The following is a 122,473-nucleotide window of genomic DNA, read 5'->3' on the forward strand; positions in this document are numbered from 1 at the left end:
TGCCCACACGCCTGCTTTCAGGGAGGGGACTCGTCGACTGGTCGCAGCTGGTGTGGGGGGCAGGGATCCACGTGCGGAGCTCAGGGGCTGAGCGCCCGGGGCTTCCGCGCAGACAGAACTGAGTGGACTCCCGGCTCCGGGATGCCTCGCTCCCCCCAACCCCGCCCCCGGACCTGCAGCGGGGCACAGCTCGCGAGACGACGTGCAGATGACACGTGATCGTGTGTTAGATGCTCCTCCCCCCGGAGCCCATGTGGGAGGCGCCCCCAAAAGTCCTGGCTCTGCGCACGCCTCCGAGCGTCCCAGGCCTGGGGGGCGGGGGGGAAGTTTTGGCATCAGTCACCAGGTCTTCCCGGGCCCTTCCCAGCACCCACAGACACGGACTGACCCTCCACGTGTGCAGGTGCCTCTGGGGTGTCCAAACCTGTCTGGGTTTGGGAGTCCTGGCTCCCCAATTCCCTTCCCACTCTCAGGCCCTCTGGATGAAAAAGTACCTCGAGTGGCATGAGAATCAGGTCTGGAGCGCAAAGCGGGGTCCTAAGGGAGGAGCCACTCCGTCAGAGATGCAGGAAATTCAGCCTTAGTCTTGAACCAGAATTGCTTCAAACCCTCCAGTGACCCCTAAGGCCCGGAGGACAAGTCCCAGCCTCTCGCAGGCCATGCTCTGGTGGGAGGCTTCTTGGGCCTTGTGGGTCACCATGACCCACCTCCTATGCCCCAGCTGCTCAAAATACCTACGAGTCCCTATTGTTCCATGAGCTCCTGCCCCCGGACCTTTGCACGTGCTATTCTCGCTGCACGGAATGCCTTCCCCTACCTCCCCCAAGCCCACTTGTCCTTCTGCTCTTGCCTCAGGCCTCCCTTGACTCCAGGACGCCTTCGCTGACCCCACGCCCTCTGGGGGAGCCCCTCCTTCCTGTTCCCCTCCCATCTTCCCACTCTGTGCCATCTCTCTCCTTGTTCACTTGCCTTCCCAACAAGACTGAATGCCCCTGAGGGCAGCCCTGGGGATTGATCAACTTGGTGTCAGCTGTGCCAGAAGCCGTAGTTGCTCAAGAAACGGGTGTGGCATGAATGAATGAAGGCTGATGAGTGGGGTGGGCAGTCCCCTCTGCCAGTGGCTGATCTGGTGCCACCACTAATCACATCCACTAACATGGCGCCAAGCACCATGCTTAGCCAGTGACGCTGTCCCCCAAGCCGATTTTGACCATGGTTTGTGATGGCCAAACATTCCAAGATACATTTATTGATAATGTACACCTCCCCATCCAATTAAAGTTTGCCACGGCCTCTGACGCGCGGGTCACAGGTACCACCCCACCAGCAGCAACAGCCACAACAATAGCAGTCGTTGCTGCTCTCATCCAGCCCGGCTCGGCTAAGCACGGCCTGAGTATTTTTTACATCATTGTCTCTGTTTTACATTTTCGGAAACTGAAGCTTAACACGGTTCAAGTCACCAGCTCCAGGCAGGTGGTGGACTAGGGATTCGAGCCCAGGATGCAGACAATAAATAACCAGGCAACAACGGGCTGAGTGCGCCCCAGGGAGGCGGCTGTAAGTGGTGTGTCAGGTTCCTGGGGCTGCTGTAATCAATTACCACAAACCGGGTGGCTTAAAACAATGGAAATCCATTCTCTCACAGTTCTGGAGGCCAGAAGTTTGAAATCAAGGTGTTGGCAAGGGCACGCTCCCCCTGGGGGCCTTACGGGTAAATTTTTTTGCCTTTTTTTTTGCCCCACCAGCTTCTGGTGGCTCCAGTGTTCCCTGGCTTGTGGCTGCGTCACTCCAGTCTCTGGCCTCTCCTCTGCATCTCTGGGTCTCAAATCTGCCCCTCCTTTCTCTTATAAAGACACCAGTCACTGGATGTAGGGCCCACCCTAAATCCAGGACGATCTCATCTCCAGATCCTTAACTTGATGACACCTGCAAAGACCCTATTTCCAGATAGGGTCACATTCATGGGTACCGGTGGTTAGGACGTGGACATCTTTGGGGGGGTCACTATCAACCCACTACAGGTACAGTGAGAGAGCAGGATTAAGCAATCAGCTGCCCCCCTCCATGGGGGTGAGAAAGATGAGAGGCTGGCTTGAGCAGAGGGGGAGACGGGGGAGGCATAGACAGGAGCAGGGACAGAGAAGGCCACCAGGCTCCATTCCTGCCGGAAACCCCGCTTCCAGAGGAGGAAGAGCCAGGGAGGACGTGAGGCTCCCGCGAGTCCCAGCTCAAGACAGACAGCTGAGATGACTCTGTGGCCCCTAGAGCCTCTCGCAGCCCCACCTGCCCCTCTGGGCCTCGGGCCTACATCCTGGCGCGTGGGGTCTCTTGGCCCGGCCCAGACCAGGACTGCTGCCCGGACTCCAGGCCCCAGGGAGACGCCACCCAGGCCCTGCTTTCGGTTCTGCAAACGCCACCAGCCTGCTCCCTCCGAGGACAGAGAGTCCAGCCTCCATGCGGGTGACCACGCTGTGCCCTCAGCCCCGCCGTGGCTGGAGTGTTCCATGCGCCTCCTCACCCCTGAAAGGCCGAATGCCTAGAATTCCACAGGCATTCCCACAGTGGCCGCCCCCTCCCGGCCCCCAGTGAAGGAACAAAGGCTGGGGGGTGGGAGGGCCCGGGGGCCAACACTGGGGCTGCCATTTGGAGATTTGCTCTTAGAAGGGGAAGGATGGCCCCAGTCTGGCACCCATGGACCCCTCTTGGAGCCCCCACTGTGGGCCTGGGGAGGGAGGCCTCTGCCCCCATCACACCTGCGTACACATATGTATATCCCCCCATACGTGCACACAGGAACCACACACATGCCTGACCACGCACGCGGGTGTGCAGACACCCCTTCCCCCCCGCGCACATCCCGCTGGGATGGAACCTCGGTGGACAGGTTCCCAGAGGGGCACCACGTGGATGCGGGCAACCCAGGACCGGGGGACAGAGCTGCTGTGGCCTGAGGGCTGACTTAGAGCAAGCCGGGCTGGGTTCACATCCCACCTCTGCACCCTCAGGCAAGTCACTCAACTTCTCCGTGCCTCAATTTTCTCATCTGAAAATCGAGAAAATAATAGAACCCACTTCAAAGGGGTGTTGAGAGGACTGAGTTAATACACGTAAACCCTTGGTATGCAGGAGGTGCCGTATAAATGTTTGCTGTGGTTATTAGCATAGGCACAGGTATGCAGGAGGCTACTTAACAACACACAGAGACATGTGTGCAGGGACATATGTGACCCCAAACAAATGCTCACGTGAAAACAGACATAGCCACATGGACACACATGTGTGCGCACACACAGGCACTCATACACATGTATGCATACAGATGCACACTCAATATAAAAATGGAGGTGTGGACACCACATGCAGACGAGCGCACACGGTGACGTGTGCAAGAACATGCGTACACGTGCTCACATGTACACACACGCATGCACCAGACACCAACCAACACAGGGCAATGTCGACCTCACACCCTCCAGCTGGCCCTGCGGCCCGTTCACCCCCTTTGTATTTGCTTCCCCTCCCCCACCCGCCCCCCCATTGCAGCTGTGGACAGGACACACCTGGGCGTGGCCATGGGGACCAGAGGCCTTCCCTGTCCCTCGAGAGGCACCTGTGTCATCTCTCGGGTTACAACATGCCGTCACACGTAGGCTGGCTTCTGTCTGGCTGACCACAGACCCCCCCAGAGCGCCCGCTGCCCTCTGCCCTGCCCGGTCGGGGGTCTGGGGTCAGGAACTGAGCCCGCACTGCCTGGAAAGAAGGCGGGGCCCCTACGGCCTCCGATCTCTCTCCCTCCCTCCCTCTTTCGCCAGGAAAAATAGAACAAAAACCCCAACTACAACAGATTCCCCCGCCTCCCTCCTCCCTCAGGGATCAGCGCCGCCAGTGGGACCCCTTCTGTCACCAGCGCCCCACCTGACACTGTGGACTGAGACCTTCCGTCTGTGGGACAACAAGGGGCACTTCCGATCCAGGACTCCGGCCTGCTTGTTCCTCCAAGGCCTGCCTGTGGCCGGCCCGCCTCGCCACGCGGGGCCCGGGCGGATTCCGCGCAGCGCAGACCCCGGGCGCTTACGGGACAGGCAGGCAGAGGGCAGAGCAAGACAGCGGGCCACCGCAGCCCGGTCACCCCCCCGAGCCTCCGGCTGTGCGGGGCAGGAAGAGCACCGCCTGCACCGGGCCCTGGGCCTCGGGCCGCACCCCGTCCCTCGCTTGGAGAAATTTCCACCTTAGGAGTCTCAGTGGGAGAAAGCCCTGCTTCCCACGGGGAAGGCTGCAGCCGGCAGCCCTGCATTTCCCCAGCCTCCCGGCAGCGGGGATGCGGGCACACGACCCCCAGAGAGAGTGGGCACCGGTGCCACCAGAAGCAGGGAGGGGGGCTCCACTGCAGGGGGAGGGACACCCACCGTCCAGGGCCAGGCTGCAGCCCTGGGGACGGGCTGGAGCCCCGCCTGAAAGGTCCCAGGCATGGGTTTGCTGCCCCTTTCTAGACGGCAGTCAGCACTGGGGCCGAGTCCTGCAGTGTTCTTCTCGTGGATTCCTTTCCTGCTGACAGCAGCCGGTCTGTTTCTGTTGCTGGCAGCTGGGGACCAGGGCTCCTCCACGGCCCCGTGAGCCTGCTGTGAGGAGTGAGTGAAATAATCCACTGGAGGCCTCAGATCACATTGGCAAAGCTGCTATTAACATGGTATTAGTCCAGATCCGTCATCTGCTAGCCGGGACCCTGAGCACATCACACGACCTCGCTGGGCCTCAGTCTTCTCAGCTGTAAGATGGGCTGATAACAGTTCTCCACCCCCTGGGACATAATCAGAAATGGGTATTTGGTCTCTGCCCCCAGTTCCTGACCCAGAGCTCCTAAAACCCTTGTAATCTCCTCAGGGATGGGGGTGACAGGAGCAATTTACAGTGCTCCTAAATCCCTTGGGACTTCCTGGGTGGGAGAAGTGTCTTTTGTTCTAATGAGGTAACTCTTGGTGGGCTCCTGGATGGAGCTCGGTCACCAGAAAGATGGAGCCGTGATTAGAAGCTTAGAACTTTCAGCCCCACCTCCATCCTCAGTGGAGGCGAGGGGAACTAGATTGACTTAATGGTCCATCATGCCTACGTGATGAAGCCTCCATAAAAATCCCTAAACCTCAGGGTTCGGGGGGCTTCTGGGTTGGTGACTGCATCCACGTGCCGGGAGGGTGGCACACCCAACCCCACAGGGACAGAAGCTCCCGCACTCAAGACCCTTCCAGACCTCGCCCTGTGTATCTCTTCATGTGACTGTTCATCTGTCTCCTTTATCATCTCGTTCATAACAAACTGGTCAATGTAAGTGTTTCCTCTGAGTCTTGTGAGCTGTTCCAGCAAATTATCAAAACTATGGGGGAGGGTTATGAGAGCACTCACCTTTGTAGCCAAGTCAGACAGAAGCGGGGGTACCCTGGGGACCCGATACTTGTGACTGGCGTCTGAAGTGGGGGCAGTCTTGTGAGACTGAGCCCCGAACCTGTGGGGTCCGGCACTAACTCCGAGTAGTTACTGTCAGAATTGAGTTTAATTGTAAGACACCCAGTTGGCGTCCAGAGATGGGAGAATTGGTTAGCGTGGGAAATAAAATCCCACACATTTGGTGTCAGAAGTGTTGTCAGTAGAGAAACAGTTTTCTTTTATCCTCATGGGGATGTTGTGAGGATTAAATGAGATAATGCTCATAACAAGCGCTCAGGAAGTATTTCTCGTTGGTAGCATTTGCCTTAACATAGTAACTGTATGATGTATTTGGGTTTTACAAAATAAGACTGAGTAGGGGTCCTCAAATTCAGAGGATCTGCAGATTAGGTTAGGAAAAAAAATTCCTTTTTTATTTTCACTAGCCTGCAACTGAAATTTAGTATATGACTTCAATTCCTAATGTAGCAATACCCACGGTAGTGTTAGCTGGACCTGTGACTTTGTCACCAACAGGAATCACTGACATTTTTATATCCCCTGACCATCATTGCAGACATATATAATGACTTCTTTTGTAACCTGTATATTTTATTTTCTGCATTGAAAAAGATTTTCTGAATATTCGGCTCTAGTTGTTAAAATACATGCCAAAGTGTTTAAGGGAGTGGGTACTGATATTAGCAACGTACTTTGAAATGCATAAAAAATAAGATGAATAGATACACTTATAGATGGAGGGAGGGATGGATGGATGGATGGATGGATGGAGAGATGGATGGAGAGATGGGGAGACGGGGAGATGGAGGGATAGAGAGATGAGGAGATGGGGAGACAGAGGGATGGAGGGATGGAGGGATGGAGGGATGGATGGATGGACGGGAGCATGGAGAGATGGATGGATGGAGAGATGGAGGGAGGGAGGGAGGGAAGGGTGGAGGGAGGGAGGGATGGATGGATAGATGGATGAATGGATGATGAAGGGGTAAGTGATAAAGTAAACAATAAATGTCACCCGGCTGATGGGTACATGGGTGTTCACTGTACAATTCTTTCAACTTTTCTGTATGTTTGAACATTTGCACAATAAAATGTTGGGGGGAAAGATTTTTAAAAGAGAGAAAAGGATGAAACTGAGAAAGAAAAGGACATTCAAAGTCTGAGTAAAGAAAGAAGATTCAGGAGCCGGCCCGGTGGTGCAAGCAGTTAAGTGTGTGTGCTCCGCTGCGGCAGCCCGGGGTTCACTGGTTCGGATCCCGGGCGCGCACCGACGCACTGCTTGGCAAGCCATGCTGTGGCGGGGTCCCATGTAAAGTGGAGGAAGATGGGCATGGAGGTTAGCCCAGGGCCAGTCCTCCTCAGCAAGAAAAAAAAAAAAGAGGAGACTGGCAGATGTTCGCACAGGGCTGATCTCCTCACAAAAAAAAAAAGAAAGAAGATTCATCTAAAAGATCATCTTTATCATTGAGTCCTTATCAAAATCGGATTATACAGAGAAGAAAACGAACAAGAAACAGACACATAACGCAGGTCCTAAGTCACTGTAACGTTAAGGAGAAAAAAATCGAGGTTTCCATGTAAGGAAAGTTCGATGTCTAGAGCTGTACGGTCAACGTGGTGCCCACTGCCACGCGCGGCCGCAGAGCGGTTAAAATATGGCTGGTCGGAATTGAGGTGTGCTGTAAAATGCACACCGGATTCTGAAGACTTGGTACAAGAAAAAAGAATAGAAAATATCCCGGGGATGTTTAAAAATATTGATTATATGTCAATATTTTGGAGAGATTGGCTTAAATATATTGTTAAAATTAATTTCTCCTGCTTCTCTTTGCTTTTTTTAAATGCAGCTATAAGAGAATTACAATGACGTGTGGCTCACATTAATCACATTTCCACTGGGTAAGACTGTTGCACAGGAAGTGCCCACGGTGACAATTCTGAGAAGTTGACCAAGAGCCACGCACTCCCTTGTGCTTCTAGAACTGCTCTTGTTCTGCCAGTGGCCGGCCAGACGTGGATGTGCCTGGAAGGGCATAATTGCTGCCGTCTGCTTACCTCTGGAGGGATGTTCTTTTCCCATTTTTCTCGTGGTCAGTACCTCTGAGAGAGACACTGTCGAACCAGTGCTGAAGATACATGGAAATAAAGTCAAATCCTCATATGATGAAATTATTTTTGAGAAGAAATATCCAGTCTTAAATCAACAGAAATAAAATCCAGGTACATCTTAAAAAACAAAACAGAACATAATTTTGGAAGGGGGGCATAGGCTTCGCCAGGCTGCCTGAGGGGTCCCTGGGAATCACGGTGGCCCAGTGGGGTCCCCTACCCTCCTGCCCTTTGAGGATCATGCAGTTTCTGGCTGGGGTTTCCCTGTTTGCAGACGACTCTGCCCCAAGAGGACGGTCATTGTGAAAACACGAGGCACCGCGTGACAGTCTCCTGACCCTTCGGTGTGGGCGGTGGCCCTTGCGCTGACTGGGCGGGCACCAGGTTGGCCCCTCTGGTCCCTGCTGCAGAGGAAGGAGACCTTGGGAGGATTCTGGCCGAAGTGCCCGTCATTCCCTCCTACCGCTGGAGCCTGGCGTGCAGCTAAGTCAGGGACCGGGCACCCTGGGTCTTTACCCCAAAGGGAGCGGGGCAGTGGGGCTATCTGAGCTCTGAGGGGTGGGGCCAGGCCGGGCCAGGTGTCACAACTGTCAGCAACTTATTGGGGGCATTTCCTGGTTCGGGGCCCTTTTGCTATCTACCTCCCCAGGCCCGAGACTTTTTCTTCCTTATCAACGTATTTTGAGCATGTTCCAGGTGCTGATTCCACACAAACATTATCTCATTTCATCCCTACACACCCTTGAGGGAGGAGCTATCATCACTTCCCCTATTTCACAGATAAAGGAACTGAAGCACAGAGAGGTTGAGTGACTGGCCCAAAGTCACACAGCTCAGGGCCTGTCTTCTTGACAACCACTCTCAGCTGCCTCTGTGAAGAAGGGCCAGAAACCTGGGTGCTGCGCCCCACCAATAAACAAACTCAGGGAGGGCACCATGCCACTCACCAGCTCCTCTACCCAAGAGAGCTGCTCCTCCCCCACGAGCCCCCCAGCCTGAGGGCATCACCGCCCGCCAGTCCCCCAGCCAGACACCTCAAGCCTGACCACGCTTCCTCCACGGTCACAAGTGTCTCCAGCCTCAGCCCCTTTCTCTCCAACCCCTCGCCTCACCATCAACTGAGTGACCCGGGGCAAGTCACTGGACCTCTCCGTGCCTCAGTTTCCCCATCTGTAAAATGGGGATCACGATAGGCCTATCTCATAGGGTCATCATGAGGTCGGAGTGAGTTTTTAATTAAAATACACACACACACATATTAATATATGTCAGGGCTCACCACAGTCCCTGGTACAGAGTCAGTGATCAACGCTATTTAACCATCACAATTATCATCTGGTGCCAGAGCCCAGCACAGTGGCTGGGACACTGGAGGGCCCATGGCAAACGTGTGGGGGGCCAGAGATGGTTTCCTGGGTAGATCCAATCATGTCCCTCCCCAGCCAAAGGTGCTGTGATGGCCTCCCCTGGGCCGAGGATGAAGCACCAACTCCTCAGGCTGTCGTAACCCCGAGCAGATCTCCCCCACCCCCTCCTCCTGGCCCCTGAGCCCCCACCCTCCAGCAAGCTCTGACAACACCGTAAGCCCTGTCCTGCCTCAGGATCTTTGCACATTCTGCTCTCCTGCCAGGATGTTCTGCTTGCATAGCCGGCTCCTCCTCACGCTCCAGGTCTCAGCCCACAGCTAGTCCTCACGGCGGCCTCCCTGGCTCCCAGCACGTAGCTCTTCCCTGGTGGCACACGCCCCACAACTTGTCCATCTAGATTTGCTTGTTGACTGTCCCCCTGCTGGAACGTCTGCTCCATGAGGGCCAGGACCTCATCAGGTGCTCACGGCTGGATCCCCGGACTTAGCACAGCACCCCACAGGCACACCTGGTAGGTGCTCAACAAGCGTGTGTGGAATGACCGAATGCTGGAATCCGTGAATGAGCAAGTGAGCCAATGGGGTCTCGTCCCGATGCTCGTTTTGCAGCCTGGGAAACCGAAGCTGAGATGAGGCGACTTCAAGGTCACATACGTAGTGGTCACATACACGACGGAGGTTACTGCGATGGAATACTTCATGAGGGGACACAGGCAATGCTCCAGAAGACTCCCTCTTTGATCTGCCGCCAGCCCCGGGCGCAGGCAGCTGAGGGCTCCGCGAATCAGGACCCTTCATCACGGCCACAGTCACCCTTGTGTGCCGCGGGAGGGCCCGGCCGCGAGGTCTTTTCACTGGATGCCGGGATGGGGGTCACGACGGCCCCTCTGGCAGGTCACCAGGACCCCCACGGGATGGGAAATTGCCTCCCAACTGCTGAGTCACGGCCAAGGGGTAGAACGGCGTTGTCCACAACCAGACACCGTGACACCCATCCGCCGTTTCTCCCCTCCACACAGCCCAGGCGTATTCAGGTCTGCTCCCCAGCAAGACCCTGCAGGGGAGGAAGGGAGCAAGCGAGCCCAGAGAGGAGAGAGCTGGTCCGTGGGGGGCTCGCGTGGAGGGGAGAGAACTGAGTCATGACTCCAGGAACAGCTCGGCCCACGAGGCGCCTACACTGTGCTGGGCCACCTTCATCCTCACTCGCACCCCTGTGAGACGGGCAGAACTGTTATCTCCATTTCACAGACGTAGAAACGGGCTCAGAGAGGTTGAGGGCTTTGCTCAGGGTCACACGGCCGGCCAGAATTACTGCGGGGCTGGAACTCCGGAGCCTCACCCACCGCATTCCAACTGATCAGAAACCACCCTCCACCACACGCCAAGTGCTCAGAACACGTCACTGCCTTTCATTTTTTACAACACACTTAGGGCTACGTGCTGTCGTTAGCCCCGTTTTACAGATGAGGAAACTGAGGCTTGGAGAAGGGAGACCACCTGCCCAGAGGCCACCGTCGGGGGCTGGCAGAGGTGGGACCGGAACCCAGTGCATCTCCAGGACCCATGCGCTTCCCTCTGCGCCCGGCTGCCTGCTTCGTCGTCTCTAGAGGGTCAAGCAAGAGACTCTTGGCTTTGGCACAGTTGGGCAGGGACAGGTGAGATACCCACACTGTGACCTCCGGGCCAAGGACTCGGGGCTGCAGCCACGCCCGTGCCCCAGGCCTCTGGCTCCCCCAGCACCACTGTAACTGGTCCCCAAGTTCAAGCCCCTCTATTCACACGCACAGTCTCCTGCCCTGGGCCTGCCTGATCCGCCGGCCCCGGAGCCCCTTGCAAGGAGTATATGGGGCTGGAACGAGGGACTGATGCTGAGGGATGGACAGACGGACAGACAGCCTGGAGGCAGATGGAGACACAGCCGGGGGCCCCAGACAACTACGCAGAGCACGAGACAGCAGGCGAGGAGCACGCGAAATGCTGGCACCAGATGCGGGCGAGGCGGATGGAGGAACGTGTGTGACTGCAGAGCACGAACAGAAGCAAAAACGCCGACTTCTCACCAGCCGAACGCAGCCCCCTGCAGGCCAAGGGCGTGATGGTTAGAGAAATACCCGGAAAACTGGGCCTGGCTCAGCTGAGAGCTTTGGAATCATTTTTGTTTAATCAGCTTCATCAGGATATACTTCACATATCACACAATTCGTCCATTTAAAGTGTGCACTTCAGTGATTTTCACAGATCTGTGCGACCATCGCCACAGTCAATTTTAGAGCATTTTCATCATCTCAAAAAGAAACCCTGTACGCTTTCGCCGTCACCTCCCTCTCCCTCATCCCGCCCCCACAGCCTTGGTCAAGCAACCACTAACCTGTCTGTCTGTCCCTGTAGATTTGCCTGTTCTGGACGTTTCATGTAAGTGGAATCATGCAATGGGGGCCTTTTGTGTCTTTCACTGAGCACAATGTCGTCAAGGTTTATCCACGTTGTAGCACGTATCGGTATTTCATTTCTTACTGACAAATAACGTCTCATTGTATGGACAGGCCACATTCTGTTTATCCGTCCATCCAGCTGACTGACACTTGGGCTGTTTCCACTTTTCGGTGTTATGAATAACGCTGCTGCGGACCTTCCTGTGCCAGGTTCTGTGTGTGTCTCCACTGCTCTTGGGCACACACCCAGGAGGGGAAGCGCTGGGTCGTAGGGGAAAGACTCTTGGGTCTTCATCCATATTCGGAGGTCCTCAGTCAACACGTAGCCAACAACTCCACCCATCATCCTAGCACGTCTTATACAGGCTTCCCCCATGCCAGGCCCTGTGCTACGTTAACTTGTTTACTCTTCACAACGCTCTATTGAAGAGGCACTCATATTCTCCCAATTGTACAGACGAGGAAACTGAGGCACAAAGAGGACACTCGCCCAGGAAGCCAGCCCCCTGCCTGGCTCCTGAGTCCCTGCTCTTGACGTTAGACTGAAACCAGGCTTGTGACTGCTGAGAATGTCGTAGAAAGAACCAGGCCCAGGGCACCCGGGACTCAGCGGTGGAGCTGGGCCTCAGACCTTGAGAACCGGAAGCAGTGGCTTCCCTAGCCCCCCTGGGGAATCCCAGGGGACAAGCATCCCACAGGGGAGGAGCCCACCGGGTGTCCCCGGGTCTCCCACAACCTCCCTCCTGGGCTGAGACTTTGAAGGAGGGAAGATGGTGGGAGGGGGCAGATCTTCCTTCAGCCAGTGGGGAGTCTGACCTCTTCCCTCCATCCTTTCCCCCCCAGCAGGACAGCTGGGTCATGCACTCAGGCCACAAGTATTTATTGGGCACCAACTGTGTGCTAGGAACTGTGCTACACACTGAAGATCCGCCAGGAGCGAAACAGACACGGTCCCGGGAGCTGACGTTTTAGTGGGGGAGAAACAGACAATACAGCACATAAATAATGAAAATCTACCGGTTCCCCATGACCAGCGGGGTCCCTCCCAGCAGCCAACGCAGGGCCATTGGCCTGCGTGCACCCCTCTCGTGTGCAGAACAAAGAACCCGCCCCTCCCCACAGGGGACAGACACAGCAGGGTTAGGCCAGCTGCCACGTGACACACGCACGTGCTTAAGCAGAACGCGGAGCACATGTTGGGTCTGACACAGGGAAGGAGATCCCCAAACGAGGAGAAGAGCAGGCTCTCATCTCTGGTGAGGACGTGCTCCAGCCCACGGCCCATCCTCACGCAGCCCAGCGGGGGTCTGCATGCTCCCGCTGCCTTTCCCAGCACGAGGCAACGCAGACGGAACTCGGTATCCCCCACAGCTAGAGGGAACCGTAGGGTCATGAGTCCCGGGCTTCTCAACGTCGGCCGCGCTGACATGGGCTGCATCATTCTTTGTTGGGGCGCATCCTGTGCACTGTGGGGTGCTTAGCAGCATCTCTGGTCTCCACCCACTAGATGCTAGAGCGACCCTCTGCCCTGCAGTTGTGACAACCATAAATGTCTTCTGGGGGGTAAAATCCCCCCTGGTTGAGAACCACTGGTCTAGATAAACCCTGTTGGATTGCAGATGGGGAAACGGAGGCTTAGAGAAGGTAAGGAATCAGAACAGCTGCCACTGATGGGCCCCTATCTCCTGCTGGCACCGCACCAAGGGCTTGTCACCGTATCATCTTGAATCCTCGCCCCCACCCTGCGAAGGAGGTGTTACCACCTCCCTTTCAAACGTGCAGAATCTGAAGCTCAGAGCAGTCGAGTGACTTGCCCTGGGCCACACAGCAGGTAAGTGGATCAGAGCCAGACATCTCTGACTGTGGGCCCAAGCAGCCCCCTCTCTGAGCTGAAGGTGAACGTCTCTGAGGGGGTTTTGGTAAACAGGCAACAAGTGCAGGCAAATTCACTGACTGCATCTTTTGACGGGTCTATTGTCAACTGCAAACATCTGTGCGTTTCCACTGGGGTCCACTTGGCTCCTTCCCGTCACTGTGGTCTGTCAGATGAGGGCGGCCTTACAGGCTTCCAAGCTGATGGGCCACCCCCGACCCATATTATCCCAGGTCTCGGTGGGCAGGCGGCCCTGGCACATACACGAGCATCTGTCATAACAAAATCATAAGCTTTCGGAGCTGGACGCCCCCTCAGAATGTAGCTGATTCAACCCCTGTGCTCTCAAGTGGGAAACTGAGGCCCAGAGAGGGGGAGCACCTTGCTCAAGGCTGCACTGGGAGCTGGGACACAGCGAAGGAGGACTAGCTTATTTGCTTTTCTTTTTTTAACAACTTTATTGACATATAATTCACATACCATATAATTCACCCACTTATAGTGTACAATTCAGTGGCTTTTAGCATATTCACAGAGTTGTGCAACCATCACCACAGTCAACTTTAGAATATTCTCCTTACCCTTCCCAAAAAAGCATTCCCATCAGCAACTGCCCCCCGCCCCTGTTTTCTCCCAATTTCCCCAACCCTTGACAACCACTAGCTGATTTCTGTCTCTATGGATTTGCCTATTCTGAATGTTTCATATAAATGGAATCATACACCCTGTGGTCTTTAGGGAGTAGCTTCTTTTGCTTAGCACAAGGTTTTCAAGATTCATCTGCATTGTAGCCTGTGTCAGTGCTCCATTCCTCTTCAAGGCTGAATAATATTCCATTGTATGGACAGACACATTCTGTTTGCCATTCATCTGTTGATGGACATTTCTGTTGTGCCACTTGCATGGCACTCCCGTCGACTGACAGCTTCCAACGTGCCAGCCTGAGCACTTGACTTGCAGACAGATCGCACAGCCCTATAGGAGACAAAATTGTCCCCATCTCACAGTCAGGGAAACTGAGGCTCAGAGGAGCCCAGGGACCAGCTCAAGGATCCAAATCAGAGCTGCTCCCAGAGGTCTCAAACTGGCGGCCCAGGGGCCAACATGGAAGGCCCCATGTGTGGTTTGGCCAGAAACCATTTTGCAGTTGTTTGAATTAGCTGCCCACCTTGAAACATGGGAGTTTTTGTGTTTTATAAAAACAGACTTCTAGCTTCTCTTGAAGAAAATAATAAAATTCACAAGATGTGGCCACACAGGGCCTGCCTGTCCCTTTGCAGGAGGTGAGGGACAGCTGCTGAGGGCTGGTGCCATCCCCTTATGACAGGCCTGCACTCTCTCCCGCCCCCAGGGCCACCTGCTTGGTTAGGGTGACTAACCATCCGGGCTTGCCCAGGACTGTGCTAGTTTAAAAACTGATGGTCCAGTGCCCAGGAAACCCCTTGGTCCCGGGCAAACTGGGGCAGTGGTCACCCTACTGGCCCTGAAGCCTCAACGCCTGCCATCTCTGCCACACATCCCTGCTCCCCGAGCACCTCGCACTCCCGAATCCCACTCCGGCTTTGGTCGAGGGGTGCTCTCGGCCATGGCCCTTTTTCTCCACGGCTAGTGCCAGCCCCCAGCTTCTCATGGGTCTTTGGCAAGATGAAAAAATGATGAGTCTGAATTCTTCGTTAACTTGGATTACTCCATTTCAACTCTCGCCCTTTGTTCCGAGATGGAAGTCTTCCTGCTGTTATAAACATCCTTTCTTTTATGAAACAATGGGAGGGGAGGCAGCTGGGGAGGTTTTCAATGTTTTCATCAGTTAAAATAAAAAGTTAGCAGTCTCATGCCCACCCTCAACATTTTTTTTCTTTTTTTGCTGAGGACAATTAGCCCTGAGCTAACATCTGTGCCAATCTTCTTCTGCTTTCTATGTGGGTCACCACCACAGCATGGCTGACGAGTGGTGTAGGGCCATGCCTGGGATCCGAACCTTCGAACCCGGGCTGCCAAAGTGAAACACGCTGAACTTAACCAGTACGCCATGGGGCCAGCCCCCCAACATTTTTTTTAATCAACTTTAAATTTTAGGATAGTTTTAGATTTAGAGAAAAATCATGCAAGTAGTACAGAGAGTTCCATATATTCACATCCAGCTTCTCCTATAATGAACATCCTATGTGGTGCATTTGTCACAGTTAATGAACCGACATTGATACCTTATTATGAACTAAAGATCGTGCTTTATTGAGATTTCCTTAGTTTTTCCCTAATTCCTTTCTCTGTTCTGGGATCCCATCCAGGACACCACATCACATTTAATCCTCATGTCTCCTTAGGCTCCCCTGGGCTGTGACAGTTTCTCAGACTTCTCCTGTCTTCGATGATCTTGATGGTTTTGAGGAGTATTTGTCATGTGTTCTGTAGAATATCCCTCAGTTGGGATTTGTGTGATGTTTTTCTCTTGATTAGACTGGGGCTGTGTTTTGGGAGGAAGACCCCAGAGGTAAAGGGCCATTTTCATCACAATCTCATCAAGGGTGCATGCTCTCAAGATGACCTGTCACTGCGGGTGTTGACCTCGATCACTGGCTGACCAAAGCGACTTATCTGGGATTCTTCTGCTTGGGAGAGTCACCCCTCCCCCAGTTAAGATTTTACTATCAGCAAAGCCCGTGATTCTGGCTGTCCCCACAGCAGATGCCAGCTGGCCACATGGGGTCCCCCAGAGGGAGAAGAGCCCCCTGGGCATTTCATCTCACACAAGAGGCCGCTTTCTGGCAAAACGGGGCTCGGCCTCCCCAATTTAGAGAGGAGGCTCAGAGAGGCAGAGTGACAAGCCCCAGGTCACACAGTGTGAGCAGCAGCTGCAGGGTTTGAACCCACCCATTTCCCACCGACCTCCCCAGCCACCCCTAAGCTGTGCTTGCTAAAGCTAACTGCTGGTGAGCAGGACGAAACGCAGGCCACAGAAAGCGGGTAATTATACCAGCCCGGCTCCTCCGCCCTCTCCCCATGGGGCACCACCACCCCGCGGGGAGAAGTCCCACGGGCGCATAACCTCAGAGGGCTCCCACGGCTGCTCTGGAAACATCGAGCTAGAAATTAAAAGGTTAGACGAGCTGCACGGCGCCCCCTGCCTGAAGGGCGCCGCCTGGCGTCGGCCCTCCCTCACCCCTTTACACCGGGCGAGGTGGGCGCCCACCCACAGGAGAAGCCTGGACATCTCATTCAGGGAGTCTTGGCTCACCCCTGGACCACGCCCTGAGCCTCATCTCCATCACCCCCCTGCCTCCTAGCAGGGCTGGGCTGGGCATCCGTGAAACCAGGGGGCCTCCTCTGAAGGGGAGATCTGGGGCTCCTGGACCCCACTGTTGTCCTTTAAGGTCTCTCTGGCGCCCTCAGACCTGGGAAATGCAGCTCAGGTCCCCAGGCAGGAGCACTGGACTAGGGGAGTCCTGAGATGCTGATTCACCCCTTGGGAGAGCCCCTCCTGCTCTCTGGGTCTGTGGGGCCTCCTCTGTAAAATGGGGTAGGGGCTGACTCCCTGGAGGCTGCCCAGTCCTGCGTGCCTCCGGAGCCTCCCCGAGCCCGCCGCCTGCGGCAGCAGCGCCCCCTTCTGGCCAGGTGCCTCTTGACCTCCGTGGCGCCTCCCCTGCTCTCTGCCTCCCCCTGCAGGTTATTCGGGGAAGGGCCGCTTGGTGGAAAGCCACCAAGAGGGAGACCAGAACTAGGTTTCCAGACTTGAGCACTCCTGGGTTCCTATCTCGGAACTACCACCTACTAATGGAACCTTAAGTGTGCCATTGAGCCCCTCAAAACTTAACCCAATGCTTTGTCATTTGCAAAATGCATATAACATATTTTTTATATTTTTATTTTTGGTTGAGGCATAAAACCCTTACAGAAAAAAAATACAGGTGCACATCTTAAGAGCACAGCTCACCAAATTCTCACAAAGAAAACACACCCCTGAACCCAGGGCAAGAACTGAAGCCTTATGGGCATCCCAGAAAACCCCATGCTGCTCACTCCCTGGTCACTGCTCACTCCTCTCCCCCAAATGCAGCCACTAGCCTGAATTCTGACACGGCCCGCCAGGGGTATAATAGTAATGCCTTCCTCGTAGGATTGTGATGAGGATCAGAGAGGGTCACGTGTGCAACAAACCACTGAGCGCGTAGCAAAGGGGTCCATAGCGGCCTCCGGTGTCCTTTTCTCTTCCACTCTCCCACTCTGGTCAACAGTGGCAGAGGGGCCGGCCCGGTGGCTTAGCGGTTGAGTGCGTGTGCTCCGCTACTGGCGGCCCGGGTTCGGATCCCGGGCGCGCACAGACGCACTGCTTCTCCGGCCATGCTGAGGCCGGGTCCCACATACAGCAACTAGAAGGATGTGCAACTGTGACATACAACTATCTACTGGGGCTTTGGGGGAAAAAAAAAAGGAGGAGCATTGGCAATAGATGTTAGCTCAGAGCTGGTCTTCCTCAGCAAAGAGAAGAGGATTAGCACGGATGTTAGCTCAGGGCTTATCTCCCTCACAAAAAAAAAAAAACAAAAAACCAGTGGCAGAGTCTCCTTTCCTCCGAGCTGTGTTTGCAGCCCTTACCGAGTGGGGCAGAACAACTGGCTGAATAAAGAGGTGACCGAGAGCTCTATGTGTCTCTGTGATAACATTTGCCCAGGAAATGACTGCCCTCCAGCCTTGTCCATTCTGCATCCTCAACACTGTCATCACCCCCCATGCCTCCCTGCCCTCAGCCTCTCTCGAATCACTGCCCAGTCCTTCAGATGGCCCCCGGTCTCCACCCCCAATCCACCCGCCAAACTGCAGCCAGGGTTCTCTTTCTAAAACACAGTCACTCTCCTGCTTGCAACAATCAAGGGCTCCCTATCGCCCTCAGGATAAAGTCACATCCTTCACAGAATTCAAAATCTTTTACCTCACACCTGTTAGAATGGCTGTTATAAAAAAAAAAAAAGTGATAACAAGTGCTGGTGAGGATGTGGAGAAGAGAGAACCCTTGTGCACTGTTGTTGGGAATGTAAATTGGTACAGTCACTAGGAAAACAGTATGGGAGTTCCTCAAAAAATTAAAAATAGAACTACCACATGATCCAGCAATCCCACTTCTGGGTATCTATCCAACGGAAATGAAATCACTATCTCAAAAAGATATCTGCACCCCCATGTTCATTGCAGCATTATTTACAATAGCCAAGACATGGAGTATCCATCGACGGATGAGTAGATTTTTTTAAAAAAGTCGTATATACAGCGGCTGGCCCTATGGCGAAGCGGTTAAGTTCATGTGCTCCACTTTGGCAGCCCGGGGTTCACAGGTTCGGATCGTGGGCGCGGACCACTGCACCACTTGTCAAGCCATGCTGTGGCAGCGTCCCATAAAGAGTAGAGGAAGATGGGCACAGACGTTAGCCCAGGGCCAGTCTTCCTCAGCAAAAAGAGGAGGATTGGCAACAGATGTTAGCTCAGGGCTGGTCTTCCCCACACACGCGCGCACACACAAAAGTCATATATATACAATGGAATATTATTCAGTCATAAAAAGAAGGAAATCCTGCCATCTGCAACAACATAGATGGACCTTGAGGGCATTATGCTAAGTGAAATAAGTCAGACAGAGAAAGACAAACACTGGATGATCTCACTTATATGTGGAATCTAAAAAAGCCAAACTCATAGAGACGGAGACCAGACTGGTGGTTGCCAGAGACCAAAGGTGAAGGTATCCAAAAGCTACAAACTTCCAGTTATAAGATCAAGAAGTCCTGGGGTGTACCGTACAGCATGGTGACTATAGTTAACAATAATGTATCGTGTATTTGAAAGTTGCTAAGAGAGTAGATCTTTAAAGTTCTCATCATAAGAAAAAAAAATTTGTAACTATGTGAGGTTATGGTGGTTAACTAAACTTATTGTGGCTATCATTTCACCATATATACAATATCAAATCGTTATGTTGTACACCTAAAACTAATACAATGTTAGATGTCAATTATGTCTCAAAAAAACTGGAAAAAAACACACTTCTGGACCTGGGCCCTGTCTTGTCTCTGATCCAATCATTTACCATTTCCTTTTCCCTCCTGGGCCCCTGCATACTGAATTCACTGTAACCTCTGCACCCCCAAAGAGCTTGCCTGTACCTCTGTCCATACTTGTCTCTCAAGATGCAGCTCAACTGTCCCCACCACTGAAAAGCCTTCTTTCCCACTCCCTGCCCTGCCCAGAGAAGAGTGGGTCCCTCCTTCGTCTTGTCCTCAGGTCTCTGCCCAGGCTCCAGCTCCTCCAGGAAGCCATGGCTGACCACCCCTGCACCCCCACGCTCCTGGGTTGGGGTAGGCTGCCTTGGGTCTGTCTGCCCTCGGGGACTGTGAGCTCTGTGAGGTCAAGGACTGTGTCCGAGGACTCAGGTATCCCCCACACCTAGCCAGGGCCTGGCACAGAGGAAGAAGTCAGCTGGGGTTTGGTGGATGGATGAATGAATGAACGAATTGAGACAAGTCAGAGCGGTGACGACACCTGCGTGGTACTCAGAGGGCTTCTTGGCTTCAGGGGAAGTAGAAAAGGCTTTGCTCTGATACAGATCTTGGCTCCTTTCACCCCATCTAAGCCTCAGGGTCTCCATATGCAAACTCAGGAAAAGAGTAAAACATTTCCCAGGTGGTTGTGAGGATGGAAAGGGATCACACAGCCTGGACCCTGAGTGCCTGATGGCGAAGCTCCTGGGCTGTTTAAAGGTCCCTCTCATGATGGGATGTGAGGGGGGAGTGTCCAGGACACACAATGCCCGAGGCCTCGAGTGCCCCCCCACCCCCCATGCCCTCTGTGCCTAACATGGCCACCCGGCTGCTCCTCTAGCTGAGCTCCAGGCAGACTTTTCCAGGATCTGGGCTTTAGCCTTCCTCAGCCCCCAGACTCTCCGGTCCCCCTCCATCCCTGCTCCCCGTGGCATCCATCAGTGTGTGGCCGGCTGTCATGGAGCAGCCACTTCCTCCACCCACCGACTCCCATCCATCACCGCAGCCCCCGGGCCTTCAGCCCAGCTGCGGCCATCTGGCCTCGGCACCCCCTCCTGGGGCTGGGGTTCCGGGCAGCCTCTCCACTTAATCCCAGCTCTGAACCCAGCCCCTCCCCATGGCAGCTGGGCGGGGAAGGTCCCGGGAGCCAAGGAGACCCCAGCTGTCATAGGCCGCCCCTTCCCCCGCTGACACGGCTGACAGAGTCCTCCTACAGGCATTGCCAATGCAGGGCCTCACAGCTACCCCCTCGATGGGACTAAGAGCCCTATCTTCCTAACAGCAATGACAGCTGACATCTATTGAGCACTGACTCCATGTCAGACCCTTGCCAAGCACATTCCCTGCCTCTGCTAATTTAATCTTTACAAAACAAAACAACCCCCAAGAGGTTGGTTCTGTTATTACCCCACTTTACAGGTGGGGAGACTGAGGCTCAGAGAGATGCTGTGACTTGCTCACGGTCTCTCAGCTGCAAAGTGCCAGAGCTGGGGTTCAAACCCAGACTGAACGACTCCGGAGCGCACACTCCTTCCCCCCTGCATGGGCGCCCACGTGCAGGGCGTGGAAGTCGGAAGGAGGAAGGATGGGGTAGGGGGTAAGAGGGATCCCTGCTCAGAGAGGCGTTGGAGGGAGCATTGAGAGATGGCCAGGATGTCAGCCGGCAGAGAAGTGACGGGGGAGTGTGCTTAGCAGGGGGAAGAGCCTGAGCGAAGGCGCAGAGGGAGGAGCTGAATCAACGTCGCTCTGAAAGAGCGCGAGTCTGAGACTGAGACACACACACAGCGTGAGTCGTGTATGTGTGATGTGGGCGTGTGTGAATGACTGCATTTGTGAGTGATCGTGACTGTGTGTGTGTGTGTGTGTGAAAATTATGAAAGGTTTTGAAAAGGGCAAAAAGGTGCCTGGTGCACCTTCTGGGTTATCTTGGCCTTTCATCATCTTCAAGTTATCTTACAAGTTGTAGAAAACTGACTGTAATGCAAATTATTCTCCTGCACAGAAATGCAGATGCACTGCATCCCGTGGAGATGCAATTGATTATTGCCCTAGGCGTGTTGACCACTTTTGCACCTATTCGTAAATCCATTTCAGCGTTTCTAATTAGCTACGTGTGTGCTTTTCAATGCTCCTTAGAATTGGCTGCAACATCTTATTAGTTCCCTCATGAATTCATGAGGCAAAGAGAATCCCTGACACATGTGCAAAGATTTTATATTTGTAAGAGTCACGAGTTTACTTTAAGGAAAAAAGATCCTTTAGCAGTGCCCATGTGCCTGCCCTGGTAGGGCTCCAAAGCCTGCACGCACACTGCCCCCTGCCTTCGTGCCCCAGTCTCTGGCCTGTCCAGCTGACCACAGACAACAGCCCCTGCAGGCAGGGCTGCCCAGACCATCAGGATTCATGTGACACTGGTCAACACTTATGCCATGCCCAGCACTGGACTGAGCAATTTAAAGGTCTGAGCTCCCAACAGTTCTGCAAGGTGGTGGTCTCATCACTATCATTTGACAGATGGGGAAACTGAGGATCAGAGAGGTAAAAAAAAGTCAGAGAGGAAGTGGGGAGGCCAGAATTTGAACCTGCGCCTCTGGGTTCCCCCACGACCTACAAGTAAGAAGCGGGTTTTGTGGGAACCCCCAGACGTGGCTCAGGCAGGCACAAGATTCCTCTGGTTGTGAAGGGTCCTGTTTGCATGAGGGACTTTCCTGCCAGCATTTGGTGAACTGGGCACTTGGGTCATCCTGGGTGGGAGTGAGGGGCACACCGCAGTGCTGGAGTGTGGCCAACTCCTCTCCAGCCACCTTCCCTGCAGACTTGACCCTGTAACGTGGGCCAGGGCATCCTCGCTGCTCCAGCTCAGAGGTGGGAACCAGGGCTCCCAACAGCTGAGCCCAGCACTGGCATGGAGCAGCAGATTGTGGCAGGGTTGTCAGAGGGGAGACAGCCCTGAGTACCTACTATGTGCCAGGCACTTCACGTGCTCCCTCCCACAGTGTCCTCACCAGAGTGAGGCAGGTCCTGTCTCATCCCCATTGGACAGAAAAGGAGACTGAGGCTCAGAGAGGTTAAGCAACTTGCCCAAGGTCACAGGGCAGAGCTGGGATTTGAACCCAGTTCAGTGTGTCTCCCAGGTCTGGGCCAGTTCAGGCTGCCTTCCCCAGGCCTGCAGGGGGAGGGCCGAGCCAGGGCTCTGAGGGGATGCAACCAGCCAGCAGGGGTGGTCATCGATCCCCTACCCCACCTGCTCCCTGCCTGGGGATACAGGCAGTCCCTTCACGGCGAGCTGGAGTTGGGAGTGCCAGGGTGCCAGACCCACCCCTGCCCCCTTCTCCAAGAGCAGTCTGGGGTCACCCTGTCTCCCCAGTCAGCTGAAACCAGAGCACTGATGCCACAGGTATGCTCTTCCAGACCTCAGCCTCGGTTTCCCCAACACGCTGAATCCTGCCCCCTCCACCATGCACAAAGGTCAGCTCACTTCTTACACCACGTGATACAAGATTTGAAAGAGCCAGCCCCTTTGTGCTTCCTGTCTCAGCAAGTGGCACCTCCACCCACACATGTGCACAAGCCAGAGAGCGAGGAGGCCTCCTTACACCTCCCTCCACCACCTCCAAACCCTCACAATCTCCGCCCTCCCCTTCTTCCACAGTAATAGAACCTCCAATATCTGGCTGGGCATGGCCACCCAGTATTAAGACTACATTTCCCAGCCTCCCTTGCAGCTAGGCGTGGCCAGGTGATTAAATTCTGGTGAATGGGATGTGAGCAAAAGTGATGCCTGCAGCTTCCTGGTTGTGCCCTTAAGAGAAAGGGTGGGTCCTCCTCCTTCACTACCTTCCCTTCTCCTTTCCCCTTCCCACTAGTCGAGTGCGGGACATGGTGTGATCTACTTGGACCATAAAAACCAGGGCAATAGCTTCGGATGGCGGAGCAACAAGGGGGAAGGAGCCTGGGTCCCTAATGCCTTGGAGCAGCCAAACCAGAACCAGAACGCTTACACCAGGACTCCATGTGAAAGGGAAAATATAGTCCTTTCTCATCTCAACCAGTTACTTTGGGTCTCTGAAGTGGCAACAGAATCTATAGCCCAACTAACAGAATCATCAGATTCTGTGCATTTCACTTGTTAATTATCACCCGAATTCATCTACTTCTTTCAAATCTCTGCCAACCTCACCCCAGATGAAGGTGTGGCCCCCCCATCACTCCCCTCACTTTCTGAGCTCCAGCCTTCTGTCAGTTACTTGAATGTATCATGCTCACTCTTGCCACAGGGCTTTAACACATGTTGCCTTCTGGAACACTTTTTCCTCCTCTCTTCATCTACTCACCTCCTGCTTTTCCTTCAGATCTCAGCATGACCACCACCTCCTCCAGGAAGCCCTCAATGACTGCCCTGACTAGGGCAAAGCCCCTGTTATAAACCCCCCTAGCACCATGAACTCCTGTGTAGTATGTATCACGGTTATGATTAAAAATCCCGTGATTTTATTATTTTTTATTTCATTTTTTTTTTGTGAGGAAGACCAGCCCTGAGCTAAGATCCAATGCCAATCCTCCTCTTTTTTTTTTTTTCCTCGCTGAGGAAGACTGGCCCTGGGCTAACATCCGTGCCCATCTTCCTCTACTTTATATGGGACCTGCCACAGCATGGCTTAACAAGTGGTGCCTCAGTGCACGCCCGGGGTCCGAACTGATGAACCCCGGGCCGCCACAGCAGAGCGTGGGCACTTAACCACTTGCGCCACCAGGCCGGCCCCAAAAATCCAGTGATTTTAATCCTCCATTTTGCTCTCCATTTTTGCTGTGAACCTAAAACTGCCCTAAAAAAATAGTCTTAAAAGAGAGTTTAAAAAAAAATCCCATGAAGGCCTCTAGGAATCTATCCCCAAAATACACTGACCAAAATACAAAATCATGTACCCACAAGGTTTTTTGTGGCAGCACTGCTAGGAATAGCAGAAGGCTGGAAACAACCCAAACATTCACCAAGAGGGAACTGGTTGAATAAACTGTGGATGGCCACACAGAAGAGTCCTATGCAGCTGTGAAAAGGCACGAGGAAGCTCTCCCAATCCTGCCCAGGAGTGATCTCCAGGATATGATTAAGTGAAAAAACAAGAACAAAATCCAAAGAGCAGAACTGTGTAAGCAAAGCATACTGTCTTCTGAATATGTGTGGGTGTGTATACATTTGCTTATGCTTTCAAAAAGAAACAATGGAAGGATAAAGCAGAAACTAACAAAAATGGTTACCTATGGAGGAGGGAAGGAGGCAACGAATGAAGAGAACGGGAGAGGAAGATAGACTTCTCTGAGTGTGTCTTGTTTTAGAGTGTTTATTTTGTAAATGCAAACAGTTTACAAAATTATAAAGCAAAGACCAAAAAAAGCAATCCCTTAAATTAAAAAAACCCAAGCAAAATGAATAAATCTGACTGAAAGTCAACTTGGCAACCACACTAAAAAGGATTATTGGAAGTGACTTTAAAACAGCATTTTGATTGTACATTCCTAATGGGCTTTTTCCTAAGGTCACAAAACCACAAAGAAACAGAAACACAATGAAATCCTCAACTGCACTCAGTCATTATCTTGGCATCGTTGTGTTGAAACGATTAGCTTTGTAATATAGGATAAAGAAGAAAAGTGTTGTTAGGAACCGAGATTTTCTCTGTAAGAAAAAAGAGATACAAAACAAAATCAAAGAAGTTAAATGAAAACCTTGTCATCAAATGTGAATGAGAATTGTCATTCTCCAGCTTTCAGCCAAGATGCAAGGATAAGCCAGGAGCAACGAGCACCCCTAATGCCTAGATTGTGGTCCCTAACTCCCACTTATCGCCAAAAGGAACAGTGCTCCTGTGAGACGCACTGATTCCAGGTAGAAAGTGTATAAGATGATCCTGGGACTTGTCATGCAGAAATCAAAGAAACCGTCAAAGACTACTGAGGTCATCTCAAAAGGACGCAGGGTGCAGCGTGAAGGGGCTCCCAATTTACTGGGCGTGGTTCTAAGCACTTTACAAGTATTAATTCACCCTTAGGAAAATTACTTAATCTCATTTCATCCTCACAACAAGCCTAGTAGGAGGGTTGTATGATTATGCTCGTTTTATAGATGAGGAAACTGAGTCCTGGGGAGATGAAGTAAATTGCCCAAGATCACGGAGCAGGTAGGTGGCTGAGTGAGGATTTGAATCCAAGCCGTCTGACTCTCGGGTCCATGCCCTTAGTCATTCATGTAGATGTTCAGCATCAAAGCAGAAAAGGAAAGTAAAGAAAACAGCCCGAGTCTTGGCAGAGGCCAGTCTAGGGGTGTATTTAGAACCACAGAGGGGACCCCCAATCGCTTCCCCAGGGCACTCAGGCAGGCGGGGATCGAGGACCAGTTGGGATGTGCTCGGCCCCATATCCTGGTCAGTTGCAGACCAAGCTCCCAGCATGTCCAGCCTCCCTACTGGCCACCCTCACATCCTCTGACCTGCTTGGGGCCACCCAGGCTCTCTCCCTGAAGACCACCATGTGAGAGCAAGGCTCACCATTTAATTCCTCACAATGCCCAGCAAGGTAGGAATGGGCATTCCCACTCCCCAGATGGGGAAACCGAGGCTCAGAGAGGTATCGGTGTGAGCTCCAGGAGCTGGGAAGCGGCTGATTCTGGCATCTGTGCCCTTGTTCCACTCTCTTTCCTCCTGTTGGCTCCTCCTCTTTGGAAGGCCGGGCATGGGGTGCTGGTGGGCCATGCTGAGGAGTGAGTCACTCTCATTTTGCGTGTGTGTCATCTCCCCAGCTGCAGCTGGGAGCTGGGAGAAGGGGTGCGAGTACACGAGCTCGAGGCAAGAAGGCTGCTTTCCCAGCGAGAAAGGAGCCTGCTGTCCAAAGCCCCCTGGACGACTCCTGCCCTCCGCATCCATACAGCCACTGCACCTGACCAATTCTACCTCCAGAATATTCCTGGAATGTGTTTCTTCTTCACCAAAGCCACCACCCTGGCCCAGGCCACCATCAGCTCTCGCCCGGACAGTGGGAGCCTCCCCCTGGTCTCCCTGCTTCCTCCCTCGCCTCCCTCAATCCACCTTCTACAAGAAAAAAGCAGGTCGATTCCAGACGTGCCTTGAAGGTGGGATTGACAGCCCTGGTAACGAAACGGACAAACGAATATATTCAGCTGCTGCCAACATCAATGTGCCTCCCTTTTCTGCCTGAGCCTAATTTATGTCTTTTCAGAGAATCAGGTGGGAATCCCAGGCTCTCCCTGCAGAGGCCTGGAGGCTGGGCCACACCCCCGAACCCCCACCACTTTGGTTTCTGCTGGAAGCTGTTTAAGAGGCAGCAAATCAATAATTACGAGCAAGGATCCTGCACTTTTTGCAACCACTAAAAAAGGAAATATAAAAGAGAATCATTATAGCTTAAAAGGAATTTTAAGAGAGACACCAGCCAAATGCAATGTATGGACTTTGTCTCTTGATTTGAACCAACCACTCATAAAAATACATGTAAGATACAACAGGGGAGAATGGCGTCTGTGTCAGCACGCCCACAGCAGGCCACAACAGCGGCCGCCGCCAATGTCCCAGTCCCTGGAGAGGACTCACCCCTCACCGAGATGCACTCTGGGCCTATCAGAGAGTGAGGTGAGGACCTCAGTTTAGAAGACTACTGAGGGAGAAACCCAAGGTCTCAAGCTTGAAGGATACAGAATTAGAAAGCATCTTTGAGGTTCTCAGCACCCATGGGACATTTCTACATTTCGCCTGGGTCTGTGTGCTTTCGTTCTCGGCACACCTCAACTCAGAAAGTCAAGAGAGGGGTGTGTCGCTGTTGTTTAGTTGAATACATACCTTGAAAAAAAAAAAGAAGAAAGAAAAGAAAACCAAAAACCGAACAACAATCACGCTGACGATTGTTTTTTCCTCGGGGATATCAAGACAGAAAAGCTCGAGGAAGAGCTAAGGCAGAGAACACTGATGGATTTAGGAAGAGAAAAGAGCTTTCCGTTTCTTTTTCTAAATCTAAAGTATAGTGTTTCTCCCTGACTCCCTTACTTTCAAAATGAAGTACCTAGCAAGTTCTTGGGAGTTTCATTTGTATTTCAAAGCCGATTAAACTTTTTTCGCCCTGAGAAAGAAATGGGTAATTGTGAAGAAACCGCTGAATAAAGCTGCTTAAGTTCAAAAAAAAAAAGATACAACAGGGGAGGGCCGGCCCCGTGGCTTAGCGGTTAAGTGCGTGCGCTCCGCTGCTGGCGGCCCGGGTTCGGATCCCGGGCGCGCACGGACGCACCGATTGTCCGGCCATGCTGAGGCCGCGTCCCACATACAGCAACTAGAAGGATGTGCAACTATGACATACAACTATCTACTGGGGCGTTGGGGGAAAAATAAATAAATAAATAAAATTATAAAAAAAAAGAGAGACAACAGGGGAAAGAGGGGATTTTAGAGCATATTACAGAATCATTCACTTCTTGTAGGTGTGAAAATGGTGATTAAATGAAAATGTGGTAATTTAAGAAAGAGTTCTTATCACAGAGATACACTCTGGAGAATTCATGGATGAAATGCTATGATGGTATGATTTACAATGGAATCAACAAGAAGGGGGTGAGCGGGGAAGTGGGTGGGGGTAGGGCTGGAACAAGATCTTCTAGAGGAAGCTGCACCTTTCTCAAGACATGAACAGTCATGTGTTGCTTAACGATGGGGACACGCCCTGAGAAATGCGTCATCAGACGATTTCGTCGTGAGAACATCACAGAGTGTACTTACACAAACCGAGGTGGTACAGCCTGCTGCACACCTAAGCTGTACAGTACTAATCTCATGGGATCACGTCGTCTATGCAGTCTGTCACTGATTGAAATGTCATTATGGACGCGTGACTGTACCTCACGTTTGCAGTAAAAGCAGTGTGTCTGGAAACTGGGCCAGCCGGCAGTTTACTGGTGCTCATCAGAACATGGCAGGACCTGCCCGTTGGCCCCCTGTAGGGTGGTGACCCTTGCTGATTATTATACTATTATCTTCTTTACTTTTGTGTACATCACGGGGGAATGTAGGGGATTGGACCTAGACAGTGTGGTTCAAACCTGGCCTCTGACACTTCTTTGCGTGTGACCTTGGCAAGTCATCCTCCCACTGTGTGCCTCAGTTTCCCCTTCTGTCAAATGGGGGATAATAATGTCTGCCTGATAGGGTTGTTATGAGTCACAAGAGTTAACACTGAGAACAGGGCCCAGCGTGTCACAAGCACTAAAGAAATGTTAGCACAGATTATTGCTACTAGTAATATTCGGGTGTTCTCATGATTTTCTTACTTTTCATTTGTCTGAGCAGATCTGGACCCCCTCTTTTGTGGAGGAGGACACAGGACACCTAATTTTTTTTTAGCAGATTTATTGAGATATAATTCACATACCATGCAATTCACCCATTTCAAGTGTACAATTCCATGATTTTAGTGTATTCATGGAGTTATGCACCCAGCACCACAATCAATTTTAGAACATTTCCCCAAACAGGGCACTGCTTCAAGGAAGGCGGGGTAGTGATTCTGAGCCCTCTTGTGACTTCTCTTTTGGCAGAAGACGGGGGCTGGGGAGCACCACCTCCCTGCGGCTCCTCTGGGGTGGGAACAACTGGCAGGTTCCTTTAGGGACCAGGAAACCGCCAGCTGGCCTGGCTTCCAGAAATACTGCGTTTACTGCAATCACGTGAAGTGTGACTTTAGAGAAAGGTGCCCACAGACCTCAGTGTGGCTTTCTCTAGATCGATGATAACCTGCCACAATTTACTTTCCTCCTTTCTCCTCAAGAGGGAGGGAGTGATAACTCCTGCCTGTGCGGTGGGTGTTAAAGCTGCTACAAGGCCCGTGGAGGGGCACTGAAGGATGGGCCCCTGGAAGAAGGGGCGGGGAAGGAGAGGAATCCAGAATGGCTCCGGGCTGTCTGGCTCAGCAAGTGGGGAGCTGGTGGCACCATTTACCAAAAGGGGGAGGAGGAAGGGAGCCAGGTAGGGAAGGGAAAGAATCTGTAACTCCCATCTTCACAAAACCGTCACGAGGCTTGAACGAGATGTCACAAACCTTTGGGTTGAGACTGAGCTGGTTCCAATCCTCCTGCTTCAGAGCCACGTGGCCTTGAGTGAGTCACATTGCGCCTGGGTCTCCAGGTCTATAACATGGGGCCCGTAAGACCTGAGGGGTCGCTGGTGAGGGTCCCGGGGGCTCAGGCCGAAGGGCGCCCAGCGTGAGGCCCGGCACACAGCAGAGGTCCACGCACGTGGCCTTTTCAAGGAGGAGCTTTAGTTCCCCGTCGGCTGCAGTCCTGGGGAATTTCCAGCTTGGGGAGCACCTGTAAGGGGGTGAGGGAGGCAGAGACACTGGAAAGACCCTGGGAACGGGCTGAAACAGGGAACTCAGGGCGAGGGGATTTCCAGGCTGAGGGAGAAGGGAGGTTCTGGAACCCACACCCCTGCCTGAAACCCACCACACCTCTCTGGAGGTGCCTCCCCAGCATCGAGCTCACCAGGCCTGCTCCACGCCTTGGGCCCCTCCTCCCACCAGTTCTTCCCTCCGGGCTGCCCCCCCGCCCCCGCCCCCAGCCTCTTGGCTCCCACCACAAGCCTTTGCCCTGGCTGTTCCCCCGCCCCCTGCAATGCTCTTCCGCCACTGGCCACTGGCTTCTTTGAGTCCTCAGAGGGCCCCACCCTGACCCCTCTCTAATGCAGCCCCAGCCCACCCTCCCCCTTAGTCTCCGTCACGTCGCTCGTTAGAGCATTTACCGCTCTCTGAAAGGATACTACGCCATTGATTCACGCATCCTCGCGTTCCCTGTCTCTCCCTCTAGAATGTCAGCTCCACGCAGGCGGGAAGGGTCCAGTCTTCTTGTTCACGCTCCGTCCCCAGGACTTGGCGTTGTGTCTCCTGAATGGCTGAAGGGACATTCCTGGGTGGGGGTGGGCTGAGCCTGGGCAGGGGCATCCCGGGAGGAGGTCTCCTTGGGGCCCTGGGGACAGCCCTCAGGCTCTGGGCCCAGAAGGCAGGCAAGGCTGCGGGCCCAGAGATGGTCACTCACAGCTCCAGGGCGGGGCTCAAAGCAGAGAGAAGGGTCGTGGCTCCTGGGATGTGTTTTCCGTGCGGGCAGGGTCAGCACCCTTCCTGCCCCCAGGCCCAGGGCTCTGGCCAGGCTGGTTGGTGGCCGGTGGGTGGCCAGGGACCCTGGGAACAGGCTGCTCCCAGCTGGCGGGCCCTGCTCAGGCAGGACTCCACGCCTCAGCCTGGATGCTCCCTTTCCTGTCTCCGCAGACCCGGGCCATGGCTGGGCCTGCTGGCTCTTTGCTAAAAGTCCCCCCAACCCGTCCCCTCTCTCCCTCCCTGCCTCAGTCCAAGTCGCTCAGCAGCTCCAGGAGCCTCCTCCCTGCTCCCGGCCCCTCCGATCTGTTTTCCACGAGGCAGACACAGCCCCCTCTCTGACATTTAATTTGAGTTTTATCTCCCCAGGGATGCCAAAATCCTTTCATGGCCTTGAACTGCTCTGAGGATACAGCTCAGCCACCCTCCCCGCTGCCCCAACCCGGCGGGTCTGGATCCCACCCTGATCCCTGCGGCCTGCAGTGTCTCTCACGCGCTCCCCTCCGGGCATTCCTTGACCACTGGGCCTTTGCACAGGCAGTGCCCTCTGCCTGAAAAGATCCTTCTGCCTCTCTCTGTTCTTTCTCAGCTTTCAGATCAGGCCTCAAATTTTCTTCCAGGACATCTCAGGCCCCTGGCCAGGTCGCATCCCCCTGCTGCACACTCTCAGGACACCGTCTTCAGGGACTGTGGGATAATTAGATAATTATTTGTTTAACATCTGCTTCCCCCTTAGACTGCAAATGCCCTGGGAGCAGGAACCCTCTCTTCCCCATTTCTCCTAGCACCGCACTGGCCCACCTGCAGAGCTCAGTACAGGGTTGTTGAAGGAAGGAATGAGGGGTGCGGGCTCAGGGCACTCAGGTGGCTCTGGGTTTGAATCCTGTTCTGAATGACCTCGGGAAAGTCACATAACCTCTCTGATCCTTGATTCCCCCATCTGCAAAATGGGATAACATCTACTCCTAGAGTTATTGTAATGATTACGTGAGAGAGGGTAGAGGGTCTAGCCCAGTGCTCGCACAGCACTCAACAAATGTTAGGTTCCTCTTGCCTCTTAGGTAAGGGGCATCTCCCAAGGGGGTGGCATGGGGTGGGTGGGGAGTCCTTCGATGGAGAGAGGAGGAAGGTAGGCATGGGGTGGGGGCCGTGCAGCAGACGTGGGCTGGGCCAGAAAGCCAGGGCCTAGAGCTACTGGGGGCTGTGTGCCCTGCCCCGGCCCCCAATCACACGGGCGCTGGAGCTGGCCCCAGCTAGAGGCTCTGCCCCCCACTCCCCCCGCCCCGTCACCATTCAGGGCCCGTCTCCTGCTGCCCCAGGTGCCTCCACGGTGAGTTCCGGAGGCCTAACCCCAGCCCAGCCACATCGGGGGACACCTGGCCCTGTGGGAGAGGCTGGGCCAGACTGCTAACACGAGCCTGCATTCACTGAGCACCGATGATGCGAATCACCCCGCAGCATCCCTGCCTTCAGAGACATTCAGAGTCTGGGCCAGGTAGACACGCTCATTCCTTCGCGCATTCATGCATTTGCTTCCAATAAGCATTTACTGAGAATCCGCTCTCGCTGGGCTGCAAAGTTGGCACAGACCCGTGCCCGGCCCTCAGGGGTCTCACAGCCTGTTGGGGACCAGAGACACTACAGCCTGTGGGAACAGCCTGTGCAAAGGCCCGGAGACGGGAGAAGACGGAGGCGTCAGGGAACTGCTGTGGCTGATGTGGCCTCGATGTAGGGAGGAAGGGAGGGGGCAGAGGACACAAGGCAGATGGAGATGCTGAGGCCTGAAGGGTCCAAGCAGGGCTCAGGACCCACAGCTGTCCTCTTGCCTCAGCCGCTCACTCCCCTCCAGTCTCCCAGCCAGGACAGGTCAGAACGTGCCGGAGATACGCTGACAGGCTCCAGCCCCTTGCCTCAGGGGCCAGAGGAGCAGGACAGGGCTTGGCGGGGCCCAGGGCAGTGCGGGTGGTTTTTCCCAAGCGCGCCAGGAATCAGGGAGCCCCGGGAGGCACTCTCGTTTTCTTGCACATCCCTCTCAGCCAGAGTTCTTACCAAGTGCTCCGCCTGCCCAGGTACCGGCCTAGGCTACAGATGGAGAAACGGAGGCTTGGAGAGGTGGGGTCTCAGAGCTGGGATGAGGCAGAGCCCGGCTTGAACCCTGACTGTGTGACTCAGAGCCCAGAACAAGGTTCCCTACAGGGCCGGTTCCAGGTGGGGACGTCTGGTTCGGGGCAAAGCCCCCTCCCCGAGCAGCACAGGGCCTGTCAGGGCTCAGGATGATCACAAGGGCATCAGCGACCCCGCTAAGGTGCTGTTCCAAGCTCTCTGCACATATGAACGCGTTATCTCATTCAGCCTCAGAGGCAGGTACTATGGTCACCCCATCAGCCTGTCCAGGGTCACGGGGGCTCTCCGTCAGGGCCGGCACGCTGCCTGGAACCCCAGCACTTGCAGAGGCCCCCAGGACGCCGTCACAGAGCTCGCTGCTAGGGATCCCCACAGATGGGAGGGAGTAGCTGACAGGGGCACAGAAGGTCCTGGGGCTTGGCGGGTGGGCTGTGGCGGGAATGTACCCTTTGCCCATCTCTCATCTCATACGTGGAGACTGGCAGGCAGGTTCCGTCTTAATTCCTGGCACTGCTTTCCTTTCTGGAAGCTTCTCCCTGCCTGGAGTGAGATCTGAGGGATCAGAGTCCCGCCCGGACCCCTGGACCCCAGTGCTCCATCCACGGCCTCCTCCCCAAGCACAGCCCCAGAGCCAGCCCTGGGGCTGCTGGCCGCAGTCTCGATTCCTACGTGAGCAACTTCTCCGCTCTTCCTAGATTTGTTCTTTTCCCAGTATTTTCTCTCAATTATTTCTTTTCCTCTTATTAATATTTTATATATTTTATTATACTTATATATGTATAATGTATTAAACATATTTATAATAAATTATATAGTTATCTTTACTATATATTAATATATTGTTAATATATTGCTATAAATTATAATATTGGTGCATATTACTGTAATATGATAATACTATCCTTTAGTATTTTATTATCTGTTAACCTCGACAGGAAAGTCTCTCAGACCCTACCATTTGGCAGTACTGCAATCCAGGGCCTGACATTTCTCTGAAGTCAGTGGTTTATAAAAGCTGCCCATGACCTTGAAGCGTTTTTTGGGAAGAGCACCCACCTTACGGGGTTGTGGGGAGGGTCGGATGAGGTGCCTGGCGCTTGGGACGGTCAGCACTCGACAGACGCCAGGTTCCGTTACTTTAGCTCAGCAGCGCCGTGTCTCCATATGTTTCAAATTATTCCTTAAAAATCAAGAGATCAAAAAGAATAAGGCATGTCTATGTGTGATGATGGGGCGTGAGTTTGGAGATATATTTTCAAGTGAGAAGAGCAAAGAAGAGACAGCATGTATGGAATATTACCGTCTGTGTTTTTTAAAATGGGGATGTATCTATACCATCCCTCCATCTGTCCATCCACCCACCTACCTCCTGTGCTTGTGCAGATCTCTCTGGAAGGACACCCCCCTGGACCCCTCCCCCCTTCTCCTCCCCCTCCTTTGTTCTTCTCCGTAGAACACGCATGGCAGACGATGCATTTTAGTTCTTCATTACTTGTCCGTTTCCTCCAGCTGAACGGGAGCCCCATGAGGGCAGGGATGTCTGCTGTGTTTGCACTGTGACTCCCACACCCAGAACTGCACCGTCCAATGCGGCAGCCACCAGCCACGTGTGGCAGCTGAGCCCTCAGAATGGGGCTGGTCAGAACGGAGATGTGATGTGAGGGCCAAGTACACACCAGGTGTGGAAGACGTGGTGTGTGTTATGGACTGAATTGTGTCTCCCCCCACCAAGTCCATATGTTGAAGCCCTAACCCCCATGTCCTCAGAATATGACTGCATTTGGAGACAGGGCCTTTAAAGTGGTGACTGAGGTGAAATAGGGCCTCAGGACAGGCCCTGATCCAATCTGACTGTGTCCTTATGAGAAGAGATTAGGAGGCATGGAGAGAAACTGGGGGCGCACACAGAGAAAGATGATGTGAGGACACGGCGAGGAGACGGCCATCGGAAAGCCAAGGAAAGGCCTCAAAAGAAACCAGGCCTGTCGGCACCTTGATCTTGGACTTCCAGCCTCCAGACCTGTGAGAAAGTCAATTTCTATTGTTTAAGCCCCCCAGGCTGCTGTATTTTGTTATAGCAGCCCGAGCCGACTAATACAATAAGAAAAAAAAAAAAAGTAAAATACCTCATTAATAATCTTTAGAAATATATTATCAAAGTTAATATCACCTGTTTCTTTCTCCTTTTTAAATGAGGAAAATTTACAATTTCATGGGCGGCTCTCATCTGTGGCACGCATCATATTGCTGTTGGACAATAGAGCCTAGCACAGTGCAAAACATGTGGTAGGTGCTCAAAAAATATCTGTGGAATAAATGACAAATAGTTGTCTTGGAAAATGACTGGAGGACAGGGGGAGGGAGACTGGCTTTTCACTGTACTCCTTTGATTTTACCAAGAGCAAGCATCTTCTTAAAAAAGGGAGGGGCAGGGGCTGGCCCGGTGGTTAAGTTCATGCGCTCTGCTTTGGTGGCCTGGGGTTCACGGGTTCAGATCCTGGGCACGGACCTACACACCACTTGTCAAGCCATGCTGTGGCGGCATCCCATATAAAGTGGAGGAAGATGGGCACGGATGTTAGTCCAGGGCCAGTCTTCCTCAGCAAAAAGAGGAGGGTTGGCAACAGATGTTAGCTCAGGGCTAATCTTCCTCACAAAAAAAAGGAGGTCTGAAATAAAATTCAACAAAACCCACCCCTTGTGATGACTTAATATATGAAGACAAAATGACAGTCACACTCCTACACTTAAAGGATGTCTCTCACAGGTATGGACATAATAGTCAGCCACCAGGGGCCATCAGATGGAGGAGGGTGTCAGCCAGGAATGGCTGGAAAGCCGTGAGTCTCAGCAGACGGGGAGAGTCCTCTCCACACCCCAGGCTCAGGCAGGGAAGCAGCCCCAGGGTCCCCTGCGCAAGCCCCCTCCCCAGGACGAACAAAACACAGGGCCTGGCTTAGAGACAGCCCCCAGCGTCAACGACCTAAGGCCCCCCGTTCCCCCAAATTCCCCTGCCTGCTGCTGGGGTTTGCTTTGTCCATCTGTAAAGTGGGCACACTGGGCTCCCTCCATTTTTTTTTTCCAACTTTTTGGAAAATTAAAAAAACTTTTTTTTAATTTTAATTAAATTTTTAAAAATTTTACGGAAAATTGCAAACATATACAAAAACAAGGAGAGTAGTCAAGGGAGTCTCCACATACCATCCCCTCCCCTCAACAACCATCACCTCATGGCCAATCAGTTTGTTTCACATACACCCCCTCTCTACCCTGATTATTTGAAAGCAAATCCCCAGCAGCATATCACTTCATCTGTAAATAGTTCAATATGTTTCTCTAAAAAATACAGCCTCTTTCTCAAAACATATCCACAATATCACTATCGCACCAAATAAAAGTGACAATAACAGCTTAATATCATCCAGGATCCCCTGAGTGTTCACATTTCCCATAGCAACTTAAAAAAAACCAAAACAGTTAACATGTTCAAATTAGGATCCAAACAAAGTCTACACTTAAATCTCTTTTAACCTAGACTCTAGATTACTCCAGGTCCCTTTATCCCCCAACCCATCTCTCCCGCTCCTGCCAATATCCGCCATATTACTTATCTATTTGCTACATAATGAATTACCACAAAACGTAGTGGCTTAAAACAACAAATGTTGATTACCCCAGTTTTTGTGGGGCAGGAGTCTGGGCATGACTTCCTCTGGCCCAGAGTCTCCACAGGCTGCAATCTAGGTGTCGGCAGGGCTGTGGTCTCATCCACAGGCCTGACTGGGGAAGGACCTGCTTCCAAGCTCACTCAGTAGATGTTGGCAGCATTCAGTTCCTTGCCATGTGGGCCCCTCCAACATGACAGCTCACAACATGGCAAGAGGTTTCATCAGAGCGAGCAAAGGAGGGAGAGCAAGAGAGTGAGCAGTGGGTCTCACGCTTGTGTGCCCCGGACCCACTTGGAGGAGCTGTTGAAACACAGCTCACTGGGCCCCACCCCCAGAGTTCCTGATTCAGCGGGTTGGGGGTCCCAAGAATGTGCATTTCTAACAAGTTCTCACGTGATCCTGGGGACCACACTTCAAGAACTACTGAATTATAGGGATGCCCCCTCCATCATTTTTTATTTCTTCATTGCATTTTATCTGTTGATGGATCACTGTTAAGAATTTCCAGGTGAGGACAGTGATTTCAACTCTGGCTGCATATAAGAATTACTTAGTAAGCTTTATTTTTTTATTATTATTATTTTTTTGCTAAGGAGGTTTAGCCTTGAGCTAACATCTGTTGCCAATCCTCCTCTTTTTGCTGAGGAAGATTGGCCCTGGGCTAACATCCATGCCCATCTTCCTCTACTTTATATGGGATGCCAGCACAGCATGGCTTGATAAGTGGCGCGTAGGTCTGCGTCCAGGATCCGAACCCACAAACCCCAGGCTGCCGAAGTGGAGCGTGCGAACTTAACCACTACGCCACTGGGCCAGCCCCTGGTAAGCTTTAAAAAACAATATGCCTAGAGGCCCCATTCAAGACCTACTGAATCAGAAAATAGGCTGGGTGTTTCTGGAGGTATGTTTTTAAAGTTCTGCATGTGATTCTCACATGCAGCCAGGGTTGAGAACCACTGGGCAAGGAGGAGAGGGGCTGGCCCTGGGTAAGTCTCTTTAATTAACCACCCTGATAACAGCAACTGGTGTTTACTGGAGGTGTAACTAACGTGACAGGCCCAGCACTAAGTGCTCCATGCATATCTTCTCATATCATCTTCACAACAGCCCTGCGAGGTAGGAGAGGTGACTGATTACCCCCATCTCATAGATGAGGAAACTGAGGCTTGGACAGGAGGGACTTGCCCAAGCTCACCCAGCGGTGATTTTCAAATCTATCCGCAGATTCTTTGACACTCTTCCCTTCAAAAAGTGGAGCCTCTCAGGGCCAGCCCAGTGGCGCAAGCGGTTAAGTGTGCGCACTCTGCTGCGGCGGCCCGGGGTTCGCCGGTTCTGATCCCGGGTGCGCACCGATGCACCGCTTATCAAGGCATGCTGTGGCGGCGTCCTACATAAAGTGGAGGAAGATGGGCAGAGATGTTAGCCCAGGGCCAGTCTTCCTCAGCAAAAAGAGGAGGATTGGCAGATGTTAGCTCAGGGCCGATCTTCCTCACACACACACACACAAAAAGTGGAGCCTCTCCTTGAGTGTGGGCTGGACTTAGTGACCCACTTCTAAGGAACAGAGTATGGTGGGAGTGATGGAGGCTGAGCTCTGTGACTAGGTCATAAAAGGCACTCTGCTTGCTCTCTAACTGGTGTCACCCTCTCTGCGAAGCCAGCCGCCATGTTGTGAGGACACTCAAGCAGCCCCGTGGAGAAGCCCTCACAGTGAAGAACCAAGGTCTCCTGCCTACAACCGCATAAGTGAGTCACGGGCAAGTGGGTCCTCCAGCCTGTCAGCCCTTCATGCGACTGCACCTCTGGCTGGCATCTTGTCTGCAACCTCATGAGGGACCCTGAGCCAGAACCACCCAGCTGAGCCGCTCCTGAACTTCTGACCCACAGAATCTATGAGAAAATAGTGCTAAGTGTTGGGGTCATTTGTTACGCAGTGATAGATAATTAATACACCCCAGAAGTCAAACTCAGGTCTGGGTGGCTCCAGGGGCTCCACTCTTATCCCTGCCCCTCAGTCAGGGCCTCCCAACAGGCAAGGAGAGATGTGAGCTTTGTATGGTTTTGGGGATGGGTGTGCATAAGCTCCCACCCCACTCCCGGGCGGACCTGGGAGCCCTGTGCCCCTCACCCGAGCCCCAGACTGGCCGCAGACTGACCCTGGGGGTCTCCTTCTAGCAGGGCCCAGCAGCCCCTGCTTTTCCGGGGACACTGGACTGTAGGTCCATGGATGCAGGGACATGATTCCCTTGCTCACTACTGCGGCTTGCTGGGCACATAGCTGGCGTTCAATAAACAGCTGATTATTCCATGAATAATCACCTTTAACCAGCTTTTTTAGGGGGACACGTTGGCTTATCAGAAGCCCTTTTTGCAGGGCTTCTAATACACTGGGGCCCTGTCTCCCCCAGGAGACTGCAAACTCCCTCAGGGGTCATAGCATCTCCACATCCCCAGCAGGGCCTGGGACACGGTCACTGAGAGAGCGAATATAATAACAGCAACTCTAGTGATCAAGCCCAGCTATGGGCTACTCATACCTCTTGTGTATTTCTAAATCTTATTCCCATTTTACAGATAAGGACACCGAGGCTCAGAGAAGGTAACTGGGAAGAGGCAGAGCTGGGCTCAAACGCAGCTCAAAGCCCTCTGTCTGCCGGTGGTCACAGGCCTGCAGCTCACACTGGACTCTCCGTCTTCCCTGGGCAGAAAGCCCCCAGCCCTCAGGTCTAGGGAAGAGGGTTCGTTGTGCTAGGCTCCACTGCGGATAAAAGCCCCTAATAGCCTGGCCTTGGGAATAATTCCTGCCTGACCCCCAAGCAACCCCAGGCCCAGGACGGCGGCCGTGAATAATGAATGACACCAGGGAGCACTGTGGCCAGTGATTCATCTCCACTGTGGCCGCCAACTGCCTGCGGAGGGGGAGGATGGAGGGACTCCCCCACCAGGAGGCCCTACACCTCCCTCCCTTCCCAGCCTCTCACCAGCCTCAGAGTCAAAGGTAGGGGCCATAGGGAATTGGGGGTCAACCCCACTGCCTACCACACCCCCATTTCAACCTCTAGATCCTACTTCCTGGAGAAGCAGCCATTTCTCTCCCTGGGCCCAGAGACTGGATTCTGGAGGGTGGAGGAAGGGAAAGGAAATGGCTCTGATGTGTGGTGGTGATAGATGAGGGCTCTGCAGCCAGACCACCAGGGCTCAAGTCCTCTGATGCATGCTCGCTGTGTACCCTCAGAGGATTTACTTATCCTATGGAGACTCAGTTTCCTCATCTGTAAAGTGTGGAAAATACCATCTACTTCATGGAGTTGCTAGGGGTTAAATAAGTTAATAACACATGGAAAGCGCTTGGCACGTTAAAATGCTAGTTAGTGTTCTTATGCTGTGTACCAGGCAAGGTGGGACGCATTCTGCACACTTTATCTCATGTACTCTTCATGGCAACCAAGCAATAACTACTATAATTCCCATTTTACAGATGAGGAAACTGAGGCTCACAGAGACGAAGGGTAAGATCTCATAGGCAGTCCACGGGAGGAGCAGAATTTGAACTCAAAATCCAGTGAGCAATTTCCAGTACACTCAAGAGTCCCAGTTGAATATCCTGTCCCACTGTCCCCAAAAAACACTTGTCACCCTACAAAAGCTCCTAAGATTATACGACCAATCCCTCCTCACACAAAAAATCAACTCCAGAATAAGGACTTAAGCGCCAAAAACAAACAAACAAAACCACTTTAAAATCTTCAGTAGAAATTATAGGTAAATATCCTTTAGACCTTGGTGTTGGGAAAGATGAGAGATTATGAACTTAAACGTCAAAAACAAAGCTTCAGAAGCCTTAGTAGGAAATATAGGTGGATATATTTTAGATCTTAGGGTTGAGAAAGATGTTTAGCATCATTAGTGACCAAGGAAACGCAAATCAAGATGTCAACTGGCAACAATTTTACACTCAATTGGCAAACATTTTAAAATCTAATAATACCAAGTGTCAGAGAGGACGTGGATAGTACGTGTTGCTGGTGGGAGTATAACTAGTGCAGCCACTTTGGAAAGCAGCTGGCTGTTATCTCCTGAAGTTGAACATTCACATATTCTGAGTCCCAGCGATTCCACTTCTAGGTAAATGCCCAGGAGAAACTCTTGCATGTGTGCACCAAGAGGCACTCATGAGAATGTTCAAACAGCGCTTCAAATTAGCAGACGCCTGGATACCACCCAAAGGCCAGCCACAGGAGAGCAGATGGGTCAACTGTGGTACACTGACCTGGTGGAAAATGACACAGCAGGCAAAACAAGTAAACCACACGGTGGGTCAATCTTAGCTATATACTATTACATGAAGAATTAAGCCCCAGAAGATTCATACAGCTGGATACCCTTTTTTGGTTCTCTGGATTCCCTTTGTTGTGGGTTGAATTATGTTCTCAAAGAGATATACTGAAGTCCTAATTCCCAGGAACTGTAAATGTGACCTTATTTGGAAACAGGGTCTTTGCAGATGCGATCAGTTAAGTTTAGATGAGATGATACTGGGTTGGGGTGGCCCCAAATCCAATAACTAGTATACTTATGAGAAGAGGAGGAAGTCCTCACCATAGCAATTAGGTAAGAAAAAGAAATAAAAAGCATCCAAATCAGAAAGGAAGAAGTAAAATTATCTCTGTTTGCAGAGGACATGATCTTATATATAGAAAACCCTAAAGACTCCTCCAAAAAGCTGTTAGAACTAATAAATGAATTCAGTAAAGTTGCAAGATACAAAATCAACATAGAAAATCATTTGTGTTTCTATACGCCAACAATGAACTATCTGAAAGAGAAATCAAGAAAGCAATCCCACTTACAATAGTATCAAGAGCAATAAAATACTTAGGAATAAACTTAACCAATGAGGGAAAGACCTGTACACTGAACACTATAAGACAGTGATGAAAGAACTGAAGTAGACATGAATAAACGGAAAGCTATCCTGCGTTCTTGGATTGGAAGAATTAATATTGTGAGAATATCCATACCACCCAAAGCGATCTACAGATTCAATGCAATCCCTACGAAAATTCCAATGGCATTTTTTGCAGAAATAGAAAAACCTATCCTAAAATTTTTATGGAACCACAAAAGACCCCGAATGGCCAAAGCAATCTCGAGAAAGAAGAACAAAGCGAGAGGCATCACACTTCTTGATTTCAAGCTATAGTACAAATCTATAGTAATCAAAACAGTATGGTATCGGCATAAAAACAAGCACATAGGCCAGTGGAAAAGAATAGAGAGCCCAGACACAAATCCATACATATACAGTCAACTAACTTTTGACAAGGGCAACAAAAACAGACAATGGGTAAAGGATAGTGTCTTCAATACATGATGTTGGGAAAACTGGATATCCACATGCAAAACAATAAAACTGGACCCCTGTCTCATACTACTCACAAAACTAACTCAAAATGGATCAAAGACTTACATGTAAGACCCGGAACCATAAAACTCTTAGACATAGGGAAAAAGATCCCTGACGTTGGTCTTGGCAATGATTTCTTGGATAAGACACCAAAAGCACAGGCAAAAAAAGCTAAAATAAATAAGTGGGACCACATCAAATTAAAGAGCTTCTGTGCAGCAAAGAGAACAATCTATAAATTGAAAAGGCAACCTACAGAATGGGAGAAAATATTCACAAACAATATTTCTGATAAACGGTTAGTATCCCAAAATATACAAAGGACTCACACAACTCAATAGCAAAAAAAGCAAATAATCCAATTAAAAGTGGGCAAAGGACCTGAATAGACATTTTTTCCAAAGAAGATATTCAAATGGCCAGTGGGTACATGAAAAGGTGCTCAGCATCACTAATCATCAGGGAAATGCAAATCAAACCACAACGAGATATCACCTCACACCTGTTAGAATGACTGTCATCAAAAAGATAAGAGACAAGTGTTGGCAAAGGATGTGGAGAAAAGGGAATCCTTACTTACTTTTGTTGGGAATGTAAATCAGTACGACCACTATGGGAAACAGTATGGAGGTTCCTCAAAGAATTAAAAATCGAACTACCATATGATCCAGCAATCCCACTTCTGGGTATATATCCAAAGGAAATGAAATCAGGATCTCAAAGAGCTCTCTGCACCCCCATGTTCACTGCAGCATTATTCACATTAGCCGAGATATGGAAACAACTTAAATGTCCTTCAATGGATGAATGGATAAAGAAGATGTGGTACACATACACAACAGAATATTATTCAGCCATAAAAAAGAAGGAAATCCTGCCGTTTGTGACAACATGGCTGAACGCAGAGGGCATTATGCTAAGTGGAATAAGCCAGACAGAGAAAGAAAGATACTGTATGATATCACTTATATGTGGAATCTAAAAAAAAAGAGAGAGAAAGAAAGCTGATTTCATAGAAACAGAAAATAGAATGGTGGTTACCAGTGGGTGAGGGAAATGAAAGATGCTGGTCAAAGGGTACAAACTTTCAGTTATAAGAGTAAGTTCTGAGGATCTAATGTACAGCATGGGGACTATAGTGAACAATTCGGTATTGTGTACTTGAAAGTGGCTGAGAGTAGGTCTTAAGCATTCTCACCACACACACACAAAGTTAACCATGTGAGGTGGTGGATGTGTTAATTATCTTAATCTGGGTAATCATTCCATAATGTATACGTATATCAAATCATCATTTAAACATAATTATATTTGTCAATTATTCCTCAATAGTGTTGAGAATAACTGGAAACGCTCAACAAACATCCCACTCCCCAAGAAAAGAGATGCCAAGGAATGCAGTAACTAGGGGACCACTGCTCTAATTTCCTGTGCAAGTAAAGTGATACTCAAGGTGCTGCCACAAAGGCTTTGACCTTATATGGAGCAAGAAATGTCTGATGTTCACGCTGAATTTCGAAAAGGGAGAGGCACACGAGATCTAACTGCAATTATTCCTTGGCTACTGGAGTGCTCCAAAGAATTTCAGAAGGCTAGTCTGTGTTTTATAGATGACAGTACAGCCTCTGACTGCGTGGATCATGAAAAGCTCTGGGCTGCCCTGAAAGAAATGGGCGTGCCTCAGCAATTCTTTGTCCTGATGTGCAACCCTGTTGTGGACAAGAAGCCACATCAGGATGGAATGTGGAGAGACGGAATGGTTTCCTATCAGCAAAAGTGTCAGACAAGGGTGCATTTTATCTCCCGACCTGTTTAATCTGTATGCAGAACATGTCATACGAAAAACTGGGCTAGATTCAGAGGAAGGAAGAGTGAAAAGTGGTTGAAGAAACATCAACAATCTAAGATATGCAGATGACACCACCTTCCCGGCAGAAAGCAGCAAGGACTTGAAACAACGACTTCTGACGAAAGTGAAAGAAGAAAGTGCCGAAGCAGGCCTGCATTTGAACATCAATAAGACAAAAATCATGACTACAGAAGAACTACACAGCTGGAACACAGATAATGAAGACACTGAAATTGTTAAAGATTTTGTCTACCTTGGTCCAGTCGTCAATTTAAATGGAGACTGCAGCCAAGAAATCAAGAGACGACTGAGACTCGGAAGGGCAGCAATGAAAGAAGTGGGAAAGATCATCAAGTGTAAGGAAGTGTCATTAGAGACCAAGGCTAAGGTCACCCACACCCTCGTGTTCCCAGTTACTGTACAAGTGCCAAAGCTGGGCAGTGGGGAAGGCTGACAAGAAAAACATGGATTCATTTGAAATACGGTGTTGGAGGAGAGCTCTGCGGATACCCTGGACTGCCAGAAAGATGAACAATGGGTCTTAGAGCAAATTAAGCCTGAACTATCACTGGAGGCAAAAATGATAAAACTGAGGCTGTCCTACTGTGGGCGCATCATGAGAAGGCAGGATTCTTTGGAAAAGACATAATGCTGGGAGAGTAGAAGGCAGCAGGGAAAGAGGAAGACCAAATATGAGATGCATTGACTCCATAAAGGAAGCCACAGGCATGAGTCTGCAGAAGCTGAGTAGGGCTGCTGAGGACAGGACATTGTGGACAGCACTCATTCACAGGGTCGCCAGGAGTCAGAGTCGACTTGTCACACATAACAACAACAATCGAAGAGGCCATGTCACACAGCATGTGACGACAGCGGCAGAGATCGGAGTGATGCATCTACAAGCCAAGGATTGCTGGCGACCCCCAGCAGCCGGCAGGGAGGCCTGCAACAGATCCTTCCCTAGAGCCTTCAGGGGGAGCATGGCTCTGCCAACACTTGATTTTGGACTTCTGGCCTCCAGAACTGTGAAAGAATAAATTTCTATCGTTTTAAGCCACCCAGTTCGTGGTAGTTTCCTCCAGCAGCCCTGGGAAGCTAATATACCCTTTTAATAGAGTTGCTAAGAAGAAATTAAAATTAAAAATATACTTTTAGGAGTTGGGTATAATAAAACTGTACAAGAAGGCAAGCAGAGAGTGAGGAAGACAGGAGTCAAGGTGATGGGGACTCCAGGCGGGGACAGGATGGGGGGACCGCAAGATTGGATGTTGGCTTCTGTTGGGTCTTAGTCTTGTTTTGATCGATGGGCTACCTGGTGTCTATTACATATTACATAAAATAACCATGGATATTTTTAATAAAAGCAGGTCAAACGAGGACCAAGGAAGAGAAGACGCCATGATCTGCATTATGAACGGTCCGTCATTCTGTGCACCTGGAGTTCTCTAAAAGATTACTAAAAACTACAAATAAAAGGGTTCCCTGCCCAGTGCTGGCTCATCGCCTGCCTGCTTCCACGCCTGGGAGCTTCTCTGGCGCCAGGACTAGGCTGCATCCACCCCAGCGCTGGCACACCTTCTCAGAGAGGCCCCCGCCCCGGGCTCCCAAACCTCCCCTTATTCTCTTTCCATTTTTCCACAGCACGCACACCATCCTATATCGTACTTGCTTCTGTGTTTACGGTCTGTTTTCCCCCAGGAGGATGTAACCCCCGTGAGGGCTGAGTCTTGCCTGTCTGGTCACCAGCTGCTACCACAGTGCTTGGCACAGAGTAGGTGCTCCATAAAGACTGGCTGAATGAATGAACAACTGAGGGAATGAATGAGCGATTTAGTGAATGGATGACTGATGGGCTCCAGGGTCAGGGGTGTGTGTGTGTTTGGGGGTGTGGATACTGGAGACAGAAATGCAGGGCAGGCTGGGGGTGGGGAGCACCTCAGGCTAGGCCTGCCGTCCCCCTCCCTTAGTCGGCTCCTCATCACACTGACACCATGGATCCCAGGAATGAAGACCAGAGCCGACCCAGGCCCCACTCAACCCACGACAACCCAGGGGGACTTTTCTGGTGGACACAGGAGCCCTGGGGATGTCTCGTCTCCTGGCTGGGGGCTCTGCTGGGCCCTGCGGTAAGATGACTGTGGGGTCCCTGGGCTGCGAGCGGCTGTCTGGCTCACCTCCAGCAGGTTCCCCTCTTCAGCTGTCTGTCTGCCACCGTCCCCACCGCTTCCAGCTCTCCGTACCACCTCGACAGTTACTTCCGTTATACTTTGCTTTAACTCGCTTTTTCTCCCCCTAAATAGATTGACTTAAAAAGGAATAGGTATGTCACTATCATAAATGGAAAAGCAAGACCTGTGCCAAAAATAGAAGGTATGTCAACATAAATACGCAGAAAATGACATGTTCAATTGTAGCCCAAGGGTGGATTGCCCAAGGTTCTGAAACCAAGGTCTGCTCTCTCCTGATCATTAGGGGGCTGAGTCAATGTTGGAGAGATGGTAAGGCCGCATAACAGCAAGTGAGGCTTTGTCCCCTTGAAGGAGAATTGCTGTGTGATTCATTGCTGCGTGACGCCCTCTCTGTGTCCCACCTAACCTCAACCTGCAGAAGTCACCAGGGGGTCACCTCTCACACTTTGGGGAACTCCCCTCTGGCCGAGCAGTTTTCATTTTGTTTTAAGGCCTGGAACCCTTATGGGGATGCTCCAGGAGCAGAAGCCTGCCCAGCCCGGTGGCTGTGAGCTGGGCAGGGAGGGCCGGCCTGGAGTCTCCCCTGAGGCTGGCTGAGCCCTCTCTACTCCCCAGCAGGCTCCTCCCTTGTCCCAGCTCCTCCAGTGTCCCGAGGGAAGCACGTACAGGGCCAGGCTGGCACAGGGCAGGCCCAGCTGGGCCCCGGCAAGCCGCAGGGAGCCAGGGTGAGCTCATCTCTCGCCCTTAATTATCTTCCTGGCTAACGAGCATCTGAGAAGCTCCACGCCATCAAAAGGGAGGACCCCGGGGACGCTGGGGGCAGGGAGGTTCTATAGGCCAGATGTCACCATGGCGGGAGATGGGAGCCCTGAGAGAGGAAATGGGCTTGGGGAGGGGAGCTGTGCTTCCTGCCACTTCTTTGTAGGGGAGAAACCTGGGGTGGGGGCAGGCAGGCAGTGTCGAGGTTAAGCACAGCACTCTGCAGCCTACCGTGTGGGTTCAGATCTGGGCTCGGTGCTCACCACCTGTGTAACCGTTAGCAAGTGCCTTAGCACCTCGATGCTCAAAGTGTGGATGCTAACCGCCTGGTAGCGTGTGAGAAATGCAGAATCTCAAGTCTAGATCTACTGAGCCGGAATCTGCATTTGAACAAGAACTCCAGGTGATTTCTGTGCACATGTGCTGCTCTGTGCCTCCGTTTCCCCACCTGTAAAATGGGGATTAAAATGAGTTTATGCGGATGTAGTGCTTAAAACTGTTTGCTGCTATTACTATTACTGTTATTGTTATTATTGAAGCAACTCACTCTGGGCAAGATGATGGTTGGGCCCAGAAGGGCTACTTCCTTCCTCTCAGCACCCCAGAAGTGGGTTTCATAGGACTCACTATGAAGATGAAGAGCCTGAGGCTCAGAGAGTGCAGTGACTTGCCCAAGATCCAAATGGAGAAGGCCAAGTTCACCCCCATAGCTGTCTGGCCCGATTACTAACGTGAATAGTGAATGGGCCGGAGGGCTTCCTCTGCACCAAGCACCGGAGGGGCTCACAACCACCCTGTGAGGTCCACGTTACTGTCACTCCCATTTTTCAGATGACAAACTTGATGGACAGAGAGGCTAGGCTGCTGTTCCAAAGCTATCCAGAAGGAGAGGCTGGATTTGAAGCCTGCAGTCTGACCCTTGACTTCTATGTCATGCTGCATTCCCCTTCACTCTTTTCTTCTCCCAGAATCTTTTTCCCCCAAGTGCCCCTGCCTCCCCTGTCACTGCTTGGCCAGCCCTGGTTCTGGGGCTCCGAGCCTGCTACTCCCACATCCTCACCATTAATGAGGTCTTTGCGAACTTGAGGCTGTGACCGCAGAGATCACTGGAACTGCTTGTTCCTCCTCTGGTCTCCCAGGTGGGGCCGCGGGGCAGGAGCCTTTGAGGGCAGTGCTGGGCAGACTTGGGAGCAGGAGCTGTTCTGAGCCGGCCTCCAGGGCAGCCAGCCAGAAGCTGGGCTTCCCTCTGCCTCTCTGTACCCTACTCCTGCTCAATCTCCAGTTCACGGTCTGGGTCTGGCCTCTTGGCTAGGGTGCAGCTAGGCCAGGCCTGTAGTTCTGCAGTCTGATCATTCATTCAACATACATGTCTTCAGCACCTACTGTGTGCCAGGTACTGTTCTGCAGACGTGGCAATGAACAGAACAGACCTAGTCCTGGGAGAGACAGACCAAAAGTTAATCACACACCCTCGAAAAGGTACAATTTCACAATGCACAGGAGAGAGAGTAACAGAGGGCACCGCTCCTGAGCAGAGATCAGGGTGGGCCATCCTGAGAAAGGACATTTAAGCCGAAATCTGACGGATGAAGTCCAGGAGTGTTTCAGCTGGAGGAAAGAGCCTGGGCAGAGGCCCAGAGGTGGGAAACAGCTTGGTGCATCTGAAGCAGGAAAGAGACCAGCCAGGCTGGAGTGGAGGGAGTAAGGAGAGCCTGGCCACCACAGCCTTGAGAGCTGGGCCCTCTGTCTTCTCCTAGAGGGTCTGCTTGAGGCTGAGAAAGACGTTTCCAGCCCACAAGGCCCCCAGCTCCCAGGATAAGGGGCTCCAGCTGCCCCCTCCTGCCTTCCAAGCCAGAGGCGGTGGTCCAGCGTACTTGGACCACAGGGGCCTTAAAGCACCCACCCTCGCCCCTCTTGTGGGCCCCAGCTGGCCACAAGAGGGTGTCCTCCGGCCGGACTACCTTCTTGCGTGGACGAGTGGAGATGACTGCGCTAACTGGCTCCTCGGTGTTCCCAGACAGCCAGGCCTGGCTTCGAATCCTGCCTCCATCACAAGCTGGCTGTGGTACTTCAGCTCTTTGGAGCCTCGGGCTCCTCATCTGAAGAACGGGATGGTTCTTCCTTTCCAGGTCGTCTGGATAAAACGTGTCGAGCGGTCAGCATGGGCCTGACACGTGGTGGGGGCCTGTTCACGGGGTTATTACGTTAAATAACCGTGATTATAAGCGACCAAGAGGCTGCAAATTCCCCGCAGCCTCAAGACCAGCAGAGTGAGAGCTCCGTGAGGGCAGCGCCCCTGTATGTCTTGTTCGTGGCTGTTGCCGCGGCGGCGGGCGTCCCGGCACATGGTCGTCGTTCCCTCAATGTTGAATGAGTGAGGGAACGAACGAGTGTACGACCGGCTCGCTCCCCAAGCAAGGACGTCCAGCTCGGGGGTCCTGCCTGTCTCCTGTCCCTACCGGGGACCTCCGCCGCTCTCCGCGCCAGGCAGCACTCTCACCTGCGCGCGCCTCAGTTTCCCCCTCTGTACGAGGGCGAGAACGGGGCGGCCCCCGGGGTTGGAGGAAGGGCTCCAGCCCGGGGCCCCGCACCCACGGCGCCCAATCCGCGCGCGCCGAGCCCGAGCCCGCCCCCCGCCCCCGGCGCCACCAGCTGCGCGCAGCCCCCGCCCGGCCCGGGCTCGCCAACCCCGCGCGCACGTGACTCGGCCCGCCCCGCCCCGCCGTCCCAGCGCGGGCTCCCATTGGCCTTGCCGGAGGGCCCCGCCCCCGCCTGGGCGGAGCCGGAGCTGCCCCGCCCGCCGCAGAGCGGGGCTCCTGCGTCCCGACGGTGCGCGGCGGCCGGACCGGGCTGGCGGGCGGGCGGAGCCGGGCCCGCGGGGCTGCTGCGGGGCGATCGGACCGGGCTGCGGGCGGCGCCATGGTGAGCAGGGCCGGGCGGGCTGGGCGCTCGGCCGGCGGGGGCTTCCAGGAGGGGAAGGGGCGGCCCGGATGGGGCGGGGGCGCGCGCCGGGCGGCTCGGCCGCGGGCTGGGGGTCTCTGCGGCGGGGGAGGGGCGGCCCGGCCGGGGGCGCGGCTTCGGGGGGAGGGTGTGTTCCGGGGGGCCGCGCCCGCGGGCGGGGGTTCTTTGTCCGCTGCGCTGCGGCGAGATCCGGACAAAGGAGGCGGCGGGGGGCGGCTGCTTTTGCGGGGCGCGGGTGTCCGCCCCCCAGCGCATCTGGCCCGCAGCTCCGCGCCCCGGGCCGGCTGCCGGGCTCCTCGGGACGCTTCAGGATTTTTAAAAATAGCGGAGGAGGCGGGGGTCCTGGCAGCGCCCAGGGTGATAAGGAGGGTCCCGGCGGGTAGGGGTGGGAGTCCTGGCAGTGTCTGGCGCCCGTTTCGCAGGTGGGGAAACTGAGGACGAGCCGCAGCGTTGGTGCCGGGTTCCGTCGGCGGTGACTGCGCGGCGTGGGCATGACCGGGTCTCGTGGTCCCCCGTCCCCCCGCCCCAGTCAGGCGACTGGAGTTGCCTCTCCAGCTGTCGTTCCCTCCAGCTGTCGCCCCCCGGGCCGAGCCCCTTCCTCCCTCCGGCCTCGCTTAGCTCCTGAGTCGCGTGGGGGAGGCGGCGGCGTCGCCTGGCGGGGTTAATGAGAGGGTGCGTGGAGCGAGCCTGGCACCGCGCCTGCACGTCGCCCGCGCTTGGCACGCGGGAGCTGCCGGGGCGCTTGTCATCCCTGTGTCCCCAGCATCGAGCCCTCGGCCCCGGTCACCCAGCCTGCCCCGGAGGGGGTCGGAGTGGAATTCACCTGTCCCCTGGACCCTCAGGCACCCGAGTGGGGAGGTGGGGGTCAAGAATATGACGTTTCAGTGTCGAGGTTGAAATCTGGGATTCTGGATCCAGGCTGCCAGGGTTTGAATCCCTGCGCAACTACTCTTGAGCTGTGTGACCTTGGGCAATTGACTTAACTTCTCTGAGCCCCAGCTTCTTTAGCTGCAGAGTGGGCATAGTAATAACTCAGCTCTAGGGTTGCTTTGAGGCTGAAAAGAGATGATCTGTGTGAAGTGTTTAGCTCAGAGTGGCACATAGTAATCATCGCCAACTTTTGTCAGGCATCTCCTGTTATTACCAAAGTTGTTTGGCCAAGTGGGCTGACCCTGGGGCAGCCTGTGGGAATGACCAGTGGCTGATTCACAGGGTGGGGGCATGAGCCTCAGGCCTGGGCCACAGGAGGCCCAGATTGACCTTGGGGCATTCCCCGGGCTCTGCCCCAGCCAGCTTCCTCTTCTGCACTGGGGAACCTGGGGGGTTCTGGTGTGAGTTTCCTCTTTGGGAGGATGGGGTTGTAATGGGTGGCGGGTGGAGGCTGAGATGATATTGGCCGCAGAGCTGGGCACAGCCCAGTAACTGTTAAGTCTCCCATCGGCATCCCCGCTGTTCTTGGTCCTGGCTTTTGGAGGGCAGGGGTCTTGGGTGATGCTCAGGTCCTTGGCTCCCAGTACCTGCTCAGGCCTGGCACAGAGCAGACATTTGGCTGCGCCCTGGTTGTGCCAGCAGTGCCCCGTCATCCCTACAACCCTATGTTCCTAATCAGAGCCCAGGCAGGAAATGTTTCTGGTTTGTGAACTGGGGTCCCCTGAAGAGGCGGAACCTGGTTTGCTGGCACACCCTGCAGATGGCTTTGTGGGGGAGGGGGCCTGGCTTAACCCCTAGGGGCGGTGCTGGAAGTCCCTGAGGGATAGATTGGCCTCTGGTAAGCAGGGCAGCCCTAGAAGGTGGAGGCTGCAGGGCAGGAGTGGCGAGCTGGCGTCTTGCTGGGCCAGGTGACACTTGTGACATGCCCAGTTAAGCGAGAAGAGGCAGCAGTGTGTCCCTGAGGAAGGCTCTTCGTGGCATTGGGCCGGGACCAGGCCTGGTGCCCTCTTGGGAGGCAGGTCCTTGTGGGGGGGTGGGGAGATCCTAAGGGCTCCCTGCACTCCCTGTGGCACCCAGGAAGCCGTGGTGCTTGGTGACATGCAGACCCGGTGGCCCATGGCCCTTCCGTTTCCACATTCCTTATCTCTTCTCATCCTCCCCACAGCCTGGCTGGGGAAGTCAGGGCCTCATTCCCATTTTGCACACTGAGCAATCGAGGCCATTGGGAGCAGCTTGCTTGGCTGGGTCAAAACAGCTCACAGTAGCGAGTGGAGGGGTGGGGTGGGCCGAAGGAGGGGACTCAGATCTGCGCTGCTGTTGGCTGTGGCCTCCTTGGGCCTTGAGCGTATGCAGTGGCCTGTGAAGTGGGGTTAAAGCTTAGTTTGGGGTCCCATGAAGAGGCAGGAGTAACTGGAACGCCGCCTGACATTGGGGAAGAGCTAAGCTGGGGGCCTCTGAGGGACAGCGGGACAGTGGGAGATGCCCGCCCTCAGCTCACTGGTGGCTGAGGTGGGGACTGTCCTTTTGAGCCCACTGGTGGGCAGAGGGGGCAGCGGGTGGGGGTCTCAGAGGGTGGCCTCTTCACGGGCGAGGCTGGCCTTTAGAGCTTGTTTCTCCAGGAGCGGTGGGTGAGATCCGAGCAAGGCAAGACTGAGGGCCCTCAGTGCAGGAGGGTGTAGGGAGGGTGAAGGATCGGCCCTGTATGTATGGGGGGATCCAAGTGGCCTTGGGCTTCCAGTGCCAGCCTTTGTCCTGACTGAGGGAGCTGGCAAGGAGATGCCACAGAGGTGGTGGGGGAGAATGGTCCGTCACCCACCCCCAGGATGCCCAGAGACCGCAGGCCCCCGGCTGTGCGAGGGCCCCGCCCTCGACACTTGGAAGACCCCTCCCTTTGCTGGGCCGCACTTCTGCTTTCTATCTGTTTATTCTTGGGCAATCCACTCAAACTCTCTGTGCCTCACTTTGCTCATCTGTAAAATGGGGGTGGTCACAGTGACTAGCATTAGCCGAGGGGTTGTTGAGGATTAACTGACTATATGGAATCAACGTTAACTACTTCCCTGATGGTTCTGAGGGGTCCAGGCGTCCCATGTGCCGCCCTGGGCGTCCACCTAGCCCAAGCTGCGGCCCTCCCTGTCCCACCCTCTGGGCTTTTCTGGACCGGGGGAGGGGTCAGCTGACTTGCAGGAGCCACCTGGGCTCAGAGGGGCGTGAGGGAGGCCCAGGAGAGGCAAAGCAAGCGGTTGGCATCCAGCCCAAGCCAAGGGGGTCCAGGGGGAACGGGCCAGCCGCCCTCATGCTTCAGGTTTCCTGTGGGCTCTGTTTCGCGGTGGCCTCCTCCTCTCCCCCACAGCACGCGTGGAGACAGCTGCCCCTCCGTGGGCTCAGGCCTGCCCAGGATCCACTTGCACGTGTTGCTCCTGCGCCTGCGGCCTGTCCTCCCACGCAGGCTGCCAGCTTCCTTGAGTCTGTTGGGACAGGCACGGGACCCATGCCCATGGTCCCGGAAGTGGCTTTGAGGTTAGGGAGTTGGCTGAGGATGGCAGGGCACCAAGCGTGATCATGGTCTCTTCTAACTCATCACTCTATCCCGGGGCTCGGAACCCTCAGCAGACACTGATGGAGCACCTGCTGTGTGCCGATCGTAGGGCTGGGGAGCCAGCAGTGGGCAAGATGGACGGTGCCCTCCTCTTACAGGCTCCGAGTCCGCTGCAGGGAGGAGACAGCAGCCAGGGAAACACATTGCCTGACGCAAGACAATTCCAGGTAGCAAAGAGCACGGGGGGCGGGGGGGCATCTGCAGCCAGGGTGGTCTGGAAAGGCATCCCCCAAGAGGCTCCTTCTGAGAAAGTCCCGAATAATAGGAAGCAGCCAGTCATAGGACAGTCAGGGAAGAACATTCCAGGCAGGCAGAAGGAACAGAAAGTGCAGAAGCCTTGAGGTGGGAGGCGGGGAGGGTGTAAAGAAGCCCGAGGAGGCAGGGAATTTGGATTCTCTGCTGATGCCGGGGATGGTTCTGAGCAGGGGAGGACGTGATCAGAGATTTTAAAAGATCAGTTCTCAGGAAATACTTGCTGAGTGAGTGAACGAACACACATGTGCGTTCAGGGGAGGACCGGGGACCAGGCATGAGTATGGCCTGGTCACCTGGCTCTGCCCACCCCTCCCGGCCTGGGGGTGGGGCAGCAGACAGGGTTTTGAGGTCACCACTCCTCTCAGAGGGTCTTTTTGAGCTGGGGCTGCTTCTGCCTCAGTTTCCACATTAGCCCTGGGACCGCTGGCTTCCCCCTGGACTCGTGGGCACCTCCTGGGGTCCCCCCCTCCCCAGTCTTGCTGCTGTTGTTTGATCTCCCACTTCCTGCCTCTGAACCACCCCCACTCCCCAAACAGACACACACTTGCCCTTCCAAATTGATCCAGACTGGCCTTCCTGTCCAGGAGCCTGGTGGGAGGGCAGGCGCCCCAGCAGGCACTGGACACCAGAGGTCCAGGTGGGGAGAGCGAGGGACAAGGCGGGTAGGTGGTGTCTCAGCAGGAAGTTAGCACAGAGGTTGGGACAGCTTCACCCAGCTGCAGCCGGCAGGCTCTCTGGAGCTCGGGGGTCACTTGTCCCGTCTGGAGGCCTGAGAGGACAGGCTGAGCGGGGTTGTGGGAGCTGATAGCAGCCCTGATGGTGGCAGAGGAGAGGCCAGGATGATCTGTGCACTTGGGGGCACAGAAGTGTGCAAGGCCACTCATGGAGCGCACAGTCCGATGGGAGAGGTGGGTACTAACCAGATGGTCCTGCTACAGAAACCAGTGTTGCAAACTGAGGCCAGTGCCCAGCGGGAGGGAGCAGGGCAGTCGCGGGACGCAGAGACCCTCCTGGACTGCGGGTCAGGAAGGCTTCCCTGCCTGAACTCGAGTTAACTAGGCCAGCGTCTCTCACCGTCCACACTACTGATATTTGCGGCCAGATGTTTGTTGTGGGGCCGCCCGTGCACTGAGGGACGTTGAGCAGCATCCCTGGCCTCTACCCACTCGATACCAGTTAACACCCCCACCGCCAGTTGTGACAACCACAAATGTCTCCGTACGTTGCCAGATGTCCCCTGAAGGGCACAGTCACCCCCAGTTGAGGACCACGGAATAAGGGTCAGGGGAGCAGAGCACTTGGGCAGAGGCCTGGAGGCAGGAGGGGTCATTACGGCTGGGAGCAGGGGTGGGGATGCATTGTGTCCGGTCCTCTAGGTCACTCTGAGGACTTGGCACCTTTCCTCTGAGTGTCAGGGCGCTGGCTGCAGTGGGCTTGCACGGGTGGACCAGGAGGCCTGTTGAGAGTGCTGGCAGCGGCTGGACCCTGGAGGTACCTTGGTCAGAAGCGGGCAGACTCCAGGGATATTGCCCCCTTCTGCCCAGGACCCCTCTGCAAACGTGGGTATGGTTGCAGGGCCATGCTCCAGGGTCTGCAGCGTTTTCCCAGGGCCTGCTCCCTGGACAGACTCCAGGGGCTTCAACTTGGCTGCCTTTGACCAACCTTCAGGCCAACCTGGCCTTGGGTGAGGTGGGGAGACTCCCTGGTGTGGCTAAGAATCATTTCCGCTTAAGGCAGTTATTGCTCAAGGATGAGGGGCTCCATCCTGTTTGGAGGGAAAACCTTCCCTTTCCAGCGCTGTCCACCTATGCCGATGTCAGTCTTCTCACAAAAATGAATTCCCACAGCTAGCTCTTCCTGAGCGTCGACTTCCACTTCATGCCGCCCCACGCCCGAGGTGTCGCAGGCTCTTCCTCAGCCTTGTAACCACCTGGGTGTTAGTTACTGTTATTTGCTCCGTGTTCGGCAAGGCAGGAGAAATAAACAAGTACAGGGTCTTGGGACCCCAGAGAGCCTGCTAGCTTCAGCACCTCCAGCCTCTGTGGGTGTCACTGGCTGGGCCTTGGGGTGTCACTTAGAGTCAGACCTCGAGTCGGGGTGTTTTGTATCTTCTGTGCTTCCTGCAGCCACGCTCTCCTTTGCCCCTCACTAGCCCCAGTAACAGAGGAGGGTTCGAGGCTCAGCGAGGTGGAAGGAGTTGTCTGAGGTGACGAGACTAGGAAGTGGTGGTCCCCCGCATACGCCCCCTCCCCGCCTCCCACCCAGCCGGCTGATGCTCCAGCTCCAGCCGCCGGGGCTCTCAGCTCTTCGCGCTCGCCAGCAGGCCCTCTCCCACCTTCAGAGCCTCAGCAGATGCAGGTCCCCTGCCAGGACTGCTCTTCCCCGAGGGCTAGCTCTTCCTGCACGTGTCAGTGTCAGCATCGCCTCCCTGAGTATCACCTGCCACAACCAGTTTAGTATCATGGCACCCGGTCCCCTGTGTTCCTGACACTGCATTCCCGCATTTGTAGTGACAGGCGTTCAGTGTACTGATCCTTTGTGGTCTGGCTCCTGTGCCAGGCGCTGAGCTCGGTGAGGGCAGGGTCTGGTCTGTCCCGCTCTCCCCGCCCTTCCTAGAGCTCTCCCCAGTGCCTCCATCTCCCAGGACTCTGCTGCCCGGCGTCCCTCTCAGAGGGTGTGTGGTGGCTCAGGGCTCTTCCCCAGCTGCTGCAGTCCCCTTGTGGGCAAAGGCTGTTGTTGGCTGCACCCGCTCACAGGTGTTCCGGAAGACTTGGTTGAGCTATATATGTCGCCTGTTTGTGAGAGGGCTGATGTCATTTCCCTGCTATCGAATCCTTCATCTCTGGCCATCGTGAAGCACTGGCTCCTTTCAGTCCCTGAGCCTTCCAGAACATTCACCTTAAACAGACCCTCTTGCAGCCTCTGCTGCAGTGAGGTCACAGGTCGTGGGTGCCCCCCTCACCTGCATCTCAGGCTCCGTGGCTGAGTGAGGGTGACTGCCTGCCTGGAAGCAGAAGCACTGAGGGTGTCAAAGATGGTGAATGGAAGGGGGTTGGGGTGAGCGAAGAGGGGGTGATGTCATGAACAAACAAACAGCGAAAGCCAACCAGCATGTTTTCCACTAGGATGAGGGCCGGACGGTCAGGCTTAAGAACGGATTAAAAATAGACCCCATGGTCTATTAAAAATAGAGCCCGGCTCATGAGCTGGCGGGGTCCCCGCTGGAGTCCCCGAGGTAGCCTCACCGTACTTTGTCTTTCAGGCCTCTGGTCTCCTGCCTGAGTTCCAGCCTCTCTGAGCCAGCTGCCCCCAAGAGCTTCGTGCGGCGCCAGCCTCCCCAAGCGCTGACCATGTCTATTATGGACCACAGCCCCACCACGGGCGTGGTCACGGTCATTGTCATCCTCATCGCCATCGCTGCCCTGGGGGCCTTGATCCTGGGCTGCTGGTGCTACCTGCGGCTGCAGCGCATCAGCCAGTCGGAGGACGAGGAGAGCATCGTGGGGGATGGGGAGACCAAGGAGCCATTCCTGCTGGTGCAGTACTCGGCCAAGGGACCGTGCGTGGAGAGGAAGGCCAAGCTGACCCCCAACGGTCCAGAAGTCCACGGCTGAGCTGGGATGCGGAGGCTCCCGGGCCCGTCTGCAGCCAGCCGAGAGGCGCAGGAGGGGCGGAACCACAGACATGCTGCCATTTGAGAGGAAGGGTTGACACTGCTGGCATGGCCTCGCCAGGCTTCGTCATCGCATGCACTGACTCCCGGGGCCCCAGCTGTCCTGAGCCGGGCCTCGGTGGCCCTGGGCTCCCCTCGGCCTCCTGGTGGGGCTGCCCATTGCAGGCAGTGGGCAGGCCCGACCTTGCTGGGGCTGACGGCCCCGTAGCGCTTTTGTTACTTGAATGTTTAGCTGAGCCTGTTTTTGATGGAGCTACTACTGTAACGCGTGAACTCACAAACCTGTGAACTGTCAATAGGCCCCAGAAGCACGTACTTAAGCCTTTTTTGCTGATTTTTAAAAATATTGTATAGAGCACATGGGACTGACTGTACTAATGATGGCTATGGGGGAGGGTCTTGGACATGTAAGGCTCAAGGGGCACTTGGTGGGGGTCTCTAATGTATATAACTTGCGTACGGAGAGGACGAGAGGACGTGAGGCGTCAGTGTTGGGTCTCATGGCTGACCCGTGGGGGGCGTTGGTGATTTCTGCTTGGTTAGCAATGGATGAGAGAAGAACCATGCCCCCCTCTTTCTCTAGGTAGATTCAGTCGTTAAATTCCAGTTCCTGTTCATGGTGGAGTTATTGCAAGGAAGCTACTGCAGTCGCCTGGGGGCCGGTGAAGGACGAGTCAGGACACGAGTCCCGATGGCTGCCAGGCGTCCTAGTGGCAGAGCAGTTTCTTGCCCCTTTGGTCTTGAGCATGCTGAGCACTCCCCTGTCGCCGTCCCCACCCGCTGCCCCCACCTGGCATTACTTAGCGCAGGCTTCGCTAGAAACACGAGTCCGTGGAGGCGACCTTTATCTGAAACCCAATTGGCCCAAGAAAGAGAAAATTGTGTTTTTTATTTGTTGTTGTATTTAATATTTTCTGCACTGGAGGGCAGGGGCAGGGGACTTGAGGGTTTTTCCCCCCTTCCCTTTTCACAAATTAGCTTCCTTTCTTCTCAGATTACCACCCACCTGCTGGGTGCTGGATTCACTTTCCTCGGTGGTCACCTAGAGGGAGCCCCCTGACCCCGCTCTAAGAGCACCGAGTGTGGTGGAAGGTCATTTCTTGTGTGCACGTGCACACAGCAGCCCCCAGGTGGCTCCCCAACAGCCCGTGCTTAGTGGGCACTGGGGTGGCGATGAGTGAGAGTGAGTTTCAAGTTCAGGACTTGGTTTTCGCCAAGATGAGGAGTTGGTGGCTCTCGGTGGGGCCAGCGCCCCTATAGCCTGCATCTCCAAAGTGACCTTTGTGCATACTTCAGTGAACTCGCTTCAATTTTTAATCCCACCACTGTAAGCACATTCTAAATGGTCATGATTAAAACGTGACTTATGTCGGCATCTTTGGTGATAAATGGGAAGCCAGCCCTGGCTCAACCTCGGAGCACTGGCCCTTGAGCACTTCAGCTGCGTGCCAGCAGCATGGGCAGGGAGCTCCCAGGTGGCTACCAGCACCCCCAAAGCTCTGGCCTCCTGGTCAGGCTGAAGGCCACTCCTCTGGCCTCATCCAAGTGTCCTCTAAAAGCATGTTGAACTAATCTGCTCTCTAGAACCCCAAGGAGGGAGCTTAGGGAACACTTATTTTAGCAGCATACACCTAAATTGGGGATCGAACATTAAGTGCCAGCTTGGGGGAGCGGGAGGGGGAGCTGGTTAGGCAATCTGAGCTGCAGGCAGGACTGAGGTACCATGGATGGGCTACTGAGGAGCCCTTAGAAGGCAGCTGGGCTTCAGGACAGGAGAGGAAACGTCTCTGGCCCCTAATGTGATGGCCAAGCCTGAGAGTTAGACTGCAAACCAGCAGAGGCCCTGCAGGCTGGAGTGGGCAGGACAGGGTATGGGCGAGGAAGGGCGACGAAGTCCCAAAGGTGCCAACTGGAAGATCAAGGAGAGGGTTTGCTCTCTAATGAAGGATGCTCAAGAAATACGTGGAAGGTGTAGGGGTTTTGATCCATTCCCCTTGCATTTCAGAACTTCCAAGCTTTCTACCTCTACTTTCCACAGCCAGCAGCACTCACCTAGCTGTGTCCACCCGGTAACCAAGGAGCACCTGGGACACGCATCTTCAGTCTCTGAGCCTGAGCCCGGAAATGACATCGCTTGACTATCAGACTTGCCCTGAGGGTTTTAACTGTGCCAGTGAAGTTTTGGTTTTGAAATGATGAAATGTCACTTTCTCCTTTCTCTCTGGAGGTTTCTTATCCCAGCTCCGGTTGTCGGGGACGACATCTTTACAGCTTGCGTCAGGCCAGGCCTGGGTGAGGGTCACAGGCACGGAGGGGCACTCATGGGGTCTCTGGGAGGAGAGTGAAGGTGCCTGTAGAACTGGTGAAGAGCCACATAATAGGTCTCACTGCTCTTATTTATCAGTAGCTACTTTTTTAGCATAGACACCAGAGCCACACACTCAAATGGCTTAGTTATGACCTCTCATTGAATTCTTTCTGAATAGCCCAACTGTTGCATTCAAGTTTTCTGACTAGTCAGGCAAAATTAAACTTTCATCCTACATGTCATCACAGAAGCAAGGAGGGGCATGGGGAGACACTCTGACACTGAGCCACCAAAACATGGACTGATTTCTCAGACACATCTTCAAGTGGACTGTGCTACTGTTTTTGTCTCAAAGCTACCAAGTTTGTGCAATAAGTGGAAGGGATGTCGTCCCTATTCAATAAAAGCTGAATGACATTCAAACTGATTTTCTAGACCACTGAGAAAATCTTTATTTACAATAAATTTCAATAAAATTTGCATAAATATATTCCCAATGTACAGTTTTCACCTCTGATTTCTTCATGTCATTTAAAAAGTTAGTCTGTCCTGTTCTCAGGGCTCCTGTCCGACGCCAGTGCGGAGCTGGCACTGGAAGGCGGAGGAGTGCTGCCAGGTAACCGGGGGGCCCCTGAGGGCTCGGGGCGGTCAGAGTGCGCCTCTTCCGGGGGAGCGGGGTTTTCAGCTCTGGCCTTGCCCTCCAGTTTCCGCTCCATGGTCGCCACCAGGATCTTGAGCCACGTGTTCTCGGTGAGGAGGTTTTCCGAGGCGTCGGCCAGCTCCTGGAGCCTGCGGGCCAGCTCCTCGAGCTCCTGGGTTTTCTGCTCGTACAGGGCCTGCAGCTGCTCGCTGTGCAGCTGCAGCAGGCTGTGCTGCTGCTCCAGGGTCTGCTTCTGCCGCAGCAGCTGGTGCTCGTCCCTGCGCGCGCTGGAGAGCCGGGCCTCCACCTGCACTTGCGCGTGCTGAAGGGTGCTGATCTCCGCCCTCAGTTTCTGGATCTCCCTCTCCAAATGGGAGATGTGCCCCTGCTGTAAGACTGCCTCACTCTGGAGACACTCTTTGGTGGGAGCGTTAGCCAAGTCCTGGGGAGCAGAAGCAGGGTCTGAGTGATGCAGAATGAACCGCAGCAGATTTGGGAGGGTGATGGGCAGGTCTTCGGGGTATTTCACACTGAGGTCCTTTCTGGAGAGAGAGGGAGAGGAGTCCAAGATGAGAGTCACACCAACACTCAGTCCAAACCCAGACTGCTACTGAAGGTCAGGCCGTGTATTTCCTACCAAAAGACATTCCGAGGATTTTACTTACTGCAAGTCAGCAGGGAAAATGTTATCTGGGCAAAAAATTTTCTACAAAGCTAATGATGTCCCATATCCTTGTTCTGTAATTCACGTGGCTTATCTCAAATGTGTGTCTGTTCCTGAGGACAAAGAGCTCAGCTTCTGTTCACAACCTTCCAAGAGAGACCAGAGCTCCCAGGCCCAAGCCTAAAGCCAGTGACGCAGGGCACTGGGAGCACGTGGGCAGAGGGCCTCTGTGTGCTGACAGGCCCAGTGGCGTGTCAGGGAGGGCGTCCTGGGGCAGGACTGTCACCCATGTCACTTGTGGCCATCAAGAGTGCTTGGTGAATTAGGAAAAACTTGAAATACTTGGCAAGCATTTATTACACATTATCCAAGGCAGGAGTTCTTAACTGGGGGTGACTGTACCCCCCAGGGACATATGGAACATGTGGAGACATTTTTATTGCCATGATGAGGAAGGTGTTACTGGAGCCCTGGTCCTTAATAAACAGACCAACCAAGAGACTCTGAGGAATTAAGGCTACCCAGCCCTGAGAGCACAGAATAAGGAAAGAGCGTGACATATGAGGGCATTTTCTCCAAAGCTTTGTTGCAAGTCCTGATGTAGAAAATTCCTTTTTAGAACTTGTCATTTGACAACCAAAATTTCTACCACAGATACACTGACCCATGTATACACAATCCAGCTGCAATAAATCAAAACCACCGGCTTTATGGGTGAGGTGGGCAAACAGTGGTCATGGTGGCCTCTGAGGGATACAGGAGTGGAGAGGAAGAGCAGGGACTCTGGAGCCTGCCCACCTGGGCAGACTCACGGGGCTACTGCTCCGTCATGAGCTCCCACACAAGGACTCTTGTGCGCCCCTGCACTGCCTCACCTGTAAAAGGCAGTCATGAGAGTACCATCCACCTAACAGGACTGCTGTCAGGATTACCTGAGCTACCTGAATGCTAGTGAATGTTAGCTGAGACAAACCACACTGTTCCCTAAAAAACCAACCAAAAACCGCTCATTGAAAGCTTGCAAGCCCTCTGCACACACAGGGCCAGTGGCCAAATATCTAAGAAGAAAGGTGTGCTATTAACGGGTAGGCCTTCCCTATGAGATAAAAATCACAAGGAAACTACAATCAGAGTTGCCTCATTTTATACAACATTTATGGAAACTTTCAGGGAAATGGAATAATTTCAAGCATTTTGGGGGTAAGTATATAACTACGCCCTCCTTTAAAGCATAGTTTTCTTAACATGTAAGCATTCTTCATGCGGGGCCTCCCAGCCATTCAATCAATAGCTAAAAAGCTCCTGGCCCCCGTGAAGTGTGGGTGAGGAAGGACAAGAGAGGCTCAATCTGCCACCGAGTTCTGCAGCACAAACCTGGTCTGGGACAGAGAGTACATGTGAATCACCCCCAGGAACAAGCCACTGAGCTACCTTAGTGCGTGTACCTAGAGACATTTACAGGACAGAAAATAACATTTGTAAGCATGCTATTTCCGACTTCCTGGAACAGTCTCCAGGAATCTACCTAATGGGTATGCTAAAATGTTTTCAGAAGTAGCGAGGACACAGAGTGTCAATAAGTCGCTTCCAAAACAGTACTCATTTCAAGTGTGGTGGCAGAAGGCCCCACTGTCTATCTGGCTCTCCTCTAAATCCACTAGGAGCATGTTCATGCACCTCTAGCACATAAAAATGGCAAATGGGGCATAAGGTGTCTACTCCAAAGAAGGGGCTATATTCCCAAGGGAGGGCAGGGCTGCTCCTCTAAAGAAGTGAGGTCCTCCCCCGGGGGCACATTAGAATGAACCCCACTTCTGATCTCCCGGCCCAGGGCCGGGTCAGAGCACCTGCACTTTCAAATGTCACACAGAGTGGTGGAAGGAAGAGTGGCTCTGAGATGCCCCTGCACAGGAAGTCAGCCCTGCTAGGAGCAGGAGGAGGCCCAGGTCGCACACTGTGGCAGAGGACAAGCTCTTTCATATGGTTTCTCTCTTTCATGGTTATCAAGTCAGATGCGCTCGCTGTGAACAATCTGCAACGGACATAAAAAACATACAAGAGGCGTCCCCCAGATCACCTGTAATCCTCACTCCTCCAAAATAATCACTGTCAACATCCTGACATCTTCCCTTCTACACACATTTTGACCCAGTGCATATGCAAATTTATGTTTTATCAAAATGCATATATACTTTCATATTCTTTTCACTAAAAATAACATAAGCACATGCACCGTGAAAATAGTTTTATTACATGTTATCCAAACAGTCTTTTTCATTTCCTCTTTTGCAAGCTGTCAGCTCATATCCTTTGCCCATTTACCTTCTGAGTAAAGTGAGCATTCACTTTGGACCAGTTAATGAGGAGCTTACTTCACTTCTGACTACCACTTATTTGTAGGAGATAAGAAAAATTCCATTCCAAACCAGTAAGGCTTGCCAGTAAGCTCTTTCCATTAAAATACAACTGGACAGTCTTCTCATATTCAATATTTACATTCTTGACTTTTCAACTCAAGGAAAATAGTAAAGGGCCACAGTTGACCGCCAACAGGGGATCTGGACAACGAGCTCATCTCCACGTTGACCACATCAGGCAGCTTGAGAATGCAAGGTACTCAATCCGACTCAGGCCCCCAAACACACAACCCCCTGCCACCAATCCTCTGTGTCTCTCTCAGTACATATTCGTGTATTCTCGTTGCTGAGAACTTCATGCAAAGGCATGTGCTGGGTGTAATACTTTTCCAAACTATGTTTGGAACTCGAAAATTATGCTTCATTAAACTTCATGCCCAACCTCTGTCCCACACAGATGAAATTGCTAGTGTTATTGTCCCCGATTCCTTGACTGTGTGGCACTTTAAATGCTTCTTAGAAAGAAAAAGGCTGGTCACGACATAGTCAGCAGTAGAACAGGGTGAGTCACACTCTGTTTTTAGTGCGTGATTTGACGAGACCCTACTACCACAGGAAGTATTCCAGCAGAAATTCTTTGAGATAAAGAGGAAAAACCAAGGAAATGACTTAGTACATATGGAGGAAGCACTCTCCCGGAGCATCAAGAAAAGCACAGCAGCAGCTGCGATCAACAGGAAAAGCGAGCACAGGAAACTAAAACAGTATACGTCCAGGTGTGAGTCAGGGACCTCATTAAAATAATCCCACAAATGCCTTTCCCTGTAAAGATACTGTCAAAGCCACGTGACTGAGTCCCTGAGGACCCATCCTGTCAAAAACAAAAGGGGTACACCTGAAATTTACACAATGTTATAAGCCAATATGACCTCAATAAAATAATTAAAAACCAAAAAATCCCAAAAGAGAATCTGTAAAAAGGGAGAGAATATCTGGTTTATCAGGCTTTAAAAGGCCAAGAGTTAATTTCCCTTTTTACCAAAACATCCACACCCACAGTCACTAACTGCCAAGTGTGCGTCCCCTCGGCTAACGTCCCGTCCCTGCCAGCTGGGCCTTCCGGGCAGTTGCTGTAATCACTGAACCTGGAGTTCCAGTCAGACAAGTGTGACGAGATCAAGGTACAACCCCGTGGAAGAGGTTCACAGAAGGCTGCACACTTGGGGAGAAGGCTCCTTGAATCCAGGAAGGGGGTGCAGTGGGCAGGAGAGCCTCCATTTCCTCCTTGCACAAGAGGGATGAGGTGGTCATCGGGAGGGCTCAATGAGAAATGACACACGTGAAAGCTTGGGGCAGGCCTGACACCCCGGAGGCTCAACAGAGAAGCTGTTGTTTTGCCCCAGAGGAACATGGGGCTCTTTGCTGTTAATCTTTGAATCTACTGCATGCTCAGAAGGCCAAGAAAGCAGACGACTCCTGATGGCCACATTCATGCTCCTGTAACACACACACTCTGGGAGAGGCAAGTTTCTTACAAAAAAAACACCACACCTGACATTGTGACACCAAAGCCCTTTTACCCTTGCTTCCTAATGGCACAGTTTTTGAACAATACATTTTATTCAAAATAGTTTAGTAATAACTAATGATTTACATTTCACTTCTGTGAAGTATCTTAAACCCACTTCATTTTCAGCAAAAGAATCTCATCTGCCCAAATATTGAAAAAATTCAGCATTACCTTTCGCAGGGAAAAAATAAGACAGTAGGAAGACGGTCAACCATAAATTCCCAAGGAAGATCATTCTGAGATACATCAATCCTGGCAAAGGGAAAGAACAGAAAAAATAAAAGATCAGCGCAAGAAACTCCAACCTGAAAGAACTTTCTGAAAAACGGAAGCACCTGGAGCATTTCCTGCGGCCCACACTGCCTGGCCCCTTCTCGGTGAGTGCACTGCCCGGGGGAAGCGGGGCGCAGCTCACGCAAGAAACACGGATCCTTCCAGGACATGCAACTTTCCACTTCACTTTCTGAGGGGAAATGCCATGTCCTGAGAGTAAAAATAAACTTCCAAAAACAATGCCTTAGTGACACCTCAGGAGTAGTCCACCCACCTGACAGGATTCAGGGAAGTACTTTAATCTTTGAATTAGCTCTGGAAAAGGAAAGAAAATCACTGCACAAAATATATCAAGCCTCTCTGAAGATGAAAGAAAACTAGGAAAGAAAGATTAGACTCTATTTTATATTTTGTAAATCTGAATGGAGGCCAAAAACGGTATATTTTCTTAGCAGATTAAAAAAAATTTTTTTTAGATTAATTTTCTAATACAGAAAATGACATCTGTGTTAAATAACCCAACCTGTGCTTAATTACTATTGAACTTGGCGGCGGCTCTTCCTGCAGCTGGCACTGAGCTGGGCATGCAGCAAGTCCCCCCACCCCCAGGGGCTTCTCAGATGGAGCAAAAAGAACATCCTAGAAGGAGGGAGCAGACTGAGGAGGGCTGCTCAGCCAGGAGGCTCCGATGTAAATACTCACAAATAGTGCATACAAAAGATGGAAATGTTTCGAATTATTAACTTGACAGAAGTTTTCAGAAAGTATAATGGGGGGTGGGGGGGTGATCCATGTGCCATGCATTTGTCCAAAAGGATGAAATTCACTTTTTAAAAAAATGACATAGGGCCGGCCCCGTGGCTTGGCGGTTAAGTGCGCGCGCTCCGCTGCTGGCAGCCCGGGTTCGGATCCCGGGCGCGCACCGACGCACTGCTTCTCCGGCCATGCTGAGGCCGCGTCCCACATACAGCAACTAGAAGGCTGTGCAGCTATCACATACAACTATCTACTGGGGCTTTGGGGAAAAAATAAATAAATAAAATTAAAAAATAAAAAATAAAAAAATGACATAACCAAATTATAGTGGTTTTTAAATAGCTTTACTAACAAAACGGCCCTCCTGCCTCTGCCTGTGACAGCCTACCTAAAATATTAGAGTTCCACATTTTATTTATTTATTTATTTTTTGGTGAGGAAGATTAGCCCTGAACTAACATCTGTTGCCAATCCTCTTTCTGCAGAGGAAGACTGGCCCTGGGCTAACATCTGTGCCCATCTTCCTCCACTTTACATGTGGGACACCTGCCAAAGCATGGCTTGATAAGCAGTGCGTAGGTCTGTGCCTGCGATCCGAACCTGAGAACCCCAGGCCGCCGAAGCCGAGTGTTCCAACTTAAAACCACTATGTTACCAGGCTGGCCCCTAGAGTTCTGTTTTTTAAACAAGTGGTGTTGAACACTTTATTCTACAATCAAATGCTTTTTCCTCCTGATTTTTACTTCAAAGAAAGACCAAACTGCAAAATTAAAAGAAAAACATTTGTAAACATCCACTCAGAATTCCACTGTGCTAATCGAGACCTTCTTTCTGGGATTCTCTTCCAGGCTTGGTGTATATGCCTACATACTGTTAAGAGCAGTAATCATATATTTCATACTCTACTCTTTTCAATTACTTGTATGAAAAGCATTGTTCTAATGAATGGGTAAAATTCCCATCAAATGCCCAACCATAATTTACTTAACCATTCTTCTACTGTTGGATATGAATAACGCTACAGTGACTAGCTCATGCTTCTCTGGAAGTCCTATTTCCTTAATTCCCCAAAGTGAAATTAACTGGGTCAAAAATTTGTAATGTCTTACAAATGTTGTTAAAATGCTTTCCAAAAAAGTTATGCCAATTTACTTATTCTATTAGCTACTTTTACTTTACTTTATCAACACAAGATTCTGTGACTTAAAAGCATGTTAATTTAATACGTGTAAATCATACTTTGTTATTGTTTTTATTTATGAGATAATTTCTCCACTGTTTATTCACTCTCTCCTCTTACATGAGAAACCTGCTCATGTCCTTTCTTCACACTGGAGTCCCTCTCAGCTGTGTCTTTTTCTCCCCCCAAATTTTATTTTATTGTGGAAAAATATACATAAAATTTACCATCTTAATCATTTCTAAGTGTACCGTTAGTGGTATTAAGTACATTCATATTGCTGTGCAACCATCACCACCACCCATTTCCAGAACTCTGTCATCTTGCAAAACTGAAACTCTGTCTCCATTAAACAACTCCCCCTCCCCCTCCCCCAGCCCCTGGCAAGCTCCATTCTTTCGGTCTCTATGAATCTGACTATTCTAGATGCCTCATGTAAGTGGCATCATACACTATTTGTCCTTTTGTGTCTTATTTCACTTATCCAACACGTTGATATCTAACCAATCTTACCTCTTAATTTTAGGAAGGAGGAGGGAAACAAGGCCTGGTGGAGAGATCTGCTCCAGGTCCCAGGGCTGGCTGGCAGCACCTCAGGGACTGGCCCCCTTCTGCTGGGCCAAGGACCCAGTGCCACTCAACTCTGGGGGCACCCTTCCCGTGGTATTCCAGGAAGTTGGCCACTTGGGGGGCTGTCCTAGCAACCAGGTCAGCACTGCTCCCACAGAACCACACTCACCCTCCTATGAATTCAATCAGGGCTAAACACACTCAACATCATGGAAGGAAAACTCAGCATTCATCAGGAAAACTTTGGTTTCAACGAGGTTTTGCTTGTGCTTTAAGCTGACAATTAAACTCAACCAAGTCTTACCCAAGGTCAATGGAAAATGGGCAGACCCTGGCAAACCATTCGGCTAAGCTGTAAGGAAGAGTGAAGACAGGCCCACAACCCGAAGGGCTGCAGAGCAGGCTTCCTCACCTTGCCACGGTGAATGTATCCGACGGCAGGAGACGAGCTAGCTGGATGAAGACGTGATTGAGGGATGGACAGAAGCCGCACCACTGTGCATAGTAAAGCAGCAAAACATCCTGTGGGAAGGAGAAGAGGGCTGTGACGGGAGCCTGGGAAACGGGCTCCTCAGGTCCTCACTGTGCTGAGAACCCAGCAGGCACTGGATAAATGTTGCTTATGTGCAAATTACAGTGACATACTTAATCTTTAGATCTTTCCAATTATGTACTTTCTTAAAGACTTTTTGCAATTAGAAAACCACCATGTAATTCATGCACGTTCTGTAATAAGACTGTCATGTGGTTCATCTTCTGTACTTCAAAACCAACCACTCCCCCCAACAGTTGCAGCTTTGGAAATTATTTTGATAGGGATAGATGGCTGGATGTTTGCCCCTCTCATGATTCCATACCTGTTTTTGAAGGACTACTTCCCAAAAGGTATCAGTTGTCACTTCAGTGATTAAATGCTGAGAAGGGAACTGGGCAGAGTCACTTCCAATAAGATGCCTTTTCAAGGGGCTGTAGAGAACACTGAAGTTTTGAATAAAAGACTCTAAAAGTAAAGAGAAAATGAGATCAACTCTTCTCTGAGTACAAGGAGAGTAGCTGGCCTACTTTACACTCTACATTTAAAAAAATGGGATGGCTTCACAGGCTCACATTTTTAACACTTCACCTACAGGCAAAAACCCTGAACAAAGCTGCCCAGGGTGGCAGCAGGTTCAGCTTCGGTAGTATTAACGCGGCAGAGAGTAATTTAGATCAACGCCATGCAGTGTTAGAGGCTCTAAGACTCTGACTAGGAATTCTATCCTATTTTTTCTAAGAGGACTGGTACACAAATAGATACCTGAGACTGCATAAATCATCAACATGCCACAATCTTTACAAGATTTCAACCTACAGTACTGAGATCTTTAAGCATAACTACAAATGCAGTAATTGCACAAGCTACTGTGATGTGGAAGGTGCCTAATACTCATTAATTTGAGGATAAGGAGCTCCGTTTTTTGTTTCCTTTATTAAAGTTCTTCAAGTTTCTTTCTTAAAAGGTTAAGAAAAATAAACTCAATTATATTTAGTGGAAAAACACGTAAATAAAACCCATAATAAATCCAAAAACCTAACTTGAACCAACAGTTTTTGCCTCCCCACAAACTCCACTGTCTTCAGATTCCTTTGTATCATCTGAGGCAGCACTAATCTGAGTTTCACTTCTTTTCCTTTCTCTCGCTGCATTTTGAGGTCCTAATGAACAATGAAATGCTCTGCAGAGGGAGGAGGAAGTGAAGAATGTCATGTGAACACTAAAGAGAGTTCATTATCAGCATCTGAATAACACTTAGTCGGCTATGTTTTTGAAACATAAAACCAAGAATTATTTCCTAATTTGAATGAACCCTACATTCTGAAACTGCTTCAGATACAGCTGACCTGAGTCAATTCTCCAAACCAACAATGACACACAGTAGTCATTGTTTTTTTTTCTTTTTTTTTTTTTACAAGGATCCTTACAAAATTTTGTCACCAACTACAGGACAAAAAACTGCGCTAGATTTTCCAGAGTAGATACAGAAGATGAAAAGAAATCTGAAGAAGGCTTCTTTCAGATCACCCTTAAATTCAAAGTGAACATGTTATGAGCTCATCGAATGCGTGAGTATTACTGAACAGAATTCTGGAAAATCCACTAAACACTTACTTAAAAAATACAGGCTTGTTTCACTTTAAGAAAACTCAGTACACGAAAATGTAACTTTAGAAAACTTGAATCAGAAGCAATTTGTAATATCAATAGAGTATGCACTTCATAAAATGACTGGTCACAGGGTCCTTTAAACACTCAGGAGCCTTCATGTTCATAATATATAATTTGATATAGAAAAAAATCAACATTTACATAAGCCTTTTCAAACGTGTCTACTGTAAGAAACAAGCTTCACCTGGACTTACAAGCAGATGGCTAAAAGCACTATTAATTAGAGGCTTTGAGTTCACTCCTGCTCTCATACTCTCTAAAACTTGAAAATAGAGGCTTTCCCTCCCCATCAAGTTCCTCCTGTCTCCATTTGGCAGACACTGACTTGCCCCCGTGTTTCCAGTGAGGCTGAACTAACATGGCTTTAGAATTCTCACTTCCTTGTGTGTACATCAACGACATCAGCGAAGTCCTGGGAACAGGACAGCCTGGGTTAGTTCACTGCTGCTGCCAAGCCCCAAGAGCAAGCTCTCAGACGCTTTCCCATAATGGGGTCTTACCCCTCAAACAGTGGTTTTTGCTGGTTTGCAACCTGACACTTGTTTACTGCACTTGACACTTGTTTGTTATAATCTAAGCACCAACGGTCACAGCAGCATTCCTCAAAGCGTCATAAAACAGCAGCAGAACAAATTAGGTCTGGTGGCCTCGATACTTATACATTTAAACCTTTGAGACAAAAAGGGAGGACAGGCAGTTCTACTGTTTCACTGCTTTCTGTTTAAGTTGCTTGGGAATGAAGCTGCTGTTAGGGCTCACATTCATCAGCCCCCTGGAACATTCCCACCCCAACAGCTCTCCACCACCCTGCCCGTCACGGTGGCCAGATTCCCACTGACTGTAGCTCACTCTACCTGAGAAGCGTGACAGGAACTGCCAACCTGGAACCTTAGACTCTTACCCTCCAAGGGCTAAATGACAAACTTATACAAAATTTGGAGTTAAGAAGTTTCTGTTCCATTTAATAGACAAAATGAGCTTCTTTTAAAATTATGACCAATTGCAGTCTAAAAATTTCAAACAAGCTAAAGAGCCGACATCATCCCCATGATGAAACGTAACGAGATCCCTGAATAAAAGTTAAGTTAAGCAAAACTTCTGATGCTTGGGGGAGTACGGCGCCAACAGTACCTAGGGTGAACTTCATCAGAGCTTGTTTCGGATCCAAGATATAGTGAGACTCTTCTTTCACATCAACAATTGCGGCAAATTCCTTCACCCGAGCGGTGCTCGGAGCACCCAGCCTCTCTGCGTATAACCAAAATAAATTTGAATCCAAAAGGTAGATGTTCAGGGTCTTGTTGGTTCTGCAGCTCAGGCCTGTGAAGTCTGTGCTACTCATGTCCACTTCAGGAAAGAGATACCTGTTCTCCTCAATGTGAGGAACGGAGCTTGGGGTATCCACCTCACATTTCCCCTCGAGGGAAGAAAATGCAATGGTCGGGGTTTCAAAGACATCTTGCTCAGAATCAATGAAGCCCGTCACGCCCCTGTTTACAGTCCTGCAACATGCAGTGTAGTACCTGAAAGGGCTATAGGAACTTAGAAAATTGCTGCATTCTATGCTGTCTGATGCCACATGATGAAAGGTCTGCTCCTTGAGGTAGAAAGAATCCAGAGCTGCTGCCATCTCGAAAAAGCTGCACTGTGGCATGCTGACTGAGCTTGGCTTGATGCCCCCTGCCGTCTGGTTGATACACAGTTCACAGACATTGTGGGTCCTGGAGATGGAGTGCCACTGGGGCAGCACCACAGTATTGCAGCAGGGGGATGCCGTGATCAGAGGTGGGTCCGGCAGCTGGACCAGGGGCTCAGGTGCCAGAGACCTGAATACTGGGGCGTCCACTCGCCGCAGGTGCTGAAGGAGCTGCTCCACCACCTGGTCCCTGTGACAGTTGTTGTACTCCAAGGCCACTTCGGTGATCTGAAACACAGGGTGGAGCTCGTGAGAGGCATGGGGATGAGTGAGGGAGAGACCCCACAGCTGTGAGGCCTGGAAAGCATCCTAGTCTGATTCACAAGAAGGAAGCCTGGCAGGAAGCACTGCGTCAAATAGGAAGCTGTCACACCAAAAGCTATTAATAAAGAGGCTTGGGTAATTTTTCAGAACATGTCACTCCATTACCAAACAGCAAACCAGTAGTTTAGAGACGCAGGGGTCTTAGACGTAGATGTCTTAGTCTACCATATAATAAGAATAAATCTCGGAGAGGTGAAGCCGCTCACCCCACGACATACATCCAGGTAGTTGAACCAGAAACAGAATTGAAATCTCAACCCCCAGCTGAGTGCACTTTCCTTTACATCTTTAAAACTCCTTCATATGATGTCGTCATCTTCATCTTAACTAATAGTCTGAAACCTTCTTAAACACCAAATGAGTGGATCAAAATATTTCACAGCACCTACGTTTCCAAATAAATTAATGCCTCACAGGAGGCTATGAATTCACCCTGTTCCAAACCATACTCATCCATCTTGCCTTCCCCCATAACCTCTTCCTCCTCCTATACCTGCCTCTCCAGGAAAATGGCATCATCAGACTAGAAAAATCAGTTGATCCTCAACATCTCCTCTGTGTCACCACAAGCCTCAAATTCAGCCAGCTCTGACTTCAGCATGGAGAAGCAGGCCCCCTCCTTTGCATCCCCAGGGCCACTGCCTCAATTCAGGCCCTTGGTCGCCACGGACCACCACCGTTTTCTTTCCCTTATCTTAACTTAGCCTCCACTTATTTTTAAAAATACAACCCTAAGCATGAAACTGCTCTACCAAATGACATTTGATGGCTCCCTGTTACCTGGAGGATAAAACCGAACACAACCTGGCCCAAGTTTGCCTTTCTGGCATCCTCTCTCTAGACCAGGACAGGCCCTCTCACAATGCCACACCTTTAGAGGCCTGGCAGGCCAAGATCTCCTCCATCTGACAAACCTCGATCCTGTCCCCAAGATCCAGCACCAGGGTGGCTGCTTCAGTAAGGCTAACCCCACCCCCATCCCGGGAAGTCAGGTTCTGCATCTTCTGGGTCCCAGAAGCCCTTCCCAGAGTCTCATGACTGTCTGTTGAGGTGGCCTTCTTCCCTACAAGCTATGGATCCGCCTGGGCAGGGACCACGTGTGATTTATCCTGCTGTCCCCTGGGCCTAGCACAGAGCCAGGCACATAGTAAATGCTCAGTAAACGATGGTGAAGGAACGGCATATCAGGGTAATGCACACGCTCCCGCTTCTTGGTGAGATTAACTGCTTTACCCTCAGACCAGTAGTAGCCATTTAGATTTACATTTCATTCCAAGACTCTCTTGCTTCCAAACTGAATATGTTTCATCACCCACCACCCACCCCAGTTTCATAAGAAAGACAAGCAAGCCATTATAATCCAAAGGCATTTACTCTCTAAAATAGAACAGTGTGCTAACTTGGATCAAATCTCGACACAGTTAACAGACATTAAGTCACTCAGGATTTTGTTTCATTAAAAGTGTGTGTGTGTGTGTGTGTGTGTGTGTAAAATCATTTAACGAGCGTTTTTCCAATTTCAAAGAAATCCCAAATTTTATAACATATGATATTTACAGAGAGAGTTAATGCAAGACATATATTTGTAGAAAAATAAATTGAATAGTTATTGGGTATAAAAAAGGTCACTTTAGATGAAAAACCAGTGTTTTGGGTTCTTCTCCCCCCACAAAAACATCTCATCCCTTTTTGGATAAGCTCTGACAGCACATTATACCAACGAAGTCAAGCCTATATAATCCATACAGAGCCCAGCTGCCCTCTGGCCCCGTCTTGGTATGCTTTATATTCAAAGACAATAGTAGATTACCACTCCCACTCACACTCCCCCCAAAAAAACTCACAAAAATTCAAGTATTTACTGTAGTCTTTTACAAAAAGTCCAAGTAGGAGTACATTAAGGACAGCAAAATTCCTTAAAAGGTCTTTCTTCCTTATCTCTTTCATTCTTATTATCTCTCACAAACAAAGCAGCCATGTAAAGGATATTTTTAGTTGAAGAAAATATTTTGTATAGAGCAAGGCTCTTGAAGAATGAGGAATTCTTATTTTTCTCTTATAAATTGAACCGGTTTTTTTTTTTTTTTGAGGAAGATTGGCCCTGAGCTAACATCTGTTGCCAATCTTCCTCCATTTTTCCGCCAAAGCCCCAGTAGATAGTTGTATGTCATAGCTGTACATCTTTCTAGTTGCTGTATGTGGGACGCCACTTCAGCCTGGCTTGATGAGCACTGTGTAGGTCTGTACCCAGGATCCAACCGGTGAACCCCGGGCCGCCGAAGCAGAGCGTGCGAACTTAACCACTACGCCACTGGGCTGGCCCTCCAGCTTTTACTTTTATATTCCTCTTTCATAACAGGCAGTTTTGAAAATATAACTTCAGTTACATCTTGTATGTGAATCATTTGATGTCATATTTAATTTCATGTGAACTAATAAATAACTTTAAACATTTGTACTGTAAGTGCTTCCTTCCATTTTCTTTAATCAGAGAAATTTTAAGTCCAGAAAAGACAACCATGCCTTTGCTTACTGGACTCATATGCTGCGAATGCCTCAAAGCAGTGCTGTTAACACTGAAAACAAGTCACAAGAACTCTTTGCTGGCTGTGGTAAGCACTTCTTTTGATAAGCACACTGAGATGTCTTGTGACCTCTTAGAACTATCTAGAGATGCCAGGGGTCAGTAGCCTGACACTACGTGCAGTGCAGGCTGTGCTCTCCAGTGCAGGGAGTGTGTACGTGTGTAAGAGCAGCTGCTGGTCCTGGCCGGGGCCTCATGGCATGGCCACCACATGACCGTTGCTTGTTGACCCTCACCACATTCCCCACTACAGCTGCTCCAAACGTCCTTGCTTGGCAAGCCCCCAACTCCACTACCTCACTCTGTGATGACCTCTCTCTTCTCAACAATGGAAGCTTCCTCGACCGTTTGCCAAAGTTAGGCCTAAAGGCGGTAATGAAAAAATAAGGCTTAAGGCTTAAACTCTTCCACGGTCAAGGAACCGATGAGTTTAGAACTAACCCTGTGTAAGCGTGGTGTTCATTCCTCCCACCCTGCCCAACTCCGATGACTTCCTTACCTCTGGTCCTGTATCAGGATTTCCCTGGTCACATGCCCCACTTCCCACCCCTACCGCCACCATCCAAGTTCAAGGTCTTACTACTTCTCACTTTTCTGGAACACTGCTGCCAGGAAAACTTTAATAATGGTAACATTTTGGGCTGGCCCCGTGGCTTGGTGGTTAAGTGCGCGCACTCCGATGCTGGTGGCCTGGGTTCGGATCCCGGGCGCGCACCGAGGCACCACTTCTCTGTCCATCCTGAGGCTGAGTCCCACATACAGCAACTAGAAGGATGTGCAGCTATGACATACAACTATCTACTGGGGCTTTGGGGTAAAAAATAAATAAATAAAATCTTAAAAAAAAAAAATAATAATGGTAACATTTTATTACCATCTGCTGACATGTCTTCACTGTCAATGAGACTTTGAGGACTACGATTAATCCTGAAGTCCTCAAAGAAGCACCCAAGGGCCTCTCCTCCAAAGGTTTTTTCTGGGTCTTCTCCAATCAGCCCTTTATGGGGACCATACAACCTGTACTACTACCTAATCCCTAAACCTGCTGCAACTTCCCCACCCCTCTACCTCTGCTCAGGCTGCTCCTTCCCTTCAGCTTCTCTTAGCACACCAAGATCCTGGCTACCCCTCAAGGTCTGTCTCAAATACTCACCCCTCCCACAGCCTCTCCTAACCTCTCCTCTGACCAGGCCCCAGGTTCCTGGGACAGAGCCCTCTCTCCTCCAATTCCTCCCCACCTGGGCCTGTGGCTGCCCTTCCTCTGCCCTGAATTATAAGCAGGCTCTTGCTCCCCTACTGGACAAGCCTCTGAGACCATGAGACCAAGGCTGTGTCTTCTCCATCTTTCTCTCCGACGCCTCCCTGGCATAGTGCTTAATAAACATTTGCTAAACTGACCTGAAATGAAGAGTGAAATGTACTGCACAGAACACTTTACTTGGCTAAGGAGTCCACAATACTGCTAAGATGCCGTCTGGTTTTCAGCAACCTCAACCATACGCCGAGGTTAAGGGAATCCATTCACCTCCCAGGGACATTACGAGCCGGCCCTGAGGAAAGGAGCCACAGGAAGACTGAAGAAAAGGCCTGGCCACGGAGGGAGCAGTCAGTTTACCCAGGAACAAAGGGCTGGAAAGCAAATGCCTCCCACTGGCTGCCTAAATCCAACCACGACCCCCTGAACAGAGGAAACGGGCTCCTGTCACAAGACACCACCCCACCCAGGACCCTGTCATGCCCAAACCAGACATGGTTTAAGGAAACTTTAAAAGTTAAAGTAAAAATCTACAACCATAGCTAACACCTTGGTTGGAAACCCCACTTTCCCTACAAAGAGCTTTAAGGCTCTTAACATTAGAAGCAGAAAAGACCTAGTAATTTGAAAGAGTGTCTTAGTTCATAAAATATCTGTGTAGTGAAGATTTTCTAAAGAAATTAAGTCTTATTACTTCAAGTCCTCTCTAATCAGAGAAGAAGAAACAAAGCTATTTCCTTTCTCTCTCCTTCTTTCTTCCTCTCAGCCAGGATAGTGGGGTTCATTCAGAATGCCCCCCAGCGGGGATAATAACTTTAACAAACAGGCTCCAGAGCAGCAAAGTGAGGGGTCTGGCTGGGCAAGAATCCTGCCTCCCCGGGCCCTCCAGGCAGACCATCAGGCGCACGCAGAGGGGCTGGGGAGAGGCAGGGTCTCGTTAGCCTGGCCAGTGGTACTGCTGTCTGAAATTGGTTTTGGCCAATTAAGGGATGCTTGAGGGAAGGAAAAAATAAAACCCCCAGTAAATCCAATTTAGCACTCCCAGGCGCTCTCTGCTGAGTGTTATTGCTCTCTCTAAGTGCCTCCAAGTGATCCATGTATAAAATAAACTCACACCCAGAGAGAGGGAGTGCACCAGACAAAGCAGAAAAAGCAGGAGGAAAGGGCAGACTCCTGATGGTAGCTGTCTCTGAAAACCGCTCTGGCTATCTGCGTGACAGGAAAGGTTTAGAAAAACAAGGAATCCCAATGTCACCCCTGCTGCTCCTGGGCTGAGGATCGCAAGGGCCAGCAGTCTGGCCAAAACCCCATGACAATGCATCTCCTAGGCCACACTAAACCCTGTGTTGTTGACCATTCCCTTTGTCCCACTCCCCAACATCAGTCATTGCAGGAAGAGGGACATCTGGTCCTTCTCAGGAGAGGCATGGTTCGGTTGCCCTGTCTCCTCCGCCTCACCCAGACCTGAGCAGCCGTCAGTAAATCTGGCCAGAGAGGCTGTAGTGGATCCTATTCTAGGCACGGGCTCTCTGCCCATTTATAGGAGAGAGGAGTAATGCCACAGAAATGCAGCTGCCATTCCTGGCAGCCACTCAGCTACTAGTGGAAATGACTCTGAACGTAGAATGAGAAAAGTCCAAGTTAATGAGGTTTTCCTACTTCCTATGAGATACCTTTAAGATTATGACTCTTACCTCATCTATTAAAGGATGACTTTCGGCTAAGGGATTAAAAGGTATAAATAAAAAAAGTGCTGGTCCTTTCTTCAGCTCATTATTCAGCAGGAGACTCTTGCCGCCATGCGGCCGCAGCCATCGAAGGAGTGTCTCTCGGTTTTCTAAGGCCCACTTATAGATATTCTCAGCTGTGTAGTTGATGACCTCCCTGGGAAAGACCTGTGAAGGACAAACGCACAGCGGATAAAAGGATCAAAGTGTGTCAGCACTGTCCTCAAGGGGTCCAGTCAACCCCAGCACTCCACAGGTGAAGAAAGCGAGGCCCAGAGCAGCGGCACGACCTGCCCTTGCTTGTGCAGCTAAAACCTGGCTCTGCTTCTCCAGACACAGCATTTCCTCACAAGTGGTTGGAAAAAGCAAAAGCAGCTGCAAGAGGTGACCTTCATATCATGTGATTCATCTTTTTCTTTTAGACAGACTCATCCAGCAAGAAGTAATTCTCCCTGCCTGCTGCTGGCAACAATGACCTCGACCACCCTGTCCAAGGGGAGCGATTAAACGTTATTAGGTCTTTATAAAAGCATCAATGAATACCTAAGGGAACAGAAATTATGGGGTCAAGGATCATTTCAATTTTTACCTTGGTCCCTCAAAAGCTGGCTCAGAAGGGTGGGAGTGGGCCCTCCGCTAGGGCAGAAGTTTGTATCTGTTTTGCTCACCTGTATCCCCAGGGACTAGAAGAACACCTGGCACAGAGCAGGAACTCAATAAATATTTGACTGAACCCAGGCATGACCTAGAACTTGTACAAGGCCACAGATCACACTTTATGTGTACAGAATGAAGGAAAGAGACACTTAGGTTTTTTTGCTTTGTTTTTCCCAAGTACAGCACAAAGTTACTTTTGAAATTCCAATGATATAAATCACTAGGTTTCAAACAAAACTCCCAAAAAAGTGCTTTGGAGGGTTCCCCAAAATAAGATATTTTATAACTCCCAAAACAGAGATTTAAATTGCCTCATAACAAAGACTGTCTACTGCTTTTATTTTTTAAAATACTGGTATCCCAATAATATCTGATTTGACAAAAGAAATTCTGCTGCTAAACCAACCAACCAACCAACCAACCAACCTTAAAAACTATGGAATTGATGCAGTAAACCCAATATGTTTTTCAGTGGAATTCTCACAGTCCTAACTTCTTTTCTCCATCTATTTTAAATTTCTTCCTCACTACCCTTTACTGTAAATAAATATGATATATGTTGGCTGTACAGCATGCTATGAAATAAGGATGAGGGAAAATGATAGACAGCAAAAGCAGATGCAGTCAAAAGCAGCTTAGACAGAGGCACGAGGAGAATGGGTGGGGGGTGGAGAAACAATCACAGCAGTGATTTGCAAAGTGGGACAGTGGGAGTTTGACATCATAATAAACATTTCTATTTGGAAAACACAAAAATACATTTGATTGCTGGAATATAAACTGCAAGAAGTAAAGCACAACATCTGGGCTACTAGCGCTATGCAGAAGCCAGGGTGACTGGCACCGAGGGGGCATCCTCTGGAGAGGGCCTAGCAGTGCCTCTGACGGCACGAGACTCGCGCACTGAGCCAAGGCGAGCACAGATTTAAAGGGCTGGGTACACTGAGTACAGGGGTACTGGTCTTTACTCGACCTGTAAGTCATCGACACTGTCAATGAAGTTAGCGATAGAAAATACTTAAGAAAAATAAACTCTCAGTGATAGGACTGAGGAAGTAGCAGTGAAGAGGGCAGAAGCACAGGACTAAGCAGGATACATGTCAAAAGCTCAGAAACAGCCGAGTTGGGCTTGGTCCACCCAAAGCAAACGAAATCAGATAACAAAGACAACAATGGAAAACCAAGGCTCTCTGGAGTGAGAAGCCATGAACTTCTCACTGTGACTTGACAAGAACTTCAAAATCCATGACATCAGTTAAGGAAAAAGGCAGGTCACATTACTACCCTTGATAAATGAACAAATGCACAAAGAAGGTGGCCTAATGGAAGCTTTAACCTCTGAGAACATGGGCCTAGAGTGACAATTCTCCAACAGAATAATTCTGCAATTTCATTCAAGAAGGAAAACTAACAAGGCTGTATCAGAATCTAAGAATGTAAACAAAGACTTTCTAGATGTTAAACTCAAGAGCCCTCTAATGCACGGGTTCTTAACCAGGGGCAAGGGCTCAAGAGTAGGGTTGTAGGAGCTCTCAATTTGCATATAAAATCATGTGCACTTTCCTAGGGAGAGTGTCAATAGATTTTATCCAATTCTCAAAGAATTCTGTGACCTAAACAAGGTTAAGAACCACTGCGCTAATATAAACGTGATTTCAAAATACTTACAAGTGATGTGTTGAAATGTCTATGTAAATACACACTTCCAGAGTGTACTAAGGATACCAGTTTCGCAAGATGTTTATTTGTGATAACCCCAAATCGTACTGTTCCTAGGTAATCTGAAACAGAAAATTTTCCTTTATTAAAGAAAGAGCCTATGCCTTAAAACAACCACAAAATCCAATGATCAAGTCTTGATGCACAAATTCCCCAGAGCAAAGCTCTTTATGGTCACCTCGCCTAGACAGGAAAGGAGGAAGAGCTGAAGAAACCTCTTCCTGAAACAGACCTCACATCTACTCCCGAGTGACGTCTCTGGCAATCACTTGCTGGTTATGTCTGTCTGAGATGATCTGGCCTCATCTCCGGCTACCTCCTCGTCCCCCTCGCTCACTAGCCCCACCTCGGAGTCCAAGCACATGCTGTTCTCTCTCTGTCTGGACAATTCCATGGCTGGCTCCTTATCATCATTCAGATCTCCGCTCTGACCCCACTTCTCTGAGAAGTCTTCTCCGACCACCCACCTCAGGGCAAATACTCAGAGGATGAAATCTGTAAGGGGAAACTGGGGCTCCCGCCCCACTCAGGCACTCTCTACCATCACTCTGTTTTTTTTATAGCATTTATTAACATCTGCATAACCTTATCGATTTCTTTAGATTTTCTTTGGTCCAACTTCCTCCTAAGTTCTGTGAAATTAGAAACCTTGTTTATTTGTTGTTACCCCAGCACCTACAGCAGTGCCTGGGCATATGGTAAAAGATCAATAAATATTGGTTAAATGAATAAATCTAGCATATACAAAGAACTCACACAAATTGGTAATAAAAAGCAGTTAAAAATGGGCAAATCACAGAAAAGGAAACGTAAAAGGCTAATAATTACATGAAAATACACTCAACCTCACTATTTCAGATGAAAGTAAACTAAAACATAACATTACTTTTCACCCTCAAATTGCCCAAACTTTGAGACACAGGAAACATTAAGTATTGACGACCAGTAGAGAAATGAGTACTGTATAAAATGCTGGTGGGGCAGGTAAAATAGCAGCCACCTGGGAGAGCAAGTTGGCTGTGCTGATTACAATGAAACACAGACGAAGCCTGTAGCCCTGCAATTCCACTTCTTAGTATCCAAATACGTGTGCTAAGAGCCACACAAACAAGGAGAGTCACCAAGAAATACCCTGCAGATGTTAAAAACAACGGGGCAGGGCTATCTACACAACATGAATGAGTGCAAAAGCAAGCTGGAGAAAGAGAAAGTATACCTTTTATGTTAAAAAAAAAACACCTCACACTTACAAAACAATGAATTTTTTTTTTTTTGCCTGCAGGCACATCTGTTTAGAAATGTATAAAGAATCTGCATGGATAACAAAAGTAGTTTTGTGTTGGGGGATGGAGATCAAAGGGGACTTTATCCTTACGTGTGAAGCTTTCTTTTTTTCCCCAAAGGAGTATATATAATGTAATATTCATGTGACTAAAAATTGACTAAAATATCTAGTATTAAAGGAAGAGGGATAAGACGGTGTAGGAAAAGGTACCCTACATTCTTTCCTGTCTGGTTTCTGCTTTATTAGCAGATGTTAAATAAAATATCAGTTAAACTTGAAATGTTACCAAGTTATATCCAAGTAGCTAAAATACAAAAATGTTAAAGTACTAAACACAAAGTTTCCAGCTTAACCACACGAGCCCCACCTTCCTGCAGTACGTCCCCTTTCTCTCAGAAGAGTGGCTGCCGAGGGTGAAGTGGGAGTGACTATGCCCCTAACTCCATGCTGGACAAGCTTTAATACAAATCTGATCAGTTTAAAATGGCACAAAACCAAAGAAAGATGGGAAGAATACAGCAGAAACAACAGAGACTGGTTACTTACAGGGTGGGTGGCAAAGGGGGAAGAGAGGTGGGGACCAAAGACCAGGGATGAGGCGCCTGGCCCTCCTCCTCCAGGTAGACTTTTCTGTATCGGGCTCTCAGAACCATGGCAATGTTTCACATCCTTCACATACCCACAAACTAAAATCATTACACAGGGCCAGCCCCGTGGCTTAGTGGTTAAGTGTGTGCACTCCGCTGCTGGCGGCCCGGGTTTAGATCCCCCGCGTGCACCGACGCACCGCTTCTCTGGCCACGCTGAGGCCGCGTCCCACATACAGCAACTAGAAGGATGTGCAGCTATGACATACAACTGTCTACTGGGGCTTTGGAGGAAAAAATTAATAAATAAATAAAAAATTATAAAATCATTACACAAACCAAGATGTGGGAGAACCCAATGTGGAATACAAGCACTAACAAATAAACCCAACTGTATCGCAAATCTATCACACCACAGTGAAGGGCTGGAGGGGTGGGGAGAAAGAACGGAGTAACTGGAAACAGTATCTCGACTGAATACTATAAAACTAAGGACAATGAGATCCAGGATTCTGGGAGTGGGAGGAAGAAGATATATACTAAGAGGCGAAGGCTAAAATGAACTCTGCGGTGTTATATTGGAATCAGAGGGAATTTAGTATAAACTTATGGCTTGTAATACACACACACACGCACACACACACAGACAATAGATAGAGAACTACAGAGGTATGCATATGTGTGGGTAAAAATACATGTACGTCCTAGCTCTATCTGCTCAAAAGGCCTAGAAGTAATGATACCTGATACCACAGAGCACATCTAGCACCCAGATCTTGGTTTCTAAATGCTATTATTCTCCAATAAAAGAAACCAGGGCTCCTTGAAGAAGAGGCTAATTCCAGAGCTGGAGCAAGGAAAGTACAAGATGAGCCTGAAACCTCTTGTGTCAGAAGTAAAGAAGTGCTCATAAAAGGATGGGAACTTGTGCAAAGGACACAGGAGCCGACCCAAGATGCTCCTAATGGCCAAAGCTGGGACAATTTGAGCAAGAGAATGAACAATGACCAGTATTCTTCACAAGTGTTAAGGTCATGAAAGACAAGGAAAGACTGAGGAATTGTCATAGGTTAGAGGAGACTAAGGAGAAAAAAATAATTAAATGTGATGTGGGATCCCAGATGGATCCTGGAACAGAAAACAGACATTAGTGAAAACACTGGCAAAATTTAAATAACGTCTGTAGTTTAGTTAATAACACTCTACCACTGTTAATTTCTTAGTTTTGACAAGAGTACCATTATGAACAGTTATATAATATGTTAACACTGGGAGAAACTAGGTGAAGGCAGGGAATTAGAGAACTCTCTGCTCTATTTCTGCAACTTTTCTGCAAGTATAAAATTAGTTGAAAATTTATATTAAAAAAAAAAAATGGCATACCATATAAGTTCAGATCCCAAAGCTGTCAGAAGAAAAAGCAGGACCTAAGAGAGGATATGAATTGCTAGAATCAAAAGACACCCCTCTCCAGGAGAGGGCTGAATCTTGGTGGACAGCCATAGCTAAAAAGAGAAGAAGAAAAGGAAAAGAAGCCAGTAAGGAAATTCATTTGATAGTCTGCCGAAGTCACCAACATGATTTATTGGAACAGAGGAATAAGAAGTGACAGCCTGACCCAAAAGCTGAAAGGGGCCATTCAAAAACTTGTTTAACTGCATTTATTATAATGGACAGCCAGCCCGTACAGAATAGATTCTAACATGCCCAAAACATATTACAGTTTCAAAACTGTATTTTTCACACACACAGAAGTTTACAAAAATCACATATCTATTTAAGTTCCTGCATATAGTAGAAATCTTGCTGGAGAAGCAGCTTAAATTTGCAGTCCCATGTGTACAAGGAGTACTTGAATTAGCAGAGGAAGTTTATGGTGTAAGAATGACGTAAGAAAATAACACTTATCTCTATACCCAGAACATTCTCTGTTAAGCAGGCTCCAGGACTTTCTACAATAGGAGTCTTTGTCATTTATAAAATGAGTAATTTTGTCCTAAAAGTAATGAAACTTCAATATTTTAGTTAAGGACTTTGAATTTGTTGAATAATTAAAAATAAATTCAGACTAATGCTCTCTCCTCTCCCCCACCAAAAAAAGGTCCAACAATGGCATGATCCTATTCGATTAAAAAAAAAAAAAAAAAAACCCTCGATAAATGCTGTTAGCCAGGTAACTGGCCAGTTTAAAGTCTCTATTAACCATCCAGTGAAAGGTGTCAGAAAGACCGCCACAAGATGTAATGAGATCTTGAAAGATCAGTTTCTGTAGCTGGTCACACAGGCAGCTAAGCAGGTCAAGGTGACCACAGCATCAAGACTAGCTTGTCCGCCACGTGCTACAAAAGGTGCTGAGCTTTTGGCCCTGTGTCCCTCAGCTACAAGGCAACCCACTGTGCACATGGCTACCATCTAGGCCCACTGCATCATTTCCCCCATGGGACACAGGGTGAGGGAACCAACACTATCATGCTGATTTGTTGTTTGTGTGTTTCAGTAGTGAACGGCCTTGCTTTGATCCATTAACTCTTGTCTATTTTTGGCACTTATGCAGGTTTACCCCTTGTTATCTTGTATTGAGGTTCTTCTCTGCCACTAACAGAATGCTCCATCCCTGCCCCCCAGATCCCCCTAGATATAGCTTCCATTAGCCTTCTTGTGCCTACCAGACACCATGGTCACCATTTCTCTCATGGCAACCACCAAGGACGCATCAAGAATGAAAGGATCTGAAATTCCATCTGGTTTCCACTCGGATTCATCTGGGTCACTCATGATCTCTCTCGTTTGCATCAAGGTTTTTCGTTTTTGGCCTTTTGCATAACGTTTTACTATCAGACTACTTCATTTTGCTTAAAACCATGTGCCTTAAAGTCAATTTTTAATATTAAAACTTCGGTTTAGTATTAGGGTAAAGCACACACATTCCGAGGCAAGAACTACCTCAGTGAGGCAAGATGTTAACATTCTCAAACGTTCCAGAAAGAATAAGAATAGTTTCTTTTGTTAGCAAAGAGATTTTTAATTTGCTTTAAAATTAATAATAAAAGGTCCTGCCAGAAGCAAAGCTATACAACTCACACTCACCAACTCAGACTACGAGGAGCACACTCCGAAATGTTACTCAAGGATGTGCCTGCAGGAGACTCAGTGTCTTATGAAACAGCTGCTTTTCCCTGGGACACCGGGAAACGAGGCCTATGTCCAGAGCTGCACTGTCCTTTATGGTAGCCACTAGCCACATATGGCTAACGGGCACTTGAAATACGAGCAACTGAGGGACTCAATTTTTAACTCTATTTGATTTTAATTAATTTAATTTTAAAGCGATATTCAACACAGTTATTGGAAAACTTTTAAGTGTGTTTAAAACAACTTGGGTATGTAAATCACTTTTTCAACTGTAAATTTTATGACGTCTAAATACAGATCAAGTATTTCCAATGAAAATTTAGGATCTGAATTGAGATGTGCTATTAAGTGTAAAAGTATAAGACTTAGGGCCGGCCCTGTGGCTTGGTGGTTAAGTGCGCGCGCTGCGATGCTGGCGGCCCGGGTTCGGATCCCGGGTGCGCATCGAGGCACCACTTCTCTGTCCAGCCTGAGGCCGAGTCCCACATACAGCAACTAGAAGGGTGTGCAGCTGTGACATACAACTATCTACTGGGGCTTTGGGGGCAAAAAATAAATAAAATCTTTAAAAAAAAAAAAAAAAAAAAAAGTATAAGACTTGGTTCAAAAAAAAGAATGTAAAATATCTCAAAAGTTTAATACTGATTACATTTGAAGTGATAACAATTTGGACATACTTGGTTAAATAAAATATATTATGAAATTAATTTCACCTATTTCTTCTTAAATTTTAATGCAGCCACCAGAAAATTTTAAAATACCTATGTGGTTCATGTTATATTTCTTTGGACTGTGCCAGGGTGATAATGATGAAAAAGTGAGATTCACTTAACTCAGGTAGAAAATTAGGCTGCAATAATAAATCCAGTAGCCAGTAAGTTTTAATAATGGGCAATTTATCTGAAAAGAATAAATAGGACAATATTTTTCCTATTTTTTCATGAAACCTCTTCCAACAGCAGAGAATGATTATTTTTAAGAATGTGCCTTTTTCTCTCCTTTAGAAAGGAACAGGGCCAGCCCCGTGGCTTAGCGGTTAAGTGCATGTGCTCCGCTGCTGGCGGCCCGGGTTCAGATCCCAGGCGCGCACTGACGCACCGCTTCTCCAGCCATGCTGAGGCCGCGTCCCACATACAGCAACTAGAAGGATGTGCAACTATGACATACGACTATCTACTGGGGCTTTGGGGGAAAAAAATAAATAAATAAAAATTATTAAAAAAAAAGTCTTTAGAAAGGAACAAGTGGGGCTCTAGACCTTGTGACTCTAGGTATAAACTGCTGAGCTTCTGAAACGAATTCTCTCTCAGAGGCCTAGAGTAAACAGCACTTGGTGTACTACAAAGTGAGGCACCCAAGGATACACTGAGAGAATGAACAGAAATGCTGGAGCTGAACAATGTGGAAATTTTTACATTAGGACTGGCCGTCTGTTCTCCGGGAGACTTCTGTGTGAGCTAATCTCTCAGGGATCGTGGAACAAAATGGAATATCAGGTCAAGAAAAATACTCACAAAGATAACTGCAACAAATAAAGCATGACATACTTCAAAACTAAATACCACTGGCTTGGGCCAGCCCTGTGGCTTAGCGGTTAAGCGTGTGCGCTCTGCTACTGGCGGCCCGGGTTCAGATCCCGGGCACACACCGATGCACCGCTTCTCTGGCCATGCTGAGGCCGCGTCCCACATACAGCAACCAGAAGGATGTGCAACTATGACATACAACTATCTACTGGGGCTTTGGGGGAAAAAAAAGGAGGAGGATTGGCAATAGATGTTAGCTCAGAGCCGGTGTTCCTCAGCAAAAAGAGGAGGATTAGCATGGATGTTAGCTCAGGGCTGATCTTCCTCACAAAAAAAAAAAAACAAAACCACTGGCTTAAGTCACACGGCTTCTATTTAGCACAGCTAAGAACTCATTTACTCCTGGGGAAAATTTCTCTCTCTTCCTTACTCTGGGAAGTAGTGACATGCCAAAAGGCAAACCTGAATCATAGTACCTTCCATCCCGGAAACAACTCTCATTTTACTCTATACTCTGCCATTTTTATTAACTTCTACTTTCCCATTCTTCTTTCCAAGGTTTTGGACAAGGAAGAAAAAGGAAAACAATAAGATTATATAAAGAAGGATAACAACAACACCTCCAATGTTACTTAGCACTTACATAGTGATTCATAATCATTCACTAGGTGATGACTTCACACATTTCCAATGATACACTCATGAAAATGAAAAAACCTTCAGAGAAATGTAAAATATTATAGAAATATTTGTTTTCAAAGTCTGAACTATAGCTATTACTTACATTTTTTCTCTAGAAATGTGACATTGAGATTTGTATATTTACAAAATTCTTAATATAAAGCACAAAGCAATTATCTAGAAAAAAGTCTGGCATTTGGGCACCATAGATACAATGTGCACATTCTGGTGCTTGCCAAGATACTGCCACACTCTAAGTAAACATGTAACTGCTTAGCTGTGATTTTTTTCTTTCTTGTACATTAGAGAGGAGGGAAAGAGAAATGTAGTTGCAAATACATTATTTTAGGGGAACATAAACTATAGAGCTAAATACGCATTGTCACATATACTAACATGATAGTAAACTAAATACCTCACACCATCCTCTCTCATTTAACCAAAGCACAATATTAAAATGATCAATTCAAATATTTTCCTTGTATTTCAATTAAATTCCTTTTTTAAAAAACCCTCAGGGAAGGAAGGACTTCACAAAAGAAATATATCTGCTTAGAAATCCCTCCTCCACTCCCTTTTAGGCTGCTCTTAGGGTCTAGCACAAGGGTCACTTTTTTTTTTTTTAACAACCCTTTAGGAATATAAAAACAATTCTTAGCTCCCAAGCCTAAAAAACAGGCCAAGGGCCAGTGCATTATCAAGCTGAAGTGTCCTTCAGAGGCAACTAGGGCAAAGCTCCCTTATCTTACAGATGGGGAACCTGAAGACCAGTGAGCAGGGCTGACTAGGTGGGCCACAGTCACACAAGACACCTGCCACAAATGACTTATCAGGAGAGTTAGTCCCTGCTTACAGGAACTTCTTGTTAGGAAGATACCACTAAAGTCCAAGGGAAAATTAGAAAATAATGCTAGTTGCTAAGTAGGAGACACAGCCAACCAGTGCAAAGGGAGTTTCAAGAAGGGAGCCAGGGGTATGGAAATCTCCATTTGATGTCCACAAAGCACCTGACATCATGCTAGCTAGGCAATATTTATAAATCCCACAGAACTTCAGGTAGACCTTGAAAAATTAGGAAGGTGGGGCCGGCCCCGTGGCTTAGCGGTTAAGTGCGCGCGCTCCGCTGCTGGCAGCCCGGGTTCGATCCCGGGTGCGCACCGACGCACCGCTTCTCTCGCCATGCTGAGGCCGCGTCCCACATGCAGCAACTAGAAGGATGTGCAGCTATGACATATAACTACCTACTGGGGATTTGGGGGAAAAAATAAATAAATAAATAAAATTAAAAAAAAAAATTAGGAAGGTGGATATTAACAAGGGAAAGGCATTATATTTAAAGCAGCACCATGGGCAAAGGCCAGGAGGCAGGAATCCCCACACTGTGCCACCTGCCTCATCGCAGGAAAGCACAGCAGTAAAGGGAATAACGTGGTCCTGGTTTCCTATCCCAGCTCCTCTTCAACTGGTATGCGACTGTATTAGTTTGCTATTTCTGCTGCAACAAATTACCACAAACTTAGTAGCTTAAAACAACATAAATTTATCTTAATAGTTCTGGAGGTCAGAAGTCCATAATGGGCCTCACTGGGCTAAAATCAAAGTGTCAGCAGGGCACGTTCCTTCTGGAGGTTCTAGGGGAGAATCCATCTCCTTGCCTTTTCCAACTTCTAGAGGCTGCCTGCGTTCCTTGGCTTATGGCCCCTTTCATCTTCAAAGCCAGCAATGGCCGGACAAGTCCTTCTCACATCACATCATTTTGACACTATTCTTTGCCTCTCAATTCCACTTTTAAGTATCCTTTTGATTACACTGGGCCCACTCAGATAATCCAGGCTAATCTCCCTTTCTCAAGGTCAGCTGATTAGCAACCCAATTCCATTTGTAACTTCAATTCCCCCTGGCCACATAACGTATCATATTCACAGGTTCTGGTGATAAGAATGTGGACATCTTTGGAGACCCATTAATTCTGCCTACTGAAGTGACCTTGAGTCAGTTAACAACCTCCTCAGAGCCTCAGTTTGCTCACGTGAGATCATAACAGCTCCCACTTCAAAGAGTGGCAGTGAAGACTACATCATCCAGGTAAAGTGCTTGACTCACGGAAGGGCTCAGTCCAGTATCAGCTTATCATGCTCAACTTTCCATAAAAAGTGGTCAAGTAGAGACCAGAACTGGGTTTGTCTGCACTGAGTTATTTTACTATGAGCTGTGACTTTATTACAGAAGGTGATCTCCGAGTTTTTCAATATTTTAATGTTTTCGGTTCTTTATCTAGGAAGCTTATCTCAGCTTCAAGGAAAAAAGAAAAAACACCTTGAAGAAATATAATCAAAACACACACACACCCCCCCAAAACAGGACAACTTTAAAAAGGTAGAAAATATCACAAAACAACTAGAAAGCAAAGATGGTGCAAAATTTCAAATACATGGGTTCACGGAATCCAAATATCTACAAATGACCACTAAATTTGGTTCTGCATTACCCTCGTGCCTTTTGCCTTCCCCAACCCCATCTATCATCCACTCTCTAGTTCCTTACACACTTACCTGAAGGCTGACCCCTCGTTCTCCTGGGAACCCTCTCCATCCCACCTCCTCTAAGCAATCTTCCCTGATCTGATCTGAGTGTCCTGCCTCCACGTTCGAGCAAAGCCTGTAAAAGACCTGTCACTGTACTCACGTTGTGGGCAAGGTTACTTATTGGCCACACTAGCAGGTGGCACTATTAATGGTGGGAAACAAGTCTTATTCATCTTTATAGCTGTAGCACATAGTGGATCCTCAAATGTTTGTTGAATTAAGTCATGTTTCTGAATCTAACTTAAAGCGTGGGGAGGTCTGTTTTGGCTTTAGTTCTTATCTAGCATCATTTACAAGGCTTAAGAGATAAGTCATAATGGGAATAAAAGCATCTCCTATGAAATACGATGACATATTTGCTAAAATAATAGCAACATAATTAAAAAGCCAGTTTACATATGGGGAAAAAAGGTATGGAATTTCTAATATGTTTATTCTAATGTGTATTAGTCAGCACCCAGAGGGACTCAGAACACAGGCAGATAGTTAGAAAAAGATTTCCCTCTATGAGTGAGTATAATGACGACGAATGAGAGTATCAGAGAAAACCAAGTAATCCTAGAATCTGTTCCATTCATGGAAAATTGTTTAAACCCAACGCCTGGTCCAAATTCCCAAGAATTAGACCCAGGAATCAGAGAAAATAAAGCAATCTCAGAGTCAACGTTGCCTAAAAAGTCAGTCCCTTGTTTTTTCAATGCCTTCAAGAATGTCACCTACAGGGTAAGAAAATTCTACCTTTCAGACCTCTTGATGTTTAAAATTTCACAATCTGACAGAGAAGTGCTCCAAAAAAGCTTTATTCATGAATAAGGATGTGGAGGAGGGCGCTTTTTATGTGTTCTCACCTAATTCTACCAGCAAATCACAGCATCATCAGATGCCACCTGGTGGAGCAGAGGGACCTTACACTGGAATTAGTTCTTCCTCTAATAAATTCCTCTTAAAAAATTTCATTACAACAGTATTTCCCAAAGGATGTTCCTTAGGGAAACTAATGCCACAAGGTTCCCTTGTCAACTAAGTTTAGGAGGGAGTGCAAACAATATCTTAGGTTAATAGTTTAGTGTATTTTCAAGGTGACATTTAAATGTCATGTGAATTTCAGTTCAATTCATTAGGATTCTAGTGTCAGGGGACAGTGAGAAGGCCATGGAAAGAAAGAGTAAGAGGAATGGACCAGGCCGGGGCTCCATCCAGTCCTGTTGTGAGTGATTCCTACACACTGGTCTATGGAAGCTGAGAGGCCAGGCATGAGGAAAAGTGGTAGGGGGTGCAAAATGACTTAATATCCCACTGCTAAAATATTCTCACTTGAGCAATTTCAAGGTAAAGTGTTCTTTATTAGTCATTCATTCAATCTTTTAGCTACAACATTGGTTAAGCAGGGTGTTGGAGTCACAGGAGCAAGACAAAACCTTGGCCTTAAGGGACTCAATAAATATTATCTGAACAAACCAGCTCATATTCTGGTGGGAGAGAGATGCAGTCAGTTCTACAGTGAGAATACCATAGAGCACAAACAGAAATGGGTATAGAGGGCAACAGGTAAGGGAGGAGGAAGACCTGTGTCCACTGGTCAGTCAAGTTACATGTTATCTGGTGTGGTTGCTTTTAAGAAAACAGACACAATTATTATTTTAAGTGCTTTCAGCCAGGTGGTTTGGTTTCTAACTAAACTACTATAGATTTTAAGGTCATTACTTTATTCACACACAAAGTATTTCACACATGATGTGGCCTTATAAAACAAGCATTTACCCTTATCTCTACTCTCCAATTTTACAGATAGACAAACTCAAATACAGAAAAGTTAAACATTTTGCTCAAGTTTGTAGATCTCGTCAGGGGCAGACAAAGGACAAGGACCAGACACTGCTGGCTCCCAGGCCACTGCTCTCCCCCATAGACAGCACTCCTTCCCTTTTGTAGGTCAAATAAAAAACAGGATCAAAACTTGCTGTAAATTTTCTCTTTTAAACAAGTCACTGAGTCACAGCAGAATATAACATTTTACCAGAACACATTTTTAGGCAAATGATGAAATAATCATGAGGTAGGAAAAAATCAAGTAAGCAACTTAAAAATATGGACCCTTCCACCAAATTTTCTTTACGCAAAAGAAGAAAGAAGCCTGTCTGTCAAGATCAAATGTGAAAAGATTCAAAGAGAAATAGGCTTTGCAGCCTGGGAAGAGTGGAGAAGTACAAGAGAGCTGGTTTCCTTCAGGATCTTGAAACATACACAGACTGCCGGCCCATAATTAATCATTCAGCACTTTGAAAAGATTAAACATTAAGAGAGATGTGTAAGACCTATTATAAAAAATTAAAAGGTTTGAATAAATGAAGAATCATGCTGTGATCCTAGAAAGGGAAGCTAAATGTTATGAACACTTTAAGTCAATTTATACATTTAACACAATTCCAACCAAAATCCAGCCAATTGCACAGATGGATACAAAAGAATATTCCTTAAAAACACAGGAACTAGAGGAAGTGGAGTTCAGACTTTACCAGGTAATAACTCACAAAGCAAGAAATACAATTATATTTACTCATACAAAAAGAGATTTCTAGACCAAGAGACAATGCAAAAATAGACCCAATTACATGCAAGAATATATTTTGTGATAAAGCAGGCACCATCAAGATGAGGGAGAAAGGAGGCATTATTTTGTAAGTGGTGCTAACTGCTAATCTAACAAGACAGGGGAAAAAAATCAATTGTGCTTTGTATTTTAAGTCAAAGTAAATCCACACAGTGTAAAGTGCTAAACATTTCAATTTAAAAAGAAGAAAGTCAACAATTAGTCATCAGATTTTTAGAACTAAATAAAAGAAATCAAGAAAAAGAACCACAGATTTAACTACATGAAAATATAGAATTGCTATATAAAAATAATGATAAAAGTAAATCAGCTGGGCCGGCCCTGTGGCTTAGCAGTTAAGTGTGCACGCTCCGCTACTGGCGGCCCGGGTTCGGATCCCAGGTGCGCACCGACGCACTGCTTCTCCGGCCATGCTGAGGCCGAGTCCCACGTACAGCAACTAGAAGGATGTGCAGCTATGACATACAACTATCTACTGGGGCTTTGGGGGGAAAAAAAAAAGGTAAATCAGTTAAGAAAATAATGGACCGAGATATAACAAAGGGTTAGTGCCCAAGCCACCTTGTAAACTGACAAAACAACACCAAGACTGAGACCAACGTGTAAAGGACGTGGGTAACCGAGATGACAGGAAATAGTTAAAACAACAAAAAGAGAAAGCAGTTATTGTTAACTGCTCAGGTGGTAAGTGAATGTTCCTTAATTTCCTTTATTATAATGTATAAAAACATCAAACATTAGATAAATAGTCTTAAGGAAGCGGCAAAGTACCAAAGAACCAGATTTTACAACTAAACTCTCACATTCCTGAGGGTGGGAACACACTCCCCTCTTAGCACACCGCAGCACCTGGGTGTGATGCTTCATACACGGTACATTCTCAAAATCTCTGTAGAACAATGGCCAGCAAGCTTCAAGAAATAAATATCAGAGAGCGTCCTGGCTATCTCTAAGACAATTAAAAGAAACCATTAAGGTGGTGGAAAGACACGTGCATTTATAAACGCTTGGGGCTTGCTGAACTGGGACATCTGCTTTCTACCACAACAGTCTAAACACTTCTTCAGTTAAGCTCTCTATAACCAAATGTTAAGTGTGTCAAATGTTTCTCAGGCCTCAATTTGTGTATGCAACCTAAACACAACATTGACTAGAATTTACATTTCAAACTGTACCATTAAAAAAAAAAGTGTGCACATGTTTCTCTTACAGAACATCTGCTATTAATAAAAAGTAAAATACCATTTGACTTCAGAATAGGAGAAAGAAAAGGGGAGAAAACCCAAATGCCCAAGGCAAGATTTATTTTAGGTAATCCTTCATAGTGCACATATTATGGAAAATCATCATTCCAAATTTATCTTTTTCTTCTAAAAATGATTCATAAGCTTAAGTGGGAGCTTACCCACAAAAATAGGGTGAAAAATGATTAATCAGAATGAATCTCAGCTCTTGCAATGTTCGTATGCAACAAGATTTTTACAAGACCCAGCTAGAAACACAAGATAGGGAAGAAACGCAGTAAAGGTAAATCAGACTAGATTTATTCCTAGAAGAAATTTCATGTAATCATTTGTCAAAATTAGTGATTTGACTAAAGAGGTTTGTTTTGTATCTTCAAGTAGTTTTCACCCATTTATCACCTTCCTTTGCTTAAAAAAAGAAAAGAAAAACAGGGGAAAAGACTACTATCTTGTACTTGGAAACATTTTTCCAAAAAGAAGCAATATTTTGTAAACCTTTGAATGAAAAAGGAATTTAAGATGAATTATTAGCACACAATATAATCTAATAGATAATAAAACATCCTTCCAGGGGCTGGCCTGGTGCCATAGTGATTAAGTTTGCGTGCTCTGCTTCGGCAGCCGGGGTTTCATGGCTTCGGATCCTGGGCGCGGATGTACGGACCGCTTATCAAGCCATGCTGTGGCAGGCGTCCCACATATAAAGTAGAAGAAGACGGGCATGGATGTTAGCCCAGGGCCAATCTTCCTCAGCAAAAAGAGGAGGATTGGCAACAGATTTTAGTGCAGGGCTAATTTTCCTCACCAAAAAAAAAAAAAAAAAAATCTTTCCACACTCCTGAAATATCTTCTTCAACTCAGGAACTTGAATGCTACCATCATTTTAGTGAATGACTCTAGATTACCCTTTTATATATAATCTTCAGCTGAGATCTTCTTCAACGGGCTTTATTTAGTCTTCTAAGAAAAGCTTTGAATATCTGCCTCTTAAGCTTATTTAAGTTGGCAGTATTTTGTTTTCAAAATTCAAACTTTGACTCACTAAGTGTTCTTAGTCACCTGAGGCTGTGAAGCTCAAAGTCTTTCAAGTGGACAGAAGACATACTTATGTGACAGCTTGATTTCCTCTCCCAATGTCCCCTGGATGAAAAATGTGAATACAATAGATTGTCTATGCATAAAACCTTAAGACAATGTATACATTAAAATGGCCAGTCATAGCATTGTTTGATGTATTAATACTATACTATTATAATATAAAATATATATATACTGAAGCAATCTAATATCCAGTAACAGAAGGATGGTTACATATTTTTGGTTGATCTACTGGGGGAAAGATGATATGGCCATCAATCTGATCACTCACTTGGCAAATACTGATTGAGCCCCTGCTATGTGCCAGACGCTGGAGAAAGAACACTCAACTGAAGACACACTCAACAAATCATCTCATAATTACATACATAAATACAAACTATGTTAAGTGCTATGAAAGAAAACAACAGGGTACCCAATTGAGATTGCAGGAGATTGTGGAAGTGATATTTGAACTGGACCCTGAAGGATGAATAGGGGTTTGACAGGCGGAGAGCTGAGCCCTAGGGGCTGGGGAGGCAGAGGGCACATTTCAGGCAGAAGGACTAGCACATGCAAAGGCTCTGGTGTGAGGAAGAAGGCGTGAGAGCGGATACTAGCTACATGTCCAGTGGTCTAGTCCAGGGGTGGGGGAAGGGGTTTGGACCAGTGCAGTAACAAAGGAGATGGAGACAAGTGAGCAGAGGAAAGCGTATCCGACAGAAAACTGACAGGAGGTCATGACTGATATGAAGAAAGAACATGGAGTAAATGGAAAAATGGGCAGGATAATTTACAAAGTAGGACCTCAAATAAATGATCCAGCTAAGAAAAAAAAATGGCTTTGAGCAAAGTGAAACTGGCAGTAGGCTTATGCTGTAATGTGACGTGACTTTTGTACTTGCAAAAATACTCCTTGAAGGAAATGTATTCCTAAATTGTGGTACATCCAACTGACAGTACAACCACTAAAAACTTTGACCAAAACTTATAACTACACACAAAAAAAGAGATATAAGATACATTTTAAAGTGCAAAATATATAATTGCAGACACAGTATGATCAAGCTACATTTTTAAAAAGCTAAACATTTAAGAGACTGTATTTGAAATAGCACAGAATTTTCTGTTTGCCAATAGAACATAAAACAGTGTAATTATTTAATACAAATACAGAGAAAAGGAATCAAGAAAATTAAAATATATAATCATAAAGATAACATATGCAAAAGAAGATATCAATATGCATACATTTCTGTTCAAGTATTAATGTCTTAACATGGATCATTTTTACCTTTCTTTAATGAATGTAATGCTGAAGTGAAGAAGGTCAAATAACCAGGAGGCTGGGGCGAGCCACTGAACTCAAAGAACCCGAGTACTCCAGGCTGCAGGAACAAGAGCAGGATTAGGTGACTGAGGTGTTGTCAGTCACTGCGTAAGGGGGGAAACTTTAAAACAAGAAAGACATGCCATTATAATTTAACAACGGCAATTTGTTGCATTTCATTTTTTTAAAAAGCCTAAGTACAGACAAAGTTGCAGGTTAGGGCTGACTGTTCCCTTCATTTAGACAACAAACAGGGTAAGGGATGGAGTTGCAGCAGCTTTTACAGGCACAATTCAAAACTGAAACTTTCTTTTCTCTCCCAAAGTAGGTCCTTCCATCCTCTGCTGACAGTTCTCCTAGGTCCCTAGTTCGAAACCTCACCATCAAGTTCAAGTACTCACTTGCTTTTGTTTAGCAACTCTAGGCAAGCTATATCAATAATTTCTTTGTAATCTTTCTTAGATTTCTTCCTCAATAGCTTCCTCTCACTCACTCCCAACATATCTTCACATTTACTGGAAATCAGGTTAAATCTGACTGGCTCCAAGGGCATCCTTCCAGGGACTCTTTCCCCCACACCCCCCCAGAGCCCAGCATTCCATGATGGCAACCCTCCTCTCTCGTCAGGTCAGTCTGCAGAGGACCCCAACCTGCCCTCTTGCTCCTCCACCCCCACTAACTTATCTCCACCTGCTCGTTCCATTCCTCCAAGCTTAGCACACGATGCCCCTCCGTTCTGCCAAACCAATTAATTGTCCCCTACCAGATACTTTCTGCCTTCCTGTTCAGAATAATTGCTTCCTTCTTTGAAGGCCCTGGGCCACTCATTCTGTCTGGTTTTGTTTTGTAATAATTGTCATCTGTCTTAAAAGCCAAACTGTGAGGTCCCTGCGGAAACTGCTAAGCTCAGAGTCAGAAGACCTAAGCTCAAGTCTGATGGCTGAATGATCTTGGGTGAACCCTTCAATGGGAAGCCTCAGTTTCCTTATCTGGCAAATGGAGAAGATTCATCATGGGGTTACTGAGAATGAGCTTGATGAACTATAAATCACTAGGCAAACGTAACAAATCCTTTCTAGCCCTAAAGCACGTAACACCATGCTCTTAATAAATAATTGTGGTGATTTGATCATTGGGACAAAATCAGATCCAAAAGGTAAAGTAGAAATTTAATCTGTTGGTAAAGTTTAAAATCAGTATGTTGTATAAAAGAGGAATTTCTGATCTGTAGTGAAACATAATCTCTTTCAAATCTAAATCACTTGCTTATTCTCATAAGATTCAATCTTAAATAAATTAATTGGTTTTCATTCTGGTAGAAACTTAGATAGTCAGAATGTTTAATCCTAACATCTAAAAAAAATCCAAGAAATAACCAATTTCTCAAACTGAGGAAATCAGAAAGCAAAGTTACTGAAAACAGGATTTTCTTTTGCTAGACTCCTTCAAAATGTTTTTAACAAGCCAATCCAGAATTGGCTTAAAGTAGAATTACATAGTGTTTGGGTTCTTAAGGTTTCAAACCAGGCTATGATGCTGTAATAAGCCTTTCCACCAAGAACAAAGGCAGACAAAATCTTTAGAAATTCTAGTCACTTAGTTAATATTGGACACAAGAGAACACAAATGGAAACAAATGGAAAGAAAACAGACTTACTTAAGTTTCTTTAAATTCTGACCAATCTCCGAAACCAAAACCAAATGGAATAAATTCATCCTAAACATTAATAAATGTTTCATGGCTAAAACTTAAATGAGGTAAATTTCAGCTTTCTTCTCACACCATGTTATCTCAGGTGGCTTCACAGAAGTGGACGTATGGTCCATAAACATGTATGTATGCAACTACATATGTGTTTATGTATACATATGCACACAGGTACCCACATTAATGGAAGTAAAATAAATTTGAATTCTGAGTCTTCAAGGGAAACCCAAATTAAACTTCTAAAGGTGAATAAAGGTTGGACCATTTGCAGGGGTCCACTGTGGACATTCCTACAGTGTAAGGGTTTATTCTGGTCGATGGCATCACTGCTGCAGTTTTCCAAGGGGCTCTGTGGCTTAAACGAAGGAACCTCTATGTAGCTGCAGAAGGACTGGTGTTGAAATTTTCAAGGAGTTTGACCAAAGAAATTTCACAAACAATGCAAAGCAAACAACCCACAAGCAAAATTATTTTCACTTTTCATTGTCAAAGAAATGAAGATCATAAGATTCAACAACTATATGAGATGATTAAAGGCTGTATAAATTGTAAAATACTAACTATTTAAAATACAAGGCACTTAAAACTATTTCAGTGCTATTTTTCAAATATTCACAACACTGTGATGGTCTGTATTAAATTTTGAAAACTGGCATGTTTGAGAATGTAATTTAAAATTAGTATTTCAAAATAATAAAAAGAGGAAATAAAATGAAGAGATAATTATTTATTTCTATTGCAAATTATCATTTAAAAGTTACTAAACTAGCTCTGGCTGTACTTTGGGTAAGACAAATTTTGCAACCATTTCCCCAAAGTTTCTGAAGCTGTATTTGAGAAACGATCATATATTTCAGTTTCTTTCACAGTTCTTTCTTAAATCTGGAAAGAGGGGAGTTCGGGGAACAAAATGCATGCATATTCACATACATGGACCTTTCCAGGTCTAGGCCCCTTTGCTCAGCTGAAAATAAACCCAGGGGCTGGTTCAAAGCAGACAACTCTAAGCCTGCCTAATATCCTTTCGAGGCTCTCTTTCAGATGAGCTAGACAAGGACAAAAGCCAGCCTGACACTGGATGAAGTCAGGGTGCAAGCCCTACTGATACACAGATGGCCCTCCTCACTCTGATGCTTACCAATCTATAAAGATCATCCACCCCAGGTTCTAACTGCAGTGTTCCTGTTAGTCCACTCCCAGATGCTTAGCTAGCTACGAGGTGAACAATCACAGGAACTCAACTCCTTCATTTGTCCAACTAATCAAAAATTTAATCAGGACACATGACGGTAGCAAGACACCTCTGTGACCTCATTCCCTACCACTCTCCCTCCTCCTCTAGCCCAACCAGTCCTGTTCCTTCCTCAGGACCTTTGCACTTACTGTTCCTACCTCTTGGAGTGTTTTCTCCAAATTTCCTAAGGGCTGGGTCGCATCACTTTAAGTTTCTGTTCAAATGTCATTTTCTCAAGAGAGGTCTTCTCTGTCTTCTAAAATAGTTACACCCTACCTCTGTATCCTCAAATCTATCATAGCACCCTTCTGTATTTTTCCTGTAGCACTTCTTATTTGAAATTACCTTGTATATTCGTTTCCTAGAGCTGCGACAACAAATTACCACAAACTTGGTGGCTTAAAACAACAGAAATTTATTCTCACAGTTCTGGAGACTAGAAGTCCAAAATCAAGGCGGCAGCAGGGCCACGCTCTCTCTGAGGCTCTAGGGAAGAATCCTTCCTTGCCTCTCTCCTAGCTTTTGGTGGCTCCAGGCATTCCTTGGTTTGGGACTGCATCATCCTGATCTCTGCCTTTGTCTTCACATGGCCTTCTTTGTGTCTCTGTGTCCTCTCCTCTTCTTTTTTTTTTTTTTTTGTGAGGAAGATCAGCCCTGAGTTAACATCCATGCTAATCCTCCTCTTTTTGCTGAGGAAGACCAGCTCTGAGCTAACATCTATTGCCAATCCTCCTCCTTTTTTTTTGTCCCCCCCCAAAGCCCCAGTAGATAGTTGTATGTCATAGTTGCACATCCTTCTAGTTGCTGTATGTGGGACGCGGCCTCAGCATGGCCGGAGAAGCGGTGTGTCGGTGCGCACCCGGGATCTGAACCCGGGCTGCCAGTAGCAGAGCGTGCGCACTTAACCCCTAAGCCACGGGGCCAGCCCTTCTCCTCTTCTTATAAAGACACCAGTCATTGGATTTAGGACCCACTCTAAATCCAGGATGATTTCATCTTGAGAGCCTTAACTAATGACATCCATAAAGACCCTACCTCCAAATAAGGCCATGTCTGAGGTTCCAGGCAGACATGAATTTCGGGAAGGCACTACTCAGACCCCTATACCTTGTTTATTTATTTCCTGTTTGATGTCTATCTCCACGTTATAACTCCATGAAACAGAGGCTCTCGCTTGTTCATCACTACGTTTCCAGCTCAGAGTGTGCCTGGCACAGAGCAGGCACAAAATAAACATTTGTTAATGAATGAATGGGAATAAAAAGATAAATAAGACAAAGCTCCTCTACTAAGTTTACAACTTAGCAAAGAACAAAACATGATGAGTACTGGATTATAACTTGACCCAGTTTGTGTGTTTTTAACTCCATTCCATGATGTACAGTATATTCAGTATCTGCTATAATGAGGAGGTTGAATATAGGACATTTATAGGAGGTCAGCAAATCGGCATAAAATATTTCTTTCCTAAGTGAGCACCATCTGCCGTGTAGCATAAATTTCAGTAGCTAGTGTACACCCCCTCTAGTGGCCGTGAGAGTAGTTACCTCTGTGTGTTTTTACTCAATGGCAATTGAAATATTTCTGCATTAATGTTAACTCACACCTAGAAAATTTAAAACTATCTCATTTACAGTGCTATAAAACTATGAATTGACAGAAACAGTATCTATTTATTTTCTCAACATTCAGAGTAGACTTTTACTAACAAACAATTGGATAATACCAGGTGCCAGGCATTCTATTATGTTTTTCTCCAAGATGCTCAGGTTTTCTGTCACCTGGCAATTTACCTAACACCCTGCTTCCCCCACTCCAAAAGATTCCCAATCCTTTTCCCATCCCACTTAAATTTAAAACAATTTGGTTTATCAAAACTGCTAAGAATAAATGAATGGATGTATGCTAAATCACTGCTCTTAAATGGATAAATTATAGAAATTTGTGAAAAGATTTAAAAAATATTTTGGCTGCAGATACAGATAAGAGTTCTAAATAATACTGTTGGCATTTGGTGGGCAAAAGTACAAGGTACAAATCAGATGATTCTACCATGTGCTTTAAAAAATAAAAAAAACAAGCCTTAATGACATAGAAGCTACCAAATGATGCCTAAAAAATATCAAAATCAGAAGAGCCATAAAACTAGTGACTTTGAAAGTGACATTACTTAGTCCTATTCCCTGTCCAATCAACTTAATGTCCACTAAAATAAAAATGACACTAGGTTCTGTTTGACTATGTTGTCCACAAGTAAGAAACTACATTTTCCTATCTGTATCTTAAATGGGCGGGAAGACCCCTTGAGTAAGAGGGATTCTACAATTGGAGTAAATGAAGAAAACAGGATTTCTTAACATGGTTTGCAATGAAATGACTTAAAGTTCTTGATCTCCCTTTGTAGTATCTATTGGAAGCTCACTTCAGTTTTTAGCTATATTCATTATTTATAAGGCAGGTTACTATTTTAATGCATATGTGGGAAAAAAATTCTAGACTACCTCAATATCGTGATTATCATACATAGAACACTCCCAGTTCTGCATTAAATGCTAATGAGCCAATTAACAATGGGAAATGATAAAACTCTGCTGCTTTAACAGTAAGTCAATAGCCACAGACCCATCCTTTATCACTATTTACTCTTGAAACCATTTGTAAAAATGAAGAAAAAAAAGTTACAGTCAAATTAAGAAACAAACACCTTCAAAATTTTTCTATCATGAAAGAGAAAGGTTGAAAAATGACATAAAATAGTCAAATATTCAACATTTTAACCTCTAGATAGACAGAGAAGTTTTAACTCAGACCGTCAACATTTCTTTGTGTACAAGGAAGAATTCAGGCAGCCAGGAGAGCTGCGCTATAGTCCGCTCTCCACTCAGGGTAAATCACCTTATCTTAATCTGTGCAAAGAATCTACCACTTCCATCTATCTCACATGGTTGTTGGGACGATCAGAAGGAAAAGTACTTGAAAACTAGAGGTCACTTACCAATACAGAGTTAACTCATTATTTGCTTGCTAATAATGACTAAAGTATTCTGGAATTTACAGAGTCAAGTATGTATAATATTCACCCTTTAATGTCTTTCTGTGATGTTCAGTAAATTAAAGGCAAAATTGTTTTCTTCTAAAAATTGCATCTGGCTCAGAGTCATATTTTCCAAACATAAAACTATGGTTAATGATTAGCAATCTGATTTGGGTAGGTTTGAGATATCTAAGTCAAATAAAATATTTTCCATTGATTAAAAATTTCTACTCTTCTAGGTAATTCAATATCTAATCATCTCAAATAGGCTTTTGAAAGGATTCACCTGTAGGACATAAAAATTCAAACCAAGGTACAATGAGAGCATTCCTCTTTTATGACAGCAATATAAGCAGAAATGAATAGAGTTCAGTATACAAATAATAAAAGTTTATGTCAGTACAGAAAGTCGTTAATTTCAGGATATCATCACTTTCCAAGTAATAAACACTAACTGCACAATTTTATGATAGTCTAAACTGCTCACAAATATCTGGATTAGAGACAAATAAACATAATCAATATAGTTTTTTTAATGAGGGGAAATTATCAAATGCACTCCTACAAAATGTCACAAACACATCTAGAGACATAAGCAAAAAACAATGTCATTCTAACAAACCTCAGAAGTGCCACGAAAACATTAAATAATTACTTCAGCTTAATTTTGGTATAACTAAATTTAAACACACTTGACATTGAAACCCGTATTTATAAAAAACATAAATTAGGAAATAAGGCTCTTGATCAAAACAAGTATCTTTCATAGTAAGATTTCTTTAATTAGCAAAATCCTTAACACGTTTAAGAATCATGGTTTTTTTGGTATGGACGAACAATTTGAGTAAAAAGTTGAGTATCAGGGACAGCTCTATTGATGACAAAAGAATTCACTCCCAGGGCCGGCCCGGTGGCCTAGCGGTTAAGTGTGCGCGCTCCGCTACTGGCGGCCCGGGTTTGGATCCCGGGTGCGCACCGACGCACCGCTTCTCCGGCCATGCTGAGGCCGAGTCCCACATACAGCAGCTAGAAGGATGTGCAGCTATGACATACAACTATCTACTGGGGCTTTGGGGAAAAAAAGGAGGAGGATTGGCAATAGACGTTAGCTCAGAGCCGGTCTTCCTCAGCAAAAAGAGGAGGATTAGCATGGATGTTAGCTCAGGGCTGATCTTCCTCACAAAAAAAAAAGAACTCACTCCTGGCTCTAGTTCCCCAAAGATAACACTCCAGAATTTTGTAGTCAAAGAACTTAATTTTCCTCTTCTCTCTACTGCCACTGTTATAAGCAGATAAACTTGCAACAATTATTGTGGCATTCTGTGTGCTACATGAAAAAAAGATGTGTTTGCCTTATGAGGCATCATCTTAAGGCCTTATTTGGGGAAACTAAATAATTCAGAGCAGTGGTTTCTCAACTGGGGCAATTTTGCCCCACATTTGGCAATGCCTGGATATTTCTGGTTGTCACAACTAAGGGAGAGAAGAAGTGCTAGTGGTACCTAGTAGGTGGAGGCAAACGATGCTGCTAAACACCCTGCACAGGACAGGACAGCCCCCATAACACAGGATTATCTGACTCCAATGTCAATAATGCTGAGATTATGAAACCTCGATTTAGAAGAATGTCCATGGGCCGGCCCCGTGGCTTGGTGGTTAAGTGAGCGCGCTCCACTGCTGGCGACCGGGTTCGGATCCCGGGCGCGCACCGACGCGCTGCTTCTCTGGCCATGCTGAGGCCGCATCCCACATACAGCAACTAGAAGGATGTGCAGCTATGACACACAACTATCTACTGCGGCTTTGGGGGGAAAAAATAAATAAATAAAATCTTTAAAAAAAAAAAAAAGAAGAATGTCCAAAAGTATATTGTGCTCTAGAGAGGGGCCTCCAAAAATTCCTTAAACTTTCCTATTTAGTCAACTGTCAAAACCATGACAGTGCTTTCATTTCTGGATCTGGAATTTTGTTTTCTGTTATCTTACAGAGAGTGTGCATGAAATTGACATCACTTTTTTCTAGGCAGTATTTGGTATGTTTCACAAGATAAATGGTTTCACAAGTGCCATGCTAGGCTTGACTCCTGAGTTCTTTCATAATTAATCAAACACCGTCTCTTGCCAACCAGACAATTTCATCTCAGTGAGAAGAAGCCCAGCAAAAGATGATACTTACAGGGTAAAAGCTATCTACGGCTTTGGGGAGGAAGCCCTTTTAAAAAGGGCTTCCTTTTTAAGCTGACAGAAGCTATATGGGGGTCCCATCTTGGCAGCATTCTTTTGCTTCCCATTTTAAACCCAGTCTAATCATAGTCATACATCATTATAATTTAAGTGGGCTTGAGTAACACCACTGGCACATCAGTGAGTCTGATGTGAACTCAATGTCAAACTGGGAGCATAATCTCTGAAAGCACTGCTGAAAAGCAGGTTTGAAGAATGCAAAGGTTGAAGGAAAGGACTCATCCTTGCTGCTCAGTCATAAACATGCACCTGTCTCTCCTGCAGATGCAACTAGAAAGAACACTGCAAACATCTTAGAGGTAATAAATAAAAAAGGATTAGCAAGATCTCTGAGACAGATGTTCAAAGGCATTGTCTCAAACATATTTTCCCAACCAAAAACTAAGAAGCCTTCTTCTGTCTGCCTCGTCCCAACCTCTAAACTTCACCAAAGCCAAAACAGTCAGGAGGAATTACCTGAGCCAACTCCCATATTTTAGAGATGAGAAATCTGCATAAAACTCAGAAATCAGAGACTTGTTAATGTCAGGGCTAAAATCCAGGTCTCTAGAATCCTAGCTGAGTCCTTCTCCTTATCACATGACCTCTAAGAACTAAGCAAAGAAGAACTGCTAAGAACTGAAGCAAAAAAACTGGCTCAGAACTCTCTGGACACAAATCTCTGACAGAGCTGAAAATAATACTGAAGCCGCCTCTTCGTGCTCTTACTATCAGGCTAAACGATCTCAATTGTTTTCACATATTTTTTGGAAGGGCAGACACATGCTATATGGTATTTGTTGATGTTCCCATTTCTCTCTTTACTTTTTAGAAGCAACTGAGTGAAAATCTGAAGGAAAAAACAGAGTATCAATCAAAACTGAGCAAAGCGTCCTATAAAAGTCCCAACAGAGCATAACTGGAGGCAAATCCCTGGGCCCTTGCAGGCCATTTTTATCACCTTAATTACAAAACACACAGAGGTTTTTTCTACAGGCAGGGAATTCTGGCAGGTATTATGCACATTTTAAGTTCTCTCCATAGGGCTAAGTATCCAGGATTTTTCCATGACATCACTTCCACTAAGTTTTCGTTTATTGGGACTACATCCTAGGTATTTTCATGTCATGTTTATCCCTATTTTATAGATGAGGAAACAGAGGCTTAAAGAGGTTTCTGGCTCAAGGCCATACAGCTAATAAGTGACGGAGCTGAGCCTGGACTGGCATCTGTCCGAGTCCTGATTCTTCCCCATTTTGCTATACCACCTCCAGTGACTCCGCCTGTCACCTACTGCAAAGCTATGTGAAAACCCACTCATCACACAATTATTGCACTTAAGAGTTAAAAGGACTCTCAAGAATACCCTCGTCCGGACCCTTGATGCCTGGCAGGTGAGTGACCTGCCCCAAGTCAGACTCAGTGCTGCCAAAGGGTCTACACCCAGGTGCCCGGCCTCCAGTGTAGTTCCTGCCCACCAGCCTGTCCAGGCAGAAGAGGAGACAAGCCCATGAGGGGCATGGAAATCCATCCTTTATCCACATAAGAGTAACGAAGCATTCAGTCTAACGCACATCTAAAAACTACAAGCAGCGTAACTAGATATTAACACTGCTGCTTGGGGAATCTGCTCATAGTTGACACATAAATAGTGTTTCTAACATGACTGAAAAAGCTATAAATGATGTTCTGGTGAAAGAAATCCATATCCAATCTACATAAAATCTACATAGCGCAAAAGGTAAAATTCAACCCAGTCCCAATTACTAAATTCTCAATTAGTAAGGTCTGGATTCATACGGTTTTTATCTCTATTAGGTACTTATGGTCTGATTTTGTTGTATCTAAGTATCATTTTTACTTAAGCCTAAGTAAGATTTTACACTTGCTCCAATGAATTTTTTTGTGGAACTATTTTTATAGTTTATTGAAATTATTTTAAGCTTTATAATGGCCTCTCAATGATAAGCTGTCCTAAACGTGCACTGAATATCCTATAAAATTAATTTATCAGGAGTTGAAGCTGGCAATGGGGAAGCAGTAGAGAAACCACATTAGGAAACTTTCTGTTAATAAGACCTTGAAATAGTTATGCACTTTAAAAAACAGACAGGAAGTATTCTCGGTTGTTTTTTTTAAAAAAAGCTAAACTACAACTGACAAGAAAAACCAGATATCTCATAGTAAAATGCCATAAAGCATCAAATAAAATTTTTAGAAATTTGCAGTAGCATATAAATTCTAAGTTAATTCTTACATACTCTAAGTTAATTGGGAGACAAACTGAAAGTTTACTGAAAATTCCCAAACAAAAAATAGACAAGATTTTGCAAGTATTCTACTGTCTTAAAACTCACTTGGCCAAACGGTCCCTACAATCAAGTATCTCAAAAAGCATTTAATTGGGGCTTATCTGTCATGTGATCTTTTAATTGCTACAAATCAAGAGGTATTAAAAAAGTCTTCTAATACAAACTATCCAATACAACCCAGTGAAGCTTTGGGAACAGGAGGAGATATGAAAGACAGGTACCTCGTAGTTTGAGAGAAAATCTAGTAATTCTGATTGAGATGGGATGTAGAGAAGTGGTTTCATCACCCGGCGGACAAACTTCTCAATGTAAACAGCACTCATGGGGCCTTTGTATTCGATTGGTCCAAAACTAGTACCAAAAAAATAAAAATAAAAAAATAAAAATAATACACCATGCATTAAACCTGTAATGTATAACTGAAATCATCAACACCACAAAATGAAAATGTCTTGCTTTAGGATCCTGACTGGTTCACAGGTAAGTAGCCTTCTTTGTCTCAGGAGGGGACTGCAGGGCCAATTAAGAATAAGCATTTTATGTGAGGAGAGGTACAAGCAGCTGTTACCCTTTTATGAGCTTAATTCAAATGCAAACTGAATTTCAAAGCAAAGAATATTTATTCTGGTCTCTGAAAAAAAAAATTAATTCCCACAATAATATTTCTTTAAAAAAAACAACAAAACAAAACAGAAAGGTGACACTGGACACTGACCAAATGCTAAAGGATTCCAGGATCTTAACTACACACTTCGATGTAAGGGGCAGACTTTCCTTTACATCACTCTGAAATCAGGAACAAACGGAGCAGTAGGCTGTTGGCCTACTAAAAAGTAGTTATTAAATATTCCCATAGGCACTTACACAAAGGATCACTAAATGAACTTTAAACCTATTTAAAGCTTTATTGCAGGCCGGCCCCGTGGCTTCGCGGTTAAGTGCGCGCACCCCACTGCTGGCGGCCCGGGTTCGGATCCCGGGCGCGCACCGACGCACCGCTTCTCTGGCCATGCTGAGGCCGCGTCCCACATACAGCAACTAGAAGGATGTGCAGCTATGACATACAACTATCTACTGGGGCTTTGGAGGGAAAAAATAAACAAAATAAAATCTTTGAAAAAAAAAAAAGCTTTATTGTAACAAAAAAAATTATGTGAAGGTATAAAGTCAGGAACCTGTATAAATGAGCTTCCGTATTGTTCCCCCCAGTTGTACGTGGGGACGCACAGGAATTTGATTTAGTATTGCAAAGCAATACTACCAACATTCAGTTATCCTCTTCAGTTAATCAGAATCTTTACATGGCTTTTTAAAATTCTCACACAATACAGACATTGTTCAAATATAACTGTATGGTATGTGGCAGGAGTAGGGGAGTATGATGAAATTCAGCAACTCCATAACCATTCTTCTCTCTAAATAGAAATTGACATTAAGCTTACTGTTAATAGCAACAATAGACAGCATAGTAAAGAATTATATAAATGCTGTGATCACAATACTATAATATATGGTTACAGAAATTAACACACAAACACATATAATGTGATGAGATAAACACAATTCTTCAGTGTGCACTGCCGAATGTGAAGCCAGACAAAGGAGCATTATCATGAAAAAAGGAAAAATAACATCTACATTCATAGCTGGGAGACAGAGTTAACAATTCTATCAAGTGAAGACTTACTACAACTAGTTAGTTAACTAATTCAAGTTGAAAAACTACCACCACCACTAACCCCATCAACCACCAACAAATTCTAATTTAAAGGAAGAAATAAAAAAATCATCTGATAATGTATTTTGTTCAGCGAAAAGGAGGCAACCAATGTGGAAACCTCATGTACTCAAGCAAACAGGCTCTGCTGAGTTTTCCTGCCGCGATGTTGCAAGGGTCCCAGTGACTTGTCATAAAAGCCGAGAAGATCCCAGAAATGCGGGATGTGGAACATGTTTCACCAACACACTACAGCACAAGCTGCTCTCAGGCTGCTGGGCTTTGTGGAGAGTGTTTTGAGAAACTACTCTCTGCGTCAGAGCCTTTTATAAACTTTCTTTGTGACTGATATCAATACAAGCCAAGAAATGGAATCTACTCTCACGAAACAGAAGAGCCTATGAATTTCTTTAAGCAGCTACTACTAGATAAGCCATTACATGAACAGCAGCAACAACAACACACAAACAGCACAGGTCTGCCCAGTGAGGAGACTCAAGGGCCACGATTAAAAGCACTATTAACCAAAGAACCTCAAGACTACCAAATGCCCACAACAGAGTTTAGTTGAAGGAACACATTCATTCATATGTGCATGTATAAAACAGAAGGCTTGAAGATTCTTAAATAGAATACGAAAAAGCTACCTTTTAGGTATTTCAGTGCTGCCTTCTGTTTTAGAAACACTGGAAATGATAAGTGTTGAAATGAGTATAAATTGGTCTGAACTGACTTAAACAAGTAAAACTTGAACAGGCAAAGATGAGGGGCAAGCATTTCAAAGTGAGTACCAACCTCAAATTCCTCACTTGTAAAATGAGAAGGGTGGACTAGATATTTCTTTCATATCCTTTCAATCTTTCTATAAAACTAAGAAAACAAACAGTATAAGACAATATAGTACACCTGCATATCCAAAATGACATTTTGTACTCAATCCAAGGGAACTTGTCTGATTTTAATGTTACATCAAGTTAAGTCCACCTCAGGGCAGCTGGCTTGCTTACATATAGTTGCAAGGCCTATACTCCCCACTAAGCATCTGTGCCCCATGCAAGGGACCTCAGTAGAGCAAGTTCATCACCCCATTACAGAGCACAGAGTTTTAGAACTTCAAGTATAACACCTTACACTTACCTTAAAAAAAAAAAAACAAAGTAACCATGAGAAAGCTACTCTGAGAAAATATTCTTAGATCTAGAGAAAAATCTGAGAGTGGAGATGGGGTAGAAAAGTATGTTTTTGCCCAGATACTATTTAATAGCTCCTGAGAAACAACACTATGTGCCACACAATATTTTATGTTAGAGACATGGAAGTGTAATGGAATGTCACAGATAATCCACAAATGATAGTTTGTTGATGTTTGTTATAAATCTCCATTGATTAAGGCCCAGGAAGTTTAGAGGAAGGGAAAAAATACAACCTAAAAAGTAAAGCTCTTACTAATCAAATCTTCTTGACCCATTTTACTTTCATTAACAAACTTTAAGCCAATTACATTGAACAAAGTCCAAAATCCCATCTCCTGTCTCCAAAACTCTTCAAGTCAGATTTTAGACATTCACACCCGCAGCAAGCTCTGCACAGTACTCCAGAATCAAACACCAATATTTCTGCAGCAAAATGAATACAGTGGCTCCTAAAATGCGATAAAGACCTAGGCAGCCTCCTGTTACTTCAGGCCACATGAATGTATTTGAGGACAAAATTTATGAAAGTCTTCCAGATTTTCAGAGCTCTTTGGATTTCAGAATTATGGATAAAGGATTGTGGACTTGTAGTAATTTTCTTCCCAACTGAAACCATGGTAAGATACCCTCTTGACTACGCTATGCTGCCAGGTAACAGGATAAGGACTTCTGTGTATTTTTATACCATAAAACACTTTTAGAATATCTGAAATGTACAGCCACACAATGGAGTAATTGGTACTATTAAACACAATGTTGTAGAATATGTAACGAAATAAAAAAATGTTCACAAAACAAAGAAAAAGCAGTTTAGGAAGGAGTATTATTACATGATCTCATTTTTTAATTTTAAAAAAGGGGGATGGATAGATATAGTCACAGGTGGATATGAATCAAAGCACATAGTAATTATGTATGGCTGATAAAATTATCCAGATCCTTTTTATTTATTTATTTCTGCTTATCTGTATTTTCTCAATTTTGTACAGTGAATATCTAACACTTTTAAACAGAAAAAAACAAAATTCACTTTGAAACTGAAAAACTTAATTGGAATTAGAAACACTACTTAAAATTTCTTACCTCCGATGATACAGATATATTACAGGAAAATAAAAGAAGTGTTTCTGTTTTCTGCATTTCCCCTGGTTCCACCAACAGTTAATCGCCACAAACAACACCTGCAGAGCCAAAAAAGGTTTCAAACAACTATGAATAACAACTGAAAAATTACCAAGATTTAAAAGGTAAAATTTAGAAATGGAACTATTCCTCTCTGAAACAGAAAGCAGGAAAAAAAACCTGTTTCAAGTGTTCAAAGAAGGTCATCATTTACCACTACAATAAAAAAGAAAGACTCCCATCTATAGCGTCTAGCTAGGACTCTGAATATTTTGGAATCTGGCCCAAGAGGAAAATGATTTGTTTTGAATCCTAAAGTGAATGAGCACCAATGAGCTTTTTCTAAGCATGATTACACTAAAACTTAGTAGGATATGTCTTTTTATAGCCAAACCGAGCATCTGAGAATGAAAAAACTTTACCTACAAATAAAACATCACAAATTTCAAAGGACCACTTTTAATGACTATATTAAAAACTAATAAAGATAATAGATGATTAAAGCTACGCTCTAAAATGTAGTATTGAACAACAAAAATATGGATTAAAGATACATTTACAGGTGGATGCTGAAGTATTTAAGGAGAAGCATCCCTATGTCTGCAATTTACTTTGAAATGTACCAAAAATAAGCTGGATTAATAGTTAGATTGAAGCAGAATTTCTCAATTTTGGCACTATTGACATTTGGGCTTGAACTGTTGTGGGGTTTTTTAGTTCTATTTATTTTTGTTAGGGGAGACTTTCCTACAGACTAGATGGAGGATGGTGTAGGATGTTCAGCAGTATCCCTGGCCTCTACCCACTAGATGCCAGAAGCATCCCCCTCTCAGGCAGAGACAACCCAAAACACCTCCAGACAGTACCAAAGCTCCCCTGGGGGACAAAAAAGCCTCTAGCTGAGAACCGTTGATTAGAGGGATGGTAAGAGGAATAAATACGCCATAAAACAAGCACAATAAAATGGTAACAGTAGAATTTAAGTGGTGGATGTACGTAAAATTCCTTCACCTTTGCTATATGTTTAAAATTTTTTATAATAAAATATAGAAAAAATATGAAGACTACAAATGAAAAGTCACTTTCAAATGACTTATACTTAGTAGATAGCAATACTACTCAAAACTTAGTGGAAACTCTATAGAGCTCCTTTTAGAGTCTATTTATGAGAAAGAAAAGCAACAATATCTTGACTTAAGGTTGACATCTCATTTTTTACTCAAAAATAGGGCACAATCTACCACGTTTGCTCATTTTATTAAGCAATGTGGCTAAAAAGATGTTTGCCTGTTTCTGAAAATAAATCCACTCCTTTTCTCTACCGAGAACACAGAAGAGAAAGCTTTCAACTTGGAAGGAGCTGGAAAAGAAATCTGAAAAGTGCCTATCAGTTGTGGATGGCACTGTAACCTCCACCACTTCTGGTGTGATCTTTACCAAACTGTTCCACCCTCTAAGCCTGAGAGTCCTGCTTCAGAAGAACAGGGACACCAGCATCAGCCTGCAGACCCGCCTCGAGGAAGAGCACAGGGCCTGGCACACCAAGATACTATGTAATCACTCTGAAGGACAAACGCTTCAGTTGACAGTTAACAACTAACTGACATCGTGAAATACAACAGATTCTCCCCTTGTTCCCCACCTGTTTTCTGAATTCAGAAAACCCGGGGAATGACTCACAAAGTGGTGATTGCTTTTATGCTAACATACAGCTTGCCTCCCATTGCTCTGTTAAAAGAGTTCCTGTTTCCTACTTGGAGCATCTACCAGTTTGGTTATGATTAGTCATTTTAAAGGGGGTGGGAGGGGAGGGTAAAGGGAAGACAGAGAATAGATCAATTCCATGGGTCCAAAGTTGGAACACAAAATCACAACCCCCTCTGACTCAGTGTTACAAGGAATGAAAAGTATAGTTCAGGGATATTCTACGGTTCAGAAGGCTATGCTAGGCTAGGCAGGAAGCCTAGCCACCATTTATAACTTTGTTTCTAAGAAAAGCCAACTGAGAGTTCTAAATGAACTTCTGGAACTCAGCTGCCTGCACAAGTTACCTCTGATCCGTGGTTCTCAGCAGCAGCCTCTTAGAAATCTGTGGGATGCTTTTTGCTGGCTGCCAACAACTGGGGGAAGCTGCAGGGCACGTAGTGGGCAGGGGCTGTGGTGGATATCCTACAATGCTCAGGACTGCTTTGCCCAGGGAAGAGTCAGCTGTATCATCCCAGAGCAGTTATAAATGCCCTGCCCACTGATGTCGGGGAAAACTTGTTATCATCCAAGCCCAGAATCTACCTCCATTTTATATGTGAATCCAAAGCATGGCTTTTGTGTTCTCTCAATTTCTCATGAAGGCAACTTCTGTGTAAATTGAGGGCAGAAAGTACTTTGTTTGGGTCACAACTTGACCAAGAGCTGTTCACCATTTAGAAAAATCAAATCACTGAGAGCAATGCCCCCGTAGTATCTTGAGTCACCAACACATCACACCTTTATTGGTCTGCATTTGTGACCTTCCTATTCACAGTATTTCTACACAAAGGTACAAGGACCTATTTTGCCCAAGTATTTACAAACTGAAACACAATAGGATTTAATTATACATTACTTTTCCTTTTTTTCTCCACCTTTATGTTATAATTAGTGCATTACATTGATTATTTGAAATTATATGTGTAGGAAAGTTTTATCATCTATGAATTCCTTTTCAGGACAGAAAAACGGACATCATAAAATACTTGTTTTATAAAGGGCGATCAGGATCCACTGGGTTGAAAAACATTGCCATACAGATGACTCATTTGCCTGTACATCCCTCTTATCTAGCACAAAAGTGGCACCCATTAAATATCAGTTGAATATAGTTCTGGTCCAAGTATTTAAAAGGTCGGCCTGTTACACTGTAGTCGTGATACATAAATTTCTCTTACATAAAATAACTAATCAGCAAATATGAAATGGATATTCAACTAGGATTTTCAGTCCCCCTCCTCCTTTAGCACTGAAACCAAACAGCATGGCACCCTGAGATGAGCACTGGCCTGCATCACGAGATGCAGAATCTGCCTCTAACCACGACCACGACAGTCAGAAATCCTGTTTCTTTATAGAAAGCTTTACAATTTACAAAGTAAGGCTCCTGGCCTTCACCTTTGCAAAATTAGCCAGCTGGGTAAGGTGTCTCTATGGTGAAAACCAGCCCTGCACATGGGGACTGACAGTCATTTGATTCTTAGGCTGAGTGTCAGCATTACCTGGTCTGAAAGCTGACTCGCCGCTTGCTCAATTTCTGCCCTGGCAGCGATGGACTGTCCACACCATGGGGCGTAGAAGAACAGCAGCACCACCTCCGAGTCTCGGCGAACATGCTCTGCATAGTCCAGCTGTCCCTGGAAGAGGTCAAGAACCGGAGACCTCGAGGAGAAAAAGCTGACGGGTGGCTTTGCTGGTATGATCACATCTTTTGCTCGACTGAAAAAGAGCGAACACAAACAAGATTGCTTAGTTTATCTTCTAACAACACCTTTGTGTGGAAGAAGAATGAAGTTTAAAAGGGGTCTTCTTGGGGCAAGCCCAGTGTGTAGCTGTTAAGTTCGTGCACTCCAGTTGGGTGGCCCAGGATCCACTGGTTCAGACCCTGGGCACGGACCTGCATACCGCTCATCAAGCCGCGCTGAGGCGGCATCCCACATAGAGCACCTGGAAGGATGTACAGCTATGACATACAACTATCTACTGGGGCTTTGGGGAGAAAAAAGGAAAAAAAAAAAAAAATACCAGTGCTGGTGGCCTCATCCCAAACTAATAAAATCTCTGGAGGTGGGTCTAGGTAGGTATGATTAAAAAAAAAGGAGTCTTCTTTTGAGAAAATGGAATTCCCAAAACACTGTCCAAGAGTAAAAAAGTAACATTCTGTGCTAAGGCAACCACTGGCTGAGAGAATGCAAGACATGAATAACATGTTGAAAATGCTTCTCCCCAGGTGTGGGTGGGAGGGCAGTGGAGAGCAGAGGAGAAGGATATCTTTGAATAATCCATATTCTTGCCTCCACATCCAAAAGACTCCATCCTTATCTCTCTGCAGCCTTGCTCTCCACAGGAGCCACTGACGCCCAGGGCTTCAGAGCCACCAGTGAGCTCACTCAGACTGAATGAATGAAGCCAGGCACTAAAGAATACATATACCATGAATGCCTTTATATGAAATTCCAAAATAGGCAAAACTAATCTATAATGAAATAAATCACACCAGTGATTGTCTGGAGTAGGGAGTGGGGCACGGAGACTGGCTACAGAGGGGAACTGAGGAAATTTTCTGGAAAGAAGGAAATGTTCTATATCTTGATTGAGCAAATGGAGGTCGTTACATTTGTCAAAAGTCACCGATTTGCACACGTAAAATGTGTGAATTTTACTGAATGTAAATTATACCACAATGAAGCTGACGAGAAAAAGCTTGGTTAGTCTGTTACCTCCTCAGTGAGGCTCTCTCTGATGACCCTACCTGAAGCAGGTAGCCTTCATTTTTCCTTTCAGCTCCCTACTGGTTGCCTTCACAGCCCTCAACCACAACCTGTAACTCACCTATTTTACCTGTTCATCATGTGTCTGCTCTACACATCATCCACTCCATGAGGGCGGGCACCCTGGCCTCTTTTTCCCTGTTAGATCCTCACTGTTCTGCAGTTCCAGGAACTCTGAAGTTCAGTAACTTGTGAAATGAACAAACCTACCCTACCTACCTCATCTGAACGTATGTGAAAGCAAATTAAAGATAGATACATCTAGACATACATTATTAAGAATAGTCTGAAAGAAGCCAAGCGCCAGAAGGCCCATTTGCTTTATTAGGGATGATTCGAGTGGCCACCTAATTACATTCTAACTTTACATGTGTTCAAATGAACTTGATAATCTGGTTTCTTAGAAAATAGCAAAGGAGCAGGAAGGAGGAACATGAAGGAAGGTGTTGCCAGCTCTGAGACATCCAGCAGTCAGCCAGATGTTTAGAACCAAAGGAAAAAACCACATAAAAACACCCAAGACCTGGCCGGCCCTGTGGCTTGGTGGTTAAGTGTGCGCGCTGCGATGCTGGTGGCCCGGGTTCGGATCCCGGGTGCGCATCGAGGCACCACTTCTCCGTCCATCCTGAGGCCGAGTCCCACATACAGCAACTAGAAAGATGTGCAGCTATGACATACAACTATCTACTGGGGCTTTGGGGGGAAAAAATAAAATAAATAAAATCTTTAAAAAAAAAAAAAAAAAAAACACCCAAGACCTAAGCTACTCTAAGAGCCTTGGGTCTTGTAGTATAGGGGAAAGAGTCTCACACCCTCCTCTGCATCTAGGTGTTAGCTTCAAAAACTAAGATGACACTTTTAAATATATTACTTCCCTACTTTAACCAAAAATTAACATCATAAAGTAGTGGTGTTAAAAGTTGGAACAAATCTCCTATTTATTCACTCTAACATTTAACCCCTCAATCAGGAGCTTTGTCATGTAAAACATCTACAAAACCTAAAAAACTCAGTCACTTAACACACTAATTCAAAAAATGTTCACTGAGCCAATGCTACTGTGCTTCAGGCACCGTACTATAGGGACTGTACTACAGGGACCGAGGCCACAGCAGCGAGCATGCTATGTTCTCAAGAGGCTTACTTTCTCAGGGAGGAAGACAGGCAAACAACCAAACATGTAAACAACAAACAATAAAAACACACAAACTGATCACTGCTATGTGGAGAATTTAACAGGGGGATGTGACAGGGGACATGGAAGCTCCTCCCATGGGGTGGTGGTCGGGGTGGTATCTTTTAAACTGAGACCTGAATGACAAGAAGGCAGCCATGCAAAGAGGTGAGAAAGGAAAAAGCGATACATGTTCCAGAGCTCCAAAATTCTGCTCTTTGGAGTTATTATATGTCTACTATTCAAACTGCATGGTAAGTGTTAAAGAATGCAACCTGAGGGAAAATGTAGGTCTGTGACAGCCAAACAAAGGATAATCATCAACTTGGTATTGTCGTTCTGCGTGTTCAGAGCAGTTCCTAAAGTAAACGGGCCAGATAAAATACGTGGCCCATCAGAAAGCAAACATTAGCTAAGGAAGAGAGACATGTGCCTCTGCTCCAGCAGAAACATTCGCAAGTTTCCATTTAACTCTTAAATTTGCTAAACATTTTTGAGAAACTATACCTAGATCAAGGACTTCCTGCAGCTTTGAAGTCTAAGTTTTAGGTATAAAAAACCTTCAAGAGTTGGTTGCAAACAAGAAAGGCCTATCGCAACTCCCAATTTTTAGATGAGATTCAGACCCTACATTCCTTCTGAAGAGGATCTGAAGCAGCTCTGAAATTGCAAAATGCAACAAAGCAAAATGAATATATATACAGATACATATATAGATACATGTACACATAATTCTTTCCCTCCAAATCAGGGTAAAAGGCAAGTGAGCAGGATGGAATCATAGAGATTCAATGCATAGAAAGGCAAGCAGGATAGAGATTAAATGCCCAGAAATGCACAATTATTGTGTTTAACCCCAAATCAACCTTTTTTTGTGTGTATGGGGAAGATTAGCCCTGAGCTAACATGTTGCCAATCCGCCTCTTTTTGCTGAGGAAGATTAACCCTGAGCTAACACCCATGCCTATCTTCCTCTACTTTATATGTGGGACCCCTGCCACAGCATGGCTTGATAAGCTGTGCATAGGTCCGTCCCAGGGAGCCGAACCCGCAAACCCCAGGCCGCCAAAGCAGAGCACACACACCTAACCACTACGCCACCAGGCCGGCCCACCAAATCAACTTTTTTTTATACTCTCTGGTTTGAACTCTGCTAAGCAACAGACACTGAAGAGGGCTGTCACTTATTTCAGGCCTGGAGCTATTAATAAAAATTAAATTTAAAAAAATCCTACTCTCCTTGAAGCCCCTGTCCTCATTAACGTGAAGCTGTTAAAGGTAAAACGGGAACAGGGGGCCAGAAATGTCAGAGTCAGTTGCACAGTGATAAAATAGTATCATGATACCATTCAATCAAACAAGACTAAAAAAATCAATCTGAGTCTATTAAAAGACCGTCAAATTTGCCAGGGACACAGAAAGGAGCTGGACAGGCAGACAGCCACTCACTGGCTTACTCCTGGCCTGAAGCAGGCAGGGATCTTGCTCTGCCTGCTCTAGTAACTGGATTTACACTCTTCCTTCTTCCTGAAATCTCAAAGGACTTTCGTATCTATGAAGTCATGTTCTCTCAGAGCAACACTAAGCATTATATCTATAAATGACAAACTGATATAAGTAAGCTCCCCACCCTTGGAAGGGGGAAAACTTCTCCTCCTGATTTGAACCCAATACCACCTTGCAATATTCTACCCTGTAAAATACTTTGTCTATTTTCCTTGGGCGGCACAAGACAAAGAGCGAGATTAAGAGCCTAGTACCTGACACTATAGGATTCAAATTCCAGCTCAGCCACTTAACAAGTGGGCGTGATTTGGGGCAAGTTTTGTAACATGACCAAAGCTTAACCCCTTCATCTGTAAATTAGGAAGGATAAAAGTATACCCAGACTTTACGGGATTAAGATTTAAGGGATCCATACCAGGCTCTTAGATGTGTTAAATGAATAAATGCACTCATGTAAGCTGTAGTTCTCAAGCAGGCAATTTTGATCCCCAGGGGACACAAAGCAATGTCTGGAGACATCTTTGGTTGCCACATGTGGAAGGGTGTGCTACTGGCATTAGTAGGTACCAGCCAGGGATGCTGCTAAAGACCCTACAATGACCAGGACAGCCCCCCACAACAAATGATTATCTGGCCCCAAATAGCAACAGTACGGAGGCTGAGAAACCCTGCTGGAAGTACAGCACCTGGCACATGACAGCTGCTCAAGGAATCTGTCCTCTTTCCATTAAAATCCCCAGTCCCTTAACATCTCTTTAACAGGGGCCACATACCATGCTTCAGATACTCAATAAAAATGTTTCGACTTGAAATCTCCCTCTTGGCCAACATGCCAGTCAGTGGCCAGGTGGACTTATAAACTGGAGTCCCAGGAGATACACTGATTTGGGAAGCCAAAATGGACTCCTGAAATTTAAAGTAAATTTTGTACTTGTATACTCTCCCAAAGAGAGGCACATTAACTTTCATTTTTCCTGCTCACTATACTCCAGCCTTTTCCGGCCTTTGGGATTCCAGGAAAACACCAGACTTGTCCAGCCTCAGGACCTTTGCACTTGCTGCTCCCTCCACCTTGGACACTCTTCCCCCAGATCTTCCCAACGCTGGCCCCTTCCCCTTCTTGCACTGGCTTCCTATGTCGCTTCCTTAGGAAGGCCTTTCTGCCCCACCCGCATCGCTTCTATTCCCTGCACAGCACTTACCGAAGCCCTGTGAAATTACATTGAGTTTACTTATTTACCGCCCGTCCCCCCCCCACGGGAAGGGAGAGCGGGGACTTTTATTAATCTTCACGGCTCAGCTGGATAGTAGGTGCTGCTAGATAATCGTTAGATCAATCAGTGCGTGAATTCTCCAAGTGTCTGGGACTCGAATGGTTGTGCATCCTACATTCGAGGCATGAAGGAAACAACACTGGTGGTAAACGCGGGTCCGACAGCCTGGGCAGAAGTGACAGGTGCACCCCCAGGAAACCCCGACAACAGGGGACGAGAGCCCAGCACCTGGCCCACCTCCCGCGGTACTAAAATGGGACGAAGGGGCGCCGAGGGAACCTCGCATATGGCCGGTCGGCCGGGGAGAGGGGAAAGCGCGGGCCTGGCCGCAGGCGGGGGAGGATCAGGCCCGACTGCCCCCGGGGGAGGCCGCTGGACCCCCGATCGGAGGGCCCCGAGCCGGGCCCGGGGGCGGGCCGCCTCACCTGCAGGTGAACTTGAGGGCGAGGAGCAGCGCGCAGCCGAGCGCCACGGCGCCGCACAGCAGCTCGGGCCGCCGGCGCGCCATGAGGGAGGCGCTGCGCAGCCCGCGGCGGAGCCGGCCCGCCGAGGACGCCCCGGCCGGGGCCGGGCTGAGGGAGCCGGAGCCCGCTGGGCCGCCGCCGCCGCCACCCTCGGCCTCGGCGCCGTCGCTGCTGCCGCCGCCGCGGCCTCCGCATTCCGACATTACATGCTCCCCGTCGCCGGCTTTATACCGCCGCCGCCGCCGCCTCGGGCCCGAGGGCCCGGCCCGGCCCGTCGCTCCCCAATCCCGCAGCTCGACGCGCCCGCTAACCCGGACCCTCCACGTCAGCCCCGCCGCCGCCGCCGCCCCGCCCCCTTACAGGTGACTCCGCCCCCCCGCGCCCCCGGAGTCTGCGCGGACGCCTACACCGCCCGGAAGCCCCGCCCTGGGGCCACGCCCCCTGGCCCACCGAGCCTGCGCAGACTCCCTTCCTGTCGCACGGCCTGCAGCCCCGCCCTCGTCTCAAGGCCCCGCCCGTCGTTCACCGAGTCTGCGCAGGGCCGGCCAGAGAGTCCGGTCGCCCCTGCCCCGGCAGCGTTGTGTTGCGGACTTGAGTCTCGGGCCTGGCTCGGAGAGTGCTGGCTTGGCCGCCTGGGTTTTAAGAGCCATGGTGATGACAGCACTCGTACCCACTAGCCTCACTACAGGCTCCGGAGGACGTAGGTGCCGTTTATTATCGCTTAACTGAAGGAAAACCCGTGCAGAGGCGAGAAGTGCCCAAGGACCCAGGAGTGAGGCAGGAGAGCGCCCTCGGCCCCGGTTTACACCTCTGTTAAGTGGGGGTAACAGCAGTACCTCTCTCACAGGGTTGTGTGAGGATTAAATGAGGTAATTCATGGGAAGTGCCAGGCCCGTCGTGAGAGCTCAAGAAATCTTACTGTTGTCTCCCGGTGTCCACGACCTGCATCAGTTAAGTGCTGTGTGCCCAAGCAGCATCTCCCTGCACCACAGCCCTGGGAGCATCACTTTACAGTTGGGGAAACTGAGGCTTGGGAAAGTCACTTGAGCGAGGCCACAAAGCTAGTAGGCGAGAAATTCAGACTCAGAGGCAAGCCGCCCTGGCTAAGAAGCGGCTCCAGCGACCCACTGCTGACTCGCAGTCCTCTCTGACTCTAAATGTTAAGTCCTTCCTAAGTAAGTTTTGTGATTGAAAAGGACAAGTCGGTGAGGGATGAAATGTGATTTGAGAGTGACAGGAAGGAATTGTTTCCATGAGAGAGAGGGACAAGTGTACCTGGGGTGAAGTGAATGTCGATTACACAGCTGCTGGGGCTACAGATCAAGACTAGACTTCCACTGTCAATAACTACAAACTAGGCAAATAAAACTCGGAGGGAACTAAAGCAGTATGATGCCAGGTGAAAAACAAACAAGAAGCATGGCTGAGAGCTAGGGTGAGACCCCACCTCTGCCACCCGTCAGCTATGTGACCCTGGAACAAGGTTTCCAGCAATGTACAATGCAACTACCAACAGCTGCCTTGCTAGGTGGACCAGAGCATTCAGTGTCAGCCACCAAGACCCGAGATGTTGCCAGCTCGTTTACACCCAACATTTTGCTTTGTGTTTTCTCTCTCGTCTTTTTTGTTCCTTCTTTACTTCCTTCTTTTGTATTAAGTGGATATTTTCTAGTGTACTATTAATTCCTTTAATGCTTTTAAACTTTTTTTAATATTCTTAGCGGTTGCTCTAGGGATTACAATATACATTTTTTGAGAATTTCAGAATTTCTACTTCAGATTTATACTAACTCAGTTCCAGTAAGATAAGAAACTCCTCCAATATAGCTGTTCCTTCCTTCCTTTTTTGTGTTATGATTACTTTTTTTATCTATTATGTAACAAAATAATACAGTGTTATATTGTTTTGTATAACCTTGTTTAAAGAGAAAAAATATACTTTTTTTATATTAACTTCCTTATTTACCATTTCTAGTTCTCTTGAATTCTTTGTGTAGATTAGAGTTATATGGTATATTACTAATGAAAACAAATATGGTCAAAAATCACCAGTCTCTATTCACTGTAGGTTGCTAGGACAGAATCTGTTCTCCACTTCCGTTAGACACCTGTCGTTTGCACAGGCCTTTACAAGGTTCAAAGTACTTTTTCTTCCTGTGGGTTATCTCATGAGACCCATAATACCTTGCGGCAATGTAGGGCAGCATCGTAATTACGGGCCAGAAACCACCCTGGATTAATAAAAGGATGGTTCCTTTCCTCTTCCCTTTTAGACATCTGGCTTCTGTTCTGGCACCAGAATGTTCTGAAACAATGATAAATTCATTTCAGAATACACCAGACAGTCCGAGTCAGGCTGCACTGCTCTTCAAGGCTAGGTCAGCCCTAACTTGTCCATGTCAACCAGTATCTGAATTTTCATGGCCACTTTTTATACTATGGCCAAGTTAGTGGAGTTTGAGTAGAGGGCAGGGGAAAGATTATATATATCTCTCCCAGATATTAATCCTTTCTTAAGGATTAATTAAGCAGAGAGAAATCATGCTCATTAATTTTTAAAGCTTCCAAGCATTTACTTACAAAATGGGACATGCCTAAGAAGGTACAGGATGGCAGGTTAACATGGGAGGGAAGCCCATGCCCTGAGCCTGGGTACTCTGGACAATGGTGGCTGTGTTTCTTGGAGACTTTGTATTAACACCCCAGAATTGGCATTCCAGAAATTGGCATTCATCCCTTGCAACAAATACTCACAAGAAGCCTGTATTCTAATCTCTCCAGGCCAACTCAAGAGGGTTTGAAACCTGCACTGACTGCCCAGGGCATGTGCTCTCCTTCAGTTTCCCAACTGATGCGGGTCCCTGGAACTAAGTGAATACAAACACTGAGGACTCTACCAAACAGTCCTCAAGATCAGTGTGATGGAGAGGGGCAAACATCTCCAGCACTAGCCTGCCTGCCCAGGGCGCCTGTCACAGGGTGGGAGGACTGGGCAGAGGAAAGAGTCCCTGAGAGCAGAAACGATCCACCTGCAACCTTTCCAGGGCTGATGGGGCAGCTTGCACAAACAAAACTTGCACGTGACTGTTCATATTCAGAAGAGCCAAAAAGGGAAACCCAAATGCCCATCAACAGAAAGTGAAAGAAGCAGTCTCAAAAGGCCACATATTTTGATTCCCCTTATATGAAAAATGTCCAGAACAGGCAAATCCATACAGACAGCAGATGAGTGATTGCCTACAGCTTGAGAGGCAGGGGGAGCGGGAAGATTGGGGTGGTGGGTGTTTTTAGGTGATGAAAATATTCTAAAATTAATCGTGGTGATTTAGCACAACATTTTGAATATACTAAAAACCACTGAGTTGTATACTTTAAAAGGTAATGTTTACATTATGTGAATTGTATCTCAATTTTTTAAATGTTTAAAAACACCCCACCTGTGGAGATAAACTTGTCCGAGTAGACACGCCCATTACTGTTTTCTCTATTAATATAGGGTTGGAGTTTTGCTCTTTCATACTTTTTTTTCCTTTCCTCCCCCCTCCACGACTTTCTCCTCCTCCTGACCATGCCTTTAGTGGTCTTTCAACAACCAAAACAGCCCTATTGAGGATGCTGTGCTAAACAGTCGTTGCTGTGGGTCTCTGTGGA

At 47.8% G+C, this 122,473-nt stretch overlaps 2 protein-coding genes and 1 long non-coding RNA gene across 6 annotated transcripts; 1 reads left to right on the plus strand and 2 right to left on the minus strand.

The window, feature by feature from the left end:
- Positions 1-30,590: 30,590 nt before the first annotated feature.
- Positions 30,591-48,943, minus strand: LOC147913561 (uncharacterized). Of its 2 annotated transcripts, none has more exons than XR_015548510.1 (4): positions 48,345-48,943; positions 47,444-47,819; positions 33,568-33,691; positions 30,591-31,074 (listed from the first exon to the last, which is right to left on the minus strand). It is a non-coding gene; the product is annotated as an uncharacterized LOC147913561 (long non-coding RNA). The 2 variants fall into 2 exon arrangements; XR_015548511.1 differs by lacking the exon at positions 30,591-31,074 and adding an exon at positions 32,783-33,051.
- Positions 48,944-49,217: 274 nt separating this feature from the next.
- SNN (stannin) lies at positions 49,218-59,619 on the plus strand. Its single transcript, XM_087416974.1, has 2 exons — positions 49,218-49,305; positions 56,391-59,619. Exon 2 carries the CDS (start codon positions 56,479-56,481, stop codon positions 56,740-56,742), a length of 264 nt encoding a protein of 87 aa, XP_087273100.1. The 5' UTR covers positions 49,218-49,305; positions 56,391-56,478; the 3' UTR covers positions 56,743-59,619.
- TXNDC11 (thioredoxin domain containing 11) lies at positions 59,600-119,104 on the minus strand. Of its 3 annotated transcripts, XM_004438259.3 has the most exons (12): positions 118,784-119,104; positions 113,136-113,352; positions 109,849-109,946; positions 106,077-106,206; positions 95,310-95,403; positions 79,237-79,349; positions 76,879-77,079; positions 70,457-71,249; positions 67,977-68,119; positions 67,532-67,641; positions 64,512-64,592; positions 59,600-60,291 (listed from the first exon to the last, which is right to left on the minus strand). In XM_004438259.3, exons 1-12 carry the CDS (start codon positions 119,023-119,025, stop codon positions 59,649-59,651), a joined length of 2,865 nt encoding a protein of 954 aa, XP_004438316.2. In that variant the 5' UTR covers positions 119,026-119,104; the 3' UTR covers positions 59,600-59,648. The 3 variants fall into 3 exon arrangements, with proteins under 3 accessions (XP_004438316.2, XP_087273099.1, XP_087273098.1); XM_087416973.1 differs by lacking the exons at positions 106,077-106,206; positions 118,784-119,104 and having other exon boundaries at positions 113,136-113,281; XM_087416972.1 differs by lacking the exons at positions 109,849-109,946; positions 113,136-113,352; positions 118,784-119,104 and adding an exon at positions 108,368-108,442.
- Positions 119,105-122,473: the final 3,369 nt, after the last annotated feature.

The sequence above is a fragment of the Ceratotherium simum genome, chromosome 26 (genome assembly GCF_057802395.1).
Source record: "Ceratotherium simum simum isolate JZ-2026a chromosome 26, ASM5780239v1, whole genome shotgun sequence".
In the NCBI taxonomy this organism is placed as follows: domain Eukaryota; kingdom Metazoa; phylum Chordata; class Mammalia; order Perissodactyla; family Rhinocerotidae; genus Ceratotherium; species Ceratotherium simum.

Coding starts and splice junctions, on each gene's coding strand:
- SNN (XM_087416974.1), top strand. CDS start 56,479: ATGTCTATTATGGACCACAGCCCCACCACGGGCGTGGTCACGGTCATT.
- TXNDC11 (XM_004438259.3), bottom strand. CDS start 119,025: ATGTCGGAATGCGGAGGCCGCGGCGGCGGCAGCAGCGACGGCGCCGAG. Junction 67,642..67,976: donor AAGTAGTCCTTCAAAAACAG/GTATGGAATCAT, acceptor TCCTTCCCACAG/GATGTTTTGCTGCTTTACTA. Junction 64,593..67,531: donor GATACATTCACCGTGGCAAG/GTGAGGAAGCCT, acceptor TCCCTTTGCCAG/GATTGATGTATCTCAGAATG.